Source organism: Chroicocephalus ridibundus, chromosome 6 (genome assembly GCF_963924245.1).
Source record: "Chroicocephalus ridibundus chromosome 6, bChrRid1.1, whole genome shotgun sequence".
Taxonomy (NCBI): domain Eukaryota; kingdom Metazoa; phylum Chordata; class Aves; order Charadriiformes; family Laridae; genus Chroicocephalus; species Chroicocephalus ridibundus.
In genome coordinates this window covers 52,125,517-52,247,412 of record NC_086289.1, presented here as the reverse complement: position 1 = coordinate 52,247,412, position 121,896 = coordinate 52,125,517, and the positions used below count along the sequence as shown (strand labels likewise).

The window sequence follows — 121,896 nt, the reverse complement described above, 5'->3', positions numbered from 1 at the left end:
CCTTTATAATTCTGTGTTGGTTTCCAGTATAACCAAGTTCAGTATAAATTAATTCAGCACTGTTACACTTAGTCACAACTTTGTGTCTGAAATTTAGTTTGCTCTGAACCATCTTTTTTATTTATCCCTACCCAATATCCCAGAGAAAGAAAACGCATTTATTTGCCCTCTTTCTGCTTCTCAGAGTGAAACTTTTCCTGTTGGTTAGGATTCTCAGATTTAAGTATTAGAAGTAACATTATACAAATATGATGGCGTAGTAGTGATTTAATTTCAGGAAATTGTTAAACAGCCAGGACAAAAAAAGCACATTGCAAATGGGAGGGAGAAGTTCCACCATGAATGTGGTTTGCACAAGAAATGGGTAAAGGGGGGGGACCTTTTCCCAGAACACATCTCAGGTACATTCAGGCACCTGATTAAGTCATGTGTTTCCGAAACTGCCAAATACTCGGTAGTTTACCTCATTTTTCTCAAATAACCTTGGCCACGTTTGTTTTCTGGTTGAAATCTTAGGCTGTAAAATGGTTTTGTTTTATGGCAACATTGCACGGTGGTTAACTAAACAAAACCCATTAAATAAAAGTAAAATATCAGAAGCCTTTGCAGTGTTCACCTGCTACAGCAGTAAAGTCCTCTTGGATTGTTCTAGCCACATACTGTTACGTTACAGAGTTTAGAACTACCAGCTCTGTCTGTAACAGTACTTCTTTACCATGTTTGTTTGTTCAGAATTGCAGAGGCAAGCAAGTCTGTCCTAGGAAGTGGCTTTTTTTCCTTCTTCCTTCTCAAATATCAGGCTGACACAGGGTAATCCAGACAAATCTGGCGAGTCTTACTATGGTGGTCTAAAAAGAAAAAACAGGGTCTGTGGCTTGTTCTGCTTTAAAGAAGAAGCAATCTTAAATCTGTGCTGTGCCTGGCAGAGCCAGGGCTGGAAGGGGTGTTGGTGGACTGGGCTGCAGCGCCCAAAGCATCCGAAGCATCCATGCCCATGGAGCAAAGCCAGCAAGATGCCAGGGAGCCCAGCCTGGGTGGCCGCTGGTGTACAAGTTGGGGGGCTCAGACATGGACCTTGGACCTGGGCTTGGATGTTTTTATGGTCTATTTGATGATTAAATTGTTTTGTAAGACACTGGTCGCTCAGGACATTGCTGTCTTTGGAGCCCATAAGGATCACCTTGCTCCTGCACGCTCGAGTCACTGTTCATTGTCTGATGCTTCGGATTCCTCTTGGCTGCTTTTGACGCTGTCAGCTCCACTGTAACGTTTCGTTGGCCTAGAAAACGACAGGCAGCTTTTGAGCAAGAAAGTTCAAGAGCAGAAATAAATTCTATTTTTAATCCTGCCTCTGGTCTTCCATGGGTGACACAATTTCTCATAGCGTGGCGGTTCCAGCGTGTGGCAGTGTTGCAGAGTGTGCCTTGCAGCTTGTTTTACAGATCCTAATCCATTTACATGCTTTCCCCTAGTTGGAAATTTCAGTTTTGGGGGGTTGTCACCTATTAATACTTGAATGGCACTCTGATTTATCGCAGTAGGTCGGCAATGTATCTGTGGTATGAGAAAACAGAAGCGAGGAATTTAAAGAAGTACTCAAGCATTAACAAAGCTGAGCTGTGTCAAGTGGTGATAAATTTTACACTGTATCTTTGATCACCTTATTATTAATGTCATCAATCTCTCTCTGTGAAAAGTAGCTCTGGGCATGCCCACATTACCAAATGTTCTACTAAATAATTAATCATTTGGGGGATGTTGACAGAGTTTGCTGCTTTCCAATTTAATCTTAGCAACTTACTGATTCGTTCCTTTATTTGGAAACAAAAAGCTTCACAGATAAAAATGAGTCAAACGTACTGATATGTACAAGGAGACTATTTAGCATCGAAACCGCATACTGCTTGCTCTAGCAATGTTTTTCCACCTTTTAAAACAACACCCCCAAATTAACAGCTCTGGGAACGATCACTTCGGGAACACAAGCTGTTTCTGCTGCCAGCACCCGCATCCCAGCTGGCTCTCCCTGCCCCTTCAGTGTCAGCTCAGACCTCTCTACCTTTTAAGAGGGCATCAAAATGCCACACTAGCAGGATATCTTTAGAAATCGAATATTACAATGCCAGTTTGATTGTTTAATTAAAAATGTCCATGGATACAAGTCCCTTTGTTGAACTGGTTATTGGTCGTAGCTAAAGCAAAATAAGTTCGAAGTACACAGTTTAAAAACGTTACATTCTTTTTTGTTAAAATTCATTTAATTTAGAGTAATACTGTATTAATTTGTAGTGATCAATTATGTAATGAGTCATGGAGAAAGTTTGCTAATTATAGAGTCATTTATTTTTCACAAGTTTGAAGGTTACAATGAAATATATTCCATCCAGACCACGAGGTTTGTCCTACCCAAGCCCGTCTTTAATTGTCTCTTTTATTTCACATAAGAAGTCAATTTGGTTTTAGTTTAACCATATGTACCTTCTTGAAGTACTTAATTTTGTTTGTGTTCCTCCAGGGATTTTTAGCTAAAAGCTCTCACATCTGGTCTATCTGTGACACTGTTGGGTTTTTTTCCCCACTTGCTTCCTCCCGAGTATCAGTAGGCAGCAGCCTCCTCATCAAAGATTAATGCCAACTTTCCACACATATTTACCCATTCATAGACTCTCTTCTTTCAGTATGGCTCGTGGTTTTGTTTTTATTAATTCCCCTTGGATATTACTTAGAATCGGCCAAATATAACATTGGCTTTCTGTTCTCTTTCCCGATGAGTCAGCTGACTGTATTTCCAAATCACTATTTTCATGAGATCACTTGCAATCTTCCCTGCTATTTACTACTTGCTATTCATTCTCTGTTGCTGATCAAAACATATGGCAGTGTTTTTTTTCCCCTTGACTGGATGCCTCAAACTTTTTAAAATGGAAAGTGAGAATAGTTAATGAGCTTTTGCTTCTGGAAATTTTTTAAAAAAATAAACAAGCATTTGTGAATACATGAATGTGGTTAGTAGGAGCCACGAATGTTTTCACAGATACTGCTTCCCTGCCTGAACGCTCTAGGGTGATATAGGAACTTCTTTCCTGTCTGTAATTGTACTATTGTGCCTTTTTATTTAAAATATAAATCAGCTACTCTTTTAACTTGTGATTTCCTATAATTGCGTGTAGCTTGTGTAGGAAAGGTCTCCCACAGTCACTATTGTATTTGTCTTGTGCAGTTCAAATTTCCAATTATAAACATAGGTTATCAATCATTGTATAGGTGACTATTGTGCCTACCATAAATCCCCAAATTCTTTGGTTTCCTTATGGGATACTCAACATAGACTTGTACAAGAAAAGTGTTACAGTGTAAATAACACATTACACCAGTATCTTCCAAAGCCCTGCTCTGTAAGAAACTACATTTAAGCAAAAGGGTGTGGTAAAATCTCTGATACCATGAAAAGCTTTGCCTATGCTATATGTAAATGTCAGAAACCTCTAACAAAGCTCAAGAAAATAATGAATACATGTAGGAATCTGTTTAAATCAGTATGTTGTTGTGTATGCATGTATATATTTTTAAACCTTAGGTATCTCTAAAGTTTAAATTGCTTAATCAGCGTGGGCTGCAGATAATCTTTCATCTCTGCTGCTGAGCTGAATTAGGAGCCACAGGGATTGCCAGGGACGAGGCTATCCAGCCTGGAGTACTGTTTCCAGCAGCCGCCAGCACCAAGTGGTACAGGGGACAGTTTAAGAAATGTCATTGTAGACTAATGGACTGGACACAGTTCAGTCTTTTTATTCATAACTCCTTAGAAATTGGTTTAAACACTAATAAATGAAAGCTTCAAAACCTGTTAGGATTTACTAGTTAGTTCTCAGTATTTTTGTTGTTATTTGAATGGCTTACTCCTAACTAAATTATCTTAAAATACGGCATGCACTGGACAGCTTCTTGGGACATAACAAATGCTTTGTGATGAGTGTCTGACTCATGATCGGCACGCAGGAAGATCCTGGCAAGGTTGGATGGTTGGTATTTGCAGGGCAATGAAAGTACTTCAGCTGCTTTGGTGCCTGTAAGGAGCTCGCGAGCTCCTCACTTACAGGCATGGAGTACCAGTTTGGATAACTTAGCTGGTCTTTTGCTCCAGACAAAGTCAGTAAGAACTGAAGAACATCAACACCAAAGGTCTTACAATTTTTCAAAAAAACATCTTGCTGGGTGGTATGTCATCGTGAACTCCTCATTTACCCTGAAGGCTATTGGGGATACATCCAATAGCTGTGTCTATTTGGAATAAATATAGCTAGTTACACAGTTAGCTTTTGGATTTCAAATAACTTGGAAGTTCAGGCAACCTTAAAGCAGGCACATTGATGCACCAGTAATAAAGGTAAGGCTGAAATACAAAGTTTACAAAAAATCCATATTTGGAGTTAACATTTCTCTGGCATCTCCTGCTCATAAAACTTGATAGTATTCAGATCTAGCAGTTTAATAAGGGTCACATTTAATTTCAAGTTGTGGATGCCATGCATTTCTCAAAAGTGAGGCTTTTGCCAAGGTATTTTACTGCTCAGTTGCCGGTGACTACCCAGGAGCAAAGAAGAACAGGGAGTTCAATATGAGATCCAATGCTGAGCAGATGAGCTCTGTGCTGTCCAGTGCTTTATCTCCCATTTATTACGTAAAATTGCTTTTCTAGTTTTATCCTGAACCTTCCTTGTCTTGAATGAAATGTGAAAGGTTGCACGACGCAAATCTAGGGCTCCTCTCCTTGTGATAATTTTCACATCATATTTATTAAGTTTACTCTGTCTCTACCGATGTAAGTAAATCCTTTGGCAGAAAGCCATCTGAATTCTCTCCTGGTGCAGAAATGCCCACATTTTCCATCTTTGAAAAATGAGTTTTATCCTCCTTCCAAGTGTGCTTATCCTTTTTCACTTCTTCTAGTGAGTATGAATATTTTAAATATAAGTTCTCCATACTCCTACCTGTATTTCAGTTAGCATCACTTTTGCTTGGGTAGCTCATGACCTTTATAGCTCAGATAACTCCTGTGGATAATGTTTTTCCTGCTTTTCAGAACTGCCGGTGGCAATCTCTTCTGTTCCAGTTCTAAACACTTGGAAGTGTTTTTTCCAGTAACCGAGGTGACTGACTTGGTCTTTGGGTTAGAAGTACGTACTCTGTTAGTTTGCTTCTAGTAAGAGTCAGCGCCACCTGAGGACTCTGCAGATGACCATAGATGCAACCACTGCTTTGTCCTCGGAAACATCATTATCTGTGAGGGTGAAGGAGGAAGGACTGTTTGTGGGACATACACTGTGCGTGGTGGTTGGCTGCAGTTCTATAAATGGTATGAAGTAACTCACTGCCTGATGATCTGTAGGTGAGGTTGTGTTGGGACTACTGTCCTGAGCTTTTCCACCCTGCGCACCCCTCCCTTGTGCTGTGCAGTTCACACCTCTGGGCTGTCCAGCGCCGAGGGCTGCGCGAGAGGAGCACGTACCGAGGAAAAACAAACCTAACCCTTGGAGCAACGGTGGCTGCCACCACTGCAGACACAAACCGCTGCAATTAAATCTTTCTTCTGGGCTTTGAAACCTTTTTCCCATATGTTGCTTTAATTTTGCTTATCTTCGGCAGGTGCTCATTTATTTTGTCTTTCAGTATTGTATTATGCTGGTTAAATTAAAACCTTTAATTCTGAACAGAGATTTGCAGAACCTGGATGAGTCAATATTGATAAAAGAGGCCCCCAGTAATTGTTAAATAGGAACCTAGCCTCCAGCAGTACTAACCAAAACTTGCTCCAAGTGACGCCGGCTTTGATGACAGCCGATGTGAAATGCGCGGTCTGCGTTCCGTTCTGTCAGCAGAGATCCACGTCACAAACCTCGGAAGCAGCTGCCGCTAATGACACCTTTGTTTAAAACCTCGCAGCAGCTCTGGATTTTAAACCAGGGCCCTGAGCAGACAGGCTGGCGGAGGGGGACATCTCTCCCTGGCACAGGGGAAGGGACATCTCCCTCGCCATGGCCTGTGTCCCCTGGAGCTCCCTGTCACCATGGATGGGGTCCGGCCTTGTACCGCCATGGAAGCCTTGGTGACAGCCCGGCCTTGTACCATCATGGGTGCCCCGGTGACAGCCCGGCCTACCCCTCTAGCCCCCCACGACCACTGTGATCCCCACCGACCCTTCAGAGGGGGCTCTGCAAGTTCACCGCTTTTCGTAACAATAAGTTAATTGGGAGGCTGGTCAAAAATATGTGTATTAACGTGCATCGGGGCTCCAAATTCAGGTAACAGGGCATATTTCTTCACCCAAGCCAAAATTAACATTTTACACCACCCGCACCCTTCCGCAGTTACCGGCCGCTGCGGGAGCTCCTGCCGAAGTAACGAAATTAACGGCGTGCGGGAGGTAATTAAAAGGCGTTTTAACGGAGGTGTCAGGCGCCCGGATCCAGGCAGGAGGAGGCCGGGTAACCTCTCGTGCCGGTGCCGGTGCCGGTGCCGGTGCCGGTGCCGGTGCCCCCGCCTCAGGGCGGTGCGCGGCGGCGCTCGCGCATGCGCAGTGAGGCGGAGTGTGGGCCCCGCCCACCGCCGCGGGTGACCTGTAGTAACCCCGTCTCCGCCTCACCGCTCCCGGCCAGCCCGGCCCCGCGCGCCACCCGGCGCCGGCCAACCAGGAGGCGCCGTGCCGCATACGGAATGAGGGCGCGCGGCGGCGGGCGGCCGGGCCGCGGCTGAGCCCCAGCCACGGGAGCGGCGCGGCGGGGCCGGGGGCGCGCACTCGGGCCGCGGCGGCGGGGGCGGCCGGCGGCGGGCCTGCGCTGGGGACGGGGCCCGGTGAGTGTGGGGGCTGCGGGGCCAGGGAGGAAGGGGGTGGCTCTGCGCGGCCCCGCGCCGCCGGTAGCGCGGCCGGCCCCGCTGCGGTGCGGGGCCTCGCGGCCTCCCGCCGCCTCGGCGGGGGCGAGTGCAGGCGCGGCGGCCGTCCGGGCCGGGGTGGTGGAGAGCGGGGGGGCGGCGGGAGGCGGCCTGGGCCCGGCTGGCGGCGAGGGGCGGCCTCGCTGCCGCTCTGAGGCGATTACCGCCCTCCCGGGGCGCACGGGAGCGGCTTGCTGGCTAATTACTGAAATAATAGGCAATAATAGGCGTTTTGGTGTTTTGTTGGTTATTTATTTTTTTTCCCCTTCTGCTTTTCTTTGTGTTTCGGTTGTTACGTACGAGGAGGTGGGGAAAGCACGCCGTGAGTCACCGAGCCGGCCGGGGGGCGGGGGGGGCCGCCAGGTAACCGCCGGGCGGGGTGGGGGGACACGGGGACACGGCGCGGCCCCGTCGCCTCCCGGGCCGGGGCTCTGGGTACTGACGGTGCCTCCGCGTCCGCTCTCGGGTCTCGGCGTGGTCCGTAAGTGCGTTTAATGGGAAACCGGCACCGTTGAAGGAGGGTGCGGGTCGGAATTTCTAGGCGCGTTTTACTGGTTTTGTTCTGATTTCTGCTGGATTTAGTGCCGGGGTGCGTTCCCTTCGTGGGCTTGCTCGGGACGGGTAGCAGGGGAAAGCTCTTCCCTCGAAGCGTATGGGAGAGCAGCAAGCCTTAAAGGATCATTTCGGGTGGCTCCGCAGAGGGGCCGCAGGTTAATTTGTGGGACCCCTATAGAACCTTTGGGAAATGAGCAAACGGTAAGCTTCAGGAAAATTAAAACGGTGACTTGAATAACAGTAGTTGTAAGCGAGTTTATGAGCACTGCTAGATTTATTTGTTTAACTTGCTGAAGAAATAGCCCTCACGAAACATGTAATAATTTTATGTATAACTGGTATATAATTTTCTTGAAATGGGAAGTACTGCATTTTGTTTAGAAGTACCAGGTTCTAGAATGTGGTTTTTTTTGGCCTGTGAGATGAGTTTGATAATGCCAGATGTGAAACTCTGGTATTTAAATAGCCTTACTCTCTAACTTTATCTGTGCTGTTATCTATACAGAATATGTGAAAAAGAGCAAAACCAATGATAAATTATTTTGAGTACTTTTAAAAGTCTATTAAGGGTAAGGGCACCTGTTTTTACTCAAAACGTTTTAGAATATTATAAAAGTCTTAAGGAATATTTGAGTTGACATGAGGGTTTTTTTATTATATTGTTCTAAGCATCCTGTGAAGAAAAAGCACAAAATGAAACCAAAAAGGCTTAATGGGATTTTTGTCTGGTTATGTTCTGCTGCAGCAATAGTCTTTCTCCAGAGTGGATTTAGCATCTCATTGTGCAAAAATTCACTGTGGCATATGACTTTTTTTTTCTTTTTTTTTTCCTAGGAGTAAAAAGTAAAAGTCAGAAATAGTAGATTCGTTATCAGGTCTTAATTACATCCTAAGAGAAAGATAATCATCTGGGTGAACTCTTAAGACTTCATACTCATAACCGTCTGCACCACTGAGAGAGCAAGCACATCTCATCATATTTACTTGTCCTGTGTGCTTTGAAAAATTAAGGAAAGACATTGTTAAGCCCGGTAATTCCTCCTTCTCCTGTGGATTTATGTTTCAGGAATGGTTGAAGCTAAACGTTGTGGCTGAAAGACTTAATTTTCTTTGCAGTTGTTCAGCATGTTTGTTATTCCCTAGAAACAGGAGGTAGGTTCAGATTTCCTGCTTGGTATGTTCAGTTTTGATGGCTGGCTGACAAACTTGAGTGAAACTGGTGGATCTGCCGATCTTTGTGGTCAAGACTTGTGAAACACGTAACGCGCTCAGCCTGTGGTATGGATCCGGTCCCTATTGGCTGGTCAGGAAGGCAAGCTTCTTACTAATGGGAACAGAATCCCTTGTAGTAGAAGCAAACCTACTGAATTTATTCTAAAATAGCCTGTTTGATCCTCAGTGAGCAGTCACTTCATTCTGAAACTTGTGCCATTTCCAAGTGTCCCATTCTACTCAAAATAATCATGGAGATAATAAATCTCAGCCTTAATATTATTCTGTACATTTCACAGCTGTGTATCTGTTGCTGTACTGTGATGTTTTGAGAGACGTCTGGCTTACAGCTGTGAAGGGTAGGCTGTCCATTCCATACCTGTCCATCTGGAGTGCTCTGGGGCCTTGACAAAACAGGACATTAACACTGTTAGTGTCCTGAAGCCAGCTGTCAGGACCGTGGTGTGTTGAATCCTTCTTTTCAGAAGTGTTGGTGGGTAGTTCCCACTCCATTTCTCTTGCTTGGAGGATCCTGATGAGATAAGACCACCGAGGAGAGCATGTTGGGCCGAGTATGCTGACTGGGGTAACTTTTCAATTTATGATGCTGTTACAAAACCATAATGCCTATGAGCAATGGTGTCTCAAATCAAGAGAAATGGTCCAGCCTGAAGCCTAAGAAAATCAGGATGGTATTTAGTGGAAAACTGGTAGTCTTTGAAGAACTAGAAGAAATTTCTTCATGCTCAACTTAAGTGTGGTGTGCTCTTGCTGCACTGGTGAGCATTTAAGCCAGTGATTCCCCCCAGCCCGTGTTTAGTGACAGTGTAGGGCTTTTATTTTCCCTTTCTGTAGACCAGTGGGTGACTTGAGTCACAATCATACTAAAGCCCAAATTTTTATCAGTGAATTGTCAAGACATCTGGAGCAAAGCAGCACACATGGCTCAAGACAAAATGCGAGAGAAGTATGGATAAAGCATCCTTGTTTTATGGAGTAAACTTCCAGAAGGCAGCAGGAATAACTGAATCGTGAATTGTTTAGAAATCTACATTTTCTTTTTAAAATATATGTTCCCGCGGAAGTGTAACTAAACTAAAACTTATCCTGACAAACAAGCTGGTATTTACTGCCACGGTGACAAAACCAAAGGAATAACGCAGTCTGATGCTGCAACCTTACCAGACCTTAAAGACTAAGTTCAGGTGTCCTGAAATCCGCTCAAGCTCCTTTTTCTCAGACAACGAAGAAATCGAGGTGGTTTTGGAGAGCAATTCAGAGAATTTATGTAAGATGCTGAATGGGGAGCTGCCTGGAAGCCAGCTAATAAGAAATAGGAGGCAGAAGGATTTATGTGGAATTTAGGCCATCTGAATATGGCCCTAAGATGCGACTTAGTAGTACTAAGTAAGGTGTATTAACACTAAGAAGACTTGGCTTCAATTTCTATCCATTTCATCTGCTGCTGATTACTAAGCAAATTTACCATTTAAACAGTTATTTAAGGGTGGGGGCTTTGTTTCTTGGCAGGACTAAACCCCTTGGTCCTGGCTGGGGAGCAGCTCTGCTAAGAAGGCCCTGGGGGTCGTGGTGGACAGCAAGCTGAGCGTGGGGCAGCCCTGTGCCCTGTATTAACGGCAGCACAGCCAGTAGGTCAAGCGAAGCGATTATCCCCTTCCGCTCGGCGCTCGTTAGACCACATCCAGAATATGGCATCCAGTTGTACTGCCCCCCAGGACAAGGGAAACGTTGATGAACTAGGGTGAGTTCAGTGGAGAGCTACCAAGGTTGTCTTGAGGTGTGAGCTTTTGCCTTGTGAGGAGAGGCAGAGGAACTGTGCTTCTTGTTGAGCCTGGAGAAGAGAAGGCTTGAGGGGCCCTTGAGCACCTCTGGGGAGGTTTTCAAGAGAGTGGAGCCAGATTCTTCACTGTGCTGCCTGGTGGGGGGACAAGAGAAAGTGAATTGAAGTCAGAGCGGTCCATGTCTATAAGGCATTTTTCACCATGAGGTCAGTCAAGCAGTGGGACTTGCTGCCTTGTACGTTCTCCTTCCATGGAGGTTTTCAAAATCCAACTGGATGAAGCCCTGAGAACACAGGTGTAGTCTCATGGGTGACCCTGCTCTGACCTGGAGCTTGAACCAGAGGCCCCCTGAGGTCCTTTTGCCACCTGTGTTATCCTCTGGCTCTATTTAGTTGCTGGGCATGGAGCAGTTGCAGTGGAAGTTTCTGAGCCAACCTGTTTTGGGCTGCATGCGGTCTGGCAGCATAGGTTTACTCATCACACTTGGAGGAATATAGCAAGCACTCAAGCCAGTCTTAAGCAGCTCTCAAATGGCAGGACTTCATTTGTTTAATTATGCAGTTAGAGTTGGAAGAACTGCTCTTTATCCTGCAATCCTGATCTACATGAGGGTTTGACGTGTAGTGGGGCCTGAAGGGCTCTCAAAGGTTTCAGTACTCTGCTGCGAGTTACAGTTTGGGATCTAACGATTTTGAGGATGTTGAAGGAAATCAGCTGGACAAGGCTACATCCTAATCACACCTCCTGAATGGCTATTACTAAATCTGGGACTATAGGGGGGAAAAAAAAGTGCATTTCTCTGAAGGAAGCTCAAATCTTGTTCTGTACTACCCTCTAAATAAATCAGAGAAAAGTTCAAAATTCAAAATGATTCTAGAGTCAGCCTGTTTCAAAACTTGCAACAGCCTTCACTGATCCTGGGGAAGGAATTGCTCACATGTGTGTCCTCTCGTTCCTTGAGTGAGCCTGCAGCTCCCAGGAAGTCAAGGTGCGGACTTAGTGTCTGTGATCCTGTGGGAAGAGGAGGAGGTGGCAACTGTTTGTCAACACATGTGCATTGGGAAGTCATGTTTCCCTCAGCGTTCATGAGTCTTGTTAATTATGAAGATGTGCTAGTTAATTACAGTGTGTGGAATGGGTCAAGCTGGCTTCTCAGTTTTATGAGTTTCCTGAAAAGCAGGGAAGATAGGATTATTGAAAGTTATTGATTTACGGATTGTCATTGTTGGTAGTGGAAAACAGCAATAACAAACCGTGAGTCTCTTCCCATTTTGCTTCAAAATTGGAAACCTAGTGCTTTGTTTTTCTAGGTACTGTGTAAATATCATCCTTACCCTGGACGCTTGTATCTACTAGATGAAATCAGTATGAGACCAGGAAGGGGAAAATAGATAATAAAGATTAGAAGTGACTTGCTGGAGATTAAGCAGCAGAGTAGCAGTAGTACTGCACTGCCAGATCGAGTTCCCCATCTATTTGCTGTGTTACATTACTGTCTGCGTAGGACGTTCTCTCCTCCTGTGATAAACTCATAAGGATACTGTGAGCTGAAAACTACATGAAAATAGTTTTTCTGCCTCTTTAGAGGAAAGACTTTTCTGCCTTTCCCTTACTGCTGTCCAGGACAGGGTATGGAATGTGCCTTGTTTTGTTCAGGTTGACTACTGAGATGTGAGAAACCTCGACCTTCTTCATGGAGGTTTTGCATGGGTTCTTTGCTTCTTGACTAGAAGACTTCAGAGCAATTATTGCAGTATCATACATCAGTGTGCATGATCATAGAATGGTTCGGGTTGGAAGGGACCTTAAAGATCATCTAGTTCCAACCCCCCTGCCCTGGGCAGGGACACCTCCCACTAGACCAGGCTGCTCAAAGCCCCATCCAGCCTGGCCTGGAACACCTCCAGGGATGGGGCATCCACAGCTTCTCTGGGCAACCTGTTCCAGTGTCTCATCGCCCTCAGAGTAAAGAATTTCTTCCCAGTATGTAATCTAAATCTTCCAGTTTGAAGCCATTACCCCTTATCCTGTTGCAACAGGCCCTGCTAAAAACTTTGTCCCCATCTTTTGTATAAGCCCCTTTTAAGTACTGAAAGGCTGTAATATCGTCTCCTTGGAGCCTTGTCTTCTTCAGGCTGAACAACCCTGACTCTCTCAGCCGGTCCTCATAAGAGAGGTGCTCCAGCCCTCTGAGCATCTTTGTGGCCCTCCTCTGGAGCCTCCCCAACAGGTCCATGTCTTTCCTGGGCTGAGGACCCCAGAGCTGGATGCAGTACTCCAGGTGGGGTCTCAGCAGAGCAGAGGGGCAGAATCCCTTCCCTTGACCTGCTGGCCACGCTGCTGGTGAAGCAGCCCAGGATACAGTTGGCTTCCTAGGTTTATTGGATTGGACATACAGTATGATTTCCACCAACAAAAGTTTTAAGATAGTACCAGAATATAGTCTGTGAAACAGTGGAGCATTGTCTGTGGTTGTTCACCAAACCATTATTAAAATCAATGTTTATGGGCTCATTCTGTGGGAACCTGTGAAAAATGTGCAAAGTGGAGCATCTGTGGTTAGTATTTAAAAGTCAGATGTGTGTGTAATTTGTGTTTGGTAAAGAGGATGTCTGTAGTTGGATTTTTAAGTTAGTGGATATGGAGAAAGGCAGAAAGGAATGGGAGAATCCATGGTGGTGGATTTGCAGGAGGGTTTAAGTGGTTATGTGGAGAGATGCATCTGTTTTTTTTTCATCTGCAGATTTTGTAAGGTTTTATATGTTTGGTGAGCACTGAAAAGCGGAGAGGTAAGGCAACAGGCATAGGAGGAAAAGAGTGGTCCCAGTAGTGCTTGGGCAGGGAGACTGGTTACCTAGGTGGCAAAATGCGGGTTCCGCAGCACTAAGTCCAGAACCTACTGGGAAAGTTCTGTTGCCAGGGCTTGTCAGTCATTTATAGCTGCGGAAATCAGAACATTTAATTGTTGTGATGAAGTACTGCTGTGCTGTATTGTTCCAGGGAAGCTGTGAATAGAGAAATGATTTTCCTAATGCACAGCTTTGAGATGCCTAGAAAATATTTTCTGGTTCTGCATTGCTGATAACTGTGTAGATTTTATTTATTTATTCTCCCTGCCCCCACCATCCTCCTTGGGGGAGGAAGATGCTTGTAAGAGAACTCGATAAAAATCTCCACAATCTGTACAAATACCTTAGCCTGATAACATCCAGTACTTTTGAGAGCAGGGTACAAATCCACTTCCCGATGAAGCGTGGCAGGGCTGTGAGCTGGTGTGTGAGTGTCCGAGCCACAAAGGCGAGGCTGTCAGTGGGTGTTGGAAGGTGGTGTGAGGGATTTTGCTCAGGAACGCTAGGTAAAATAGTCATAAAGAAACTTGTGACAAATTTTTCTTTCAAAAAATGTTATTTACCAATAAAATAAGTTTTATTAAAAAAAACCAACAACATTCTGTCTACATCCTGTTATGCATTGACAGATGCAGTTGTGGCCAGGTCCAGGGTGTGAAAGGATGGAGGGATCTGCTAGCCTGACCTTTTTTTTTTCTACGCATCTGTGGGTGTGTATGCATCTAAGATAAAAGAGTCTGAGTACAGTGGTTGAAATTGTATATATTTTAATTACATCATTAGCTTAATCTTTCTTGATTCTTGTGGGGATTTTTTTTAAAATGCGAGATGGGATGCTTCTGGGTTTTGGAATTTTATTGTCTCATGAAACAGATGAAATACTTTATTTATATTCTTCTTCTAGAAATACTTAATAGTTTATTCTGGACTTCCAGATTGTCAACTTGTGTTAATCTAATCTGACCATCTGTATAATACAGGCAAAATAATTTTGCTTGAGAATATTCACAAAATTCCTGCAAATGCTGTTGATACAGTGGCATCTTTCTTTTTCTTTTTTTTTTAAAAAGGTCAATGTTCTTGTTTTAAAAACTTAGTGGTGAAAGCTCTACCCAGCCAGGTACTTCAACAATTTGGTTGTGTTTACATAACTGGAGTCTAAGGGTGTGTTTGTTTTCCCTGAATAGAAAAACAGGCTTCTCTTCTGCCAAAAACTGCATCTGCCTGCAGAGTATTTGTATACTGATTGTGAACTACTGACTTGAATTATTTCCTGTGAGGACATAGTTACCTCCTCACCTTCATCCCCTCCAGCCCCTATCTGCGAGCACTGGATATTGTCCTCTGATTTTCAACACCTGTGTTTGTAAGCTTAATTTTTAAGGGTGACACATAAGGACTTGGAGCGGAGAACCACACTTCTGTAATGCTTCTTTGCATAGAATAAAATGGCTTCTAATTTAATGAGTCCTTGTTTTGTGTTTGTTTCATGTTACGCAATTGTTGGGCATGTTCATAACTGATTCTGCCTTGCTCTGCTTATGAAAAAGAGAGAGCATAATAAAAAGAGAGAAGAGGATGTATATACGTTCCAGTGTGATGGAGGAGAGAGGTTGTGCTGGTTCTTTGTTACTTCTAAGGTTAGGAAATAGAATGATAACTCAGATGAGCAGGGTAGGCATCCTTATGCCGTACTTAAATAAATTCCAGTGCTTGATTTTGAACAAAGGAGTCCTTTCCCCAAGCAGTATAGATATAAAACCTAGATAAAGGAGCTCTTTAGGAAAACACTGAATTTTAAATATTTTCTGTTTCCTTTGCTATTTCTTTCTTTTGTAATGTTTTATTCCCTGCTGTTGCAAGAATTTCAGAGCAGCCAAGAGAAATAAAAACCTTATAAAGTGGTTTGCAGAAAAACAGCCTGCTAGGCTTCCTGTAACTTCAGCTTTTGTGTGCCTCCCCATGGGTCACCCCTGACATTTTGGGTGCAAAGAAGGAGTGCCGTCTGCCCATAAATACATGGGGGAATGAGGTTGAAGCAGTAAGAGCTGAAACCTGCTTCTCTGGTAACCTTTATTAAGTGCTTAGTTCCGGAACCATTTTTTTGGTCAGCTTTGATGTTGCAGAGAGCAGGGCTGTGCATCCTAAGTAAGTGGCTTCCAGGTGACATTTTTTTTGGCAACTTGGCATTTATAGTGCCATCCATAGGAAACATCTGTTTAAGTCCTGTTTCTACTGATGGACTGTGTGTGCAGCATTCCTAGTGTCTTATGAATCACAGTTTGGTTTAGTTTGAGGCTTTTTCAAATCTAGAGTTAAATAAGCCGAATAATTTTTTTAGTGTTCAGTTCTGAAAAATAGTAGGAGAAAGGCACTTTCTGTGCGTTGCAGTGCAATTAGGGTACATGTTCAAATATAACTAAAGTATTTCTGTTAAAACAGCTTAGGAGTCAAGAATACTCGCCTCTAAACCTGTGTGTTTAGGAGGTGGGATTTCACAGATAGTAATATAAGCAGTCTAAAAAAACAGAAGACTGTTTTTGAGAATAAATTTATAACTTGTGGCAAAGGTAAGGTTACTAAAATGGTACTTGAAAATTGCATGTTCACACAACTTTGAATGAGCTAACTTCATTTCTCCATCTCTACTGGTGCTCAGGAAAAAGCTCCACAAGTTATTTTCTGCATTTATATAGTTGCTGCAGTGAGATACTACTTTCTGTGTGTCTTGCTTAGTCCTTGCGGAGAGGTTCACTTCATGAGGTATCAGACACCCACTGAGTCTCGTGCAAGTGTTGGCTTGAGGCAACGGTTCCTTGGTCTGTGATTTTTATAAATTGTGTTCCTGTTGCTTTTCTGCTGTGTGGCTTGGGGGGGGAATCTCTTCATTATTTTGAGAGCGAATATTACAAAACACAGTCTGAGGCATGTACGTGGCTTGGGAGTAGTAGCCTTTCCCTGAAAAGGTGGTGGTCCCCGCTTGAGGGACTTTAGCCTTCCATCGCTGACCAGAGGAAGAGGGATTGCTCCTGTTCTGGAGGTGCAGTCACCACGGTGGAAGTGGTGGGGGGTGGGGGGAGAAAAGCAGATGTTCTTGTGGGAATTTCTTCATAATATTTTTTGGTAGTAAATCCCTGTAGATGACTGGACGCAATGATGTTAAAAAACCAAACACACCAAAACCCAAGCAACTGGAACCTGATAATGTGTTTATCCTTCAAAAGAGAAAGTGTATTGAAAATGTCAGCAGCTCAGCCTTTCAAATTAAGTGGTGAAACATCCCACTTTATCACTTTGATAACTTTGATCATGCTGCGGATGTCCTTATTCCTTTGAAATGTGTTGTAAAATTCTTCTTGAAAGTATTGTTTGTCTGGCTGATGTTTTTCTTGTGAGGAACTACTGTAAAGACTTGGAATAAATCCTTCACTGTTTCTTCTGAAGCCTATACCATCATTTTGTTCTCTCAGATTTGCTCTGTTGCTTGAGTGTATTCATCTGCTGCTTGTCCTTTAAAGAGGTTCTGGCTTAAGCGTATCCCTGACAAAAGCCCATCAAATAAAGAAGAAATGTTACAGACAGAAGGCAAAGACAATATAAATACATGGGCTTACCAGACTTTGGAACAGGCTACCTGATAATTTTTAAAAAATGAATATAGGGTAAGGGGTTGTAATTTTTACTGTCACACTACAAGAACATTTTTATGCATGTATGGCTTCTGCTAGAGAAAAAACAGAAGCACCTTTACTGCTAAAAATCTCTGGTATTGTTATGTTAGATTTTTTTGTTCTGATCTGATAAATACATGACTAGAATAAAGCACAGGACCAGACTGAATATATGGCAAGAGAACATCTCTTTCTGTTTTGACGTTTAAGAAACAAACCAGACAAGTCCCCTCCTTTGCATTTCCGATTTCGCAGAAATTAAAGAGAACTGATCTAAGGCTGTATTTTGTAGTAGAAAATGGCATATCAAACCATTCTGGTCATTCCTTTCCATTGAAATGGAAAGCAGAGTCTGCCTCCCAGTGGAAGTACTTAGGAGGATTGTCTTAAACAATCGGAAAATGATTGTAGAAATTTGGAGAGTGATAAACTGGCAATGATAACTGGGCTGTTACTCCACTTCTCTGGTAGCTGAAGGCTGGGGGTAATGATGAAGTTTCTGGCTTGTTTTTATACAGACTTTTTAAATCTGTTTGCGCGGTGGTTCTGGTGTTCTTCAAGTGCTCTTCCATGTGTAGTTTGTGTCTGTGATTTACAAATCTAACAGTATAGTTGGGAAATCGGTGTTTTCATCTCTCTTTGACGGTAATTTGCAGATACCAAAGTTACTCTGAAGTCTTCTCCAGTATTAAGGTACTTTATCTGTTAATTTCTTTGTTTCTCTGGCACAAACATGAAAACACTTAGTTTAGTTTGGCATTAAAAACTTCTCTTAAATGCTTTAATAACTGCTTATGAGAAGGAATGGAAGCAATACATTGACAATATCTGATAAATCAAAGTTCCTGAAAGGAGTAAGACACTTGATTGCCATTAAGCTGTATTATGTAGTGGGAAGAAAAGGAGAGAAAAGATGTAGCAGCACTGGATTGTGTTCCTGGCATAGCCATTACTTTATTGAATAATTTGGAATAAATGTTTTTGTCACACTGCTTTATTTTCTGCATTAGTAGTAACAGTGATGTTTACTTCTTGGGAAGTGCCTTCAGGTTTGCTGACAACAATTGTTACCTTAGAGCTGAGTTTTATTACTCTTAGAAGAGGTATTCATCAATCCATTAAATATTTAATCTGTCTAGTATAAGTTAATTTTTTAACATATTTAAGAAAGACGTTTTAAAATGTTTTGAATAGGAAACTTTCTAAGGTGCAGAATTGCAATGGGGTTTGTGTTTTCAACTGATTTTAGTATCTTGGAAGGGTATTTGTGTTGTAGGCAATGGTAGCTTTAGGAGTGCCTGTTTTAAGTGTCGGTCCTGAATTAGTGCTGAACCCGTTTTGATTTAGTCATACTTTTCACCTGTAACAAAGGTTTAAACTTCAGTTTGTAGCCCATGCAGTCAGACTGCATTGAAAGTCCTATCTTCTTTTGGGAAAAATAAAGCTGTTTATCTACTTTGTGATGGTCACTTTAGCTTTCAGCTCCTCATAAATATTACTGTCTTTGTGTTTTTTAGAAAGCAGAGGACAGATTTATCAACCTGAGCCTCTTGCTCTCCTGCAACAAGCAGTGATATTTCATACAAGTGGGCGTGGAAATAGTAGTAGAGGTTGATGGCAAATGGACATTTATACCACCCACTTACCATTACCTTTTACAAAATAACCGGATATACCAAGGATTCATTTAAGAGAAAGTGCAGGTCTTTGCCCTCAAGAAATGTCAACTGCTTCTATCTAATTGCGTTCTGTGCTACCACATTTGTCTCCCTGTTGTCTGACACCACTAGGTGCAATTCTTTTCCCCCCCCTTGGTGTAAGTGAGCCTGCTGAATGGAAAACAAAATGTTAATGTTTTGCAAACTTTTCTAGATAATAAAACTATTTCCTTTGTTTCATGATTTAATTAATATAGTAGAAAGTGTCTCCTTAGGATAAAGGACTTCTTCAGTTCATGTATTTCCTACTGTTACAGTATCTTGGTGTCTAACAAGTACATAATATTATATTTATCCTAATAACATGCCTTCTGGCTGCCTCCTAAGGAGATAGGTGTTACCATTTTAGAAATGTAGCATAGAAATGTGAAGGACATATATTAAACCCCTTTGTATTTCTGTGAATGCCTACATCCAAGGTTTAAAGCTATTTAGGCTGTAGCACTTGAAACCACCAAGGGTGAGCCCCCAAAAAAGTAAGCCGTGAGAGCAGAACGTTAATCTTCCAAACAACAGCTCTTCTCTGATCCAGCAGTGTGCTGGTGATGACCAAGTCACAAGGTGTTTCGCGCATCTGTCTATGCTCAAGCTGGTTATGCTACAGCCGAGCAGAGGTTTGATGTCCAGCATGGCTGCCAGGCTCCTTCCCTCTCCTCTTTCCAGCTGTGTGTTCCCTCTTTGGGGTGGCATTAACGCCTGTCTGTTCATGGTTACCCAGTTTGAGATAGCACTACAAAAGAAGTTATTCTTTGGCTAATTTTCTGTTGATTTAGGTGCCTGCAATGACCCTCCCTAGGCTCAAGTAAGTACCAAAGTTGATACAAAGGAAAATCCACCCTTCTGCCCAGAGATGGAGAGGGTTTAAACTGGATCAGCAAGCTAATCTGACTCATTCCTAGCCACACAAGCACTCGTGTGTTGGTACAATGGAGGGAAAGAGCTGGATTACCATTTTGGAGATGAACAGTCTGTTTTTATTGGCAGCCCAGCATTAAATCTGCTTGAGCCAAACTGAAACCATACCCTCAGGCCATGTGCTTCATGAGCAACCTTCGCCACCCAGTGATCTTCTAAACACTTACTTGGAAATGGGTTTGTTCCAGGTCATGATGTGTCTTTCCTGATGATTGTTGTGTGCCCTCGTGTACTTTCCAGAAACACGCTTGTGCACAGAAGCGCCCAAGCTGCCATCAGGGCTGGAGTTCAGCTGTGAGTTAGTTTATGCTGAAGCCTCGTAGGGGGGCGAGTTGTGTGAGCAGGAGTGGGAGTGCTGAGGTGGCTCCATCAATCCCCCTGTGCCTGTTTGTCATCCCCAGCAGAGCAACTGGGAGCATTTGAAGAGCCTGAGTGTTCACCTGGGGCTGTGCGAGAGGTGGATCGCAGCTGGAGGCTCCAGGGCTGTCCAAACAAGGTAGCTCAAAATTACTCTGTGTGTGCTTGCAGTGAGTAGTTATTCTCCTCATGTCCAGAAAATCTGCATCCTTTTGAGAGAAAAGCCGTCATCAGTAGTAATTCTGGTCTCCTGCTATGCCTTTCTGTGCAAGCTAATAGCAGTTCACAATATGTGTAGCCGTGAGGAGGGCAAAGTCCAGGGAGGGACAGGTTATATCTTGGAGTTGAGAAATCAAGGATGGAGGTGATGTGAGAATTAATTTCATTCTGGATCTGTCTGCTTCAAAAAGTTTCATGAAAACACTCCGTCTGAGTGTAGGTCAGATCGTTACAGCCACGCAGTCCTGTCCTCCTAGATCTTTCTTTAGCAAGGGCTGTTTAATAATGGTAGCAAGCCCTGCGTGGTCAGGTAGAGCTGTTGAGGAAGGTACCGTTGCTGGGTTTGTTTCCAGTGGGTGGCGGTAGCCCAAGGATTGGTGCACTGAGCATTTTTTTCCTCCCAGTTGCAAGCAGATGTCTTTTTGGACTGAGCTGCTGATCTGCTCCCAACTTGACTTGATAGAAGCAGTCCCTTTGGGGCTTTCCATTTTGGAAGGTCCCCCTTGCTCTAGAAGTGACGCTGAGACCCAGGCAGCAGCCTGGAGAAGGGTGGCGTGGAGGGGTAGGGCGGCTGGCAGGTAAGCAAGCAGGGGACAAGGGCAGCGTTTGCACTTGCGTGGAAACAACTGGGCCTGGGCGAGAGGATACCACTGGGGTGGCTTGGAGGGAGCTGGGCGCCAGGGAGCGTCAGAGGTCCCACCAGCAGTGCTGGGGCAGTGGCTCTCCAGGATGCAGGAGGTGATGGGGAGGAGAGGCTTGCTGTGGGAAGTGGCAGGGAAGTGAGCTGGGGAGCTGAGGTGGGTCCTTGCGCTCACTTCAATTTCGGGAAAACGTGCTGAGCACCAACTCTTCTCTAGGGACCCGAGGCATCCGTTTCCACCATTCTCTAGGGCTTGTTGGGATTTCCGTCCTCTCCATTTCAAGAAATGTGTGAAAACACTTCTGCTGTAGCTGTGAGGAACATCTATTTTCAAATATAACTTATGTCTTAAATTCATATTGCAAAACAGATCTTCCGCGTAGCTGGCTATACATCTAGGATTCTTTCCTCAGCACCATTCGTTACCTCCGGCTCTACCTTGCTTCATTGTCAAAAGGGAGTTCCCTTGTGAAGCATAGGCTCGTGCCACTTTGTACATTTGGGTTTCTTTTCTATTTTTATATAGATGAGTACATGAATATTTATAAATGAATGCTAGTAGTTTGGGTTTTCTAGATCTCCTCTTTTTGTAAAAGAGAAGCTCACTTGCTGAATGCGAGCAAAGAAATGTTTTCACTGGCAGCTCTAATAGTGAATTCCTGATGTAGTAAAAAACCTGCTTCCTTAGGGCTGTTAATGTTCCTTTTTAAGTCCAGATGTAAACTAGTAGAGGCTAATTTCTGATACAGTTAAAACTCCATGTTTGGGGCTTTGTTGTATTGTCTTGAGGTCTTGGATTGATAGCTTTTGTAATGAATTTATCAGACAATACATGAAGATACTCAGTTATTTTGTGCATTAAAGCCTAGCCCAGTAAATAACCTTTTTATCCTTTCTATGAATGTTAAAAAATCGGTTTCTTTCTGCAAGATTTGCTTATAAGAGAAATCTAACGTGTGTTCCTGCAACTATAAATTGTTCGTGGAAATGTTTTTTAGCAAGGGTGTCTTGGAATCTCTGGGTTTGAGTTTGATTTTGTTTTCGTACGTGTTAAATCATGGAAGCCCAGAAATGGGCAGTGAGCACCCTGGGTACTTAACTCAAGCAGCAAACAGTCAATCCACCGAAACTGTTTTCTGGAAAAGATTATCTGCGTAACAACTGAATAGCTGTGTAAATAATAATGTTTGCAGACAGGTAATGGGTACAAAATGTTTACATTCGCTGCATATTTTAAATGTGATTTGCTGGCATGGGTTTTTAAGTTAGACATCTTTCTGCGGAGAGCAATAAATAAAACCTCGATGTATAGTAGAGCAAAGTCAATAAATGTAATGATTACTATTTTATGTAGTCTTTTTATAAAGTGTCCAGGGCTATTTATTACCCATGCTGAAATGTGTTCTCTGCATAGATAGATATACAAAGATAGGTACATTTTTCCACCCCAAATGGTAGAACCAGCGTTAACGCTGAAAGACACTGGGGAGTTGGAGGCAAGTACCATGAGCTACTGAGTTTAACCAATGCTCTTCCAGCCACCTTGATTATACTGGACTCGAGTATGAGCCATGACTAACTCTGTTGTGTCTTACAGTGCCTTTATTTTAACTTTGATGTAGTGGGCCTAGACTTTCTGAGGTGATACAGTGCAGTGTTAGATGAGCAAAAGGTTTTGTTTGTTTATTTATTAATTATAAAAGACAAGTGAAAGAATGGAAGATGTGTTTTATAATTGCCATATTTAATGGGGATTTTCCATTTTTAGATTTCAAGCAGTTGCCTGTGACAGCTCCTGTTGAGTAAAACTGAGACGGGAACATCTTGTATCGGCTGTTGTACCTCTACCTGCCACGATGAGAAGTTGCATAAGGTTTCTTTTTCTTGTTAATTCATGCTTTTATTGTAGTGTAATTATTATAAGCAGGTCAATTAGTAAACACATTCCTTTAAGGATTTTTTTTTCTCATTTAACAAAAGTTTTCTTCTAAAACTTAAAGGGTATAACAATATTAGTATAAGTAGTGTATCAGGCCAAATCACTGATTATGTATTAAGCAGGATCAGTCCTGGAAACTGCCGGTTTACTTCTCCAGACTCATGAATGAGTGTGCTGGTTGCTTCTTCTCTTTGCTGTTGAAAAAAAGTATATAATGTTTTACTTGTGGTCTTACTCTTTCCCATTTGGTGACAACTTCATGAAACAGAATTAGATATAAACTGAACAGCCGCTATGTGTGTGGAGAAACATTCGCTTGCACGCTTTTTCTGTAAGTTGTATTCTTGCATAAATTAGCAACTCTTTCCTCCAGGATTTAATCTGCCAGGGTTTGAACACTGATTCCTCAAAAAACACGTCAGGATTATGTGAAACCAGAATGGATGCATGTTCTATAAGAACCCAAGTGTTTACAGCTAATCTGCAGACCGAACTGTTAAGTTAAAATATTTTCACATGTCATGTATTTTTACTTGTCAGTGATTAAGCAGGAGTTACCTAAGAAGAAAATCCTCAGCTTTCCATTCCCTGCCCCAAAATGTTGGGTTTACTTACCCTCTCTTTACAGTCAAAAGCAGTCCTGTACTTCCAAAATTAACGAGGTGACCACAAATCGTATTTCACTGAGATTTTAAAGCCCTGGTATAGTATTTCACTAAGGCTTTTGGGGGTTTATTTTGTTTGGTACTTTTTTTAAGGGCAGGATGTTAGACAGGAAAGAGTGCATCCCTTTCAAGCCTTTCAAATTTGATAGAACCTTGAAAATTTCCCTAAAACTTCTCATTTTCAGATTAGTTCTGCAAAATGGTTATTGATTATTTATTTTCATTGTGAGTTTTTAAAATAAAGGTTCAAAATAGGAATTGTTACAGAGAAAAATGATGCACATGCAGACATTGTATCTTAATGAAAACAATATTTTTATTTTACTATGTAGTTACAGCTGTATTTTTGGGAAGGTTAAATGACCTTTCATTTAACACCCCTCCCCCAAAAAAAACCCAAACCAAAATCAAGCCAAAAAACTACACTGTTATGTTCAGCTGCATTGGTTTTGCTTGCAGTAAAAGATAATTGCCTTACTGCTAGCACTCCAATCTCAAGTTAGGGATAAGTTTTGCTCCTATGCTGTCATTAAAATGATTTTTTTTTTTGGGATCCATTTAGTGATCCATTTAGCTGACTTTGTTTTTCTGCTGGGAATGTCAGTGATAAATCTGTTGGATGATGGCATTTTAAACTGCATCTCCTTTGCTTACCTGTAATTCTTGTCTTCAGCAACATAGCAAACAAGTAAGTGAAATGAGTTAAAATGCATCTCGTGTTCTTCGGTTATACGAGGAGAGAGGTGGAGCCTTTACATTGCTGCCAAGGAACCTCCTGTGTGTCGTGGCTCAGCTCTCTTTAGAACTGTCACTCTACAAAGAAATTGGAACTTATGCTTCTAATGAGAAGACAGGAATATATTTTTCTTGCTTGTTCAAAAAGAGATTGCACTTTCCTCCCTCCCAATTGCAATGGTAATTACAGTTGTAATTGCAGTTAGTTAAGGCATAGATGCTCTGTAAATATCACAGTCTGAAATCAATTGCCAAACTGGTAGACACTGGCATAGGAGCACTCTCTCTTGCTAAAGTTTGCTATCTCCTAACTAGAAGATTTTAAAGAAAGAAAAATGGAGTCCTATTTGGCCTTTAAAGCAAGAAACTGTGTTTGCGAAAGATACTTCTTTTATCTTTAAAAAATTACATTTTAAGTGAAAAAATATTTTCATTAGTGTTAATTTTTAAAACAAACTGTTTGAAATAGGTGACTTGTGATAGCCTCACTGAAATGAAGGAGAAACTGAAATAATTAGCAATTATTCAAGGTAACAGATGTACATCAGAGTAGAGTTCTAGAGCTGGATGCTTACTTTTCTGAACCAGGCTGACATTCCAAAATATTTCCCCTTAATCTGTCCAGTTGGAGTGTTCCTTAGAAACGGGGGGCACAGCACAATTTATGATTTGCAATTCAAAGCAGATATTTCCAGGTTTGGGGGTTGTGTGCAAGTCTTCAGGTAAGCCAGAAGAAAGAGCTTGACATGAGACCTTGGTGTGGTTGTTTTAAAAATGCTGGAAAAGGTTCTTCTCTCCTTCTGAGGTAGGAATGAAGCTGTTGGGATAACTGCAAAATCAGATGGGAAGCTGCTGTTCTAGAAGGGCTCAGTGCCCCTCTAATAAAGGAAAATTATGACACCCAGGGAGAATATTTTTGGACAGGCTCAATTGTTTGTCACACAGTGAATTTCTTCGGAGAACATTTTTTCCAAAAGGTATTAAATCAGTTGCTTTCATTTTTGCTTGCAAGAGTGTTTGGTTAAATTCTGTTTCTACTATTGTCCTGGTTTCAGATGGGAAAGAGATAATTTTCTCTGTGTTGCTGTTTTCAGATTTGGTATGAAAGGAAAGTCAGTAATGCATAATGTTTTAGTTGTTGCTAGGCGATGTTTATACTTTTCAAGGACTCTTTTCAGCTTCCCATAGAAGCTGAGAAGGAGCATAGACAGAACAACAGAATGGCCAGTGCTATATTCTGTATCACAGATGTCATGCTCAGTATATAAATGGGGGTTGATGGGGCGGGGGTGGAATCTGCGATCTCTGCTCAGGAAGGTACCAATTCACTGGGTGGCGAGAGTGACTTCTGTTATTATTGTTATTATTTTTATTTTCCCTTTCTGTTGTTATTCTATTAAACTGTCTTTAGCTCAACCCACAAGTGTTTTTCCTTTCCCTTTCCCCTCCTTTCCTCCCTCTTCTCCCTGCCCTTCTGGGGGAAGGGGGAGAACTGCGCGGCCCTGGCTGGCGCTGGGGTTAAACCACAACAACTATGTAGGCACAGAGAGGTTCTCCGGCTTTATAAGGAGAAAAAAAAAATGTGTCCCCCGCCTTGAATCAGGCCAGACAAAATTATAGTACAACGTATAACTCTTCAAAAAATGGGTAAAATTCTGTTGTGTGAACTCTGGATTCAGCTTTAAAACGTCATGTTCTGTGCTGTTATCAACAACGGCATATTTTTTCTGGACTGCAGTAGCTTATTGGCTGGCACATGATTATTTCCATTAAGTATCCTTCAGTGACAGCCTAAGAACATAAGTCTCTTCAAACGATTACTGAATTTGCCCTTTAACCTATTTAAGGTTTTTTTTTTTACTTGTCATCGCTTTTTGCCTTTGATGTGAAAATTAAAATATATACACTTCCATTTTTTTTTTTTAATTTAGGTTTTAAATCCCTTTCCCCCTCTGCTGCTTGATCCAGTAAGTCCCTACTGTGAAGAGCTCCTGTGCTTTATTTGAGTATGTGTCTCTGGGTGCTTTGCAGGACAGACCTTGACATGCTTGCTTCCTTCAAAGTGCCTGCAATGATGTTAACCATGAGGTTACAGCGGCTTGTTAGGGAAGAAGTCGATGGTGAAATATTTTTACTTGGAGTTTTAAGGAATTGTATGGTTTAGAGAAAGATGGAATTAATCTCATCCTACAAATGAAGGATATTGGCTTGATCTGTTCCCAAAAGGACCTACAAATCTAAGATTTGTGAAGCAAGGTTTCCTTTCCATTACTACTGAAGGATCTTATATGCTTTAAACATTACTTTTTCAACTAAGATTTCTTGTCATTAGGGTTTTCAAAGAGTCAGTGGATGTAAGATGTCAGCAAAGAATAATATGTTATTGGCACTGTATCTTACAAATTAAAATTTACTTTATCCAGAAGGAATTATCAAAGCTGTGCCTCTTATGTGCACGTCATTATTAGTTGCTTGATTTATGGTATTGCTTTTAATAGTTGTATCAATACATTTGAAAAGTTAACTGAGTGAAGTATATTTATAATTCACTCTGCTTTTATGTGCCAAACACTGACTTTTATAACTGGCAGCTCATTCACTGTTGCAGAAATGCATCTTCAGCCATTATGACAAGTGTCCCCGTTTTCCGTAATGATTTTAATTATTTTTTCATTTTTTTTTTTAATCTTTTAGATACATGGCATAGTATCTTATCTCCACGGAAGAATACTTTAGAAAGTTGCATCATTGTGTTCTTTAGATATGATAAATGATGCTTTAAAAAAAGTCAAAGTGAATATCCTGGCATCACTAGGGACCCTGGAAAAAGTTACACATCTCTTCATAGTGCTATTGCTAGGATTTTTGGGATATTTCTAAGCCATTTTTTAGTATTTACCAAATATTAGTTACCTTATGGTCATGTTTATTTATATAACGAGTGTGCCCATTGCATATGGTATTGAGGTTGAAATTGTAGGACTGGTGGAAAGTCCGTAGGAATAAAAGGACCAGCAAAGTTCTGTTGTGTACAGGGCCTTCATGGAAGAAGGTGAGAGTCGCCTTCTCTTAAGCAGGTGTCTCAGACTGTGTAATGTTTGTAAAGCATTTCAATATACTCTAGTGGCCAGGCTTCCCACGTACAGCACGGTGATATTACTTGTGTTCTTAAGGCTTGTGCGGAGGCGGATGATTTGCAGTCTCAAAGGTTCTGAAGGTAAGCGTGTAGGTATTCTGATGTGGTTGGAGAGAATCTTTTAGAATGTATAATCACATGAACATTTTCAGGTGACGACATGCAAATGGCATGCATTTTATTTAAAACCCCAGGTCCCGAGTTCTTTAGGTTCTGTGTTTGTGTTGTGTAGTGTCCAAAGAAATAAAAATATTAGTAAATACTGAAGAGTGTTACACGAGGAAAAACTCTTCCATTCCCATTTATCTGTGTCTTGTTTCGTTTGTGTTACGGGTTTAGACTTTTAGCCTAATTTCTGCATAAAAAGACCTACTTTGATATAGATTATAATCATATGTTTGAAAATACCCGCCCCTGCCAACAGCTGTAGGGTTTACCAGTAACATTTTCTTTTTCTCTTTTCAGATCTTTTTGGATCCCTGTCTAATTGATCCATGTTTCCAAACTCTCCCTTGTAACCTCCGCAAGCAGCCAAAATGAAGTTGAAGCATAACATCAACCCTGTTCTTCTACAGTTTATAAACTTTATAATCTTGGTGTACTCCCTCATAACGTACATTCCGTGGTACATATTTTCAGGATCAAGGCAGGCTATAGCAAAAGCCAAGCAGGTTAAAGCTAAACCTGTGAATAACAAGCCTGGGGGTGCATACAGATCTGTTAACAGTCTGCATTGCTTAGCTTCAGTTTTGTATCCTGGGTGTGATACACTCGACAAAGTTTTTAAATATGCTAAAACTAAATTTAAGGACAAAAAACTCTTGGGAACGCGTGAAATCCTAAAAGAGGAAGATGAAATCCAGCCATCGGGAAAAGTTTTTAAAAAGGTAAGTCTTTGCAGTCTGCCTTCAGGATTTTTTTTGAAGTGTGTTTGTTTTCTTTTGCAACACTTCTAGTCCAGTAAAGCAAATTGGGGGGAAAAAAGAGAAGCTTCTCTACTTAGATTAAGTAGTTGTGAAAAGAGTTAAATTATATAATTCCCAATCTTTCATTACTCAGCATTTAAAACAAATCTAACCCTTTTTTTTTTTTGCATTCTTGACTAGATATCCTTTTGTATGGTTTCAACCAAAGACAAGACACAAATATGTTTTAAGTATTTGCTTTTAATATTTAGCTGATGATGTAACCGACTTTAAAGTTTTCCTTTTAGGCGTATTAGAAAAAAAAGTCTCCCCTTTGTGTTATTTTCAACTATAATCAGATAAATATAGAGAAATTACTAGATGCCTGTACTCACATGTGCCTTTCCACTAAACTTAACTGTAAATTAAGGATTTACTGTTTTGCCCTCTGAATTTAGGGCTTAAATGAAATTTGTTTGGAAAAGGATTGCACAGATTTTAATTGGAGGACTCTTGGTTGGTTGGTTGGTTTTGGCTTTCGGTCTCCTTTAAGGTGAAGTACTTCTCTGCTAATCTATAATCAGTGTGGGGAGAGATGGAATTTCAATATAAAACTCGGTTGTTTCAAGGGAGACTTTTTATAGTCTCTTTAAGTTCAGGCCTGTGTTGTCAGTTCCTATTTCGTATTTGTTTAGAGGCATTTAAAAATGCAATTTTGCCCGAAGAAGCAAGTTGAGATACCATTAACAGGATACATGTATATGTGTGGATATGTGTTAAAGGTCTGCACTTCTGTATTGAAAGTTAACTACATGCTATAAAAACAATTTTTAGTTGAGAGTAGTTTTCCTGCAGAGGAAAAATGTATCTCGTAGAATAAAGGATTCCTTAAATACTGCTAGTCTTAATTCTGATATAGGAGTAAAATGTTTAAAGTAGAATTTGGTTAATATCACAATATGTGGCAAAGTTTAGTTCTGTTAAAATCTTTATAGAAGGTTTAATTGTTAGTGAAACTCCCTCCCGGCTATGGAGTTCATTTTTCAGTATGAAGGAAATGCTGGGAAAAATGAGTACATATAATCCTCCTTGATGCACGTTTTGCTGCCTCATTGCCCTATAAAGAAACAGAAAGTTCATGTTGTACAAAGTGGGCTTCTGAGCATAAATCAGAATTCTGACTCCCCGTGATCTGTGCTCTGTTTCCCAAACATAATTGGTAATGTAAGGCTTAAGAACTTAGGAGTTTTAGCCTTTTCCATTATGCAAGCAAAGTGTTCTGAATATTGGAAAGCTGGAGAATGTTGGTGCTGACCTACTTAAATTACTTAGAAACAAGTATTTAGACTTAGAAATTACCTAAGTTAGGTAACTTTGTCTAAGCTTGACACAACAGTTCATTATGGTCCGTTCCATACTTGCCCTTGAATTATTTTGTTCCAAGTTGTGGCATTATCACATAAGTCTACTTTTAATTTTTTTTTTCCCCATTAAGGAATACAGCATTTCTTAGCACCTCATAACACATTTTAGCAAGTGAGGAAAAATTGGAAAATTTTGCAAGGTGCCTTGTTGGTTCTAAATGTCAGGGTTCTTTTCCTTTGATTTTTGTCTTTCATGTGTCTTTTTGTTGCCTGGTTCCTTTTAGAAAAAGCAACTTGTTGAGGTTTATTTGGTGCAGCTTTTTGAAAAGGTGCATGACAACTTTAATTCTTAGATATAATGCATATAATCTGTATACCTCACAGGAGTTGCAAAACTTGTTAATTATTTTTTCCCTTTCAGAAGCTGAGCACAGTAGTGGGAGCGATGGATGCATTTTTCTGAGGTCATCTGCAAGTCAGGGGCAGATCTGAATGTAAATGATGGGTCTGTGTACTGAGTTGCGTTACCTATTAGAAGATGCCTCTCTGTGCAAATTGCAAAGGGCTAGATTAGCCTAATTAATGGGGTAAATATATATCTCAAAAAAGTAAAATATTAAGCTTCTGATCCTTAGGAGAACTCAGTGTGCTCACGCTTCTAGCTAAAATTATTTAAAGCTAGATATTTAACATCACCAAGATCAGATACGACATTAATTTATTGAGAGCAATTATATCCCAGATAATCTGTAACTTCTTGAATGATACTGTGTTGTTAAAAAGATTTTATTCCTGTGTAGTTGCCAAAGTAGCAGAAATTCACAGATGTTAATGAAATACAAATACTTGCTTCTGCTCACTTTGTTGCATTTTATAGTATTTCATATGTAGTTAGTTTAATACATGGATTGGAGAGCATACCTAATGCTAATTTCATAAAATATGTATTTGTCAGGATAAAATAATGCTGAAAATACTTCAGAGATTAAGATGTAATTAATTGAAAAAATTGTTTAAGCTGATCTTAAATTTTATGATGCGCAGAAGATGAACTTTATTCTGCTGGTTGATTATTTTATATTGTCTTAGTTATAGGTTATATTGTCATGTGCCTGCTTTTATATATGTTGGTATGTGGATTTTGCTTTGTTTGTTTGTGTGTTCTGTTTTTGTGTGTGTTTTGTTCTCTTTTGAAAAGGGTTTGTAACTGAGAACAGAATTAGTGGAAACATAATAAATAAGACATAGTGGGGAAACGGGAAACCTGATTTCGGTAGGGGAAAGTGAAGCATCTAAACCCTGAGAGACTTACATGAAACAGTAAGCGTGTGGGCAAATGCTTGGGGATTCGAATGTTACTCACTATAGCTGATGCTGAACCTTACGGTGAAGTTGCAGGAAGGTTCTTGCTGTGCCAAGTCATTGAGTAGTAACAGTAGCTTATGATGTTGAAAAACATAGGGTGCTATGGAAATAATACATTTGGGTGGGGGTTTTCAGAAGCTTTAAGCTGCCATCCATGTTTTCATATGAAAAAGGCCAAAAAGGAGCATTTCAAATAACCTCCTTTGTATTATTTTTAATGTATTTTCTACAAGGAAGTGTATTTAACTCGCCATCGCTGGTTTTCAAATTGTAGTTAAGATTCTTCAAGCCTTATAAGTTACTTCTAGGAAGACCTTGAAAGGTAACTGAGGTCGAGTAGTTTAATATATCTCCATATGCTTGCAGCTTTTTAAAGAACACTTTATGACACCTTCGCACTAAAAACTTGAATGTGGTTGCCCTAAAATCCAGATTAAAGACATGTTCGTGGCACAGCAAGTATTTAGTCTTTATACTTTGCTGGATTTCCAAATATTACTATAGTTCAGATATTTAATAATATTTTCCAATGCATTAAATAGATAACTCAAATATTTTTTTTAATAACTTACATTTCAAGTATGTTTAAAAGCTGGTGCACTAGAGGGCAGTATTTTTCTATTTAATGTAGTATTTTGAAGCAAACATTCAGAGGTGCTGTCTCTTCTGATTTACGGTCTGGGTTTATGTGTCTGTTTAATCAGTTCTCAATAACCGTGACTTCTTGGGCCCTTCTCTTGCAAACTCTTGGACGGCTGCTTTCCTTACATGTGTTAGGAGGTTATTTAGCAGAAATAAGTTCTGAAAGCTGTAAAATTAAGTGTATGTAAACGTTTAAAAGGTGATGGCACTTAACATCAGTGTTAACAGCTGTTTACTGTAGAAACTGTACATTGGAAGATATTAGGGAAAGCTACTGAGGCAAGGGCAAAAAAGGAGATGGATTTAGAGACTTAATTAAACATAAGGAAGGATGAGAGAAACCATAACCCGCTCTATGTCCTGCAAAAGAAGCATATAGGTAAATGCAGAAGAAAAGGATGTACAGACAGAAGCAGGATATTAATGTATCATAGAGAGGGCATGGGGAGGAAGGGAACACGGAAGTTGAAATACATGGAAGGCAGTAGGAAAAGTAGAACTCAAAACAGCTGCATTGAAAAACATCTTCTCATCTGTTTTCACATGTCACTGTTCTTCAGAAATATAGTTCTATATATAGAAAAATAACTGTAGCTAACGGTGCTATAGTTCTCTTCTGTGGATTTTCTAACCTTTTAAGAAAGGAAAGCACCAAAAGGCCTTTTTTCACAACTTTAAATCAAGCTTGTTTAGGCAATGAGGATGAACTATTTAAGAGAATAAAAAAGGGAATAACATCAGAATCACAAGTGTTTTCAGAAAGATCAATTTTTGACCCTTTAATCATTTAATATTTCAACTTTAGTGACTGATGTAATGAATGGTGGAAATTACCAAAACGTGTTCGTTTACGGGTTGGCAAACTTACCAGAAACAGTAGCAAGACTCTGCTTGTATTTCTTGGCCTAATTATTTGAGAGCCGCGAGCCTGAGGCCACGCCGTAGGTAGAGTATATAATGATGGAAAGGGTGTTACCTGATTCATTGCTGTAAATTGTTCTCAACTGATGAGCTTGTCAAGAATTTCCAAGTCTGCCAAAAATACTGCATTTGGGGGGGGAAAAATGTCCCAAATTGGAATTAAAATTCCGAACGACTGAAATTTGGATGGACAGGAAGAGATGCAATATTTTCTTTGGAAGCAGTAAAAGTTTTCCACAACCAGAAATATCTTGGTGTGTCAAAACCGAAAGGAGCTGGCGGGTCCGTGTCCCTGCGGGGCTGTAGCTGTGAGCCCCCTGCCCCGTGGCGCTGCCGAGGTGCTCGGGCGGTGATGCTGCTGCCGCGCTTTCACCCCTTACAGCACAGAGATTCCAGGAGGTCTTTCTTCTCCACTAAGGTTTTTGGCTCTGAAGCAGCATATTTGCCAGTGAAGCTGAGTTTTTTGTAAATATAACAGGAAAACCTGAGCAGATACTTGTGCGTGCAATGTTTCTATTTTTGTGGTGAAACTGCTATGTATAGTTAGTGTTGGCAAGTATTGTTTTTTGGGTTTGTTAATAGTAATTACTCCTGAAGACACGTGTGAAATTTCCAAGCAGCTGTGTATATACCTGTCCTGAGTTAAAAAAAAATCTATAGTTTTATCCTGCAAAACAAGTAGGTTAATGAGCAATATGCAGTAAGGCTGTAACGGGTACAACTCAGTTACCCAACAGTAAATTTCTTGAAAAAGTCTTTTGATAAATCTATTAGATTTTATTTTTCTAGTAGAGTTTGAGAGAGATTTTAAAATTCATTTTATTTAGGAAGTGGATGTAGAAATACAGACTGACTAAAAATGTAGTTACATGACAAAAAGTTGTTAGATTTTTACAGCCCACGAGTTTGAAATTTAGTTAAAAGTTGGTAAATGAAATCTGGAAAACAGAATGGAGGGAGGAGGGGGAAGTTTGTTTTTCTAGCTTTTTTCTTTTATCGTTTGTTTGCATTTATTACTAATGCTGTGTAGCCAAAGGCAATGTTTGAAATACTTGACTAATAAAAATTAGTTTTCAAAATTGTCAAGGTGCTTGTATAACTAAGCAGGTAAGGTATAGTGATTTGAGCCTGGATTTTCCGTGTAAAACATCATCTTTGAACTATTTATCTGCATATGAAAATTTCTAGGATGTTGTCAAAGAAATAACCTATCGCTTAGTGAGAAAATAGTACTGTAAGGTGCAAGTGTACACATGGAAACCTATGATGGGTAGTGAACTGTAAATTCAAGTCCAGTTTCACTGGGCACTGGCTTTCCCACATAGAAGAGCACTGAGATTGCTTAACTTTTTTCCACATGACTTCTCAGTACTGAGATTTGCCAGTAATTTCCAGTCCAGTCTTCTGTCCCACTGTTGTTTAGCAGAAAAAAAGGGTGAAAAGATTACTCCTCTTCCCCCTGACACTTGTTTCAGAACAAACGACGGGAAAGGGATTTCACAATTTCTGACTGAGGACCCATTGATATACTACCTCCTGGATTCCAGTTTCACTGTTTTTTTGGGTTTTTTTTATAAGAACAAACACCTGTTTATGCTCTCATGCTTGTATATGTGAACCGTAGCCCAAATATCCAAGACAGCAAATACAGAGCATGTATTGTACCAGGTGGTGCTTGTCACCCTTTATGTAAAATAAACCAAACATTTATGAAAAACCTAAAGGCGTATGTGTCAGATAACCATGGCCTTTTGGAGGGCTTCTGAGGCTACAAAATATGGTGGGAATCGTGTGCTTTCCTAAAGTGAAAACAGAAACTGAGGTGATAACAAGCGTGGAGATATTGCAGTATTTGTGTTGGAACTTCCACAGACCCTGTAGTTTCTGCAAGCATATTATTCATTATCTTGAATAAACTGCTTTCAGAATTTAAGCAACTTTTACTTCAAACATCTGTGGTTTCTTCACATGAATAAAGATGCAGTAGAACATGTGTTAAGGATTTTCGTTTTCTAAATTGAGTTTATTGTTCTTATTAGGTCATCCTTGGCAAGTACACCTGGCTTTCATACGAAGATGTATACGTTAAAGCTGTTAATTTTGGAAACGGCTTAGCAGTATTGGGTCAGCAACCAAAGACTAACATTGCCATCTTTTGTGAGACTCGAGCCGAGTGGATGATCGCAGCGCAGGCCTGCTTTATGTGCAACTACCAGCGTAAGTATGCGTCTTTCCGCCGGTGTTTATGTCTCTTGATCTTACAGCACAATCTGAAAATGAACCTTTTTCTTACTTTACTTTACACACTAAGAAAGCTTTATATAGAGTTTATACAGAGCGTTTAAAACTACAAATGAAAAATACTGCATAAGGTAGAGACTGTGCACTTCACGGTGTTTTGCCTTACTGAATGGAGAAATGTGTATCTGTTTGCAGCTGGAGTATGGTTTCACTAAGTGTATCTCGCTCAATGAATTTGTGAGAGGTTTATTTGCTTTTAATCTCAAATCAGTACAGATTCCCAAGTTTCTGAAAACAAACAAACAAAAATTGCACATCAATTCATTGACTCAGTTTCAAGAGTTGACGTTAAACCTTCATCTGTGCCTGTAAGTTCCGTTTTAACTGGATATTTTGTCAACTCTTCAATTTTGATTTTGGTTAGAGTTTATCATATTGTTATCTCTAAAAAGTGAAAAGGAATGAGTAAGTCCTGGACTTATTTTGGACAGCTCTTTCAAATTAAAAAGTTGCTTAGTAACTCCTTTACTAACTGAAGTCATTCCTTAACCCAAGGAGCCTGTTTTTTTTTTTTTTTTTTACATTTTTATATCTATCTTTCTGTCTCTGCGTCTTGACTTTCTCATAGCCCTTTGCGGGTCATTTAATACGTCCTAATTTAACCTGAATACTGATTTGAGACTATGCTCAAGGACAAGTTTGAGTTCTAGTTATTCCGTCAGAAGCCTTAAGACTGTGTTTAGTTTTGGTGAGCTATTGAAAGTCAGTCTTGCTCTGATTCACAGTATCTGATTCAGTCACGCACTAGTTGGATCCCTAACCCTGGCAGTGGGCTGAGAACAGGTTTTCTGACCTGGGTGATACTCCATATTTTCTCATGGAGTGACCATAAGAGAAGTGTCTTTAGGGGTCTTCTGTCCGATTACAGTCTTAGTCCCATTCTGTAACTTCTGGTTAGCTTACCCTTTGATCTTCTGCTGTTTTATGGTGGAGAGCACCAACTGTGTTGGGGCAGAGCTGTCTGCTCGGGGAGCAGAAGGTGCTTTCTGGGCAAGGTGTGTACACTGGGCAGTTGCAGGCTGTGGTGGAGGTGCCTTGAGGAGTGGCAGAATGGGATGGACTGGCTGGAGGTGCCCTTGCACAGCTTCACAGCACAGGGCAGAGACAAATGCAAAGCCACCTCTGCTCCCTTTTCACTTGAGTCCTGTAGAGGGCCACAGCTGTGTCTGAGGTACATCTCTGCCATGGTGGAAGGACTGCTGTATACCCTAGTCTAGCCTGAGCACAAGAATATGTGTAGAAGCTCTAGGACTGTTTTTGTTGCTGAGAAACCTATGGAATGCTGATCTCAACTTGGTATAGGAAGTGTTTTCGAATGTCTGTTTCATCATCACTCCTTGGTATGTCATTCACCTGATGGCTGGGTTCTGTGATGTTCTTGGGGGACACTTCTCATTTTCCCACAGGGCACTCTAGAAGCTGCTGTTCCGCACAGGCTTTGGCCTCTTCTCTCCCATGACATGTTTACCCTCCTTCAATAAGAGATGGGCTGTAAAAGCCAGATGTGCAGAAATTCCTGATTTACTGCCTACCTACCTATACTATATTTCAATTAGACCTTTTTTCAGGTTTTGGAAGCAAGCCTGACAAAAAAATTGTACCTTAAATGGTCCCTCTTAGCTCTAAGCGTGACTCTGTTTCAGTTTGAAAAGCCATATGTTCATGGGTATATAGCAGTTTTCATTTCAATAAGTCTTTGCTGCGGGTCTGTGTGGTTATTTTCTGTATGCCCTCAGGCTGTGTTATTCCCTCGGTTTTATGGGTGGAGTTGGTTTCAAGATGTACTGCCCTAGCCCATACCATTTCAAAATCAGCCTGCTTGCGGGGTGTGATGACTGTCTCTATGGATAAGGAGAGAGTGGATATTATATGCTGTGACTCTAGCAAGGCCTTTGACGTGGTCTCCCGTAGTATCCGTACGTCCAGACTATTTAGAGAGACTGGATAAGTGGCTGCTAAGACGGATGGAAAATTCATTGGTCGGTTGGCTGAAAGGATTGTGATCAGCAGGGTAGAGTTGGCTGCCAGCCCTTGGGGGTTGATACTGAGTCCAATACTGTTTAACGTCTTTATTGAAGATCTGGGTGGTGGGACAGAGTATAAACACAGCAGGTTACAGCCTGTAGCAAGTTGGCCGGAGCAGCCAGTACACTGGAGGGCAGGGCTGATCTTCAGAGGGGCCTGTCACCTGGAGAAGTGAGCTGTTGGGAGCCTCATGGAGTTCAATGAAGGCAATTACAAATTCCTGTGTCCGTGCTGGAATAACCTCATGCACCAGTATAGGCTGGGGGACAACTGGATAGACAGCAGCTTTGCAGAAAAGGACCTGGGGGTCTTGGTGGGTAGTGAGTCAACCATGAGTACACAGTGCCTTCTTGCAGTGAAGGCCAACGGCATCCAAGGTGGTAGTAGCATGAGTGTAGCAGGTAGGTCCAGGGAAGTGGTCCTTCTCCTCCATTTGGATGCTGATGAGACTATGGATGCTGGTGAGACCCATGAGTTTTGGGTTTCCCAGTAGAAAAAAAAGACCTTGACATACTGGAGTGAGTCCAGGGGAGGGCTGCCAAGATGCTGAAGGGATTGGAGAATGTGACATAGGAGAAGAGGCTGATAGAGCAGGGTCTGTTCAGCATTAAGATGAGTGAGTTGAGATCTTGTTCTGTCTAAAACTGTGTAATGGGAGCATACAGAGAGGATGAAGCCAGACTCTGCGCAAAGGTGTGTTTTGATAAAACTGGACGCAACAAGCACAACCTGAAACACAGGACAAGTTGATTATATATTAAGACAAATGTCCTTATTGTGAGGGTGGTTAAATACCAGAACAGGAACGTAGAATGGTTGTGAAATCTCCATCCTTGGAGATACTTAAAACCGGACTGGCTGTGGCCCTGCTCTAACGAACAATTCCGTGCAGGTGATCTTCCCAGGTGCCTTCCAGCCTAAATTCAGTGATACTTTTGGTCCTTGCTTCAGTGAGCGACTGCTGGTAACTTGCCTGCCAGAGCAGAGATCTGCAGTCTGCTTTCAGAGGAGATGCATCTGTTGCTTTGAAACCACATGTCTCGTAATACATTTGTGTCAGTTCACTTTTATCACTTTTGGGATCTGTTAAATTCCTAGTGACTAAATGCAAAGGCTTGTATCACTTTTTCTTCGGAAGTGAAGTGCACTTAGAAATCCTAGGAAGATTTCGTAATTTGGGGGGGGGCGGGGAGGAGTCTAAGATAGTGGATGGATGTCGTGTGTAGAATGGTATGTATGTGTTTTTAGTTTTGTTGGATTAATGTTTTAAATTCCCTTATTGAGACGTGCTTCGGCACACTGTCTGACGTGGTATTTAGCATCTAAGCCGTATGTCATGTTATGTGAACTTGGCTGACTTGCGTGTTGGCAGATGATGATATTATCATGCAGTATTCATGTAGTAGGTTTGCTGAATTAATTATAAGATTCAGATGATGTTGAAGTGGTCCGGTAAGACATTGCTAAGTGACTTATATTAGCATTTTCCAGTTTACAGGTTTCATAACAGCTAACTGCTGTGGTAGTGTTGTGACATTCTTTCCGAATGTGAAATGTATTAAATCTGATGTTATGTGCCCAGAATCGATGCCAAGAGAGCAGGTTCATCTGCTTCATCTGTAGTGTTGGAGAAAATGCCTTTTGTACTCAGGAATTAAAATGGGGAAAGTAATTTTATGTTATGGATTACTCACATGAACAGGTGGTTTTATAATTAGAAATACTTGTTTGATTGTAAATTTTACATTGTTTGAAGCTAAGTCTTGTATTTGCGGGACGTAGAGTGGGATTGCTAGTTCAAAATGGAGAAAAAGTACTAACACAAAACCAGATTTTTCTTCCAAAATATCTCCTCTTCATCTGTGTGAAGAGCTCTTCACCATTGTGGGCAGATAAAACACCTGAGTGTATAACCAACAATGAAATAAGTAGGAAAGGTTACATTTCACTTCTGAATCATTCCTGCCTGAAGCTTGAGCAGAAGTGGTTTTGTCAGAATTGATTTGGCTGAAGCCTTTAAAGTTATACTTTGCCTTTTTATTTTTTATGTATGGTGGATGCTGAAATACTCAGTTTAACATTTTAGTTACATGGAAATAAATGGCCAAAGTTCTGTTTGTTTCTTTAGGACAAGGCTTTGTTTTTGTACATTAGGTCGCAAATTTAGTGGTGTTGAGATTTTCCTTTTTGTCAGACTTTCAGAGCAGTATTCCTAGCAGAAGTCCAGATAGCAAAGACTCCCTCGTACTATTGCGTGTGTAAAGGTGAACACACAAAATAATCCCTTCTTGGTATGCCTTCAAGGGAAAAAGGAGAGGAAAAGTTACCTAAACTTTCAGATTTGCTTGAAAAGGTTTTAGGTGTCATTGTAGAGAAGAGAGAATTTCACGGATCAGAGTCATTGTTCAGTTTTTTTCCTCTCCATGACATCAGTTACACCATGATATAAATGGTATAGCTCTCGCTCTCTTGGGCTCCGTCCTATAGCTCGAAGTTGTCCTTGAGGTACTTCTTTGTAGACGAGCAATTAACTACATAAATGGTTATTTCAGAGATTATACTTCTCTTTCCGGGCGGTGTGTCGTCTCAGTTGTGCTTGTTGGCTTGGGGACGCTGAATTTCTGCTGGCTGTTTATGTAAGAGGGGTCACCACAGCGAGGAGGGAGAGCTCGTGGGAACTAGTAGAGGCACTCTTCTGGACTCTGCTCCCACCAAATTAAAGAAAACACAGTGCATGTGCGTTTGCCCTGCAACAGTTCTGAACTATGATGGACTGTTTTAACAAGGAAAAAAATAAGTAGAGGTCAACTATTTACTTTTCTGTGTAAGGAAACTGCCTTTGAGCTCTTCCTTAGTATGCTGCACGGGATTAGTAACTCCCTGGATTTCAAATCTTACAGTACAACAGAGTTTGATTTTACTTTACTTTTATTTTTGCTGCAGTGTCTTGTTTTAATAATTAATTTGTTTAAATATTCAGCTAAATCCAGAATGCAAAAGAAATACAGATACCTAATGTGACAAAACTTCCAGCACTGATGTAATTATTAATGATTGTGTTGCTTACAACTCTTTTTGAGATGCCCCTCTTTAGCATTCTGCTTGGAAAATAGGAAATTATTATTTTTTTGAGAGCAGTACCTCTCTTCCTTTTTGAGCTGCCTTTTTCTTCCCCAGTCTCTTCCTGTCTGTTCTGATGCAGTTCTCATAAAAATGGCAGGAAATTAAATATGGTTTTAAAATTGCTAATGAGAAGTAATTGTGGTTTAACACTCTATTGCTAATAAGCTGTCCCTAAATACAGGAAACAGTGTTTCTCATAGTCAATTTCCTAAATATTTTCTTTCCTTGCAATTCTGAATTCTCATTATGTCAGTTCAGTGTCTAATGGTTGTAGTTATTAAACCTTTATTATGTTGTTTTAAACAGATGGGAGAATACGATAGTCACAGATTTATTACCGAGTGTGAGAATTAATCTGCTGATAACATGTATTACAATATTATAATAATTTCTTATTAGCAGACAATTGTAAAAGGCTAGTAACAAAACATGTGAATTCTGAAAAGAGAAGTAATGTAAATGAAAACCCTTTCTTTCTTGTGTACAAGAGGACTGTTAAACAGTGTATTAAGCTGAGAACAGATGCCTACTTTTAAAATCGTAAAAGCCATGAAGGTATGAGAGTAGCTCTAGAAGAGAATTGCATCGGGTAATGTGGTTTTGGTACCTCTAGTTAGAATAGTAGTAATACCTCTAGTTGAAAAATAGTAAACAGTCGTGTAGACAATGGTTGTTCTCTACTCCTTCTGGGAGTAACTGAAAATTAAGCTGTATTTTAGTCTGTGTAATAGGTATTTTTTTTAAAGCACAAAACTACCCCACCTTTATATTAGTTGACAAATAATTTTACTGTGTTGCTAATTTAGAATAGGTTAATCTCAGCCCTTTATTGTAAACTGGACTTCAAAGTGTAACATAGAGATTCACCTTTCCCCCCTCCTTTTCTGTTTCAGTGGTTACGCTGTATGCTACTCTGGGAGGCCCAGCAATAGTACACGGGCTGAATGAAACGGAGGTGACCACCATCATTACTAGTAAAGAACTGATGCAAACAAAATTGAAGGTCAGAAAACTGTTAGTTATCTATCTCTTTCCGGTGTATCTGTTCACTGTTGTTAAAAGACCCGATTCCATTGTACAGAACAGTGAAAGACCCGATTCCATTGTACAGTGATTCATTGCCTATATATAGGGCGGGCACTCCTTGGAGAATAAGATTTATGTATCTGTCTTCATGTACAGAAAAACACCGATAGGTAGCCTTCAGTGGGATTCAGGCTCCTCGATGACTTTGGAGAACAGGATGAGCAATTTGCAGTATTGAAGAGCTGCAGTGCTGCCTGGAACAACACCTTTACAAGAAACTGCTATGGTTTCTGGGTGGACTTAGTGCCTATAAATTTAACAGGTGAAGCAAATGGGAAGAACAGAAAAATGTATGAACTGTATATGAATAGCTAAACGTGACCATCCTCCTGATTTATTGTTGGATGTTTTCCCAGCAGAGAATGGCTCTTAAATCTAAAGAGGGGTGCTCGAAGAGTTAGAGCTGTCTTCCCGTGCAGGGGAAAGCTTATTAAACGTTAGAACAGTCAAAGAACATTTTTGACTTACTGACCCAAATTGAATACACAAGTGGAACAACAAATCTGCATGAGTTTCATCATGATGTGTTTTGGGGGAACTAGACCTTTCACATAAGGGAATTGTTTTAATTAAAAACTATGTGCTGTTGCTAAATTTTGAATGAAAATTTCCCAAACCTTTTTTTAGTTACTAGAATGGCAGGATATGTACAATGCACACTTATTTCAGCTTGCAGTAGGATAATGAATTTCTTCTGCTAGAGATTGTAGTCATCTCTTCTTCCACTGGGACTGATAAATGTTTTTTGAACTCACATTTTGCTTGAAATGCTTTGCTAGTGCTTAACTAATAATTTTCTATACTTTTGCTAGCTGTTGCTTATTTCAAATAGCGTAGTAATCAAGGAGCAACACAAGAACTATTATGAGCTCAGTGTCGCCAGTTTCTTTCAGTGTTCCATGAGAATGGAAAGTCAATTACCTCTACAAGTCACTGCAGTCTTATTTGTGGACTTTCCTTGAAATAAGACCCAGATCAGTAAATGGTTGGAAAAGTTTTTGGACTTGTGAGTGGAAAGTTCAATCAGTCCTGCAAATCTAAATGTGGAAAGTTTCAAGCTTTGCAGCTATCTGGGCTAGACAAGTTTATCCTCTGAAACTTTAAATCCTCAGTTACCTCATGTCAATGCTTTTTATTAATGTATATGGTAGATGGATGGGGCTTTTTTCTGCTCATCGTGTTCATTTCCACAGGAAATTGTTTCTCAAGTTCCACTGCTGCGACATATTATTACAGTGGATGGCAAACCAACAACATGGTCAGAGTTTCCCAAGGGTGTCATTGTCCACACTATGGCTTCTGTGCAAGCTATGGGGGCCAAGGCAGATACTGGTAGGTTATCTCTTCTTTCTGTTGGCACTATCTCGTTTGTTGTTCTACTTTGACCCTGTTGAGTAAACTTGGGAAAATTTGCAGATCTCAAAAAAAAAAAAAAAAAAAAAAAAAAAAAAATTATGCCGTGATTAACCTTTTATCATCTGCTTTTTCTTTAAATAAAATCTGTGGGATTTTTTTGTTTGGTTGTGGTTGGATTTTTGGGGTGTGGGGTTTTTTGTTTGTTTTTTGTTTTTCAACAAAGCGGAGTAAAATGCTTTTAATAAAAACTGTCTTCTCCACCACAAGTGTCACGTGTTGAAGAATAATTTTTAGGATAAGCATTTAGGCCAGGATAGAAACTTAGAAAGCATTCTTATGATCAGGCATACTAAAACCAGGTTATTCAGAGCACACAGAGGAAATTATTGTGCATTTTATAGCAAAAGACATCAGTAATTTGCTACCATTAAGTCTTGTTAAATTCACAAATAACAAAATGTTGGTCAATTCTGTTGCATTTCTGAAAGTGCCAGTCTACTATGTAAATTTCTTGAAATCTATTTCCAATCTGTGTAACACACTTAGAATTAGAATTCAGAATTTCAGAAGGTATTTTAACTATTATCGTATCAAGCTTTTATTCATGGCTCTGAAGAGCCGCTAAACATAGTATCTTAAGATTTCATTATATTCAGTAGATGCTTTTTCTGTCCTTGTTCTTTGTGTTTTCAGAGTCTTTTAGCTGCTGAAGGCACATAAGTGTTGGATTGAATTTTGTTTGAGGAGTAGGGTGGGTGGTTAATCCATCTGCTGTTGATGTTCAGGGGAACGGCAGGTTTGTTTCCAACATTGTGACCTCTCAGTTTCTTTAAAAGATGGCTTTCCCTTTTTGATGTACCGGTTTTATGTGCTATTAAAATGGTTTCAGACAACACCAACAGAAGAAATTATGGCTATAATTCATTAACTCCCTGAGATTTGTTAATCTGTGCCACGTAGAAAGGGAGAAAGGGGTCTAAGCCTTCTTTCTTCAGTCTTTTAAATACTACATACTATACACTATAATAAAGGAACATTATCTTTGTCAAGTTAACCATTCATAAATTGTGGAATACTCCAGTGAATTGTTTATGGTCGAGCACGTCCAATTAATATTATATAAGTACTTGAGCTCCTGCTTTTGTTTTTTTCCTTTGTGGTGTTCATTGTGCAGGATATACAGGATTCAGAGAGTGGGAAATTACTAAATATGCTTTCACCCTTCTTGTTAAGTGTGTATGTTGTGCCACATGTGTTGCTCATTATGCTGTTTTTCTTCAAATAAACACAATTGTTCTGGTATCTTCTTGCTCTCAGTGCAAGTGTTTAAAAAACACTTTAATCCTATTGAAGCTATTGAACTTCCTTTAAATATTTATAGAAATTGGACTTCATGTTGGGTCAGCAGTGCCTTGCTGCAGGTGTTACAAAGGAGGCAGCGTGTTGTTCCCTGCCAGGGACACACGAGAAAGTAGCTTTGCAAATGGGGATTGACCCTTGTCAGCATGGGGCCAGTGCAGCCAGCCTTCCTAAGGATGTGGAGCTCAGTGGCATCTTGGAGGAGCCAAAGGTCTGCCCATTTTTCTCTCCTCTACAGGAACATGGGAAATATAATAGAAAAAGTGTTGTTGTGGTAGACTAGGACAATCACTTGAAGTATTGCTAGGCTAATGCAAAGCAGCTCCTACTCTTTGTGAAGGCACTTAAGCTTGACCGCAATCTCGTTAACCAAAAGCAAAATGTAATAGCAATAGTCACGTAGCGTTGTATTGGAATGACTGCTGAAATATGGTAGTGTATCGGATGATCTGGTCTTTCCACGCATTATACATTCTCTTTTTTAATACAAATTGCAGGAAGCAGACAGCAGTCTAGGCCCGTGCCCTCTGATATCGCAGTGATCATGTACACAAGTGGATCCACAGGAGTTCCCAAGGGAGTTATGATTTCCCATTGCAACATAATTGCTGGGATAACTGGAATGGCTGAGAGGATTCCAAACCTGGGGTACGTACCAACAGTTACTTACCAGCAATTAAAGAAGTCATGTAGTTGCATATGAGTTTAGATTAATTACTCTGTAAAATAGTAACTGTTTTATATTGCTTTGTCTGTGACGCATCATACTATGTACTGATGTCTGAGCATCTTCCAGTACTGCATTAAATGACATGACTACTTCATGTGCTGTTTGTTCTCTCGTCTTCTGTATGTGGGCAAGACCGGGACACAAAAGCCTGTGGGGCCGCCTTGCACTTAGAGTGGTTGAAAGCTTCCCTAAGCAGTACTTCTTTGGTTAGTGTTAAATTCTGTGGTTTCTTGCTGTTTGGTGCAGTTTTTAATCTTGTCCACAGAGTTGCCTTTGCAACCGTACCACATGGTTAATTGTCTTGGGATGAGTAAACATCACACTTTGTTCATGCCTTAAACCTACAGTATGTAGTAGGCAACTTCTGAAACAAAACTCATAATGCTTGAAATATGTTCTCAAGCTCAAAGGCATTTTTCTCACTTCCTCTAGTTCCGCAATAAGCTCTGTGTGAATTTAGCTTGAGGACTCTAATGGTACAACAGAAACCTATCTTTTAAAAATTCTTTACAGGGAAAAAGACATCTATATTGGCTATTTGCCTCTTGCCCATGTTCTGGAGCTGAGTGCTGAACTTGTCTGTCTGTCTCACGGATGCCGCATTGGTTACTCTTCGCCTCAGACATTAGCTGACCAGGTATGTTGTTGATATAAGCCCTCATGGTAAAAAAGACCAAAAACTAGTTACATCAGATCTTTGTAATGTTTCTTTAAAAATATTACAACAAATCTTTTCTACAATTAATGAAACAGGGTATTGGTGGTTATGACTGGTACTCTGGGTTAGTTTTAATTGTTAAAATATAATTTAAATGGAAATGTTTGAAAGATGTGCTATATCATTTTGTTTCTCGTGTTAAAAAACTTGAATGTGTCTACTAGTAAACTTGTTCTTTGCTTTAGTCCTCTAAAATAAAGAAAGGAAGCAAAGGTGATGTCACTACGCTTAAGCCAACCCTAATGGCAGCTGTCCCGGTAAGTAACTGAAGGATAAATAATTAAAAAAAAATATTTTAAAAATATAAGTCATAATTCAAATTTTTAACAATTAAATTAATGACACCAACCTGAGAGGCGTGGTTGACACTCATGAGGAATGGGATGCCATGCAGAGGGACCTGGACAAGCTCGAGAAGTGGGCTAATGCGAACCTCATAAGCTTCAGCTAGGCCAAGTGTAAGGTTCCTGTCCTCAACACAGGAAAGACATGGACCTGTTGGGGAGGCTCCAGAGGAGGGCCGTGAAGATGCTCAAAGGGCTGGAGCACCTCTCCTATGAGGACAGGCTGAGAAGAGCTGGGGTTGTTCAGGCTGGAGAAGAGAAGGCTCCGGGGAGACTTTATTGCAGCCTTTCAGTGCTAAAAAGGGGCTTATACAAAAGATGGGGACAAAGTTTTTAGCAGGGCCTGTTGTGATAGGACAAGGGGTCATGGCTTCAAACTAAAAGAGGGTTAATTCAAACTAGATAGAGGAAGAAATGTTTTATGACACTGTCCCGGGTTGCCCAGAGAGGTGGTAGATGGTCCATCCCTGGAGACATTCAAGGTCAGGTTGAACGGGGCCTCTGAGCGACCTGATGTAGTTGAAGGTGTCCCTGCTCATTGCAGGGGAGTTGGACTAGAGGACCTTTAAAGGTCCCCTCCAACACAAACTATTCTATGATTCTATGACCATTTAAATAAAAAAGGTAGAACCTTTGACATTAAGCTAGCTTAAATAATATTTTTAGTATTTATTTGTATGTTGGGGATAAACATTATCATATGAGTGTCAACATATTTCAAAGTAAATTAATGGAACAAAGATAGCTGGCAGCAGGCAGCTTGGGGTTAACTAGGCCTTCTGGTCAGATGTTTACTTTCCTCATTTCTGTGAACATCTTGCTGTCTCTTCGTGATGGAAGAGGAATCGACCTGGGAGTGGGCTGTTATCTGAACTAGATGTACTAGAATTTCTAGGTGATGTTCCTTTTTTGTGGTACTGAATTTGGGATTTCTGTTACTTTTAGTTAAAGATAATCTTTTTATGCAACTAGGAAATTATGGATCGGATCTACAAAAATGTCATGAATAAAGTGAATGAAATGACTAGTTTCCAGCGGAATCTATTTATATTGGCCTACAACTACAAAATGGAACAGATTTCCAAAGGTTACACTACCCCACTCTGCGATAGGTAATTTTATTTTTAATGGCACCAATAAAATGCTTATCAAAGTCTTACCTCATGAGCAGTATCCGATTTTTTTTTTTTGTGTGTGTGCTTCTCTTTGTTTTAATGTTGATGCTTTGAACATGAATGAGTCTGTAATTAAGCGTAAATTGAAACAACAAATCAGTAGTTTGTGTGATGGTTTTAAGTATTTACTGAAAGAATTTAAGTGAGTGTTATTTAACTTGGAACTGATTGGAGATTTATACTCATGGCATTATTGTTATCAGGACTTTAACAATGGATTTGTACAATTTCTGGGTAAGATGGGAAGTCTATTTCCGTACATAACTGTAGACGTCACGTTTTCACAGAAGTGAATCATAGAATAAAGTTGGAAGGAATCCATAAAGATCACGGAGTCCAACTCCCAACTTTAGTGATACTAAAGGATAATGTAATTGCAAAATTTATACAGCTTATTTAAATTATTTTTGAGGAGAAAATCACAGAACTCTGTCTTACTAAATCTGTGTTCTTAAAACACTTAGCTTCAAATCATGAAAAATCAGTGCCTGTGTTCTTGAAAATTTAAATGTGCTCTTTCAGGGTTTTCCTTGAATGCCATAAAATTTTATTTGAAGATGATTGAGACTTTCAGTTCAGATATAAAATTAGGTACTGTCTTGTTTTGTTTTTAAGCAACAAATACATACCTTTTGTCTTTTAGCCTTATTTTCCGGAAAGTACGAATGCTGCTAGGTGGAAAAATTCGCATCCTGCTTTGTGGAGGAGCCCCGCTCTCTGCAGCAACTCAGCGGTTTATGAACATTTGTTTCTGTTGCCCCGTAGGACAGGGCTATGGATTAACTGAATCAGCTGGAGCTGGAACAATCACGGAAGGTTGGTGTCAGTGATCCATGCTGAGCCCTCCGCGTGTATCATCTTTGACGGTCTGCTCATTTGGTGTATGCCACCGAACGTAACTGGGGAGTCGTCGGAATCACTTGTAGTCATAAATGTGTAAAACAGTAGGAGTACTAATTTTGACACGTTGTGCTAAAGCTGGTGACCTACATGTAAAATTAATGCTCTCGTTTGTGGGAGAGAAACCTGTAATAGTGTGAATGGGATCTTGGCATTACTGCATTTACCAGCTGAACTGAATAAATTCTTTCTAATTTTGGTGAGTATATTGAGACATTAGGAAAACTAAAAAAATGGAATGCAAAAGCCTGCACCAGATTTTAATTTCATATAACAGAACTTCATCGTTTCAGTGTCCTTTTAGTCCCAAAATTTCACTTATATTCTGTGGTGGGAGAAGGTCCGATCTGCTGGTTTTTGGCAATGGTGTGATGTACCTAGGAATCATATGAGGAATATCTAAGGTTCATGGCTAGATTATGCCAGCTTGTAGAACTTGCATTATGTTCCTTGGTGATCCACAGACTGCTGTGATGTGGAATTTAGTCCAAGAGGACTTTGAAAATGGCTTCTTCAGTAGCTTGGGGGGGCGGGGAGGGAAGTGGACCTGTAATACCAATGATGTGATGCTCTTCTGGGAAGGTGCCCAGATGCAGAAGTGTTTGGGAATTGAGATTTCAGGAAAGTAAACCGAAATATAGAATCCCTGAATTGTTGCTACTTATTTCAGAGTCCGGCAAACACTATTGAAAGTTTTTGTGCCGCTTCTGAAGCGTGATCCGCATGGACAGCTTGCTGTCAAAGCTGTGTTGATATGACTGGAGGTAGCTATAAATACAGCCGTCTGTTCTCTTTGCAGGATAAGGATTTCATCTCCATTACCTTGATAGATCCATTGGTTTTCTTGGAAGTTCTGTTCTATGAATTAAAGTTCAGAAATAAATTGCAGTTAATTTTCACTAAATGAGATGCATGACAACAAAGATTTTTCTAATTCAGTTTTGGTAATTTTGTTTTCTGAAAAATGCTCTTTTTTAAACTCTAGTTTGGGACTACACTACAGGGAGAGTGGGAGCACCTTTGGTCTGTTGTGAAATCAAGTTAATGAACTGGGAAGAAGGTGAGAATTTCTCTGTGTGATTAAATTGTAGTGCGTTTGAAAGAACTTTATATAGCTATTTTTCTATTCGGCTTTGCTCAGTAGTGGTAGTTAGAAGATGATTTCTTGGCTCTTTAAATTTTAAATGCTACTTTTACCTATAAAAGTTTGATCTTGGGGAGAAAAAAAGGTAAAATAAATTCCTTAGTGGTTTTTAAGCTTACAAATATCTAGACAGAAACTATCGATGTGAGTGGCATTTTGACTAGGTTGTGTTATGATTCTCTTTGGCTATACTGTTTCTTTTATTCCAGTCACTATAATTGTGTATGCGTATTGTGTAAAAGTATGTTGAACGTCTTGTTAGATCAGTATTCTTGCAGGATGGGGTGTGGGTCTTGTATGTTGTGTCTTAGAGCTGCTGGATTCAGGAGAATGTGTGATACCTTCTGTGGCCGTTAAGAAATTATTTAAAAATAATCTTAATAATATTAATAATTAAATTATTTAAAAATATTTTAAAAAGTCTGAAATGTGTTTAGGTGATTTCCTTTCACTGTGGGCTTTTATGTATTGTAGAGTAGAAACACATAATACTTAAGGGTGTTTTGGGCTAATGTGAGACCTTGTAGGTTTTTTCTTTCCTAAAATATGAGGCAAAAATTATCTTTTTTTTAGATTTGAGCCTGTATGAAACTGATAGACCGTGTTAGTCCTGGCAGAAAGAGTACATAGAGGTGGCATTTGCCCTCTGCATGTGTGTGAATTTCACTGTTTGTAAACACAGATGTTAAATAGCTGTTTATATGCTGAAAAGAGTTGGAACCACCTCTCCTCTTACTGAACTATTTAAGCAAGTGGTAACTTTGGCTACGGACTTACTAAAGTGTTTAATTCTGTATTTAAATAGTAAAACTAATAGGAATTCTTGCTTTGGCATATATTTTAATTCTTGTTAACATAATAAAAACTGTACTTTTAGGTGGATATTACAACACCGATAAACCATATCCTAGAGGTGAGATTCTTATTGGAGGACAAAATGTGACTGTGGGATACTACAAAAATGAAGTGCGAACCAAAAAAGATTTCACTGTTGATGAGAATGGGCAAAGGTGGCTTCATACTGGAGACATTGGAGAGTTTCATCAAGATGGATGTCTAAAAATTATTGGTGAGTTAGTATCTTCAGGTGAACATATGTATGTAAACATTTTTCATGGCTGCTAAGTACTGTAATTTACCAAAAAAACCCCTCTCCATATGTTGTCATGCAGTCTAAAGCGCTGCCATATATCCCGGGGAAACGCTGATATGTTGCTCTAAACTTGATTGTGTGTGTTAAAAAACGATATAAATTTTAAAACAATTGCTTCCTTTTAAAACAGTCTTAACATTGACTCCACTCTGTTAGTGAGACTGGGTAGTAATTAGAGAGTAAAATGTAGACTAATTGGGCTATATAAGCTGCCTTAGATTTTATAATTTAAGTGTGGAATTTGATTCAGTGAAAGGGCTCTTCTGGTAATATGTGCTCAGGAATTAAATAAGCCTTTTTTTAATCTTGCCGTTCTTTGTAATAAGAATATCCCTTTACCATAATGGAACTAGGGGAAAAATATAGTTAAGTAAAGGTGTTGCACATAAGGCTCTGATGGGCTCATAATTCTTTGACACCTCTAGGCACAAAAATAGGTGGCCTGACAACTGCCAGGTGTGTCTCTTGGAGTCAGTGGGTGATTTAGGGTGCTCTTTAATCCTGAAAACTAAGCTTATTTGATTTATTGTGTGAGAAGAATCTTGTGTCCTATTGCAGCTGCCTTGCACAGGTCAAACGGGTCAGACAGCTACAAAAACTACCTTGCCTGGTTGCACAAAGCAACCTGAAGGTATATAGCCAAGCAGAGGTACTCCTGGCTGCCATCACAGCTAGGCTAGAGTAGTCACCTTTGCTTTCTTTGGCCTATGTGCAATAAGTTCAAGTAATTTGGGCTTTAATTTTCGGTTCCTATTGTTGTGTTTCAAATAACAGATGGACAGTTGCTCTTTAAATATAGATTTAGCCTGGGAATAAATATCAAAATGTCACCAAATGCTGCATTTCCTGCTTGAAGCGTCTGGACCAGACAGCAGAAAATGCGTGCCTCTGGCCAGACACTGGCTTTTGCGTAATCCTAGTTGTCTTCCATTTACACGCTGGTGCAGTCACATTGGAGATGCTGTTCTGAAGACAGAAAATGCATGGGATCGAAATGTGTCTCATGTTTAAGTGAGGGACAGATTGATAAAATGCCAAGTCTGGAAACGTGATATTAAATGTTTCTGGTACATTCACCAAACATGAGTCAGCTTACCTTTTGGCATTTGTACCTTCTTTTCAGAAAAGTATAAAATCAATGTCTAAAGTTTTGTGTTCTGTAATTAATGGTTAATTCGTTTTTTCCTCAATAGATCGTAAAAAAGATCTTGTAAAACTCCAGGCAGGAGAATACGTTTCTCTTGGCAAAGTAGAAGCAGCTCTAAAGAATCTTCCACTGGTAGATAATATTTGTGCGTATGCAAGCAGGTAAGAGGCAGCTGGTAGTTTGTTATTATTGTATTCTTATCTGTCCTACTGAAGATGTAAGCAAAATTTTTTGCCATTCAACGTGTGGAGTTTTTTAAACCAGTTGATAAAGGATTTTACTTATAGTACAATGGAATAACTTTCTCTATCAAAACTAAGACATCTGAAAGGTTTGGTTTTATTTTTCCCTTCCTATTTTTTTTTCATCATTTCTTGGAGAACGCCAAGAATGAGTCTTTCTTTCATTTCCTTTTCCCCAATCTGAAAAGCAGTTAAGCTCTGACTGCATCACTCAAGCACTTCAGAGATTATTACCTACCTAAGCCCCGCGACACCTTGTTCCTTTCTGTATTCAGCTGTAGTCTGTTCTTCAGAGCAAGTACTGTTGTACTTTGGAGGAAGGGGGGGGAAAAATCCCACCAACATCCCAGAAGCTCGTTTGCACATTAAAAATAGTTTTCTTTTAACCCCTGCAATATACTAGCAGAAGCTTTGAAGCTTGAAAGAAAACTCTGTAAATACTATGCAAACACACAATAAATGATGATCAAATGTCCTTTATATTTGCTTTCTAAGTGCACTACCAAATTAAGCATATAAGGGCCTAAGTTTCTATTTCTAGAATTTCCTACCTGTACATGATATAGACTTAAATGTATAAATACACTTCACGTGGTCGTTGTTGTCATTTTGGAGCTTCTGAATGATCAGAAATACTCTGATTTCCAGTATGGCCAAAAAAGCCCCACTTGATAACTTTGAAGGAGGCCAGGGCAAGCATACTAGAGAACTGCTCAGTGGTAATAAAATAGAAAATTAACTTTTGGTTTGTTCACCTGGTTCTCTGTGGTATATTTCTTTTTTTTTTTTGTGTGTGTGTGTTAACTAATGAAGTTCCAGGATGACTACCAGTTTTGACAGTTCTGTATCAGTAGGCTGACGTGCACTGGGCATGCCACTGCTGAGAAAACTTCCATTATATTAGGCTTTATTTGTGGTTTTGACATGTTGGGCAGGTCTCATATTTGCTTGCTTTCACTGCCTGAGGCTCTGTGCCTGTTCTGAGCACCCTCTGTAGTCTTTGGAGAAAGAGGCTCTTCCAGATGGTGATTTCTGCAGTTCCAGGGTTGAAGGTCACTGTTGGAATCGTACTATCAAATTTGTGTTAACTTTGCCAGGTCAGCATTACTTTACAGACTAAAATGCACTTGTCAGGCATTTGACTCTGGTAGTCTGTGTCCTGTCTATTACTTAAAAATAGGAAAATCTATGAGTAATTTTTAAAGGTAACTTACAGAGTCCCAAGTACACTGCAAACTGTTTTTCTGTTGCTGCTATATTTCTTCCTAATAATTTCATGCCCGTAATTCGGCATCAGTAGCCATGTAATACAGATTTTATGGATGATTGTCCATATGCACATTTCACTGTGGATGATACTCACCTTAGCAGCGTGAGCTCAGAGACTTTTTGTTAGCAGTGCCCACAACTTCATATTCTGTCACTCCTTATACTTTGCCTGCGTGATCTCATAAGTAAGAGTCGTCCTTCATTTGTAGCTGTTTTACCTCCTACGTGCAAAAGGACAAGGAGGGCAGACTCTTACAAATAGGTTAGATCTAGGATTTGACCTTAGATCTTGGGGTGCATGTCTCCTGAATACAGGTGGCAGGGAATCAAAAGTGTTTGCATGATATCACTGCTTTAAAAGCTGTATGCATTGACCACCACGGACAAAATACTCGGTGAGATAAGGAATAAAATGTTTGATGAAAGGAATCACGATTAGAGCTCTTTCAGAGGAGACTCCTAATGCTTTATCAGCACTTCACTCATCCAAAATGTATCCAGTGGATATCAAGCATCACGTCAGGAAAATGAGTAGCTCAGTTACCTGAGGAATGAGCAAACAGCTAAAAAAACCCAAGGGAGTTCTCAGCAGGAAGCTCAAGGAGAGCTGACAAGGGCCAGACTTCACAGAATAGAAATGGTGATATTGACGTGTAGTGCCACGGTGTCTCTCACTGTAGGTCTGAGAGCCGTGCTCGAGTAGGGTGTCAAGCACAGCAAGGGAATCAAGATTCCTAGTGTTTTAGCATGGAGGAGATGACTTAAGAGGTCCTGAGGACCAAATTCTGAAAATGTCTTCCTTCATGCTGCTGCTATGACCTCCAAGACTGAAGAAGCTAGCAAATTCAAATAATCTACAGAAGGAACAGTAGTGGAGAGGGAAGTGGCTGCTCCAGAGAGATGATGTAGTCTTCAGGATACTTCTCAAGACGAACAGTGCTTTAGCATTTGAACTGCAGCAAGTCAAGATTTAACTTGGTGGTACAGAATGAAAAACTACATGTTCCAGGAGCTGTCAGCTCTGAGGTGCTTTTTCCAGGAAAACGCATAGTTGGATGAACTCGTTTGTCCAGAGGAAGTATGCTTCCACTGCAGAGCCTGAATTTTAGATGAACCAGAAGTTTGAGACTTACCCAGCCAACTGATTACTTCTGTGTGCTGTTTATCCCTGGAGTCGCTGGCGATATTGCTGGACGTGACCTTAAGCATGCCAAATGACTACAGGAACCAGGGGTGAAAGTGCCAGAATCCTTTGTGTTCTGGATGCCTTCGTACATAATAGATATGACAGAGTAGACCCCAGATGAAGTTACAAGGGTTCAGTACAGAGTATAGTTAGGGGGCGGGGGGGGATCAGAGGCAAAGGCAGAAGGTGAGATGTGAGCAGTAAGTGATGCTGAGGCTAATCTGAAGTCTTTCTGCAAGTACATTCTTAGAGAAAAATGAGAAGAGTTTCAAGTCAGCCAAAAGGCAAAGCTTGTCGACAGATGATGCCAGAGAAGCCTGTTTGTAATGGACTTTTGTGCAGTCTTCACGGCTGCTGTCAGATGCCCATTGTAATTCATACCAGCAACAAAGGAGAAAATTGCCATGTACAGGAACCAAAAGGGTATTTAGAATTAGTATTTTAAAATTATCTCTGACACCTTAAAGGACAAGCTAAAGTAATCTCCATACTGGGGTTAAGGTTCTGTATTTTGCATTAATGGTCTGTCTGGTGAAAGACAGTTGAAAACATTTATTAAATCTGTATATGGTTAAGGTAGGACAGGACCAAAGGGACAGTGGAGGACAGGATTAGAATTCTGAGCAAGCTTGACTAGATGGAGCTTTGGTTGAACACAGTGGTCAGTTTAAAGAGGGGAAATATAAACTATACTTACAAGTAAATAAACCGCAAAAATTCAGCGGGTGCTGACGTGAGTCAAGAAGTACCATGCTGTTGTAAGAAGGTAAATATTATGGCATAATTAGATGTATAGCCTACAAGATGCACAATGATCTTTTTGCTCTAACAAGACTTAAAGGGTCTGAGTTCCACATGCAGCACTTCAGAAAAGGTGGACGTCTTGAAAAGAATCCAGGAGAAAAATGGGAATGTCTGGGCAGAGATCTCTGATGCATGACTTAGAAGAAAAGGGCATTGCTTAAATTCCTAAAGAAGCTTAAGAAAGGAAGGAAGACTAGACAGATGAGAAGGAAAAAAAATAGTAACAGTCTGTGAACAAATACATGGCTTCTGTGGAAAGGAGAGGAATGTCTGACAGTTCACTATATGAAAATGCAACTGATGTAAACTGCAGAGAGGACGAGTCAGGAATAGCCACCAGGAACAGCTTACTAGTGCTAAAAGTAGTGAAGCATCGGCGTTTGCCTGATGTTTAAGAACAGGTTGGACAAACACCTTTAGATGTAGCTGACTTTGCTTCAAGTCAGGTGCATGAATGAGATGATCAATTAGATGACCTTCTGAGATCCCTTTCAGCTCTGATTCTGTGGTCTGCTTTGTTAGCACATGTAGAGCTGCTATGTGAGGTTCTGTTCACGTTTTCCCTAAACTTTACACCATCTCAAAAGTCTTGAATACCTCTTTCAAGGCGAATCGTGCTTCAGCGTTTTTCCAAAGACTTTGAGATCACGGCTTCATATGTTCTAGGCATACCAGGAGCAGGCAAAGATTGCCAACAGCAGAATGAGTGTATGGACAATCTCTTGAAAGAGAAAGGCAAGTCACTTACCTTACAGAAGCAGGCGTTCTTTGAGATGGGTTCTGCATATGCTCATTCTACGACCTGCTCTCCAGCCCCTCTTCGCTGCAGTCCTCTACAGTAACTGGATTCTGCAGGGGAGAGGAAACTGAGGTAGGGAAGCGGCACACCGGTCTTCATGTCAGGATGCAAAACTTGAGGAGAGGCAGAGTGCGTTGACCTCATGTGGGTACTGCTACCCCAAAGCTTTGAGCGTGAGGGACAGTGGAATATGCATATGGACAGCACACCTTGAAGCAAACCGGTTGCTGTAAGGTAAGTAGCTTCTCTTTCTACTTATTTTTAAGCAGGCAAAGGTAATTTGGGTACTATTTCAGAAAGACTATCAGGTGAACAAAAGCCAACTGTTAAGCGCAATATCTCTATTATCAAGTGCAAAGCCCCCAACTTGAAATGTTATTTTTGAAGACTTGCTAACTTTACAAAATTCATACTAAAGTACATTATACTTCTCAGTTTCCATTCTTATGTCATTGGATTTGTTGTGCCAAATCAAAAGGAGCTCGCAGAACTAGCTCGAAAGAAAGGATTTAAAGGAACCTGGGAAGAGATCTGTAACAGTCCTGAGATGGAAAAAGAGGTACTGAAGGTGCTAGCTGAGGCTGCCATGGCAGGTGAGTAGCTGGGCAGATCATACTAACCTTACGGACCAAAATGTCTGTGAAACAGATAAGCATAGGCCCTAAAAATAGCGTGTGTATTTTATAGAACATATATGAAGTGAAGTCTTCATACAAAAAACCAAACAAAATATGAGTCGGGTCAGTCCTTTTGATTCATGTAACTATTTTTTTGACCATGGCCGATAGCTGAGGAAAGAATATAAAAACAGGGCAAACTCAACAAGCTCAGGTCAGTTCTTATATAAGTATTTGTGTCTGGCGCTCTCTAAGGTGTTCTGTAATACTTTTTTGGCCTTAGCTGCTGGTCCAAGAGAACGTGGGTCATCTGTAGATCCATGATCTGTGTGTCTCAGGTGCTGCGTACCTCTGCATAGTTGAAATAAGCCCATGGCGACAGGGACTGTTCTAGCTTCCAGTGACTTGCATCTGAGGGGTTTCCTAAACTGAAAGCGGTGTCTTTGTAGCTAATGACTTTCAGAAGACTTTTCTTACATTAACTCTTCTAGTTAAAGCTACGTAAATATTCTGTATCAGTATCCATACTACCTCTCGGCGGAGTTGAGCAGCTCAGCTACGTTCGTGTGAAGAAATGCCTCTTGTTTGTTTTAACCCTGCCATCTGCTAGTTCGGTTTGGTTCTGCCAAGCTCATGTCTGGGAGAACAATCACAATGGCAGTTGTGATTTCTTTTCAGTGTCTATTATACTTCCCCCTCAGCTGTATCTTTTTCATGCTAATTGGTCATCGTCTGTTTAGCTGTTCTGGTGCAGAATTAAACAGTGGCACAGTGATACGCTGTTTGTTCTTTCATCATAATTTCTGCCTTGTTTCTGCTTTTGATCATTACTAAGCACTGAGCTTTTTTCATAAAGCTGTCAGATATGACCGTGTTTTTTAAATAGTCATTGTGGATGTTAAATTTGTTTTTCATATGTGTTCCCTTTTACACTTTTCTGCAATGAATGTTTTCTGCAGTCTGCTTTGCAGTCGCTCAGTATCACGATGCCCTTCCGCATCTCTGTGTAATTTGTGCTCATCTTTTCTACCCTGGATGACTTTATGCTTCCAACAGTCTTTGTTTCACTAATCTTCATCTCTTCTCCGTATTACTTGTGAATATATTCCACTTGGTGATCAGTGTATTTGCAGACTTCTGTTGCAGGAAGATGCTCTTACGATGACTGCAGTCTCAGTACTGCAGCAGACTCTGTTTTCCTTGCCCCGTGTCTCCAGTCCGTTTTCCTTCACTGGGTGGAGCGTATGGGCAGAGTTGTTCTAAGAAGCTGCTGTGGTGGAGAGCGTGTACAAAGCCGCTTTCCTTCTTTTGTGCAGCACACGATTGATGAAGCAGAACATTTGATTCAATCCTAGGCATTTTTACACATTTTGATGTTATTTTATATCTGGTTTTGGTTTTTTCACTTTGGTATCATAGGGTTTACTTTTAAAGTAATGTTATGATTATAGTGCAACATTGCGCAAAAAAAAAAAAAAAACAAACACAAAAAACCCAACCAAAAACAACAAAAAAACCCAACAACCAAAAAACAAACCCTCATCCAAACCCAGCGATTTAATGTCAAGGGGAGTAAAAGGTGCAGGAAAATCTAGAAATGGCAGGTTGCACAGGATAATTATACATTTGTAGATTATTTTTTTATTTAACCTGAAAATAGATTATTTTTTTGAATGTGGCCCATCTGTTGATTACTTTACTTTTCTTAGAGCTACTTCTTTTTCTTCTCTTATGTCTGAAACCATAGCAGAAGCTCTTGCAAATGATAGTGTTTTGTGCTAACCGTTCTGTTTCAGTAAGGGGAACGGCTGCCATATGAACTTACTTTTCTCAAACAATTCAGGACTATCAAGAAAAAACACCAAACTCCCCTGTTTTTTTCCAACTTAAGTAGTATGGCTTTTAAGACCTTATCTCCAGAAGGTATCATAAGACTGCTACAACAGCGTATATTTTGAGGATGTCTCCTTCATGCACTGAGGCTTTTCTGAGGTTAGGGAGCAGCTGGGGTTTATTTCGATATTTCTGTGGGAACTGGAGGACAGTTACTGGTGGATCCTGTCACTCTGCTAGTGACCACGCGGGTTTTCAGAGCTAACCATGGGGGTTTGGGCAACGCTTCTTCGTTCATGTCGTGTGCTCTTCTGTGCAAGAGTACAGTTCCTCCTCTTGTGCTTAACTGGAGAAAAATGGTTACATTTACATTTTGTATTAAAAATGTTTATTTTTACAGCTAACCTGGAGAAGTTTGAAATACCAGTAAAAATACGTTTGAGCCCTGATCCTTGGACCCCTGAGACTGGTCTAGTGACAGATGCGTTCAAACTAAAACGCAAAGAGCTTACGGCATACTATCAAATGGACATCGATCGAATGTATGGAAAAAATGTAAAATAATTATTTTTTTTCTGCACCACTTTGCTACAATGAGCTTGGATCAAATAGGAAATACTTGAATTGCCTGTCTCAACGCTTGAGATCAACACACAAAACCACCATTCGTCATTTGCAGCTTAAACTGTTATTTCTGATAACATCACCATGATGACTGGCAAGTTTAGTAAAATGTTACGGCAGCAAACTTGTGTCTGTCTCCTTTTTTTCCAGTTTTCTCTGCTACCTTCTCAGTCTGTGGATTTTCCCGAGTCTTTTTGGGAAACCACGATTCTGAAGCCTCAAGTTTTTAAACATTTATAAATCCTGTATAATGTTTTATTTGTATCTTTAAAATTTGGATGTATATAGAGAGAACTTGGCTATATAAGAAATGGTTATACTGGGGGCCTTTTTTACCTAATTATTTAAAGATATAAGGTATTGACGTTGTGATATTATGTACATTGAAAATGCTTTCATTGGTGAACAGAGGACCGGGTTATTTGCTGCTGTGCTATTTTTTTTCTGTGTAAATCTGAGGGAGAAAATATTTGACATTGCAGCTTGTGGAATACGCATTCAGTATGTGCCTAATGGTTACTTTTATTTTTATCTGAAAATGAAAAGATGGTTGTGGCACAGCTCTGCATAAAGGCAGGTACTCTTGCAGGTGTTAGTTAAAGCTTGTTTAATACAAAAGACGCTATTAACTCAGCAAAAGTTAAACCTAAGAATAATCTCTCAAATATAGAAGCTCCTTTTTTTTAAAGAGCTGGTGACCATTTCATACGGTAGTTGAATTGTGTAGAGCTAATAAGAGCTCTAAGCATTAATTTCACTAAACGCTTGGTAAGTTTGACAGTGCCCTTTGAGCAGAGGGACTGTAGCAGCTTTTGTCTTTTCTCATCAGGTTTGGACATTACACCGGGTTTGCTCTTTCATTGTTTGGCAAAGTCTGGCAAGACCCTGGTTCTGCCCTAGCCGCAACCCAAATCCTACTGGGGGGATTTTTAAAGTCATAATGACAGTTATGTTCTCAGCTCACACGGTGCCTAGCTGCCCTTTGTGCCATTAAAAATCTCCCTTTAATTCTGTGTTCTTTTGTTTAGCGCTTTTTTTGCTTTAAAACCAGATATTTGACATATTTGTCAGCCAGAGTTATTTATGTTACTTGGTTTGTTACACCCAATTCTTACTTTGGGAAGCAGTCTCAATTTCTGTTTTACTATAAATATGTGAATATTGTTTCAAGAACTATGGGGGATCTTTTCATCTTCAGTGGGAGTGTTTGGGTTTGTTTCAGATGTGAATTTTATTTTCAAAATATTTCTCGAAAGACTATTTTAATCAGGGTTACATGAGAATGTGAAAAGGCATGCATCAGTCTACTTTGTGACAAAGATTAAAATGGCTTTAATTTGGAGATTATTCTCTCGTGTATCATTTACTTGCAGTACGAAAAAAATCAAGGTCTTGATGCTCACTTAGTATCCTACTGTGGTAGCATATAGCAGTTCTGAACGGCAGAGGCTTTGTCTAGGGGAAGGAGTTCTGCTGGTAGCATTTGTGACGTGGGAGTTTTGGAAGATGTTTGGTATACAAATTTCCTTTTAAAATTTTTCTGAAATATTATTATTTAAATTAACACTTGTCATCAATTACGGAAAGCAGTTTCATAGGCGTCGAAAGTTATCGAGTAGTTTCCCTGTGCTGTAGTTCTGACGGAACGTTGCGGATGTGTGTGCTGTAGTTCATGTTACGTTACCATCTCTCCCACTATTCATGGATTTCCCCTGCTGCTGTCTATGGAAAAACTGTTACAGTTTGGTGAATTTTGGTGTAACTAGTCAAACGGAAATATAAGCAACAGAACTAAATTAGAACCGTATTTGTGGGACAAATGCCTTCAGATACCTAGATCATAAATTAAAACCTCCGGCAAGTAGAGATAAGACTAATGTTGGTAAGTGGCTGAAGAATCCGAATGTGGATATTGCCAAGTCTGTAGGGCAGCGTCACACCGTATATTAGACATGACTAATACTTACATATGTATCTGTGCTCCATCGACAGGTTCTTAGATAGTTCGCACTCAGCACAGGATGTACATTGTTCAAATATTTTTTTGTGATTTTTAGTGAAAATTAATAAATTGCCGAAGTACTATGTATGTCACTTGGTGCATTGTGCAGCAGATTTAAAAAAATAAATCTGCTTTTGGTTAATTCGGAAGAAATCTAAAGTTAGTATTTTATTCTGCTAAGGGTTTAAATCCACTTTTGGATAAATTGCATAAATGAAACTCTTAAAGTGGTTTGAAAATAGTAGTTTTAACCTTTCTTCTTATCCAGTCACAAGATTGGGTTACAGTCTACTGTGCGTTTGATTTTACAGTTCAATTTTTGTGTTTAAAACTGATGTCAGTATATAGTTGCTTCTTCTTTAGACATCACGTTCATTGTGGACATTTAATTTCTTCTGCCGAATGTGAAAACAAAGCAGTTCATTAATTTTAGCCTCCGCGTTGAAGATAGGAAGACTTTTAAAATATTTGTCTGGGCTTAAGATGTTTGTGATGAGTATGGTCTTTCTTTTGATTTATAACAAAAAACCCCAGACTTTAATACTGCTAGGTTCTGAGTACTTCTGTGTCCCGTCGAGGGCCCCTGTCCCGTGGGTGTCCCTGCGCCACGGCTATAACAGGACGGTAAGTCGGAGCTGGCGTTCGGGTGTAGGACTCCCCTCTCTGGCAGCCTTGATCCTGTAGATCTGAGATACTTCTGGCTGCCACCACCTTCTCGCCCTGTGAGAAAGACAACTTTAGGGGCATTTGTTGGAACCCCGCGTAGATGCACTACATGCCAGCCAGGAATTTACCTGGTCTCTTGCTCTGTTTGTTTGTTTGTTTTTTAATCTGTCTTCCCATGCCCAGTGTAACAAAGTACCTGCTGGCACGTATTGCACGTGTCCCACGGACAGCTGTAGAGTAAATTAGCAAAAGCGCATGGCTGGAAGTAGCGGTCTCCATCATGTGGGGAATTTTGTAATGGAAAGAGCCGTTGACTCTTAAACTGTCTTTCTGAGCTCAAACCGAGAACAAGGGGTGTGTACCTCACCCGAGGGGCCCCAAAAAGGGGGGGATTTTTAACAAAGCTTTTGTAAATACAGGACTTCCCAGAACTATGAATTGTAACTACTTGTTCTGTTGTGAAAATTTACTTATTTCATTATTAAAAATGACTCACCAAGAAATTCCAAGGATGCTGTGAATCTCCTTTAAATCCGTACAATTATTTAAAAATATTTCATGACTTTGAGTCAGATTCAGTCTAGACGTCATAAATGTCCTTTGCAGAGAATAGTGTTTCTGGAGTAGGTTAGGAAAGGGAAAAATTAAATGTCAGAAAAAGACCTTGCAGGTTTACTGATGCTGCTACACCTGCAGTTTACACGCAAGCAGGACCATACCTCAATGGGAGGCTGTATCTTAGCAGTAAAATACTTAGCTGAAATGAAAGCGAAAAAAAATGTGCACCTGAAAGTAAGGACATAATGCGTACCCACGTCCTGCTGGTTTTATAGACAGGGTGCGGAGAAGAGTATGGAATTGAAACCATACATGAAGAACGTCCTGTAAAGCTTGTAAGTTTATGCAGAAATTGCTATAGGACATAAAACTCCTTTGCAATAACCTTTATCCTGCTAAAATTCACAAGCTCTTATTCTGTACTAAAACTAGTTTGGGCGATGCAGTGCAGCTTTTTTAATTTTTATTAATGTGATGTATTAACTACTTTGGACTCGATATAAAATTGTGTACATCTGTTTCTTTACTGGTAAGAGGAACAATCTTCAACTTGCGTACACCTTGGACCAGGCTGAAAAGTTAATTGAGTGACCAGTTGTATATTATTGTAGTTGGTTATTTAATGTAAACTCATTTTCAATGTGATCTTGGTTGTTACTATGAACTGCCTGAACATTGTATATCCTAATTGAGTTATATTGTATGGATTATTTATTTGTAATTGGATATCATGTTTCAAAAATAAAATTAATTTCACAAATTAGGCTCCGTACGTCCAGTTTTTTAAGTGGCATTTCATTTTGTCTTAGCCGAGATAATTTACGGTCCTAAATTAGTGAACTTAAACCCTGTTGGGTGAGTATGGGGCTGTTTAAGCAGGTTGTGGTGGGTGAGGATAGTTCAAACCGTTGCGTTGCCAGGGAAAGCTCTTTGGTGGTGGGTATGTCCTTTCGCTCAGCTCCCTGTCCCGGGCTGCAAAAGGCTCTGTCCCTGCGTTGTGGGATCTTGACGGTTTTCTATGTTAAGCTATGTTTTGGGTTCTTGATGGTTTTCCACGTTAAGCTATGTTCAGTTTCTAGCCAGGCGCTTGTGCTTTGCAGGTAGTGAATGTTCTGGTTGGATGCTCGGCCATTTGTGCTATGCAGAGATTGCGGATGTGTTTTCCTAGCTGTTAATACTGTTGGTAGTGAGTTTATATGTCTGGAGTGGGTAATAATCACTCCTGTGTGCGAGGCTTGCCAATTCAGGAGTAGAAATGATATGCGATATAGTGGGAATTTAGCCAGCTCATATCTTTGGAACTATAACTAAAAATCTTGTCAACTATTCAAAACAAATATGACAGTTTCAAGATGAATGCAGGAACGCTCGTTATCCGATTAGTCTGGCGTTCCGCTACAGGAAAGTTACCATTCCGCTTTGTCTATTTTATTTGCGTGTGACCTGCCATTTACCCATTGAAGGTTAGCTATGGTAATACCTGATGTAAAGCTGTAAGCTTTTGACGTTTCTTTTACTGTCCAGGTGTACCAAGACTTAAACTTGGTGTTAAGTTTTCCTTAAGTGTGTGGGATGAAGGGTCAGATCCCAAAGAGATGTTGGATGCTTGCACATGGAATTCCTAAGATCTCGAGCACTTGAATATAAGGTTTGGATTACAGGCTCACAAACCGTCACTGGTCACCATCCAGCCTGGAGGCATCTCAACTTAATAGATGCCCCTCTCTCTTATTTTTTGTGTATTTATTTACATGTTCCCCAGATGCCTAGGCTCGTAGTGCTGGCTAAATGTCAAGCCTTCCCTGCTGAATAGCTGATCTTTATTTTTATCCCTTTAATCAGCCATGAGAAGGCTCTGGCTTCCTCCTGATTTTCGGTTATATTCAAAGTAGTTGTTTGTTTTCTTTCCTTCAAAAATACTGGTGTGGTTTTTTTTTTTAAACTGAAAATTTTTTATTTCGAATTCATTTAAGTTAATATGACACACTTTCATACTTTTTTTTTCTCCCCTTAGGCATCCACAGCTGCTAAAATGCCTTTAGCGGGCTCTTTAATAAAATAAAGAGAAGTAAACAAGTTCTGAACTATTATAGTAGGTAATTTATTACAGCAACTAATTTCAGAAAGGATAAACATGTAACCATTTTAGGAGCCTTAGTTTTCAGAAAATATTATGTCAAGGAAGCCATTAAAGAGGCACAGGATCCAAAAGAATGGATACAATAAAATTACAAATAAAAAGATTGAAGTCCTGAGTTGCTGTCATCTACATCAGAAAAATCTAGGGGAGGCAGGAGGGAAAGGCAGTACCGAATAGTTGAAAGGCGAGTGATTTTTTAAAAAAAAAAATAAAAATTGATACTTAGGAATAATATTTCTGAAAATCTTTTAGTGTTTCTATGGATATATAATTTCTATCTTGGCAATAAAAGTTAAACCAAGAGCAGTGCCTGTGTGACACAGGTAGATGTACCTGGTTTTGGGTGCATCACATCGTACCAGCTGAGCCGGGGGCAGGCAGCCCGCCCTCCCGCTCTCTTGCAGGCGAGAGCGGATGAAAAGCGAATGGTGTGGAAAATTACCACTTTTTTTCCCCCCTAGAATTCGTACGTATAAAGTGGATTTGCTTGCACTAGGGGAACAGATGGCGAATGCGCCTTTTCTTTGCGCTGGGGAGCCAGTGGTGGGAATATTTCTTGTTCGGGAGGAAAGGGTTGGGTAGTTTTCACCTGCCGTCTGAGGTGCTGGTGAAAATTGGGGAAATTACTAAGTGTTTCCAGGAGAAGAGGGCTTTTGCAGATGGCTAACTGAAGCTGACCGCCTGGGCCAGAGCTGCTTTCGGGGGGCGTGTGTGTGTCCCGTGCCTCTCCCTCTGGGATCCAGCTGCTGGGGCTGGAGGGACAGCGGGGCAGGTAGAGAGGGGTTGTAAACGTTTTCACTAGTGAACACACGAAGTATTAAAGCTGACACCTGTAACTTTCAGCAAGTAGTGTCTAAGACTTGAATTCCAAATTTCATTATATGCTGGTTTAAACCCAGTATTTCACCATTTCATTCCTGCTTTAGTTGGAATTTAACTGCCCGTCTCCCTGACATAAAGACCTTGCAGGCTTCGCACAGGGCTGGGTGTTGGACCACTTGCGTCTGCGTGTGGCGTCCCCAAACTGGTGCCTGCTCCCCGCTACGAGATGGCTGGTAGAAAAGCCAACGCCATTTCCCTGATGGGGGAGGCGGGTTATGTTTGCTGTGAACACACGTACCGGGACGAGTGTCGCAGCAGTCGATAACGAAATATTCTATGCATGCGATATCAAAAAGATGCTTTATTCCAGACTTCAGGTTTATGTGGCACTGCCAAGCGCAACAGCAGGAGAAAAGCCACGTGCCACGTTTAGTCCCTAGCCCCGGAATATCCATCTATTCTGATATACACTTTCCCAATTTATTACAACAGGCGTGTGTTTAGGTTGGGTTTTTTTCCTCTAAAAGGGTAATGCTTTCTATTTAGTGTCAGGGTTTGGGTTGTTTTTTTTTTTTTTTGTAATTATTTCCAGATAATTGAGAGGCAACTTCATTGAACATAAATGGTTTTAATGGAAAAGTTCATATGGCTTTCCATTGGTAGGCAATCGCGCTACCTGTGTTTGGTGACAGGCCTGGTGGGTAGTGTCCTTAATCCCTCTGAAATAGCACCATCTTTACATAGATCCTTATGTTTCCCCAGAGTTTCTGCTACTTCAGGCTCCTAGAGGGGCTGGGGGAGAAAGTAACATCATTGTGAAATATGAAAATACTAATAGCAAAAAAGAGTGTCTGTTGTATCAAATTCCCATAAAATTCGCAGTATCCCAACCTGGTAAGTAGTTTTGGATGCTTAGCTAATTAATACAGACTTTGATTTAGAGATTTACTTTAATGACACTGACTAGATGCAGTTCAGTTTTTTTCTAAATAAGATTTGTGCCAGGGATCTTGCTGCAAACTTGCTATTTTTATACCTTTCCTAGTACCATATGTACCTATAGTTGTTTTTAAAGCTTAAGCGTATGATTTATAAGATTTAAGAATGACCCGTAAAGGATATTTTCTGTTATTTAGTGTAGTTGGAAGGTAAGTTGTGGATGTTTAACAAGCTGTAAGGAAATTAGTTGCTAAAACTTGTTAAGAATTTGATGTGTTACCAGTTTGCTGGATCTCACCGACACGTTCACTGGGTATTACTGCCAGCCTTCTTGGAAATGAAATGGTTTTGCTTAATTATGTTGCAATTCAGGACTTGGTCTGTTCCAGCTAAAGTAGCGTAACAAAATTATCAGGAAGACTGAGGATGCTGATGAGCAATCTGGCCTATTCAGCATCGCATCCTCCTTCCTCCCCCTTCTTGCCAAAGCTGCGTAAGAGCTATATAACAATGGGGGCGGAGGTGGATTTTCAAGAATAATTTCTGTATCAAAATGGGCTGCTAAATTTGTGATTTAGCGTGACTCCACTGGATAGGGGCATGTGCATACGTACTCGTGCTTGCTGACGTGCACAGGCAAACGTGTAGGTGACCTGCAACAGGGCAGGATTTAGGGCCAGAAAATTTTGGATTGTCCCTACCTGGTGCAGACCAGCGTGGGCCTTCTGGTGGTTTCTGCCTAACTGCTTTACATCTCATCAAGGATCTTATGAGTAAAATGTGCTATCACTTCTTTCGGAGATTTATTTTAATTTGAAGTCTTGAGAAACTTGAAAAATACCTCTTTGAAAATATCTCCCATGTAGTTATGCCTCCATGTGTTTAGTAATGGATTGTCTGATGTATTCCAGGAGGGGGCTGGTTGTAGGCAGCGTGTTGCCGGTGGCGGAGTGCTTCCCCAGGGCTGGCTTCCTTCCCGTGCTAAACCCAACGGGCCGCTGCGGGCGCTGGGTAGCCCAACTGCGGTTTGCTCAGATGTAGTTGTCCTTCCAATTGCAATTATGGTGTTTCCACTGAGCTTGCAGAAAAGTTTGTGTACCCTCACATGCTCTCCGGTGCCCCAGTCTGCTTGTTTTGTATTTGCTTCTGTTTACCTTTGTCGATGTGCCATTGATAATGTGTTTCGCAGTAATTTTCCTAATGTTTTCATAAATATATGAGATCTGGGACTTTCCCCAGAATTTTTCCCAGTGGTATGAAGGGATACTTGCTTTTAAATCATTTTTCCATTTACTTCTATCAATCAGCTTTATTTTCTGCCAGTAACTTTTCATTGTACCACACACTGATCGGATCATTCTGGTGTGGCTTTTTCCATAACTGATGTCTTGTCTCTGTTAATTGTTTTACGAAATTTGGCCTGTATTGCATGTAGATGTAATGGATTGCTTGTAAAGGAGGCACGGTGCTCTCTGTAAATCTTGACTGGCAGAAATTTCTAGGTCTGAATTTTCTTTTCTAAAATCCTGGAACTGTGAGCCTGCGACCGCTGACTGTCAGGCTCGAGGTGATGCGCGGGTGCGTACCTCACCCTGCCCTTGCTGGTCCTTGTGGAAGGAGGGGGCCCACCGCTCGTTTGGGTGGAGAGAAAGGGCTCCATTTGGGAAGCGCCGGCAGTGGAAGCAACGGCTCGCTGTCCTCAGCCCCTAGGTCGAGGATCTGTGAATGGCCAGTGCTGCCGGACGGCAGCAGCCCCCGGTTCAGAGGGAAATGGAAAACCTGGTTAAAAAAATAAAATAAAAACAAACTTTATATTATCCTGATGCCTTTCTTTTTGCATTAGTCTATTTCATAGTTAAAATTAAACAAGGCAATGCATTGCCATGTGATGTCTTGTAGTTTAACCGGCTACAAGACATCTCCTGGTGAAAGGACGCCGCCCCCCTCTCCATTATCCTCTGTGCTGGGGGGCACCAGCTGCCTCTCTCCTCTGCTGACAGCAGCAGCCTTGAGGGGTTTGATAAACCATTGCCCTTCCATGCAACAGTAAACACTTGCTTAATCCCTTCCAGACCCGTTCATGAGCTGTTTTGCTCCCTGGGTGCACGGGAGAGACGCTGCACCATCCTCCCGGGGACCCACTGGCTTTGCCGGCTTGTGGCTGTCTCCTAGCCTGTGCGTTATTTTCCCTTTCCCTCCCCTGGAGGCCTTCCTTGCTCCCAGTGTTGCCGTACGTCCTTCGCGGAGCGCAGGAGGAACATGGCTCCTTGTTCCCTGCCCCGGCCGGGGAGCAGAGCCCGGTGGGGCGGCCATCTGCCACCGCCGCATGCTTCTCCGCTGGGTTTTGCCGTGCAGCCCATCAGCAGGGCCCCAGCAAGCAGCGGGCAGGCTGGCTCCATCGCTTTGTCGGGAGAAATGGGGCGTTCGGCAGGAACTGGGCAGCCTGTGGGCCCCAGAGGTGGGGAGGGAACAGGGTCGCCATGTTGGGCCGCTCTGCCAGGCCGCCATGCTGTCCCAGCTCTCCGCAGCGAGCTCCTGCGGCCAGGCTGCCGTACCCTCAGGTGTCGTGAGGGTAAAGTCATGCCCAGCAAGGACTGAAATCCGTGTGTATCAGCCCACGGCGCGTTTTGCAGCCATCTGCGCCAGGCACGCCTGTGAGGGGCCGAGCGGACGTCGGTGTCTTGCCTTTCTCAGCCCCAGCCGTGCACTTGCAGCCGGGGCCGGGATGTGCTGCCGTCCTCCGTGAGTCGCACACCCTGGGAAGAAGGAGCTGCTGACATATCCCAGATATCAGCTGCTATTGCCGTCTCTCCATAAAGATCTTTTTTCTTTTTTCTCTTTCCTCTGGCTAAAAACGGTGTATAGGGAAAGTGCCGTGCTCCAAACGTCTGGGCCTGCTGTCACCAAGTGCAGTTTATTTAAATTACTGTAAGGTGACAGGCTCTTGCACAAGAATGACGAGGACAAATTGCTAGGCAAAAAATGTTAAATTATTAATGTGTAATAAGTAGCCAGTGTATGGTGGTAAACCAGGCACACTTCACCCCCCCCACCCCCTGCCATTCTTTCAGAGCTTCCCTGTGTTTTCCACAATGGAAAATATGCCTAAATAAACCTTTCAATATTTATAATTAGATCTGCTACAGATTTTTTTTTTTTTTAAAGAAACTGGAGGGTTAGCAGAAGACAGAGTTACCCAATCTTATTATAATTATTTCCATCTGTGTGTTTTTGTTTATTTACTTTTTCAAGAAAGCTCCAGTAGTACTTAGAGCAGCTTTATTGTGCTAGAAATTTCTAGCCCACTGTGATTTGCAGATTCCTGCGCTGATTCCATGCAGCAAAGCCTTAGAAAGTCTGTTCAAGAGTACAGGCTGACACTGCTTGACACTTCCTTTCCCAACTTGGGCTGACTACAGCGTACTCCCTGGCTTCTTTCAATTTTTGTTTAATTAAGACTTATTTTTGAAAGCGTTCGGTTGTTTCTCTTCCATGCTCTTATTTTTCTCTTTGCATCTGCCGGTACCTCCAAGTTTCCTATGGTATTCCCTTTGCTTCCAGGTCTGACTGGAGCCAGCCATGTTGCCAGTGTCCTGGGGAACACCGGCGGTGGATGGACTCCCGATCCTGCCTTTTCAAGGAGTTTGCCCGTGCGTTTGCCCTCCATCGCTGCCAGGAGCGGGTGCGTGTGGTGATGCCGGCCTTCTGGCAGGGAGAGCGGAGCCGCGGCGTGCTTTCCCATCCGACGCGCCGCGGTCTGTGTCACCACGTGCAGCCAGCTGCTGAGTCAGGGCTTGCGCCAGAGCTCAGCAAGGCCAAGGGAGCTTCTCCTCCTGACATCGGGAGCCTTTGGATTAAGCTCTGTAAGGGCTCCTTGTTCGTAAACAGTGACTTCATACAGTGAAGGATGCTTCTGTGGTAACCTTTAGAAGAGGCTTCAGAAAATCATACCTAGCTTCCACTGTTAAATAGTCCAGCTTTGGTTTTCATCCCAGCTCCACTTAAGAAACCCAGTAGTATCTCGTTTGCCCTAATTTTTTCTTACTGTGATTTTTTGATGTTGTTGCTAAGACGTTTCTCATAGTTTTCAGCAACAAATATCTGTAAAGACTGATACATCTCAAACACCTTGTAGCATCTCCACATCTGTTATCTTACCCATCACTTATAAATCTTTTGAAGTTAGGAAGGATGTGTGGACTGTAGCAAAAGAGTTTCTGTATTAACTGAGTAGACAGAACTTCTGTCAATGTTTTTTTCTAAGTATAGTGAAACTTTAATTCTCTTCATTACCCCCTCTCTTCACCTGCTGGCCCATTTTATTCTATTCTGGAGCTGATACCTCAAGCCCTCTCTGGGAGTTTTTTGATGTGACCAGGCATCGCTTCTGGAGGTGGCTGCAGAGGTGGGAGCCGTGGGCTGGAGCAGCTCGGCCCCTCTACAGCTGCAAAGCTGCCTGCCTTCGTGCTGGGGTCCCCAGCCAGCGCGTGATGCTGGAGAGCTCAGCAAACAACTGTCACGGAGCCCCTTGTCACTGCAGCTGTAGGGACACTCTGGGAGTGAATACTCCTGTAGCACTGGAGGGAATCAATAACTCGGCCCATGTGAGGTTGGGATAATTAATCTGAAATTTTTTTTTTTGTTTCAAAGCAAAAATCTCTACTGATCCACGTGATGACCTTAAATGAACATCGTAGGGCACAATCTGCGAGTGTTCATGCCCTCAAACTGCAGTGTAAGAAAATATGGCTGACAATAGGTATAAAGGATGGCAATAGATATTTATGCTATTTAAATATAATTTAAGTGCTATTTAAAACGTTACTTTGGGGGGGGGGGGTAACTTTCATGGTGCTTTTTTTCCACAGCTTTTAGCCTCGGCCGTGTGGGCGGAGGTGTGCGTGCAGCGGGCAACGGGATGTACCGGTGTCCCCATGATGGGGGCTGACAGCCCAGGGGGCTGCAGTGAGTGGCTCCTGGAAAGCGGTGACCGGCTTCTCTCTGCTCCCATCCATAACATAGCGCTCAGCCTTTATCTCCTGCTTTGTTCTGGTTTGTTTTACTTCTAAAAACAGTGTCTGTCCTGCTTTCACCTTGCAGCGCTGCCCAGGGCCGTCCCGGGGAGCGTGGTGGTTGCGGGGCAGCGCAGGGTCGGTGCCCTGGCCCCAGCCAGCGCTGCAGGTCCTGCCATCCGCCCGGAGCCTTGCAGGCAGGAGCTCTGCCATGTCCCACCCGCCTCTAGAGCCCTGCTGCTGAGTGCAAGGATTCCTGCTTTCAGCCGTGAGCTATTCGAACAATATTTGCTTTTCCTCTGGGTAAGATCTCAGCCTGTTTGCTACTGTTACTTTGGGGTAGGATTTTTGCAAATTATTCATTTACTTGTTATGTTGACACACACACACTGTATAGGATCCTGAACAACTCATTTTCAAGCTTGAGGGGAGGGGCTTATATGGATGTAAATAAGAACAAGGGGTCTTCGTATTCAACTTTTAGCTTAAAACATCTGTAGACTAAATACTCCAATAGTTGCAAGTTGCCCATGAGACAGAGCCCTCAGGACTCCGCGATCGCCCCCGGAGCACCTCTGGGGAGACCCGGGTGTGGAGCACAACCAGCACTGCTGCAGGTGAGCCTGCTGCTGGAGGAAGGGGGGCTGGGTGGCCCATGCTTCGAGAAGGGCGTGATTGTCTGGGGAGCAAGGGAAAATGCTTGTGTTACCCACACCGAGTGCTCGGGGAACTGGTTAGTGGGGCTGTATAAATTGGGAGGTGGGAGTTATTTTTAACCAGTGATGCTTGAGAATGCAGGAGAATCCCTGTGGGAGGATGAATCATAACCATGATGGGGAAGGGAAAGGGTGGGCAAGGCTGGTGAGCTGCATGCTCCCCAGGCATAGAAACACTCCCAAGTGCCTAACCCCTTCAAACCAGCCATCTTCCTGCAATCCCACCATGCGTGCTCTTGGGAGCAGAGGAATGTATCTAAATATTAAATGTACATCAACACCCAAAAAAAAAATAATCTTGACAAGTTCTGGATGATTCTGAGTCTCACAGGGAGATGGTTAAGCAAGAAAGGCTGCTCGCTACGCAAGCAACAACTTAATTGCTTCTAGAAAAATCTGCTTTAAGAATTGCCATCACAGCAAGCAGAAAGTATCGAGTGAGAAAGGAGATTTGCACCTGCGGATCGTGATGGGGCTGTCCAAGCACTGTGCGCCTGTTGTGAGAAAGGGGAGAGTCGGGTGGGACCTACACGGATCTTCTGGTCCAGACCTGGTAGGTCCCACTGAGGTGGGCCTGTTTAGGAGAGCAGCTGAGTGAGCGACTCTCCTGTAGAGGAAAGATGCTTTATGCCTCTACAGCCCAATCTGGAAAACCTAATCCTTGGCAGTTTGGGTGACCAGAGAGGAGTCCAGTTGAGAGGATGGATGCAGGTGGCTCTGTTCTCTCTCCAGCCGAATTTGTCCGCTGCTTTGCCGGTGTGAAGCTGCACCCAGCCGGTGCCCACGGCCTGACCTGCTGCAAAGGGATCATGGGCCTGCAGAGCCACAGACCTGCTTTCTCGGGGTGAACAAGAAACCCCCACAAGTACCTAAACTTCATCCCATTCACCAGCATTTGAAGAGTACTTTTTTGTGCCAGAGCTGACTCAGTTTTTCTTCTCCTCAGCCACTAGAGAAAAAAAAACAACCTTACAGGACTAATAATTTGTGGCAAATGTTTGTAATTTGCCAATGACCGGGTTACAGTCACACTCATATGCAACAGATGACTTGGTGAACAGCAGTGACGTTCATTTTCCTGGGAATTTGAGAAGCTCATACGAGTGCAAAGACCTGTGGTTCTGACCTGATTCCCTTGCGTTTTGGACCTAGAAAAAAGCAATACCTGTCAGTTTTGTAAAGAATCCTCTCCCTAGTCCTACTTCATTTGTTTTGAAAATATTTTGAGTGTCTTCACGATAGCAAAACAAGAAAAAAGACTTTCTCTCTTTTCAATCCATCCTTTGTAATTTTCCTGCTGCAGGGAGGAACTCCTGACCTTCCTGGAGGCCGTCTCCCTCCCGGGCAGTGACCCAGTCGCGCTCTGCCTCTCGATCCTGGAGCAAGTGGCTTGCCCACAGGCAGAACAAAGGGTGCAGATCAGAAATCTCCACTTCTCAAGCCTGTGTATCTTCACACCAACCCCAGAACAAAATGTATGGGCTTGGGGTTCTCGTAGCTCTTCCATTTGTCTGCAGTATTATTTTCATAGATGTAAGTTGTTTGGTTTTTTTTTTAAAACTTTTGTTTTGAAGGCTAATATCAATTTAAGCTGAAATAAGATCTGAAACAAATGTCTACCTGAGGGTAAGGATAGTCCTGTTGCTACAGAGGTTTGGCAGTAGGATGTTTATTGTATCAGTGGCTTCCTGCTAACCTTGGTGTTAATCTCTCTCTGCCACCGTTACCTTCCTCGCCGAGCGGTAAACACATGTATACAGTGTTACACCGATGCAAAGTCTAGAAATATACAGCCCTATAAACATGGTGATTGCTAAACATGTTTAGCTTTTGCTCAGGCTCTGAGATCTATGGCAGTGATTTCCCCACTGTGGATTCACTGTTGCAGAAGCAGCAGCATTTCAGAAGCGCTTTGATTGCATCCTCCGGGGAGAGCAGGGTCAAAGATAACAGCTTCTCTCTTTCAGGCAGAGCGAAATAATGGGGTGAGATCAGGCTGGCTGGAATTTTTCGGTGTCTCTGACCTTGTCCGTGCCAGCCCCACCATCTGCACGCCGCAGCAGTGCTGGCTGGCCCCTGCAGCAGGGCTGGCCTCTGCAGCGGGGCTTCCCCCAGCGCTGGCCCTGGGACGAGGCTCCCCGAAGCTTTGCCCAGGGTGAGCAAATTCTGTGGCCTTGTCTGAACCTCTGCTCAAATCATCTATGTTTTGAGCAACATGGGGAAGCGGCTGAGAAATGCAGAGGCTGTGTTGTGAGCTTCCAGGGCAGCAGGAGGGAGGGACCCAGCTGTGGATGTAAGCAGAGAAAAAGCCTGCCTAACACTTGAGGGAGAAGAAGGTGGAAACAGCGAAACTTGTGGTCGTGCCTGATTTTTTTTAAAGTTTTATTGCTCTTGCTAACTCCAAACAAATTGTTAGTCAAAAATCACAACTCAGATCTCCAAATGACTGGAGTTATGAAAGTAATGGATTTGGGGTTTTATTTTCTGGTCTCCTGGTTATCTGAGGCATGCAAAAGCCATGGGCTATACTTCTTTTGACTGCAAGAGCAAGCAGCTTTTCTTTTTTGCCTTGTTCTTTTCTTCTAGCAGCCTTGAATCCTTCTGGAGCTCTTTGAAAACCAGCCAGCAGAAGATTATTAGCTGATGCTAATGGGGAATCAGAAGCGTGAATGGTGTCTTGGCAACAACTGAATGGCATGAGATCAGTATCTCAGTACCGCAAGGTAGCGAGTGAAACTGGGGGAGTTGATAACATGGGTCCTGCTTTAGGGTGCTTGCGGATCACACAGGCTGAGTCCTGTACTACCCCAGTCACAGATAAGTTTCCAGTATTAAAAATCCTCGTACAGAGGAGTTTGATTCTTGCTTGGTTTCTTCTCTTGCGCTGTAATTGGCTCCTGGGAAACCTTTGCCCTTCATCTTTAGGAAGGCAGTAATATGTAGTTAATATAGATGCAAGGGATCCTCATTTGGTTTTCACTTATGTTTAGTGCATATTAATTGTTTCCACTTTATTGTTATAAAAATAGAAATCCAATATGCTTTGCCTGTAATTTGTTTTGTTATCAAGACCTTGCATTCTTGCTATTTGTTTTCAAAGCTAGATTAAAACCTCTCCTAAGTTTAATTCAACAGAAATGTTGCTAAAGTTCTGCATTACCCACCTGGAGGTGGCTACATTATATTCCCTTATTAATTAAAATGATGATATCCAGTATTACCTGCCCAGCGTAGCCTCCGGCTTGCCTTAGTGTCATGGCAATCTCATCTTGATGGTAGCGTTGGTTTCTGGGCATCGCTTGTAGCCATGGCAACGTGGGCTGACAGGGAAGTCCGAGCTGGCCCAGGGCTGGGGATGTGGAGGAGCAGCTCGCTCCGGCTGCAGTTGTTATTTTTAAGGGCGCTAGTGCAGCCTATAGCACTAGTCTCGCACGTGGGTTTCTCCATGTGATAATGAACCCACTTGGTTGAAACTTGACCTGTTTTGAAATGAAGGGTTGAGGAAGAGAAGAGAAATGAAATGAAACTGCTAGTAAATTAGGGGGCAAAGCCTAGGCTCGCTTTACTCATAAGACTTCTGAAGTCTTTAATTTAGCAAATTGGCCGATTTCCTGGGCTAAATTACAGAGAGGAGCTGGGCAATGTATTTGAAGTGCCTGAGCACTGGATACCTCAATCGATGTCTTTATCTTTTATTCCTTTCTGAGACTGATCAGATCCTGAAACCACTCATGAAGGGGGAAGGGGAAAAAAACCACCCAAATCAACACCAAAAAACCTAAAAGGAAAATTCAGTGGTTTGGTGATGACCTAGGTTTCCCCCAGCTGAGCTTTCCAACAATGAGACAGGACCTTTTACAACTTTCCTCTGTATGAAGTATTGAAGCCTGGTGTGGTTTGCTGGGTACTGAAGGGTCTGGATGGGTTGTGTTTGAGAGCGAGATGATGGCAGGGATGTACCAGAGTCCAGCAAACGTTAAACCATGAGACCTGGAGGCGCTACGGCGATGTCTGCGAAGGGGACAGATCTGTAGTAAAACAAATAAGGTGTTTTGGGGCACTATGAAGAGATGACCAACCCTCATCACTATTGGTGTCGATGGGATACAAGGTTACGAAGCTGGCAATTTACAGAGCCGAGTTAGTGGGAATCTTATCTAGAAAAGGATTTAGCTATTAAGCTCAAGGAGCAGAATATGATACACCTTATAGAAAAACAAACAAACCCAGTCACTTTAGTGGGAAACGACCCCTGTGAAGATCTGTTGTGCCTAGCGGGAATGAGCAGTTCAGAGGCCGAGCCTGCGCTTGTCGACTGGTGGTAATAGAACAGCTTCTTTCTTTCCTTGAAATCAAGTGTAGTGGGAGTCAGCGAGGGAGGACAGGGGCTGTGAGCTTCCCACTGGGAGCTTTCAGGATACAGTGAGATCCATCAGCCCAGCCCTGCCTCCGGAGAGAGCCGCAGGAGCCGGTGTGGGCTGGAGCAGAGCCCCACCAGCGCTGAAGGTAATCGGTCTCTGCATCGGCCGTTAAATCCGCTGCTTCTCTAGCAACTGAGCTCCTGATTTAGTAGCGTGCTTTTCAAGTTCAACAGTCAGCAACAACAAAAGCCTGACCCCTGCAGAATTTCTAGAAACTGTGATTCAAAAAAAGTGGTGTGGCATCCTCAGGGGTTTCCGATCCGTGCCCTGTCCTGAATGATTTTTTGCAGCTGCTTTTTATCCTTCTCATAACTGGAGGAGATTAACTTTGTTTTATTCGCTCTCATGTCACGCAGGAGACCAGAACGGGGTCCTTCTGCCCTCACTGCCTCAAACTTGCAGCCTGGCACAGCTCATCGCCCAGTTTCCTGGCGATTTTGTGCTGCCTACTCTTCAGTTATCTTCTGCTCTAGTCTTCAGAGAGTCAGCTTGATATTTTAAAAAAGACTTTATAATAGACCAAAACATTGATAGGAATTTGTTTGGTTTTATCTCATAAGTTCTTGAGTTTAGGAAAAAATAATGACGTATTTTAGACGTGTTGGTTGGTTCAGCAGCAAATCATAAAGCTTAATCGTCAAGACTCCTTAATCCCAGATAACTGGGTTTTTGTTGGGTTTTTTTTTTTGCTTATGCTGCAAGCTAATCCTAATGCTGAGATTATTATACCCACAGCAATTAAATCTGCATGCAGTTTTTCATTTTAATCTGTTATTTACAAACACAAATGATTTCAGATGAACATTTTCTAGGTCTGGGCTCTAATCCAAGTAAGATACACCAGGCAAGAGGACTTGGGCAGGGAACCTTCTAGAATAGATGCACCCGTCTCTGCTCAAGAATGAGCAACTACTTAAAAAAAATTATAAAAAGTTAGAAAAACCACCACAAAAGCCCCTTGCTGGCTGGAAGCATTCCTGGAATGTGCCTTGCACCAGCCCCAGCGCTGCCACCAGCGGGGGGCGAGGGGCTGAGCTGCACCCCCAGGGAGATGCGGCAAAGAGAGTTTATCTTTTGGGAGAAGGAAGAAACCATTTCTGGCAGCTTTTTCTTCGAGGGAGATATTGGGAAACCACTCGGAGCTTTGCAGAGCTGTCCCAGCTAAGTGCGCTTCACAAATGTATGGGGTGTGATTGCTATTTCAGGGCTCAGAAAAATGCGAGGTATCTCGCCAAAGGCACGGTCCTGCCCTAGTGAAAACACAGCAATGTGGTTTGATATGACATGGTAAGTATGTTTATAAACAGAAACGTCCCAGAAAAGCTATAGGGACATGGACAAGTAATATGGATATGTGGTGCTGAGTAACATGTGTGTGTGGGTATTTTTCACTATCTCATATTGCGACTTTCCTTAAAATCTCTTTCCTGTCTCCCTTCCCCCCTACCCCTATGGCCAAACAGGTGGGTTTTAGAGGAGTTTGAAGGAGGCCCTTTGTCAACCTGGTTTGTGAAGGATGTTGATGGTAAAAATGAGATAACACTGGAGAAACTGAAGGAGAGGGACAAAAGCCATGGATGGGGAGAACATGGCGAGAGCTTTACCTCAGGAGGAGGAACACCCTGAAATGTATGTAAGGACTGCGGGAGCTCCAGCTTTCAAAGCAACAGCTTCTCCAGTTTGCATTTTCAGTTCACAGTTGAATGACTTGACGTGAAAGTAGCCTGTGTCCACTTGCCTGTGTGAGACAGGGAGCATGGGGCTGAGCCCATGGTGGGGAGGGAGCCAGCAAAATTATGTGGAGGTAGCAAACCTCTCCTGGGTTTTGGCTGAGCTGGACTGAGTGGCTTGGCAGGGTGGAGGTCACGACCATGCAGAGGAAGAGTCTGAGAGATGGGGATGTGGATGGGTCATGTGGAAGAGCAGTTGTGTGGTAGGGAAAGGGAGGGGGCAGTTGGAAAACACGCTGAGTAAATGCTTTGTGTGCGTCACCTGCTGTGATGGGTGCAGGCAGGGTGTGCTAGGGTCGAGTGAGCAAGTGATGGTTAAAAAACCCAACGTGAACTTTCCACCCCCCATACTCACTTGAAAATGGGTAGCAGTGTGTTGAACAGTCCTCCTCCTTCAGGATCCTTGCCCGCTGTGCCACAGCAAAGGGAACACAGACCCCGCTGTGCTGAGCCCTTTCATCTGCCGGAGCACTATTTCTCCTCCCTAAGTGGATGATTTATGTGAGCAACCACCGCACACCGTGAACTGTATTTACAAATAATACAGCAGTTGTGTTGCTCTCAGGAGCTCCTCTAACACTTCTGTTTAAGAATTGATTAGTACTCCATTGACGCATGAACATTCAAATGCTTATGAAAGAGTCAGGAAATTTTGTGAATATGGCTACATCAGAATTCTTTATTTATGTGACTCAAAGGAGTATTAATTCATCCTATGTGTCTAGATCTATTTTTTTTCCCATCTGGAACAGCAATATTTCTCCCCTAAGCAGGCTACATTTCTAGAGCTTGTTAGGATAGCGCAGGATCTCCCGTATCTGTGCAGAATTCCCCACTTCCTGTCGCTTCCTAGATTCCAGTGAAATACCAGCTCATATGAAGAGCAAAAAGACCACACAAGACCACGTGTTGTTTACTTTGGGCTGATTATTCACATGTTACGAGCAGCCAAGAGAAGAGACTGTTTTCCCCTAAGTTCTGAAAGCGTAATTCCATCAAACCAATGGTTGTCTTCGCTTTAACAAAATACGTTCAAGAAGGGATGATGTCTCCCCGCTGAGATATAAATGCCTGCTCTTGAAAAACACATACCCTCCGGTTTCTTTTATCATTTGCAAGCAAGCCGCCCATGCTTAAAGTAGGCATTTATGTGTTACTAAGTTTCTTTTCTTTGGTATCACTTTTTAAAAATTAATTTGGGGAGTTAATTCTGATTCCTTTGACCAACCTTATTGTTGCACTGTTGAAGTGTGCTCTCTTCCCACTTTCTGTCCAGCGCACAGCACGGGGAGGGTTTTCCATGGGATGGCGTGGCTGTGGGACCCATGGGGAGCAGGGCAGCGGTTCCCGGAGGGCTGCACACTTTCTGTCTCTTTGATGCCATGTGCACCCACGGGATACACCTAATCTGCAGAGAAATGTCAGGAGGGCTTCTCCTTGGGCTTTTCCAGGTGTCTTGGAGCTCTTTAGAAATTTAGTTCATGCAGGAGGTATGCGAGAGTGTGGGGGGTTGTTACATCAATCGGGGTCCTGGTAATGGCAGTTTACATCACTTGAGCTCCATCAGTTGTCTGCACGAGGCTGGGTTACAAGTGCTTGTGTTAACTGAAAGAAATGAAGCTTTTCTCAGTTGAGAAGGAAGAAATCCTGTTCCGTTAAAGCGGGCATGACCCTGTTTTGTGTACGACCCATTCGCTGTATTATGCATTTAGGGACTCATCCTCTGCATACTCACGGCTGTGGCTCCGGAGATTAATACAGAAATACGGGAACAGGTCTCAGCTCATTTTCAGGAATGATCTTAACTTCTTGTATCTGGGCACTAATGGGGAAATCCAGACCTTACAGGAAGCACAGGCAAACTGCAGATGGGCTCATCATTTGAGAGTGGGAGTTTGGCCTCGGGTTTCAGAAATCACAGATTTCATGCTTTGCCTCCTTTGCCTTGCAGAATCCCTCCCTTCGGAGAGGATGCATGTGCTGTTGTTGCCTCGCTTGTATGCTTCCTCTCCTCTTTGCCGTACACCTCAGGTTCATCCAACTGATGCTGTTTATACCCCAGATTGCTCTTTTGTGCCTTGTGTTGTGTTTTCCAAAGCAAGACTTTTGTAATAATAAAATACAAATAGCTGTCCTGAGTATTTTATGCTCTAAAAGTGAGTACAGTCAATGGATGCCAAGATGTAATAAATCAAACTGAAGCACTGCCTTAGTTGCTTCAAGTTGAAAGGGGACTGCTGTAGAAAAAGGCAGTGATGAAATCTAAACTGCATTTGCAATCCCGTGAAGTTTCAGGTCAACAGGGTTGAGAGCAGAAATTAATGAAGTGCGATGTTTGCTGCAACAGCTACAGTAAATGTGGAGGTTTCACAACAGAAACTCAAAGGGAGTATTACGAACGCACATGATGCCGAGTGCCTCATGTTGGCCCGAGGGCCTTGAACATCAGAGGGAGAGAGGGCTCCGCATCTGCTATCCATGTGAAAGTGAAAAATCCCGTATGTGCTGAAGGTCACGGTGACCTGGGATGCTACGCTGACCTGTCTGTGAAACAGCATGGGCTGCTCTTTACTTTGCGAACAAATTTTCCAGGATAGGAAAAAATAATAACGAAATGTGGCTTGTTCCTGTAAGGCCTTGCAAGTGCTTTCGCCTCAGATGGACTCAGTGCCGCTGAGAAAGCACTATCTGCGCCTTTCATCTCTGCTGTACACCCATTGCTGGAGAGGAGAGTCACCTTCCCTCCGCATGTGTTTTCTCTCCTTGGCCGAGATGGAAGATCACCGTGACACTTGCGTTGTATCCTTTACTGTATGCTGTCGCGAGTTCCTAAAGGGGTAGAATTGCTTTTGTGGTAAATGTCATGGTGGTCTCTCTCCCTTTTTTTCAATCTCTTTTGAACCCTCTGTATTCAACCCAGTCCTCAAGAGCAGCATTAGCAGAGATTAATTTGAAATGCCCATTATATACTGGCAGGTACTTTAATCTCAAGGCAGAAAACTCGCTGCAGCCCATGCAGGCAAAGTACCAGACCAGTGCTTTGCTCTGTATTAGCAGTTTTATTCTTTGCACTCACCAAAATCCCACTGGATTCAGGGGGAGTTCTGGGCATGTATCTGAGGCAGAACTCGCTCATTTAAGTGTTGGGGTCTTTGCCATTTCTTGATATATGAAAATGAAAACTGCAATGCTGCAGTTTAGCAAGACTAAGCAACAACTGTCTCCTTGACTTCAGAGTCTGTGGTTTCCCCAGTGGTTAAACTTTTGTCTGTTTGTTTTTATTCTCAAATTCTTCCAAGTGTGATGGACTTTGAGAGCTGTTACACCTCTGTGCCAGTGCAGGGGAGGTCACTGGGTGTGTGAACCCTGCCCCATTCATTTCATGAGACAGCATCCTGCTCCCCTGTTCTTCTTGGCTTCCAAATATTATTTCCAAGAAAGCCCAAAGCAAAATGACCGAGCCGTGCTGAGCTTCCACATAGCCGGCAGCGCTGAGAAGCAGAAAGAGAATAACTAGGGGGAGGCGTGAACTTGCATGAGGGACAGTAGGTCGTGGGTAGCTGCTCCTCATGAAGAAGGCAGCAGAGTCCCAACTAAAGTGAATGCAACCGAACAGAATGTTTCCTGGCGTGAGGGAATGAACACATGCTTTTGTATTTGAACTTCAGTTCCATTTAGCTGGATAGCCACACATTTATCAATGTCTCTATAAGCTTTCTGCCTTACATTGTGCCAGCATCTCTTAACTTTTCCCAAAGATCTTGAATTTCTGATCTGTAGTCAGGTGAGGGTTCAAGCCAAGCACCTGAATGTTTTCAGTGTTTTTGTCCCCTTTATTTGTTATGCTCCTCAATTACTGGCATATGCTGAATTTCTCACATCATGAAGAATCTTGAAATTAACAAAAAAGAAAACTGAGGAGAGATGTTCATGCTGTGTGCAGAGGAATTTTTCAAAAACCTTTTAAATATTCATTCATATCCCTTCACCTACAATTTGGTTGTTAGAAGCCTTCTCTAATGTAAATCAAAGTGCTTAGCTTAGAGTCAGGATCAGTTCAGAGAGAAGATGGATGGTCCTTCATAAGGCACTTTTCCATCGTTGGAAGAGTAAGCACTGGCTGTCCACTGAAGAAACAGAAACCTGTGTTTGGGTTTGTCAGGGAATTTCTTCTAAATACTGCCAATCACATTTAGAGAGTTTTGATTTATTTTTTAACGGCATCCAAAATTTGGTATGTTGCTAACTGTTTTTAACCCCAAATAGAAGTAAATAAGTTGAACACAGTTGATTGCATACAGTGCAACGGAATCTAGCATTTAACACTGAGAGCAAAGAAAGCTTTTAATTTATTTTGTTTTTAAAGGTAGTGCATCCAACATATAATTATGTTTGGAAAAAAAGGAAAAATCAAAAGAAAAGAAAAAGCATTTTCAAATCAAACATACCTCCATCTTCCATGCCATATTAAAGGAAAAATGTAAGGTAATATGAAGGGTAATTTTCATTTTGTTGTACAGAAATATATATATTGATAAAATAACTTTGTAATATGTCTCAGCTAAGGAAAGAAAATTGAGGATGTGATGACTTTGGGCTCAGATCTCATATCAGCCACTGAAAAAAATCTTTATTTTTTAAATGTAATTTCTTGTTATTGCTATTGTGAGAGTTACCTGTTTCCACTCTATTTGTTTCCAGTCACTCATAGTTTTCTGAAATTCAGTTTAGGGGTTGAAAAGAAATGCTTATCCAAAACTCCAAGACTCCTTACACAGGCCTTACAGTAAATGCTAAATTTAGGGTAAACTGTTATTACAGATATCACTGAGATTTTGTGTTGCTTGTTGTCTCAGGATCAGAAAACATTTTGCCTTATGGGTCTTTGTTGTGTGCTTGGAGGGCAATTGCAATACTCTGGAGGTGACTTCTGAGCAATCTCTTGCCACTGCTAGTTGAGAGCGCCAGGGCTCCTCGGCTGTGAGGTGCTTCCGAACCCTGTATTTGCTACTATTGATAAAGACAGAGTTTTTGCTGCTCTGAGTGCAGGGAACACCTGAGAAACTTGAAGTTTCTTGATATGAGGTTCTGCGATGAAGGTTAAATAAAATTTGATTTAAGGCAAACTGAATGCTGCAGTTGGAAAGAGAGCCGATGCGTGCATCTTCTAGACTCTCATTGGCACGTTTTCACTAGCGAAGATTGTAAGGCAGAGCTGAATGTTTTACTATGTTTTTCACAGTTAATAACTAGGCAGGGTGCTACTTCCATTTGGTGTCCAGATGGTAACATATATTGTGGATGACACTGAGAAAATCACCACCTTCCTCTAGAAATTGCCTGTGTGAAGTATATTAAAAAATGTCGTCTATTTCTGCAGTATGACAAATAAGGAAGAGCGATGGAAAATGACACTGAGCTGTGTAAGAATTGCTCAGATGCCAGCCCAGCCATGTGGTAATGCTGTTGCGCTTACGAACACAATGGTTATTACCTTTTCAGGTAGTCATCTGCGAGTGCTTTACCATGCTGTGCCCTCACAGCACATGTAATTTGTAGGTATTATTAGATTCATTTTGCAAGTGAATGAACTGAGGCACAAAAGAGCATATAGTAAAGCTCATAAATCTCACGCTCTAAGTAGGCTTGTTAGTGAGGAGACACGTGGCTTGTGTTGGGCCGCTACTCGTTCCCTACTCCAGGAATGAGTGCATGACTTGCTGCTTTTGGACTAGCTCGTGTATGCCAACACACTCACAGGCCCCGCTGAAAACTGTCTCCGAGTTGCACAGAACTTCAAAGGAGCAGGTGCCATTCCTGACCTGACGCTCACTTTAGGTAAGGGACTGCCAGTAACTTTAAGGGGCTTTGACTTCAAGGAGTTTTGGATCAGGTCCTCTGTGAGGCTTGTGTTTTGCAGCAGGACCAAAAGTCAAGAAGTATATCTCAGCATGGCAGGTCTTTAAATGCGGGACCAAATCAAGGGCACAAATATACCTTTTAATTGTGTCTTCCTTTATGGCATCAAACCCAGCTCTTGATATCTAATTTTACTTTAATTGAAATCATATATGTGAGTGAAAAATATTGATCACCTTTGCTGTCCTTTCCCAGCTTATGGGATAAGTTAGATAAGTTATGATTTAGTTAAGTCATACCTAAGTCAATATTTGCACAGCAAAACTTTTCCCCCTTTTTCTCCCTAGTGGTAAATTCCCAACCGTTATACTTTAATTAAAGATCCATGTGCAGGAAGAAAAAACTCCACCCTCTCTGTCCTTCCCATTTCTCTTTTCTTTCAACTTTTTTTTTCTCAGATTTTCAGACGTTTACTTCCAAAAACACACACGCTCAGATACTCTTTAAAGTCATACTGTTAGCATACTCTTATCAAATAGGCTCCGCTTCCCATAGGAGCTAGCCCTTTAACAGTTGTGTCTTGTATCCGTATTCTTATTAACTCACTAAGTGGAAAAAGAAAGATAAATGCAGCATCAGACCACGGATTATGCCCGTAATGAAGGGTTAGGCGTGTATTTTCCATGGCAGCCTGCAGAGTCATCTGAGTCTCTGAGGACGTTTCATGTTGTCTTCATAATGGATTCTGTCTTCAGTTTTCTGAATGTCCTCAAATTTTTATTTGGAGAAAGGGTTCACATTATACTATCCCTTAAGCCACGCTGTGAAGAATTCCTGCCCCATGGGATGCCTCAAGCCTCAACTTTTGCGTCCTTTGGTGACGGAGGCTGCTGCCACAAAAGGCTCTCTAGGAGACAGGGACCTTGAGAAAAAAAATTTGGCATCAGCAACTATGTTGTGACCTTTTCATCATCGGAGCGCTTGGCTGTTGCTCTGCTTTATTAGTCTGAATGTTTTCCAAAGGGGAAAGCTGGAAGGTGGGAGCAAAAGTATGAGGATTATTCTTCAATGTTATAGCCTGGGTTGAGAGTGATGCAAAGGTGAAGAGAAACATGTGAGAGGCAATCGCTGAAAGCGTTGAGAGACCTGTTAGTGAAATTTCAGGGGAAATTTTGTGAAGTTTTTGGGGAAAAAAAATGGATCCGAAAGGAAGAAAGAAACTTCAAACAAAAAATAGCTAGTAACCTTAACTCCAAAAAAATAAATGACTTCAAAGTAAGCAAGTACTTTTGCCATGATCAATGGTTTTACATTATGTAATGCGTGATATAATTTGCAACAAAAATAATTCTGAAACATAAAAGGCTCTGATTTTCAATTTTCTAGGTCCTGTTTTTAGACAAAAATACAGTTTCTACAGGGTACAGCTTGAGAAAGCTGATTTATGGCACCAGTACACAAGTGGCATATGTTTTTCAGGTGGTTATTCCCCAGTGTCTTCCTATCCCTCCTCTTCATGTCTATAGAAGGCTCAGGGATTCTCTCCAGGCCTTTTTAAAATTAAACTGTTTTTCAGAATCATGGGCTAACAGATGGAGAAGAGTTGTTGTCATCAGCTAGCCAAAGTAAATATAGTTGCAAAGAGTTTTCAGCAGTAACTATGCATAATTATGCAATTCAGTCATCTTTCAGTTGAACTTCGGAGGATTGCATAAATCCATGGATGTGCCCGACCCCAGTCTTCCTGTGCTCTTGTTGGGTGCTGCAGTTCACCTTGGTACCTCTGTGCAGAGCTTCACCCCCATGAAAAATATGAGGCTTTGGAGCAAATAAGAGACCCGATTCGCACCTGTGGGCACCTGCAGAGGAGCCAGTGTGCCTCTGCTCTGCTGGTTCAATGGTGGGAGCTGTGGGGAGTTGGCACGTCTGAATGCCCAAAGGTCCTCTTTGTGGTGACCCGTATATAGCACTGACAACAGGAGGTAGCAGGACAGGCTTTAGGTCGTCTTGTTCCCAGGATCAAGCAGCTTCAGAGCTGGCTTCCGGGGCACAGAGAAAGTGTTCCTTGTACTGAAAAGATTTTCATTAAGCCAACAATGCTGGGCATTTCCTCACCTTTCTGTGAAAGCCCTGCACAAAAGGGTGTTGCTAAAACCTGTACACATTATATTTAATTTTTCAAATTCCAAATTTCTGGAGCTGAATGGGGGAGCAAATATCACACGGAGCTGAGAAAGACGTGGAATAAAAATTCCGCAAAGTTATCTAGAAAAGTCAGACTTGCTCTGGGTTATGCTTTAGCCTACCAGTTAATATGCTCTTGCTGCCTGCTCAGTAATTTGTCGGGAACAGGGAAGAAGAATCCAGACTTGGCAAGCTGATGCTGCAGACAGATTTTGTCAGATGAAATCCCAGTAGACATTAGTCCAACATCAACAGCTCCTGAGCTATCACATGGGAATGCGCAAGGAGATAAAACGAACATCCTAAAAGGTGGATCCTCTATTTTAAGGGGCAGAGAAGGGAATCTGGCTAGTGTAATATTTTTTTTCTTTTCTTTGTGGAGTCGTTCAGAGAAATGCTGGAAAATGCTGGTTCCAAACACAGATACAATTCTGTCTTTTCTTGAATTCTTCACTTCCTTTAAAGCCGCTTAACTCCTCTCTCTTGCTTTTTCCTGCATGTGAAGAGAGGTTAATCCTGTCTGCCTATACCTCAGAGGGATCGTGAGGGCAGAGTTTGGAAAAGAATTTGCCGTCTATGCAAAGAATCCACAAGTGACTGCAGGGGAAAAATAAAAAAGCCCAGACCTACCGTTGGGAAACTCCAGCACCAGTCGACTACTTTCTGGAAGTAGAGTGTCCTGTTACATAAACATCCTTGAAGCTTTGCAGAAGGGGTGACATTCACATCACATATGTGGGGCCTGACTAATTGGGCTTTGTGTGTGAAGAATGGGGATGGCGAGGATAAGGAAGTGAAATCCCCAAGGTGCAAGCTGGGCCTCCTTCTTCCCATGGCCTGTACTGTTGCTTACGTGTTGAAAAGGGCTCTCGGAGCCTCCTGTACCACTGAGCTGATGACTGGGAACTCTGCATCCTAACTCTGCCCTCTCCAGCCATCCGGGAGCCCAGCAGCCGGCTGCAACGGCCTCCGGCAGTCACTCAGAGAGCATCCCTCTGCCCAGAAGCTGTTAACGTTCCTCCATACTAACATCTGCATTCACTCAGTGGTCCTGGTCTATGTACAAACAGCGTGCAGACCACTTGGCTGCTTCTACAAACAGTGGCAGAGGGGGCTGCTAACTCCAGGAGCTCCGAGTTACCCTCTGGAGGAGTCACTACCTTTCCATTGATTATGTGGGGAACCAAAATCCCATAGCTGCCGTTTTGATGGCTGAAGTGAGGTGGCACCAGTACCCCTCTATCCAAAACTCACTTGAGACCCAGGGACCAGTTCTCCACAGCCCCACACCTTGTGGCAAAGTGGAGCTGCAGCACCAGTTGAAAGTCACCACTTTGTTTTGCACACACTTTATGAAGTTTTGTCACTAGTGCCAGGGAAAGAAAATAACCTGTTTTCTCACCATCTCTTCGGGGAAAACTGTGTATAGCAGGCATGTAAATAACTTGATAGTGTCTACTATAAAATTCACACGTATATTTTTCTATATTTTATGACAGACACAGAATAGTGGTTTGCAGGTTTTGCATTCTGCACAGCGGCTCTCAGGGTAACAGGTCAGATACAGCAATTGGGATGGCAGTGAAAGGAACAGATTCACAAGCTGAAAGAACCTGTGCTGAACTGGTTAGGAAAGAGTAAAATCTGAATTCCCAACTCTTTTTCTTTTCACAGCTGTTAAGAGTTCAGTGGGTTGAACTGCAATCCTTCAAGTTCATCTGTTGACTCCAACACAAAACTATTATAAACTGTGCCTCTAAAACACGTGATGAAACATTTCTTGAGAGCTATTTATTCCAACTGCAGCAGAGGAAAGTTTTCAGAACACCCGGCATTTGGTAGAGGAAAGGTCTCTTGAGCTTTGCAAAAGGAGGAATTATTTGCATACCAACGTAAGTTGCTTTTTGATTTTTTTCCTGCACCATTGAATAAAATAATACTTCTGACTTTCCCCCCCTGCTATGGAAACATGGTCAAGTAGCAAAAAAACCTATGTTTAAGTGCCTGGCAGAATATTTCTATATAGTTTTCTTTCTTTAATCATGTGGATTGGGGGTTTTATAATTCAGCATAGAACTCAACGTGATTTAATATTACATATTTTCTTTCCTCTAACGTTTTCTGTATCTAAATAACAGTTCACTCAGTTACAATATTAATGCAGAAGCATGATAAACTGCAAGCTTCAATCAGTGTGCCCTGCAAGCTTACAAATTACGAGTAGCAGGGAATAGTTTGGGGGTATCTATTTTCAGATGTTTCTTTTACGTCTTTGATCTGAAGTTTGATCTTACGTATACATACACATTCTCCTCCAGGCTTTAGTTGTGGGAAAACACTTTCCATGCTGAAAATGGACCATGCAAACATGACCCAAGCCATGCTTGATGCTGAATCCCGCAACACGGAGAAGAACAGCAGCAACGAGTATTTTTACATTCTGATTGTGATGTCTTTCTACGGGATCTTCCTGATAGGGATAATGCTGGGCTACATGAAATCCAAAAGAAAAGAGAAGTCGTCCAATTTGCTTCTGCTCTACAAAGACGAGGAGAGAGAATGGGGGGAAGCTGTGAAGCCTCTACCAACCATATCGGGGCTGAAATCTGTCCAGATCCCCATGATGCTGAACATGCTGCAGGAGAGCATGGTGCCATCTCTGTCCTGTGCCATCTGCTCAATGGAAGGCAGCAGTGTGAGCTCCGAATCCTCCTCCCCAGACGTGCACTTCACCATCCAGGAGGAAGTGCTGGATGCTGAACTGGGGGAAGTGTCAGAAACGCTCCTCAATGAGAGCAGTGAGGGATCTGCAGAAAACATCCACAAGAACTCCTAGCACTTGCAGGGCTCCCTTGATCAGCTGCCAAAGCGTGAGTGGAGCTCCCACTAAGAACTTGTGGTTCTACTTTCCTGCTCTCCAATGAACTCTCAACAGGTATCTGTGCCCCCCGGGCCTGAGGCGTTCCTGAGAGCTGGCAGGACAAGGAAGCAGTACCCAACACCAAAGTGTAACTTGCACGTAATTGGGATGCTTAATTTTACTTTTTCCATTATTATTTCTTATCATAAGAGCTAAGAACAAGGAGAATATATATATATATATTTTCTAACGAGGTAACTATTACTGGCATGTCTCTGCCTATTTCAGAATTCTGCAAATATCTGGGAAATGTTTGGGGAAGTTCCCTAACGCAAGTGCCTGGTTGTTAAAGATGATGGGCAGTGCTCATTCACGCAAAACTGTGGTAGGCTAGAAGTACTTTTACTGTGTTTTTCTTATAACAAACCATAGCCAACAGCACATTTGCTCAATGAGGCCTCAAAAGCTGAAAATTTGTCGATGCTGTAGTTGAAGGGGGATTGCAGCACGGCTGGAGACTGACTTTAGGCAAAGAAAGAATGAAAGAAAAAAAAAAAAAAGAGGCAAGGAATTTCCAGGAGGTTTGTAAAGCCCAATTTCAGACCCATGCCACTATATCTATCTTTGCTTAAGTTGTACCTGTACCGGCTGGGTCAGGTTCACTAATTTCTGCTGCAATCCAGTCTTTGACTGAGTTACTATCGGGAAAAGTAGTTTTATTTTTTGCTTTTGTATTTTTTTAAAGACATGTACATTTGCTCACTAAAGGCAAAGATCTGTAAGTTAAAAAAAGACATTAAAAGATCTTTGTTACAAGGTGTAAGATGTAGAAAGGCTTGAACAAATGCTGCTCTGTTACACCCCCTTGAAAAATAGGTGGAATTCAGAATAGAATTTAACCTAGCAAGGGTGAAATTCTGGCCCCGCTGAAGTCACCAGCTGAGTCCTCCAGACTTCAGGGGACACGCACTAGATTTTGTGCTTCTCTGTTGGAGTTAAATTCTCCGTTTGAGGTCAGTAAAACTGTACCCATTTACATCAGTAAAGAATCTGGCATTTGGCTCTGTTTAAGCCAGTGTAGATAAACATTGCATTACATCTTTTTTTTTTTTTATCAGCTCGCATGTGACACATGCAATTCTATAAAGTCATTAGTAACTAGTTTTTAAAACCACCACAATCTTCCCCCCCTAATTTAATGGTACTGTGATTTTTTTCAAATGTTCACGTTCAACAATTGTTCAAATGTTCATGAAATTAGTTACTAAATTATTGCACTGTTAAAAGAAGTAATGTTAATATTGTAGCGATGTATGATTGTTTCGATCATACCTTATATTTTATAATAACTTATTATAATGTTTGGATTAGTTCTGAACTATGAGGGCTAAAGAGCCTGACTCTAAAGCATTGCACAGCAAAATGTTTGCAAAATGTCTCCACATATTTCCTGCGCTAAAATAGCTCTGTGATTTATCCACTGGCATTAGAGCTTGAGAGACAGCCTGAAAAAATAGGAACGCTGAGCAGCAGAAATGAGCCGAGGCGAGTCTGCTGTGTGCTTCTGCCGTTTGGAGGGGAGAGCTCTGGTTTTGGCTTTGGGGGGTTAATCCAACGTGATGTAGCCTGCAGAGGTACCACTGTCTCTCTCTCAACTCCGCAGAACAAAGGCCCCGTTGTGCTCAGAAAGGGCCTGATCCAGTTCAGACTGAAGGCGGTGGGGGTTTTTCCATCGACTTCAGTGAACTTTGGATCAGACCATATAAAGCTTTTTGGTAGATTTATTCCAAAAGGGGCTGTTTTAAGTTTGAAAGAAGCCAAATTAAGTTTGGCACTTTGCCTGGAATCACTTGAATCCTGAAACTTTCCAAATGAGACTGACATGCGCAAGTTGTCACATTTTCCATTGCTTTCTCCTTCGTCCTTTTACTTTTGGTATAAATGTATTTGTATCTGTAAAAAACCTGATGTATATAATTCCTAACTTTGAGTTGTATATAATTGTCTCATGTATTTAAAGTTTATTGTTTCTACTGGCACTAATTTTTATTTAAATAAAGAAACACGTTTCCTGGAAAAGTTTCCATGTTGGTTCACTACGTCAAACAGATTTCCAGTAACGAGACTGTGCAAAATTTCTACAGGATCCTTTTCTTAGCTTCTCTTTGAAATGATTCCTTGTGTTTGACAGTACCGCAGCGTTGCGGGCTGAGCCAGGCGCTCGGGATCCGCCTTGGGTCCGTACTGGCTCTTTGGGGCACTGGGCAACTTCCTTGCACTGGGCTCCTGCCCACGTGCAGGTGGGGTGCAGGGATGCCCCGAGTCCTCCTGCGAAGAGCTGGCGGTGCTGGCGAGCCATTGGAGAGGCTGGCAAAACTGACAAGATGCTACGAAAGCTTTTTCGATGTTTATTCAGCCTCTTGAAAAGTCTGCATTTTGAGTTTCGGTTTTAAATTTGCGTTGTAGCAAAGAGGGTGAGTTGAGGTTATGGGCAAATATCTGACACAGGTCTCTGCTCCCACTGGATTTCCAGTACTTGGCCATGGTACGTAGCTGGCTTGGTCACAAGCTCTGACCCTGGGTCTCATTGCTGCTCTGTCATTTCCAGCATTAGGGATAAGGGGAGGTTTCGGGATTCTGGCTCCCAACGCAGGGTGGAAGCGTTTAGAGGCAACTTTGCACTTCCATATCGCCTTCAAGCTGTGACACGTACAGCCTCACAGGCACTGGCCGAGATCTACTTGCCATGGGGTAATTTGAGGTTTGTCTCAAAAATCAGGTTGCTATAAAGTTCTATCTGCTTACTTTCCCACAAAGCCTGTTCCCCTCTGCTCTGCTCTCTTCAGTCTCTCCCTATTAAATAATTCTGGGGCCTGTTCACAAGCTTCTGTGGACCTAAAGCTGCCCATCAGCAGGACTGCGTTTCCCTCCAGCAATGTAATCTCCCAGGACACCCACAGTGTCCTGGAATAGCGGGTCAGTAATGTTGCATCTTCCACATTTACCCATGCCACTGTCTCAGGGTTTCAGTGTTTCCATTGCCACTATAATGAATCAAGAGACTTCTGACAGCACTGGTGATAAGAAGGAAAAACAGAACAAAATGTAAATTACAGCTCTGCTTTGTGGATCAAAAATGCTAGCTTATTCCAGTGATTTCTTGCGTTAAATTGAGCTGTTAGAAAGGGAAACACTGTGTGCTTTGGGGTCTATTTACACTGAAGGGAGCTAGTAAGCACGAAAATGCGGCCACCTTCTTGCAGACTGTCACGGAGCTATCCTCGGCCCATGTGGTGCGAGAAAGTATGCGTGATAGTTTGGTATGCATTTGTCTTTGTCCAAATTAGCATTTTGATGGCACGGGGGCGGGAAGCAGCAAAAATATATTTTAGCTATAGAAGTTAATTGGATGTACAACTGAATGCAATGATGCTTTGAAGACAGTCTGGTGACCCACGACTACCCAGGTAGCTATTGTTCCAAATTAAAAGAAGCATTGTTAACCTTAAAAAGCTGCAGATAGAAGGAAGAAAATTGCTTGTTTCAAAATCCTTTTGACTACTAAGGAGAAAAAGGTAATAATAATTTCTGGGTTTTTTTCCCCCCAAAATGACAGACATTTCCAGTGTACTTCAGTAGCTGAGTTAGATCAGATTCACAGCTAATAGGTCTTGGCTTGAGGGCAATGATAAATGATTGTCATTTGACTGAATGGAGATGATTTTTTTAATAAATTCATTCTTTCTTAAAAGGACACAGCAATTAGGCTCCCATTTCTCGGCAGCGCTACACCTCCATATGTTTGCTGGAATAGTTAATGCACATCACCTTTGACAGAACAGAAAAAGATGGCCTCACGTGACATGTGTGCATGGTCTGTAGGTCGGACCCACTGTAAATACAAGTGCCAACTCTGAAGATTATCACGTTGGAATCTGTGATAGCAGCTGGCTGATTTACAATCCTGAACCCGACTGGTGGATCGCGTGCAGACGCACCTGTGAGGTTACCCATACCATGGACTGAACCTGATGAATAACGGTAGTGGAAATGCAGAACTCATCTCTTCCCCAGGGACAGGATCTCCCAGGCTCTCCCCGGACTGCCGTGCTCTGGACCAGGGAAAGGGTTAACCAGGCAGGGAAGGCTAATGAACAGGAGAGAATCCACTTTCTCAGGACTAGAAGGCAGGTCACAGATCACGGTAAGTAAGGCCAAGAGCCTTGTGTGTTACAACTCATTGCAAAACTTCTCTTCCCAGCTTGGCCCTCTCACCGTGGGTTCCCCTGGCTCTGCCCCTTTCTCAGACATGCGCCCACACCTACCCAAATAATCAAATCAGTTCTCACAGGGTTGGAAAGGAAGGAAACGGATAAACTATGACAAGTCATTTCTATTTCTAAGTTCTCAGTGCATGGTGTTGGACAAGGAGAGGTAGATAGGTGAACTCCCCGAGGACGATGAGCACACAGGTCCCCAGTGCAGACTATCAGGCACTTTTATCACAGCCATTTGAACCAAGAGAATATTAAACCGGCTGCCTTTAATTTTAATCTAAAAATTTCATGACCTTACAAAGACAGAAGGAGTTCCCACCATGTGATAGATAAGCATTCTCAGAGATGCTCAAAGAGGGATGCAGGACAGTATAGTTGGTTGCTCCAGATGCAATTGTGCCAAAGCTGGACCACGGTCTCCTGTGGTTGCCTGCCTACCTACCATGCTCACCTTATAACCTTTATGGACCTTGTTGTTCTAGTGGGAAGATTATTTCTCCTTGAATTCACTGTTTAGATTTGAAATATGAGGTTTGAATCTAAGAGGCATAAAAATTAATAAAATTGTTTAGGCTATTTGTTTTTGAGCACTGATCCTATTTGTCTCTGTGTATTTGGTTGATTTGCTTTTGTATTCTTTCCATTTTCACACGCCTCTGCAGTTCCTACTGCATACAGCCAAAAATAGCTGCAAGATGAGCTGCCGCCTTAGCGTATTGACACTTCTGTATCCATCTCAACAAGGGAAGAAAATGGCAAATAATACAAAATCAATGAGCACCAGAGTTTTTCAAAGTTTAATTTTGTTTTAGTTCGGGTAGGGTTCCAGTTTATATTAGGCCAGGTTAGCCTGAGGCTTTTGCTATCTGAATAAGTGACTAAAAGAAGGATAATAAAGGCTATTGAATGGTGTATTACAGGCTACAATTCCCATCTCTCTCCCTGAGTAATCTGTTCAACTGTCCCGTGCTTCACTTGATTATCAGATGATGCTACTTACATTCCTATCTGTGAGAATTTGATGTGTTCTTGACAGACATGAAATGCTTGTGATTCTCGGATGACAGGTGTGGTATAAATACAAAGCTTTTGCCCACCTAGGAACAACAAACTTTTTTGCTCCCCTTTATACTGTTAAATGCTAGAGTAGCCACCGGCAACAAATGACAATTGCTAGCATCTGTGACTACCTGGAAGAATGCAGCTCACCCCACTGGACCTCCTCAGGTGGGCAGAGGCCATGTAACATGCCCTTTTTGCTTGGCTGATACGAGAGAGGAGGTGCTGGTGAGCTGGGCAGTAGCCCTCAGGTGTGGGAGACTAAATTCAGTTTCCTCTTCTGCTCCAGGCTCACTGTGGTACTCTGGAAAATTACTTGCTTTGGCTACGACTCTCATTTATAAGCTGTAAAGAAGAGCACATCTTCGCTGCCTAAGGCTGATGTGAGGATAACTGCGCTGAGAATCTCAGGGTGCTGAGCTCTGACGGAAAGTGAGAAAAGACAGATGATTTGCAACTCTGTGTACTCGGAGAAGGAACCACAAAATTAAAGAACTTCCTCTGGTGTCCCCAGCTGTTTAGCTGGGGCCAGCGTGTGATGCCTCCATCCCCTGCAGCTTACCCATGAACGCTGGGACTGGAGCAAGCCTGCCGTGGTGCTGGTCCCCAGCCTAGCTCTCTCTGGGACAGCTGCGTCTCATCCCGGCAATGGAAACGTTAGCTGAACAGTGCAGGCCAGAGGATGTGAGATGTTCACAAGAGGTTTTGAATCCCGTCCTAGAGAATACACAAAAGACCAGTCTTTCCTTCTTTTCCGGAGGAAATGTAAACCGTGCGCCTCTAAGGATGTATATCCCCCTTCTCTCTCTTCAGAACACAATAAACTGATCAAGCAGGGTTTCCTGTAAAAGAGAAAAAGCACTGCCGCTACTATTTTTTAATAATAGGTATGGAGCTATGCAGTGGCGGACAGACTATCCTTGAACGTTACACAGACAAGCCCCAGTGGTGCCTCTTTCAAGCCCTTAATGGAGTACCCTCTCATCATATGCCTTAAAAATACTTGATGCTACAAAATGACCCTTTGCTACTGCCGATCCTGTCAGCAACAGCAGGCTAATGAGCGTCAGTAATTGCTTTCCAGCGTGCTAGCGCCATGCTTCTGCCACACTGGGAAGCAGGGAAGACTCTTGACACTTGCAGAGGCATGGAGTGGTGCTGGGACTGCTGAAAGCCCGAGCACCACTGGGACATTTCTCCAGATGTGACTTTCCACACACAGCACTACAAGAGAGCACCGTGGGAGGTCCGGGGCTGTGCACGCATCCTGTTCGTACATGTTAATTTTGCTCGGTTGCACAGGATTTTACACCAAAAGATGCTGATAATGACCTTTATGTTGCTGCTGACTTTGGTTAGATGGGTGAGTGTTATGCGAGAAATGACAGTGAGACACATGGGCAATGTGATGGTAGCACCTACCCTTATTTACCAAGGAACTGCTCGTTGTGCCATCATCAAAGGACACAGCAGCAACAGCTCTGTCACATTCTCTCACTAGGGGTCTAGTAGTTCAGTGTTAAACATAATTAACTGAAGTCATCTCTAATTAGCTGCTCTTTGGCCAGGATGTGTATCTCAGATGGATTCTCACTGTAAATTTTTTTTCTCCTATAGTCATCAAGAATGAAACACCAGATGAAAAAGATTGTGCAGATTGCCTCTGCGGGGAGCCATCATTAAGGAGGTGCAAATGGCTGCTGACAGAGCTAACTGTCATCGGTGGTCATCGGCCTGCAGTGGCAACCAAAAATGTTGCCGTAGGGCTGGCTACTCAAGGTTTTTACTGCTTCAGGTGAGCTATAGACACTGTACTTAGTGTTTGGGTGGATATTTACATACTTAGTTATGCGTTACTATTATAATAAAACTTACGAAGGGCATTCAAAATATCACAGGATTCTTTTTGTAAGTGAAAATAATTTTTTCCACAGCTTCTCTTCCATGACCTTTACTTCGTCATGTGAAGTACTATCATCAGGAACGATGAGAACATTATATTCATATGGAAAGAAGGGAACATAACATTCATATGGAATAGGCAGAGGATAGAGATTAAAAGTGTCCTGTATAGGAATATTTGTGAGATACATGTGTGCCAGGGAAGGATCACAGACCTGGGAGTTTAGAGTAAAAGTACTAGACTCCTTGAGTCCTTGTATTTATGATGTCTAGACAGAGAATGAATTTTCCCTCATTTTTCTGTTGAGACCTCTGCCAGTTTAAACTGGGATAGTCCAATAAATTGACTTCTATCTGTATGTACGTTCCTGATGTGCCTATTTTCTCCCCCCGACTGCCATTTTTCTACAGGACTGTAGCCCAGGGAAATTGTTTTTTCAGGCCTCTCCTTATCTTCTTTTCCTTTTCTGCATAAAACACATAGTTTAGGGCACTTAAGTCAGGTTGAACATGATTTTTTTCTGTTCCTTGGTGCTTTCTAATGCTGACTGCTACCATCGCTTTTGAGTAGCGCAGTACGTGCTTTCCTAACAGCTCTACACAATTCACACACTGACATATGGTTAACATCAATTTTATAGGGGCCTGGAAGCACAAGGGATTGTGTTAATTTTTCCTGTTATAAAGTGGGGCACAGAATTTGTTACTTCTACTGTGGGTCACCAGTTCAAATGCAAACCCAGGACAGGACTAGCCAAGCTTGATGTGGGGATTTGATGGCTTTTGCGACACTGGCTCTTTGAGACCGGTACCCTCGACACACCAAAAGGAAGTAGCTTGAAGACAAAGAGGGGACATTTTATGCTTCTGTCTGCAAAAGCAGCAGCAAGCTTGTAAATCAGGTGATGTGAGTTAGCTAGTGGAATCGCTGGCTGGTGGGGAACTGGTGGACCCCACTTCCCACAAACCTCCAAGCCAGGTCTGGTGGGCTGGGGTGAGCAGTGATGAGCACTGACTCTCCCCAGCTGGTGTCTGCTCACCAAAGCATGGTCCCAGGTGGCACCACCCACCAAAGGCTCCTGGACCATCAGGGTGGAAGGTACAGAAGGTGACCAGCCCCTTTCTTATGCTGAGTTTGGAGGGGTGGACCTTCTGCTCACAAATGTTACAGATGAAGTGGCATCAGGGTTTGGTGAGGGGAGGCTCCAGGTAGGGTTTGGAGAGATAACCCTGTATGCCCTCATCCCCTCCAAGCCAGGAAGTTGTCTTCCAAAAACAACGTCACTCCCTTTCACTTTTTTTCTTTTTGTTCCCTCTGGGCTCTGGAAACATGCACTTTATTGCTACACAGCAACTTCCCTGAACTCTATCTGGGAGATTAATGGTTTATTGAGGAACAGGCAGGATTTAGATTGTCATCAAGAGACCCATAAAAGCAAGCATGTAAAAAGTGTTATGGAAACAGAGCGTGGCCCCTTGGAGTTTTCAAGGGTGAAAGCTGGGCTATGCACATGCCCAGCATCCAGCTCCTGCGCCCCTTTGCTGGGAGCGCACGCGGAAGGGCAGTGGGAGTCATTATTTGTCCTGGAAATTAATGAGTCCCTTGTGATGTAGCTTTAAGTGCACCTTTGCACACAAGCTGATTTTTTTTTCAGGCTAGCTGCTGCTTTGTTTATGCGTGCACGTGTGTGTGTGTGTGTGTGCATCTTGTACGTCACTGGGAACACATTAATGGCCGTCAGGAACATTTCTTTTGGAATCCTCACAGATATCCCTAGTGATCCAATTTGAAGCACTGCCTGGAAAATGATTAACTCCTCTCTTTGGTCTATAAGGGATAGGATTACACAAATCTGCTCCGCCACTTCGGGCCACAGCCAGCTCATTCCTGTAGACATCCTCATGTTCCTCTCCAGGGACCTGTGCTTTTAGGGACTCCTGCACGTAAGCTATTGTTGCATCTGAAGGCCAAACTGTTCCATTTAAGCATGGGTCCATACAAGTGGCTGCACTACAAAGCCCTAGGGAAAGACTGGGTTGTGAGCAGTCAGCTGAGCTGTGACACAGTGAAAATAGCACCCTGCTCTAACGTCAGCTACTCCCCTCGGCCTCTTTTTTTCCCTGCTCTCCTGATTTTCTTTCATGAGATTTGTTATTGATGATGTCTTTTGTGTGTGCAAATAATGACTTCATATATACCCCAAGTGTTGTGAGGTGAGCTATGCAGTTAACATGCACAGTTGCTGTCATTGTTCCCCTAATTATTGGAAATTGGCTGAAGTTCGCTATTTCCCCATGCAATTGCTGGACCTGAGTGTTAAAGCACAGACAGAGCTGAAAAATGAATGCTAGAGTTGTAATGCCACCGCTTGCTTGTTTAGGAATGGGCTTCTTTGGTTAAGGGTTTAAAATAGAAGCTCTGAAGATTTGTTAGGACAGCTCATCCTCGCACACGTAACAGTTTGCTCCATTCCCTTCAATCCAGCATTTTCCCCCATCGCTCCAGTTCCTATGGACTCCCCTGCCCTCCCCAGCACCACGGATCTCTTTTTGCGTATCATAGAATCACAGAATGGTTCGGGTTGGAAGGGACCTTAAAGATGATCTAGTTCCACCCCCCTGCCCTGGGCAGGGACACCTCCCACTAGACCAGGCTGCTCAAAGCCCCATCCAGCCTGGCCTGGAACACCTCCAGGGATGGTAGGAGTAACAGTAAAGCAGTAAAATAAAACCTATTTCTTCATCTTTGTATACTTCTTTTCAAGCCGATAAAGGAGCGGCTTTGCTCTCAGCTTATCTCACTGGAGGGGGATCCCTTGTGAATGGCCTTCAGTGGCCCTGGACCCCCGCAGCATTTCAGGCATAACAGTGGGGTCTCCTCACAACAAACATGGGGTTTTTTTGTCCAATTCACAACCGTTTCCGTGTCTTCAGTCACAGATGACCCCGAGGGGGGTTAAGCTGCAGCTTGCCTTTAACTTGCCTTTCACCGATGCTTTTTTTTTTGCACTTTTCTCCTGACTCTGCCCTGGCTCAGCAGGACAGGGATTGGGCCTCCCTGACACCAGGGCCCTGCGCTGGGGGCTGGGCTGGGGATCCTGGTGTGCCCCAACACCCCCTTCCACCCACCACCAGGGATGAATCTCTCGGGGATGAAGAAAACCATTACAGAGACAAGGGCAGGCACATGTCATGGCCACCCGGTTGTCTCCACGCAGTGTTTCCGTGTGGCCCAACAGCTGTTTTGTTTACGTGCATGAAGCAACTGGAAGTTACTCAAAAACTGCCTCTTAATTATGCTCATAGACTCTCAGAAGAAGCCATTGGGTGATAAAAGCCATGAAATGAGAATTACTGCCTCCGAGCAAGGTTAGTGAGTGGCGTGCACCTTGATGAGGGGCTGCGAGTGCTGCAGAGGGCTCGCAGCCCTCCATGGGGTATCTCTGAGAGGCTTTTGTGGTTGGGGGAGCCTGCACCAGTGGGTTTTGGTTCCACGGCAGCCCCAGTGTCTCCACCTGAGCCTGTTTGTACCGGGGAAGCCCAGGGATGGTGGTGGGCCCGGGGCCATGGCGAGGGGCAGCGGCGGAGGCCTCCCCATGGGGCTGAGGGAAGGTCCCGCCGGGGTGGAAGGCACCATGCAGGCCCATCAGGCTCACCATAAGAATAACAAACCCTGCAATTTTCTCCATAATCACACCTCTCAGGTTCCATTGCTCACAGCTTTACGCTTTTTCATACCCCTTGAGGCATGTTATTACTCCCCAGCAGCCACAGCACAGTACACTTTATTGCTTAATTACATATCCCCGCTCTGAGTAACATCTCTGTTTGCTAGGTTCGTCAAGCCCTATTAACCAATAACATTAGCCTTCCAGCTCTGAAAATCCTGGTGAAATGTGCCCTGACCTGATCTGATGGTTATTTTATCGTTGCTACATCTTTAACACAAATAGTTCCGATGCCCACACCTCCTTTACAAAGCTGATGTTTTGAAGGCTAAAAATGAATGTGGAGGAGTTTGGTGAATGCGTCCCCCTGTTATTGGGGTTGTACTGCCTGGTGGCCATGCCTATGGAGGTGGAGGAAGGACATGGCCAGTTTGTGGTGGCAGCGGCAGTGGTCAGAGCCATGGTCTCAATCACGGGCTAATCGAAAGCAACTCCTTCCCACAGAGTGAGGCCTCCTTCAACTTTGCCTTGTTGATATTTGTGAAACCTCTAATTAGACACCCTTTCATTTTGCTTTGTGTCTGAGGATGATACCTTGTCATCTTTCATTCTCAGGAGTTTTAATATTTCCAATGACTTATGAAAAGGGCAATTCTGTCAGGCATTTTGTGACCTTTAATTTGGGAGAATGTCGTTTCTGAGGATGACTGCGGTCATTTTGTCTGCTGTGTTCCTCGCAGTGATAATTTTGCAATGATGGCCACTCTTAGAAAACCAGACTACTGCTTTCTAAGTGTGGACTAAGGAAGCCCATAGTGTGTTCCTTTCTACCCAACCTGTATAAAAAGAAAACCTTACCTTCTTAAATTTACTATTGTTTAATGCCTACAGTGAGCTACCCTTAATGAGCTAACTGTTCTGCAAAACCAGAAGAAAAAGTCCTGTTGAATAGTAAGTTTGTTCGGAAAATTATATTTAGGTCATCCCAAAACTATTTATGAATTCAGGTCAAATTCTCTAACTAGTCACTCCTGGGATTTTATTTTTTTCCATGATTGGATTTTTCTTCACAGCAATTTTTCCCTTTTACTTAACTCAGGGGTTAATACATTTGCCCAGAAACTGGGAATCCCTCAGCCAGTTCCAGTCTGTGCTTGGGTGGAGTTAGATAATCCAGTCCCACTGAATTTCCAGCACTTTTGAGTATCTTAGGAAGAAAGGGCAGTACACCAGCAGTTTTTCCCATTGGACCTGTGTCCCCACAGTATGAAATACGTATTTCCTGATCTGGAGAAAAAGAAATGACAAATACTCTCTAGCCCAGTGGTTAGCAAATACGCAGAGGCAAGAAGATACTGGATTTCAGTTCCTGCTCTGGTGACTATAACTTGTGTAAAATTGTAGGAGAACATCATAACACTGTAAGGTTTGGTATCCTGTAGCCTGGCAGCCATAGTGCTCTCACATGAGATGTGGATTCCCTCAGGGCCTGGGTAGAAATCAGCCTGCATCCATTGCTTCTTGGATTTAATCAGGGAAGGAAATACCCTATCCTCTCTTTTCTTTTGCTGTTTATAAGAAGCAAATGTTTTGTTGAAACAACTGTGTTTCAAGTCAAAGCCACGTTGGTTTTGCTTACTTTTGTGGGGAAACATCAACTTATTTACATTTGTAAATCATCTTTTTGATTAAAAGCAGTTACTCTCATGAATCTGTCGAGGTTATTGCTAACTTATTGCTGCTAAAGGAAGGGAGAAAAAAAAGCAGCTCAACTGATAGAGCTTGTAGTCTAGGAGAGGAGATGTGGTAAACAGATGAGACAAAGTAATCTGGTATGCAATTTAGGTGACATGGGTCATGTAGGCAATGGACTGTTAGTCATTTGGCAACTGTATTAATATATAAAAACAACGTGAAGACAATAATTGGATCTCGCTCACTGCTTCAATGTGCTTGTTAAAGGTGCCGCTAGCTACTACAAACTTTTCTAATGCAAGCATAAGGGAAATATTCAGCTCATGAGACAGAAAAAATCATTTGACCTCTTTTCTTCTCAGTCTGTCCCGTGTGCAGAAGAAAAGGTGGGGCTAGGCTGACATTTATTTTTCTGAGAAGAAACCGGCCTGTATTTAAATTGTTCTTTGGGGTTTTCCATCTGATTTTATAGATGACGTTATTTTACTGCACTCTTAACTGGAAACAGACCTAAGAGTTTTGATGAGAAGATGTCCCGTCTTTTTCTTAGTAGCTGCTAGTACTGGGAAGGGTGCAGTGGACAGAGTGTTAGGCGGAAAATCCTACGAAACCCCAACTGTTAGGCACAGGTTTTTGGACCAGTCTGGGAAAGAGAGATTGCTCACAATAGTCTCTGCAATTTTGGTCATTTCCTTATACATCTGTTTTCACTGGGAAAAATAAAATTCCTTTCAAAGTCAGGAAGGATGAAAACACCGGGCATAGCTTATAAGAAGGCTTGAATGGCAGCTGCACCTCTACAGGTGTTTCTAGTTAGCTAATGGGGCCAGCTGATAGTGCTGCAGTACCACCTCAAAGTGTTAGGACTTTTCTCCTCTGCCCAATCTGATCCATGCAGCAAACAGCTGAAAAGTTGCTCTATGACAGGTGTGGTAGAGACTGAATGGAAACTTCCCAAGCAGATTTTAAGAGGACTGTTGCGCTCCTGCAGGGCCTGCCTGCAGACTGTCACTCTGGGAAGAAAAGGCAGAATGGCCCAGAGGCTGGTGGCAAAACAAACAGGACAGTATACGGTGGGTTTTATACTCTGCATCCCTGTATGAAGGACAAAGATGACCACGGGTTAGAAAGGAAGACAGTGGTCTGAACTGCCAGATCTGGAAAAAAGATTGGGCACTTGTGACCTGTGAGGAGATGGATCCCATGACTGTGAATTAGTGGTGGGGAATAACACAGAAGCAGAAGTGTGAGAGAGGTAGTTTGGAAATCTGCACTCATTTTACAACATGCTCCTTCATTTTGAGGTCTCCAATACACGTACTGACCCCTTGTAGCTTGAGGAAGCTGAGATGGTCAGGACAAAAAGGGGTCTTCTCAGTTTGGACATCTGAGGTGGAGACTTTGAAAGAGCTCAGTCTTTCATCAAAGTCAAGTCTGATCACTGGAGAAACCAGGATGTTGAACCAGTGCCAACTGAAGTAGGGTCCGGTTTAAACAAACAGCCCCTGGTCTGTCCTTGATAGTTAACAAGAAACAGGGCTCACCTGTACATGTCCAGAGCAGAACCGTCTTATCCCCCCTGCACACAGTAACGGCTCTGTATGTCTGTATCTGCCATAAACAGCTCATTGAGATACTAAAATGGTCCAGAGCTCATCGGTTTGGATATTTTGCGTATGAATGTATTCAAGGGAACTATTACATAGTTTTAGCCTTAGTGGAAGTAGCAGGTGCCTAATCATTCGCTGTATGCACACGGGTGTCTGCCTGAGTTTTGCAGAGTAATTGATATCTACTGTTCGCTACCTCAGGTTTGTTGCAGGTTAATGCCCAGCCATTGAACTCAAATTCCTGTGTACATTAGGATGTGCTGATGTTCGAAGGGAAACGTGTAATATTCTGCCTTTGCATCTGTAAACAAATGGGTGGCTTTCTTTAGCTGCTGGTTGACAGAGAGAATGTAGGAGCCAGCATAATCCGCAGTTCCAAGATTTATCTGTAAACAAATATAGGCAAGAGAAAAGCAGCAGCTTGCACTGGAGATATTCTCATAAATTCAGTGAGTAAAGGCACAGGATTTGCCTTATGAGCTGCCAGGCCACTGACAGTCACCAACCCTATGGCACCACAGAAGTATCAAAGTTCACTAAATGCATTTACCTGGGAGCTCTGTGTAGCTGATATTCCTGTCTGAGCAAAAGTACAAACCCCCCTAGACAAGTCATTTACAGGTGCATCGCAAAGATTGCAGAGGATTTGTTTTAAATTTTTTTTTTAAAGAAAAGCCTAGAATAACAAGCTAGTCAAAGGGCAGTTTTAATGGGATCTGTCTCAACAGAAGAGTTTAACCAAGACACATGGCTCAGAGACAATATCAACAGATGAAATCCTTTCCTTTTTGTCTTCTAGAGGCCACAGCTGCTTTTCTTCTTCCAGGCCTGAAGGGCACTAATCACCCTTAATATCCCCACCCAGCCTCCCTGGGGGCCTACCCCCCCCCCCAGCACAGCCCTGTCTGGGACCACCAGTCCCTGCACAGCTCTGTGCCAGGCTGTAGATGCCGGCCTCAAGGCACGGGACAGCCTCAGGTATCATCAGTTGTTGTCCCTGTGGTGTGCTTGGGGACTGATGGCCCCAACCTAGTCTGCAAGGGAGCTCCTGGACCACGGATGCAGGTGTGGGTGAGGTCCCAGGTGAGGCTGGTCAGGTCAATTAAGGCTTATTAGTGCCCTCAGTGCTTTGAGATCTTCTCCCACAGCTTTTCTGTTTGCTCTCAGATGATGGAAGAGAGGAAGGCATTGCTTTAAGTAGTACTTCTGTGGCTGGAAGGTATGGTTTTGGTTATGTCTTGTATTCTATGTTTGCTAATTTATTTTATGTTTTGTGAACTGGAATATCCTGTTGCAGTAACAAAGCAGTCAGGCTCCTCTGGCGGAGGAACTTGTTAGTGTGGTGACACTTGTTGTGGTATCTTAGCAGGTAATAAACCATCTCTATGGGATGAGAGTTTTCAGATTCCCAGTTCTGCTCAACTTCAGGGACATTTGTCTGTAGATGCCTGTGACACGTCAGGACAATGTGCCTTCCATCTCGTGGGCTGCTCAGAGAGGGTGGAAGGGGTCACCCTGGTAGCTTGTTTATGTTGGCTCAAACCTAGGAGATCATGGAACTTGAATTCTGCTGCTGGTTTGTCTGGAGCGGCTGGGAAGTTTCTAGTGTTTTGCATGGCAATGTGTTCTTTGTGCTGCGAACCCATGGTCTGAAAACTGTGATATGACTCACCACATTCAAACGTTGTGTTCAGTTATTCATCCCGCATACTTGCTGTGTGACCTACGGACCAGTGTGTGGGCGTGTTACGTGGTGTGTATCCCCAGCTGTGCCCAGTTCACAGAGGATGTGTGCATATGGGATGCATTTTCTTGAGAGCCTGGTGTTTCAGCAGGAAGAGCTCATGCTTTTGAGCTTTGTGGGTCACTGCTTCAATCCTTGATTTGGCTGAAATGTCCCATGGTGGCGCACTCAAAGCTCTGACGTTTGCTTCAGTTGAGTACTGAAGTGCAGGGAAAGAGGGAGCAGGAGGCAGAGTTGCAGATACTACGACACAGAAACAATAACCCTTGTTACCACAACTGCACTAGGTTAAGTCCAGTTTCCAGAAATATTAGATAAATCTGAGTTGGGGTTTTTTTTGGTGTTTTTTTGTTTGGTTGGGGTTTTTTTCTGGAAAGACATATAAACTCACTGGTAGGAGTTCCCTTTCACCACTAGTCCCTGCTGTCATCACTAAACCTGGATGGACGCCTTGTGGATAAATATTTCACTAGTCTTTAAAAGCACTTTAGATGTTCTAAGCAGAAAAGGCAGTGAGAGGTGTTACAGTCTTTCCGGTTCTTCAGTAAATTTGGCTTATATGCATTTGTCTGTATGTGTATGCGTGCACACTTGTCTATATGTATGTATGGTCATATGGTGCAAGAATAAAAATTCTGATAGCAGGGAAGGTTGCATCAAAAAGCTGAAGGTTGATCTGAGAACCAAGGTGGCAATTTAAGTAGGCTGCTGTGTTCCGATATTTCGTATGGAAAATCGGTGTTTGTGAGAATGGTAGTTCTGTGGCAAAGTGCAAAATTTTTGAGTCTCTAGTATGCACTGCCTTTGGGAAGTGTTGGAAGTAAAAGTTTTCTGGAGCACAATGAGCAGAGACACCGAGACACGGCAAACTGAAGGTGGAGAGAATGCATAGCTTTATTTTCAAGTATCTGTTCCTTGGAAGTTACGGGGCATATCAATGGGTCCTTCCCGTTGCTTTGCTTCCCAGGCTTTTGTGTTGCTGTCTTGGGGCAGCAGCTGCCACCTGGAATTGGAGGGAGAAATTGCAAAGAACAGTCATAACAGCGGATTGGCCTTTGGGCGCTGCTTTATAAAAGATATATGAAAAGTTCCCTGGAAAAAAACTGCCAAAGCAAAATTTATTACCTGCGGATCTGCGTAGGCAGAGACCAAGACTCAGGATCTATTGAATTACTGGCAAAAGAGGCTCAAGGAAATGCGGAAATTCACTAAAAATTTCCCAAAGCTATTTTTCAACAGAAGCTATGAAAATGGCAATTTGTGCTCAAAGTTCACATTGTCTTGCTTTTTATTTGTTGTTCTTGTTGCCATAGCACTGGAGCAGTATGTGGAGGTAAAAGGAATAGGCTGTATGGCCCTCGCTGATGGAAGCAAGCAGAGTGCCACTGCATTCCCCCTGAAACCCTGCAGATAGGAGAGCTGTCGCTTCATGCAGGTATAAGCTGGCATCAAGGTGTGCTAGAGAGGATAAAGTAAAATTGGCTGCTGCTGCTGTTGTAACCTCCCTGTCCCTTTCACTGTGTAATGGCAGCCCAGCCCTGGCTGGCATTTTGTGCCTGAGCTGCCACGAAGACTCTGCAGTCTGGGAAACTATTGTTTCTCACAGGTCCTGGAGCGCCTACTGACTGGTATTTGCAGTTTTCCTCTTGTTTTCAGGCACTGCGTAGTTTTTGGGAACCATAATCACAGCTGAAATCCCAGTTTGCTAGGGGCGGATTCCCTGTTTTTATTCTTGTAATCAGATTTTTATTAAGCCTTGAAGTCGTTAAACTGAGCACTGTGGTCTCTGGCTGAGAAAGATGCTGAGCAACAAATATCAGGATGCCGAGGGACTATTCTATGCAAGTATAGTTCTGTGCTTCTCTTGCTTTTATTCTCCTCCTTATGCATCCTTTGTAGGATATTCTTGGAGATACCGTGCTAGATGGCTCTTTTGGTCTGTTGAGAAACGGCCATTGTTATCTTCTTAAGCTTTACAGACATACCTTATCTAGGGGAAAAAAACCCTACTTGCACAGAAAAAGCTTATTAAAATATTTACAATAATGGACCAAGATATTGTGTTATTGATGTAAGCTGCTAAAATTTCTTGGATAATCACATTATGGTATTACACTTAGAGTTTAAAGGGATTGTTCTCGGCTACTGCAGTTTGCATTTTTCTGTTCTGCAAAATTGGAAGAAGCATTTATTCTTCATGTTGTACTGCTAAACTGAGCAGAACATGGTGGCTGAAATTCTTGAGCTGATATGCATGGAAACCCTGGAATGATGACCTTTTGAGTCACTCTCAGAAAGGCTGAAGGCTCAGCACATGTGAGGCAGTAAAATTGTATCTCCATGAGAAGAAAGTTGCTCGTGCAAGCACGGCTGTGCATGAGCCAGAGACTTGCAAGCTGTTACTGGCTTTGCAAAGGAGCACTTACATGAGAAAGCCATGAATTTCAGACAGTTTGACCTTTTGCAGGTATACAGAAACGCAGATGCAACAAAAAACAGGTCATGGTGAGAAAAACATTAGTTGCACTTGTACCGAAAGCAGATAGTCCATGACACTGCTAGAGTTTAGCCCACTGTGGATCAAAGTTTCTTAGATAAAGAGCTTTAGAGGTGGGAAGAGTACTGTCTGAATTAAGAACTGATGTTTAGCTTGTCTATATTATAAAGATTGCCTAAACTGATAAGTTCCTTTTTAGTCGCTTGTTTCCAAAAAGGAATGTGGTTCTTTGTGATGTGCCACCTTCAAAAATAGAAGTCAGTTCCTAGAGCTGCAAGTCATAAGGACCAGCTGAAGCTTACTGCCTTCAGCATGACTGAAATCATCATTCAAAAGTGAAGGGTTGTTTGGGTTTGTGTATCACACGTGCATGTAAATAAAGGACCTAGATATCTATCTTTGCTATAAAAGGGGTTTATATCACTACAGTCAAAACCTTCAGATCTGCTTAAGGACAGAATTTAAAGAGGTCTGCCTCCACAAAGGCTCTGAGATTGCTGGTCAGCTTATTTTTAGAAGATCTTGGCTTGCCCAGACTACCATAGCAATGAGTACTGCTACAATCTGCCCCCTGTCACAACTTTCATGTTGTCTGTGTCTGTTTGCCAAGTGCTTGGTGTGTCCTGGCACTACTGCAAACCATGGCATGCTGAGAGAGATTGTGTGTAGTCCTCTGGGAAGGCTCTCAGGTGAGCAAGGGGGCAGAATTTAGGTGGCCGTGACCTGTCCAAGCTCTGGATAACTCCAACATTTTATTGTTCTGTGGGTATAAATGGTGCCAAACAGGCAGGATGCTCTGACTGTGTTAAGCAGAAGGCAGAATTGGGAAAGGGCTACTCAAAGCAGTATTCACTAATCGTAACTTAAGGCTTATGCTATAGGTTCCTGGTGTACTGGTTTAGTACTTCTAAAACTGCCCCAAAGCCAGTGTTTGTGAAATTGCTGTGCCCATGTGCAGCAATGCTGAAGAATTCGATTTGCTGGGCCTGACGAGAGTGGCTGTGATTGTTATGTGCATTTGACAAAGACCAAGTTTCCCTGTTCTTGTGGGATGGGGTCACCGCGCGAGTAGCAAAGTGGGCTCTTCAGACGTTCAGTGCCCGTGGAAAGCAATCAGGCGGACTGCATACACAGTGAAAAGGACCTTTCTGACTTGTCAGCTATGTGACTGCGGATGCCAGCACCCCATGCCCTCTTAAGACATCTCTGGTAGTCTCTATAAAGAAGTGGTATTGAGAGCCCAGATCCATGAAATTTAAGGATGATGTTGAGGGCACGACTCTTTTTTGGTTTCCTAGTGCTCTGCTTTCTCCAACGATAGAGAACACAAACATGCATTTTCTGCAGTCCTTAAAAATGTAGTTCTCATGTTAAAATTCTGGTTCAAGCCCAGAGCACTTTAAATTTTAATTCCAGTCTGTTAAAGCTCCTTACACTTCTACCATTTCTTGTCTGACTATGCAAAATCCTTCAATTAATTTTATTCTTATTAATGACCCACATGGCCTAATCCTGCAGTCACATAGTAGACTACATATAGATAGACTTTATATCCTGCTAACCTGTGTGAGGTGATTTGTTTGTCCTGAGACAAAGCTGCACTTCTGGTATCTCTGAGGCTATAATTTAAAGATTCTTGTGATTTATGCCTATCTGACTTTTTCTTAGCTGACCAGAAAGTCTGAGCAAAAATAACTGAAAAACCACAGTAGCTTTACCTTTCAGGGTGGAAGAGTGCATAATAGGTGAAGAGACACTGCCGCCTTATTCAATTGGCATGGATGCTGCTTTTAGGATTGCTAGTTCCTGATGCCTTTTAAATTGAACTGTCTCTGCAAATATGTTTTTCTTTCTTTATTCTATTGTACTATGACTCAAAGACTTGACTAAATGAATAAAAAAACCCCTATAGATCACCCAAGTCAATCAAGACTGGATTGTAGGTATTTAAATGCCTAACCTATAAAGAATTCAACAGGAATTAAGCACACTAACGTATTTGAAGGTCTGAGTCTTTGTGCTAATGAAAGGAGCTGGACAATGTTTTTTTATCTCCAGGTTGGAATAGAAAAGTATTTTGAGTTTTCCCTTGCTTTGCTCAGTTCCTGGCCTAACCACTGACTTCCCAAGGGAGGGATAGAGAAGTGCGTTGTGCAGGTTGTGTGAATGCACATTGCAGAAATAGCAGCCTGATCACCCGTTCGCTGCCAACTAGTCCCCGTAGAGCTGTTAGATGGTGTCTCTTCAGGTTGTTGTAATGCTTGTAGAGTCAAACTTGAGCCTTCTGCTCGCCAGACCTGGCACACAAGCACAAGAAGGATAATGTCTGGTTGGTTTGTCGCACTCTGTACTCTCTGGTTGTTGTCTTTTACAGCCCTTCTGATAAAGGAGAAGGATTCTGTTTGAGGGTGGGATGTCAGTTAGTGTTGAGTTGCTGTAGATCTAGCTCTGGGTTTTGTAAATCCTCATATGGAGCAATTTATTTGGGGCTTTAGGTTTTAGAAACCCCCCAGGGAAGACAACAAGAGTGCATGAACTAGGGGAGGAGTTGGTGCTCTTCATGCAACAGAGATTTCGAAGAAGCTACATGAGGCTGAGGATGGTAAATATCCCTAGCATATGTACATGCCTGATAGGATGGGATATTCGGTGATATTCATGTTTAAAAGATACTCCTTCTTCTCACGAACCGTCTGTCTCCCTTCCCCTTGGAGCTCTTGGTGTTCACTGTCTGAATTGATGATGTGGGTAAGATCAAATTCAACCTGACAAAATAAGCCAGAGGATGTGAAATCCTCCCTTTCCCTAGCCTCCCCTGTGGGCAAACAAATGTCATTTCACTTTAGTGAAAAGTTATTTTTGCTAAGGATTGAGACTTTCAGATTTAGTGAAATCATGCAGTTTTCTGCATTTGGGGATAGTTTTGCATGGGTTTATTTTTGTTTGTTTTGTTTTTCTTGCTGGGATCTACTTGTGATCCTTAAGGTGGTATATCAAGAAGAGATTATTCAGTGCTGGCAATTCATGCTTTCCCGGCAGTGGCCTTCCTCTGAAGAGTAGGCACCACTGGCCGTGGGATCAGGCAGAGTGGCAGCGCTTGCAAGTGGTTTGGCTTCGTGCAGGGAATACTGGAGACAGACATTTGGAGAACAAATATGTAGGTTAAGAGATAAACCCCACTGCTCTTTTTGCTTCTAGATGCTTAACTATTATCTGTTAGCTAGGCTGCCCTCGTTATTATTATTTTTTTTCTTAGTCTCATACCACTACAGAGCTAAGGGCTATGCCTCTCCAGAAGGCGTGATAGCTACCAGAGTAACTAACTGCAACAACACTAAACTTGAGTGTTAAACTGGAGGATCTGTTGGGGAAACAGGGGCTCTAATCGGAACTGTTGCATTAATTAAAACTCTGCAATAAGCATAGCCGTTGCTCTGGTTGTGCTGGTTCTTTCTGTCCAAACCACATGAATAAGCAAACAAAACTATCTCAAATTATGTTTGTAAGCAAAAGGAACATAAAAGAAAAATAGAGGGAGGTGGAAAGAATGGGGTGTCAGGAAAAAGACAGATGCCTGTGGGAATAGAACTCTTTTTTGTTTGTTTGTTTTTTTTTGTCTGAAATACCCCTCATTATGTAATCTTAAGAAACTTTGCTTTCATGTTTTAAGAAGTTTATATTACAACATAAACTTAGACCTGAGAATACGTAGACTTTGGCTTTGCTGTGTTGTTTTAAGTAACATACCATTTAAGCATACCAACCTTTTAAAAACAAACAAAAAAACCCCAAACCCAAGACAAACCAGTTTGTTGTTTGCTTACCTTTGGAAAGGTGTTGCATCCAATCTTGATGTTCTGTGTTTTCCCTAGCCACGAGTAATGTGATCATACTAGTTATTGCTTATAGCTAAGTGTAATGTTTACTCTTCAAACTTTTACAGCATGTTGGACTAGCAAAATGTTTTACCGTTCACCTTGGAATTTTCCTCTGGCGAGTTATAAACGGTGTCAGCATTAATATTTGTGTGAGTGAAGGGGAAGATCTTTGACTCTCTTCAAATGTGTCATTTGCATTTCTAAAGTTAATGCTGTCTTTTAATTGCATGATACATCACGATGGCTCCAAGCCCTCTCTGCGTCATCTTTTCTGTGGGACAGTCTCTGCTCTTTCTGCAGGTGTGCTGCTGTGATGTGGTTTGACTGACTTGAACTATTTCTCACAAAGGTTTTGTGATGCTTTCAAATTGAGGTGTTGGTAGATGTTTTTAGAACAAATCCATAAAAATGAGTAATAACAAATTGTCAAGGCCAAATGGCATACCCCAGGTGTTTTGAAGGAATTCAAATATGAAATTATTGAGCTGTTAACTGTGGTGTGTACTATATGACTTTGGTGCCAAAGGAATAGCAGATAGTAAATGGATGCCAGTTCTTAAGGGGATCTGGGAAGCTTAAGATGACTAAGGATGAATTTCTATAGGGGAAAACTATTAGGCAGTTATAATAAATAATAGAATTAGTAGACGTATGGATATGCTGAAGAGGAGAGCCTTTATACAAAGAAGCCATGCTTCACACCTATCACGATTTTTGTAAAGTCCCAATAATGAAGTGGCTAAGCCTCAGTCTGACTTATGTTAGAGACTAGAACTCAAAAAAACAAAACTCAAACCAAGCAAACAAAAAGCCCCAAAATACACACTCAGAATTCCCCACCGAGATTGAGTTCGGAGTATAGCATTAGTTTTTCACAGTGGAGTGGTTGGCGGTAATAAAAAAGGCAAAAAAAAGCTATAAGGAAAAATACTAGGAAAATAAAAGAGAAAGTGTCATCGTCATGCCCGTAACTTCATACTTTGTTCTTGCCTTGCTTAGTCTGGGTGGTTTTTGGTGCTCTTGTAGTGTTCGGAAGTTTATGTGAAGATGTAGGATGTGGTGACATGCAACTCTTAAACTTGGAAGATATGATGTGAGTTAGAGGGTGGGAAAGGCAGATCACAGCAGTTTATAAAATTGGAGGAGGTATGGAAAAGGTGACTAGTGAAGGCATATTCAGTATTTCTCATGACGCAAGGCCTATAAGTACATAATGAAATAATCAGCTGACAAGTTTAAAACAAACAAAAAACCCCTTATTTTTTCCATAGAAACATAATTAAACGATGGCATGCCTTGCCACAGGATGTTTTGAAGGCCAAATGATTCAAACCATGATTACACAAATCAATGGAAGAAAAAATCCACAAAGGGTTCCTGAACAGTAGATACAGTCTCTGGTTGAGGAAGTTCAGAGCTGGGAGGATACACTAGGGAAATATTATTGTATACTTTCACTGCTTTCTCTAGGCATCCCATCTGCTGCAGGGGAAAATTAGGAGATTAGATGGATCTTTGACCTGACCCTGTACGTGCAGGGTTGCTGGGGAATCTCCCTGGTATATTCCAGGGAGGAAGCCTCTGTCCTCCTCCAGATTTCTGCCCTGTGAAAGCCTGGCTCCTGTGGAGGTATGTAAGGACAAGAGAGTAAAAGCAATTTTCTTATTTCCTGCAAGAGCTCTTCAGTGTCCTCGGCTAGGTCTCCTCACCCATCAGGGCAAAAGAAGGCAGCTCATGTCGCCTCTTTGTTTCTTGAAACACTGATAAAATAGAGCAAGCCTGGTGGAATTTCCCTTACTCCAGTAGCTGCGCAGCCAACCTGTTTACTTCTCAGTTTGCTCCTGCAGCACGTTTGCTTACTTCAGTAACATACCCTTTTAAAAGAGAGGTCATGCTGCCAGCTGATTTTTCAAATTATAGATGCCCAAATTATAGATTCTCTGAGATATATATCCTAGGAGTGAGGCGCTGCACAACAAATATGCCAAAAGCTTATTATCTGTCTTAATAATAAAATTAAACTATTAACTGAAAGGTACGCAAGATATTTCAATTGCTTATGATGCTGCTGTTGTATCCAGCATAATTTAAAAGGGGTATTTTTGTGGGTGCTTGAGTGTTTAGGGGTTTTTTTTGTTTGTTTTGATTGGGGTTTTGTTTGTCTGTTGTGTTTTGTTTTGTTTTGTTTTTGTTTGGTTTTTTTTTTAACAGGGGAATTTAATTCCCACGTTTCAGAAACAGCTGAAAGGAGCTTTCTTGGACTTTCCAGAAAAAGTTCTGCCTCAGTATCCAAAAATGGAAAATTTCTAGTAAAAAAGGTTGTTTAAGCAAAGTTAAGTATGGGTGAACACAGAGATTTGGCAATCTTCATATAGTAACGGTGTTTATATATATATATATATGATAGCAGCATGTAGCACAGTGGGGACTTCTGAGAGTCTATTACTTTTAATGTTTTCATGCACACTAGTGATAATTAGTTATGCAGATTTGTTGAGGCAGGTGACTAATTAGACTGCTTTTTGTCCCTAACTTTTGAGGAAATTGGCTTTTATTTCCCATGTGCTATTCCTAAAAAGCCCTAATAATATTCAAGTATCCCAGCTTCGAACTAGAAGAACCCAAGCCGCGCAGTTGGATACCATATGGAAAATGTTTAAGTTGGTAGCTTAAAATTCATCTGTGCTCTGGTTAGGAACTTGGTGAACAGCTGTGGAAATCAAAAACAGATGAGTAATTGGATCTGCTATCTTTGGGAACAGAATGCAATACACGGTTTTAATTTACTATACAGTTGAGTGCTCAGCATGATGTTGATGGCAATGCAGCTAAGACAACGAGTAGGAGTTTTAATGAGCGTGGCACTTCTGACGCTGGTGGTGTCCCTCCCAGGTAGTCTTTGGCCGGAGTTGGGCTGAGGAAACTGTACTACCACTGTTCTTTACGAAGTTCCCCCGGGCAAATACCCCAAACTTCCAAAGAATATTAGCCAACAGGAAGAGAATATCTTTTTGATTGTTTGTATGGACTAGCTCAGTACATGACTGTGCCTTCAGATGGCAGCTTTCCGGCGGCGCTGTTGCCTGGAAGCTGTGCCCTTCTTCCCGCACAGGGCAAATTCTGTGCTTGGGCTCTGGAGCTGAAAGGGGCAGGCTGAGCCGGAACTGCTGCGCCCACCTCCTGGGCAAGAGACCATGGAAACTCTGGGCAGGTGGAAGCTAGGGAAGCCTGACTGTACCACCCACCACAAAAATCAACTGCCTTAGCAGTGAAAGGCTCTGCTTGCTGGTCTCTAAATGAAATCATAAATATTGTGAGTTTGGAGATTAAGGGGAAATGAATAAAGCAAAGCAGGGTTTTCTTTTGGAAGTAAAACAAACTTTAAAAGTTTTTGCTTTCTCTAGTTTTTGTTTATACAGCATCTCTAAGAGATATTTCCTCACTGATGATTTGACAGGCTTTTGTAAAGAATGATGCTTATTTAAGAAGATAACTAAATTGCAGGCTGTTTTCCCTAGTGAGGTGTATTTACGCGTGAAACTTCTGCTGTACCTGAGCCTCAGTCTGCATACAAAGTGTGCTTTGGGGGAAAAAGGACAGCCTTGCCTTCCCTGTGTCTCTCTTCCTAGCTGTATGCTTGAGGGTAAAGGGAAAAGATATTGGTCTCCTTTCTTTGTCAGGCACTCTCATTTTATATTTGTGCGTCTTGAACTCCAGAGCTGCCCCCCCCCGGCTTATTGCTGCTGCTGCTTCATAGCTCTCCCTCCTGCACTTGGTTAGATAAAAGGGGGAGCAAGTACCTCTCCAAAGGATGCGAGAGGTGACTGATCTGTAATCACGCTTTGCCGGTAGCACGGTGGTGCAAGAGCTGGCTGTAATCGTGTTTGGGCAGTAGGTAAACACAACTGTGCAAAAGAGCTGGCAAGAGGACACTTTTTGTCCTCCAGATCTAGGGATTGCATGAAAGGTGAACAAAAGTGTCCCAGCAAAAACCCTGTCACTGCGTGTTACTTTCTCCCTGTCCATCTCATGTACTGTCATGCCAGACCCTTGATGAGATGCCTGAACACAAAGGTTCATATTTCAAATCTGTTCTGACTCTCATATCCCAATCATCGTGTCTTTGAGTGCTCTGAGGTGTATTTTAGCACTAAGAGTTGTATTTGCCATCTCTGTTGCTCTTGGTTTTGATATGCAGAGCGAGGGAGCTATGCTGGGTGTATTCTGTGCTACTCTACCTCTGCTACTTTAGTTATTTGCAGATTAAATAAAAATGCAGTCTCCTTAAGAGATATTTCTGTTAACAGGATTCACTTGAGAAGCTCCGGTGTGTTTTGACTCTTTATTGGTAGGGTGGGAAAGTGATGCTTTAGAGAACCTCATTTGAAGAGGGACAGTCACTGGGAGAGTTGCTGCACCCGTGCTGTGGCTTGGACCTGGCTGAGCTGGGGGCTTTTGGAGAGACTTGGGAAAATGGACTTGGCTCCATGTACTTGAGGTTTTTCTCAATTTTCTGAGTGCTTCTGGCTCCAGTATGAGAGCACTTGCGGGGCAGGAATGAAGGTGTAGTTGTCTCTGAAGAGCATCATAAACCTGATTTTTCACAGCTAGGTTTGGAGGTGGTCGAACAGCTGTCTTGGGGCTGGGAAGAGATGCATGGATTGGCACTTCTTTAAGTGGGATTTGGTGGGGCTGTGATGTGATGCGGCTCAGGAATAGTTGCTTGTGGACAGATAGAAACCTGCTGCCAAGTTATCTGAGGAAAGCACACGCCATGTGTGTATCTGCTGTACTGCTGCGGTTTTAGAAAATTAAGGCTCTGTTCCCTTTCCCTTTTTAAGACTTTCCTGTTTGTTTCTTGTCCAAAGATGCTTATAAATTAGAAATCCTGAGCTCATTTGGGGAAATAGAACGTTTGTGGACAGTGCTTTTGTGATTTCCAAGATTTTTTTGGCTGGTATCTTGCACTGCTTTGTTTATTTACAACCAAATGCTCCAGGAGTTGGTTTGTTTGGACATGGTTGTAGCTGCTACCACAGAAACGGTGGTAACTGCTTTTGGCTCTGTGCTGTACAAGTTGCAGTTTATGTATAAAAGATGGTAACCTTTGATGAAATGCACTGGTTTTGATATTGCTGAGCACCCCTCAGAAAATGCTTGTTTATCAATAAAGACACCCCAACCCCCCCCCCAAAAAATCTGTGAGTCTCAGTGAAGTCAACAATGCAGCCACCAGAGAGAGATAAGAGACGTTTTCACAAGGCTACACAGACTGGCTGTCTGCCCTAGTCATAAGTAACATTCTGGTATGGTGAAAAGAGGTTTTTAGAACCCATGCAAACTTAGTATCTGCTGAGAGAATTCACCTCTTGCCTCTTTTTCTTTTCCTTTTTTTTTGATAAATAATTGAATTCACAGATTACATCAAAGAGCAGTGAGTACCAACTCAAACGCAGTGCAAGTGGAGTCTATTAACGTCATAGTAGATGAGGGACATACATTTGCTCAGAAGTGCGTTGAGTCAGAGAGAGGCCTTGTACTGAAACTCCTATTTCAGGTTGCGCAGTCACCCTTAACATAAGAACCCGATAAGTAACAAAAACAATTTAATAAAAGGAAAAAGGAGGAATTCCTTCCAGACAACCCTCACCTACCCCAGAAATACGTATTTGCCCAAACCAGAGCTGTGGACCCGCCCATACCTGTGCCCATGATCCAGAAAAAAAAAAGCAAGGCATAGGAACTGCTGTGAAGAACCAGAACCAGTCTGCCTTTCCTGCTGTCCTCTGATGACTGGAGGGAATAAATATCTGTGGAAGTAATATTTAAAAGCACACCAAACCACCACCACCAACAATAAAAAAATAAAAATCAAAACCCCAAAACAACAACAAACAAAACCAGCCCCTTCCCCCAGGCATATATCAGGTGATCCTTTGCCTGAAATGCTCTCCAATTCTTCTGCCTCCTTTTTCAGATAGGGGATAGTAAGAAGGAAAGATGCTACTGAATTAAATATAATGCACAACACATGAACACTGGGTTTTGAAAAGAACACACTTTCTATCTTTTTATTAAAAAAAAAATTAAAAAATCCTAACACTTCATTGGGTATTTTAGCTACTTTCTGACAATCTGTCGGCTGTTTTAAGTGTTACCTGCAGAAAAACTTGGATAACAGACGTGAATACTAACAGCAGAAACGGAGATCATTACTGCACAGGAACAGTTAAGGCCGCTTTTCTCTGTATGCGTTACTTTCTTTTTATTGACGATAAATCCTACCTTCCATTTAATGACCTAATTAGCTAACGCTGGGAAATCTGTGATCCTTCATAGTTAGGCTTAAGTTTTAACTATCCAGAATGAGGATTTCTACTTCTTCCAGCAAACCCTCTTGCTCTGTGTTTCTCTCCGCATTTCATCTTTTCAGATTAAGAGAACAGGTCCCAGTATAGATTCTTGGAGGACCCCTCTTATAACTTCTTTCAATTCTGAAAACTAAATCTTTGCTTCTGTTGTTTAACAATTTGTTAATTCTTGAAAGACACTGCTTTATCCTATAGCAAAGTCAGAGAGCCCACAGAAAGGTAGTGGCTGTCAAAGCTGTTCAGAAATTGAAGTCAGCAGAGTTGGGGGAAAAATCCTAGTACACCATATACCGTGGGTTACCTTTATTAACACAGTGATGAATTCTTTAAAAGCATTCTGAAAGATTTACTAGGCATCACTTTGCATTAGGAAAGTTCATTGACTCTCACTAAATCGTGTTTATGAACTATCTATTGATTCTGATATTTACTATATATTTTACTGGCCTACACAAGCAGAAGTTAAATTCCTTGGTCTTTTATTTGCAAAAACCACCTTTGAGTAATTTTACAAGATTTGTGAGACATTTGCCCCCTGCATATGAGGGAGATTTACATGACGAGTTACGCACCGTAGTAGCTCAGCAAAATTTTGTATTAGAGTTCCCCTAGAACTCCTGGGTGAAAACTCTCTGGTCTTGGCAATTTATGACTGCTCGTTTTACAGAGCCAGGAAAAAGCCGCCTCTTTAACACTTCGATTTGAGGCAGTTCTTCAGACTCGTTCCTCGTGAAGACTGGCTCAGTGGGTGAACCTACCTGACCTCCTCTGTACTGCACACAAATGGAAAGAATTCGTTAGCTCTTCTGAAATGGGCTTATCTTCTTAAGTGTTTATATCTTTATGATCTGTTGGTCTCAGAAACTTTCTGGCAGGCTTCTGGCCTCCAGTATGTTTGAAAAAGTTTTTGTTAGTAGTCTTTATACCTATAGCAAGTTGACCTTTATGCCAAGAAGGAAAAGATTTTAAATATGCTTTTACTTATAACTTGAGAGAATTAATTCCTTTTTCTGTGTTCTCCATCCAGCTGTATCTTCCACATTTTGAAATGTCTTTTTTTTACTTCTAATGGCAGTCGTTACTCAGATGTTTGACCACACCGTCTTTCTTCTTATTGCTACTTTTGGAGTCTTTTTTTTCTGTCAGGTGGCTGTGAACCGAGAGCCTTTATGTAATACTTCTGAATAGCCTCTCTGCTGCTTGCAATTGCTCTGCTCTTGTGGCTGCTCTCTTGATTTTCTTTTAACTATTCTTTCCACTTTCCTGTAATTTCCTTTATAAACTTTAACATTCCTGCAGTGGAATTCTGAAATGTTTTCTCTCTTATAACGTTATTAGAATTGATTATAACGTGGTCATCAAGCAGCAGTTTTTCTGTGATTCAGTGTGAACTAGATCTTGTGCTGGTTTAAGAATCATTTTTTTATGAGTTTTCTGAGGTTATTTAAAAGGTTATTTCTCCACTTATTTAAAGCTCTGAATCATGCCACCGCATGAGTTTTATCCAGCCAGTATGGAGGTAGCTGAAACTGCTTGATCTTGTCAGTCTTTGTGCCCTCTCCAACACCCAGCACCATTCTGTGGTCGCTTCTGCCATCCTGACTGGGTTTGACCTATACTTTAGTTAGATACTGTAGGCAAAGTCTGCGTAGGAATAGTGTTTCAAACAAGAGATGCCCTGTGGCATGGACAGAAGCATCCATTTTCTTTGATTTTTGTAAATGTTTAAAATATATTGTGACCTCCTCCACTAGGAAGATTTGTCGTCATCCTTAGAAAACACGTCACTTTAATATTATAGTCTCCCAGTCTTATAGTCTCCCAAAATGCTTCCCAAAAGTCAGCTTTTGAAGCTAACTTCAGTATCTGCAAAGGAAAAAACCCAAAATCTCAGATTGGAAAATTCCCAAGCTTTTGAGAAAGCTCAGATCAATGCATTGCAGCTAACCCCAGCTCCACAGGGACAGTTCTACTAGTGTTTATCAGTTAAATAAAGCAGAAATAGAACTTCTCTGATGGAGAAAATGAAAGGCATTTTAGAAAGCCACAATTAGCTGTTCATCTTATGATCTCTGGCAAATGGCTCTTGCTGGAGAGGCCTTTGCAAACAAAGGCCAACTTGCTCACTGACTTTCTAGCATAGAATAACTAATTTACATCATTCAACTGAGCTGAAAGCAGCTGATGTTATTGGGAAGAAGGAGAAATAAACAATTGTTGTTGTGAAATGAATTGAACAGTGTCTTTTGCCAGGGATAACTAGACTGAACTTTGACACTTCTCAGGCAGAATTACAGCGATAGTAATGAAAATTGCATAATAAACTAGAGTACTGTGCAAAGCATGAAACACGTCTAGCCTTTATGGTAGACATTGTGTAGCTGAATTGTTCATTATTAGCTAGCTCAATCTTCTGCAATCTTGGAAAAGCACATGCATAATTTTGTATTATATATACTGTCTGAAGTAGAGTCCAGCAATAATATCTGTAGATACTTCTTTTCATTATTTCCTGACTGGGGCTTGCATATAGGTCTGTAAAATAGTTTGATAATATGCTGTAGTCATTACATACCCAATGGTCATCATATATCCAACAGCTAAACACAGAAGCCTCTAAGAGGAACGTAGTTTTTTAGTATGCAATAGCAGTAAACAACAGCTGAAGGAAACAGCAGGTGAAGAAATCCCAGTCTATGAGAAACAAGAATATGAGAACCTTCATTTCATTCCAAAGACGTACCCAGCCCAGCATGTTGTTTCTGACAGTGACTGAAAATGGATGACAGACTAAGGAAGAGTATGGGAGTGAAATGAACGTGTACAATTTCCCTGTGAGTGCTCTCCCAGGCTCACACCATTTTCAGCTCAGGGACCTCCTGAATCAGATGAAGCTTCTATGTATTTAGTAACATTCAATAAATCTCTCTCTCAGGAACACATCCAGTTTTTCCTTAATCGCTTGCAAACTTTTAGCATCCACTATATCTCACAGTAGTGTTCCCCACCTTAACTATTGTTCATGTGAAGAACAGCTTCCTTTTGTTTAATCTACGGAGGAAAATCTTGAGATTTGTTTCTCCAAAACCGTGACCTCTCAGCCGTATGGCTAGATCTATGACTAGAGTCCTAAAAATCAATAGCAGAGAGGCGTTATGGAGGCTGAATGCACATCCTCAAGGCGAAGTTGGAATAGGAAACAAGATAAGCGCCTTCTATGCAGTCGGAAAGTGTCATATAACCATGGTTATCCCAAGAGTGGCACTTTGTCATTCTGAGGAGGACTTGTTAAGTAGTCAGTGCGTTTGCAGTAATTGCCCTGGTACTGCGTTGGGCGTTCCTTGGAGGTCAGCCTGCCTACCAGTTTTAAACTTGGTCCAGCAGGTCAGCAACACAACCAGACCAGGCTGTGCATTGTGGCAAGCACATGTTACATACACCTGCCTTCCTCCCATTTCCAACCGTGAAATGAGTTAATCTGTTACTCTGCAGGAAAGCAGAATTATTTGTGTACTATCTTGAATTAGGTTAGTCATCATGGTTGCAATAAGTAGCACTAGAGAAAGAGTGCTCATTATTTATTCATATTATTTGTGCTTTCAGGCTTAGCTAAAACTAGTATTAAATACAGCTTACGCAAGAACACCGCACTACTGTCCAACTCTGAATCAATAACAAAGTTTGACTTCCATGTTGCTTGATTGAGTATATACAGTCTCAAGTCTCTGTTTGCAATTAAATAAAAAAATAAGTGTTTCTTCTTAAGAAGAAGTAAGAAAGAAGTGTTTGTCTGAAGAAACAACAGAACTAAATAGCTGGAAGGAAAAAAATTATCAAAAAAATACTAAATGGTAAAAAAAAGAAATGGCTGGGCTATCCTAGAAATTCTATTTATATCTTATTTATCTTAGGCTGCACTTTTCATTTAGCATACTAATATATTTTTAAGTAGAATTAAATCAGCAGCTAGTGTCTTTGTTTTCAGTGAAAATACATAAAATTGACTAAACTGTCAGCATGATTTGACATTTGATTTCCTGGCTGCAGTTTTTTATTTTGATTGGTTCTTGCATAAAATATTTTCACTGAGCAAGAGAAAGTCAGTGACACCATTTTTCAGTGTCAAAATCGTGAAACCTTTCTCGGTTTAGGAAAATGTGTGCATTGTAATTTGCTACATACAACTCTTAAAAAGAGGTTAAGAAGAGAAGATTGCTTTGTTGTATACTTGTCTATCTCGACCAGGAAAATGTTTTCTGCTGCCAAAAAGTACCTTATTCCAGCTGTATGAAAGCCAATGGAGTTACATATGGCAAGCAGGCTGAAGCACTGCACTATTGAAGAGTGTCATGCCAAAAGCGGAGAGGTTTATGAAACTTAAGGGAAAACAAGAATCTTGGACCTAATCATCCTCCCACACTGAATTTGGATGCATCTCCAGATCTCTCTCTCTCTTTTTTTTTTTTTTTTTTTTTCTTTTCTTTTCAGTAATGCCTCGAGTCATAACTCCTCAGTTTCAAATTACATCAGGCATTATTTCTGGACTTCTCAACCTTCACCACTTAATTCAAATTATTAGTGCAGAGAAAGGATCAGACTTTCAGCTGCTTTGAGTAAGCCTAAGTCCACTGACTGTTACGAATTTACCCAGACTTGCAACAGCCCAGCGTGCTCAAGCCCTGGTCTTAGAAGACAGAAATACTGGCCATGGAGGCCAAGCAAAGAGAGGAACAAATTTAGGTTTCTTGTGAAGCTAGAGGAAAGGCTGAGTTACTCATGTTGAACAACTGTTGAGGTCTAAAGTTTGTTTA

At 42.0% G+C, this 121,896-nt stretch overlaps 2 protein-coding genes across 4 annotated transcripts; both read left to right on the top strand.

Moving 5' to 3' along the window:
* Positions 1-6,724: 6,724 nt before the first annotated feature.
* On the top strand, positions 6,725-62,464 carry ACSL3 (acyl-CoA synthetase long chain family member 3). 3 transcript variants are annotated; one of them, XM_063338303.1, is made up of 17 exons: positions 6,725-6,852; positions 22,637-22,741; positions 24,035-24,160; positions 27,809-28,230; positions 34,580-34,757; positions 40,883-40,992; positions 42,269-42,407; positions 44,288-44,438; positions 45,034-45,157; positions 45,424-45,495; positions 46,555-46,694; positions 47,401-47,573; positions 48,643-48,717; positions 49,679-49,870; positions 51,148-51,262; positions 55,837-55,994; positions 58,252-62,464. In XM_063338303.1, the coding sequence occupies exons 4-17, from the start codon at positions 27,880-27,882 to the stop codon at positions 58,413-58,415; spliced, it is 2,142 nt and encodes a 713-aa protein (XP_063194373.1). In that variant the 5' UTR covers positions 6,725-6,852; positions 22,637-22,741; positions 24,035-24,160; positions 27,809-27,879; the 3' UTR covers positions 58,416-62,464. The 3 variants fall into 3 exon arrangements, with proteins under 3 accessions (XP_063194373.1, XP_063194372.1, XP_063194374.1); XM_063338302.1 differs by lacking the exon at positions 24,035-24,160; XM_063338304.1 differs by lacking the exons at positions 22,637-22,741; positions 24,035-24,160 and having other exon boundaries at positions 6,732-6,852.
* A 24,831-nt stretch (positions 62,465-87,295) lies between these two features.
* Positions 87,296-90,449, top strand: KCNE4 (potassium voltage-gated channel subfamily E regulatory subunit 4). Its single transcript, XM_063338434.1, has 2 exons — positions 87,296-87,416; positions 87,843-90,449. Exon 2 carries the CDS (start codon positions 87,869-87,871, stop codon positions 88,358-88,360), a length of 492 nt encoding a protein of 163 aa, XP_063194504.1. The 5' UTR covers positions 87,296-87,416; positions 87,843-87,868; the 3' UTR covers positions 88,361-90,449.
* Positions 90,450-121,896: the final 31,447 nt, after the last annotated feature.

What these genes read in the sequence shown, in the direction of transcription:
- ACSL3 (XM_063338302.1), top strand. Translation starts at nt 27,880, where the DNA reads ATGAAGTTGAAGCATAACATCAACCCTGTTCTTCTACAGTTTATAAAC. An exon ending in CTCAGACATTAGCTGACCAG is followed by an intron (nt 45,158 to 45,423) that starts GTATGTTGTTGA and finishes TCTTTGCTTTAG; the next exon opens with TCCTCTAAAATAAAGAAAGG. An exon ending in AGCTGGAACAATCACGGAAG is followed by an intron (nt 47,574 to 48,642) that starts GTTGGTGTCAGT and finishes TTTAAACTCTAG; the next exon opens with TTTGGGACTACACTACAGGG.
- KCNE4 (XM_063338434.1), top strand. Translation starts at nt 87,869, where the DNA reads ATGCTGAAAATGGACCATGCAAACATGACCCAAGCCATGCTTGATGCT.